The sequence below is a fragment of the Pieris rapae genome, chromosome 14 (genome assembly GCF_905147795.1).
Source record: "Pieris rapae chromosome 14, ilPieRapa1.1, whole genome shotgun sequence".
NCBI classification, from domain to species: Eukaryota; Metazoa; Arthropoda; class Insecta; order Lepidoptera; family Pieridae; genus Pieris; species Pieris rapae.
In genome coordinates this window covers 2,998,519-3,109,866 of record NC_059522.1, presented here as the reverse complement: position 1 = coordinate 3,109,866, position 111,348 = coordinate 2,998,519, and the positions used below count along the sequence as shown (strand labels likewise).

Here is a 111,348-nt window from a genome sequence, read left to right as displayed (position 1 = left end):
CGTAAAATAGTAACAACTGATTTTTCTCTCTCAATCTCTATATCAAAAGTTACGAAACTGGTTTAGCACTTTAATCCTAACAAACCCTAATTCACGTGATATAAGTAATGAAGTTTGTATCTAATTGGATTGAAATAATCCAGTGTAACGAATTAACTATCATTAACCACAGAATAGACACCAAAGAATTCTTGGCATAAGTTACAGAATTCACAGTGGGTGTTTGCGGAACATTAAAATAACTAGACATCCACACCTAAATGTTGTAATAATCTACCATAGTTGCAATGTATTTAATATAGTAGTTACCAAAATAGTAATAGTAACTAGATTGTTTGACGTACGTAAAATCTACCGTCTTAAAGATAGCCTAATCTGCGGTTTATTTTTTTATAAACACAACACAACTTAACACAAAAATACGTAACAAATTGTAATGATGACACAGACTTTTCGCATTAAAATGGCCCTGTTTCTAAAATCACACTCTTGTTATTTTTTTATCTCGTATTTTTACAGCTATTGAATTTAGCTTATAAATATAAAAATATAGAAAAAGGTAAAATAATATTATTTTTTTATAAACAATTTATACAAAAAGTTCAGACAGTTATGAAACTTATAAAAATATATGTATCAAATTAGATGAAATATATTTTAATATAATTTGTTAAAAAAATAGTTTTATTCATAAGCTGAATAATATTTTTAATGATTCGCTGCCACTACCGGCTACTTATTATGGTTACGGCAGATTAAGAATGTGATGCTATGTACCAACAAAATGGTCGATTTTTCTTCTTGTGATTTTATTTGTACTATAATATACGTCTTGAATTCATGTATAAAAAATGACAACGGAGTGTAACCAACAGTTTTGTTGAGTTTTGAATCAATTCTTAATGAAATATATTAAGAGAATAAAAACATAAGAACTAAAATCGACAGTATAAATAGATAGTCGTAAGTAAAAAACAACCTTGCGTTGCCGATTATACAGGCTTTGTTACACTTTATTATATGGAGCACGTCAATCAAAAACTTTTAATAGATTTATCTAGAATATAATTGTTATAATTATAAAGTTACGTATTGATTTTGCAGCTGAGAGTTTTTTTGGTATTAACGAAAAAAAGGTTCTGAGATCTGACTCGCACCTATCTCTTATGGCTAATACAGGTGCAATCACAAATTTGATAATCGTTCCTGTTACAAAACGTGCATTTTTTAATTGTTTTATCCGATTTATTATGTCGGCGAATATTCTTTACTATTAGTTATAATAAACCTTGTATGGGTTTTAGGTAGGGTCATCAAGGACCTTGTTGTTTCGATCAGCCAAAAAGCTGGAAATCCACTCGCACAATTTAACGGGTAGTGCATAAGTTTTGTACCTTGCGCCATACACGATCCAAAGGTGACCCTGTATCTAAGCTGACCGCCGCATCTCCTCTTGGACTCTATCGCCTAAACCCACCTGTGTGTAATATTTAAAAGGTCATCTGCCGGACGACCATGGCGAAAACCGTTCACACTGATCAGCTAAATACCGAAGGAGCTGTCTGTTAATAATTCTATTATTGACAGAACTACGATAACAAAAAAAGAAAAAGACTCTCTTATAAACGGACATGTAAGTTAGTTATAAAGATAAATATTTCATACAAACATCGTTTTCTCATATCAGTATTATATCATTTATGAAAGTAGAATAAAAATGGAATCACGAAATCATTTGCACACTATTTGCATTTAAAGTGTACTTACAAAATATATTAAATTTCACATGTAATTTATTACACGAAACTAAGTTAAATCGAGATTAATAGCCACTTTTCATAATAAGTATATTACTAAACGCCAGTAGAGATAAGAAACCATAGCTTCTGGCTTGTCTTTGTTAACGCGTATCTTTGGTTAAGATCGCGCCTTTGTACAGCAGTATTATTATGTACATAGGTGTTACTTAACATCTAATTACAATTTGTTCTGTTCAAGCGTTGTTCATATATCATTATATAAGCGTACATAAAAATGATAAACTTTTCGTATGAAGGGACATTTTGTTTTCTTACTGGCCATTATGGATTGTCTGCTATATGAGAAGGTCTACCATAAATTTAATACGGACATGCTAACGTGATTTGAATAAACAAAGGGATAGACTTGCTTCATAAAACTGCTCACTCATTAATGGGAAAATTTCAGATCGTCTAACCAAACATCCGCTACATATAATCCTTACAACAAGGAAATCCTAATAAAAGAAGGATATTACACAGCTGAAGAATACATAGAGGATAACAATATATGAGTATTAATGCCGTTATAAGCGTACAAATAGTACTTAGATGAAAAAAAATCAAATACCATGAGTTTGACAAACTGACTGTGTGGCAATTGTTTCTTTGTTTTTAGGTGCGTAATCAACATATTTAATTATGCCACAGAGCGTATATATATACGTAAAAATCGTGTCTTTACAAATGTTGTGACAGGTTGTGATTGTAAATAGATTTTCACTTGAATAATAGCATAATCACAATAGACATATGAATTGACACTTTAAATGCTCTAGTACGATTAGCAAATGAAGCAGATTTTTAACACCATCGCTATCTTTTATTACTTTATATTTCCTTTGTATGAGCTAAAAGTATTGATGTTTAATTATCATTTAATATTTTGGGAAACATAAATTCTATAAAGTAAACCATTTATTATATCTAAAAATACTAATAAATACAACAATCGCTTAAATTATATAATCATAAAATAAACCTTATATAAAATATTACGGAGATATATACATATATATGACAAAAACTTTATTTCTCATTAAAAAAAAATTATTTACTCGAAAACTTAATTTTAACATGTATTTACGAGCGAGATACACGTTTTCATTAGCCGTCTTAATTTTAGTCAACTATGTTCACTCTAACATGCATCTTACATGCCTTTTTGAATTTGTCAAACGCTGTTGTATATACAAATATAACTATATAGACCTTAAAACTTTTAAAGTTCAGCCGTCTTTGTTGACACTACTAAAAAGGCTGACATGCTACTGATTCAACGCGTAGTTATAAATGTAGCATACAATTACTTAACTAACATACGCAATACGAATTTAAGTTTTAACCTTTTAGTTCAGTTAGCCTTAATATGAGATGTATTTTGGTATATCTCCGAGTTAAATTGAGAATATAAAATGTAAAAGTCGTCCTATTAAAGAAGGACAAATATCATACAAACATGAAAATAATCATAAAGATAAATTTTGCTTTGGATATTTCCATTTATAAAATTATTAAAATGTTAAGTTCAAAATATCGAGAGAAGCTCTAATTCGTATATATGGTTTAAATGTTAAATAAAACTAAGTATATGCAAAACTTTAGTTCTAAAACAATATACACAAAAATTTACACACACATCCGATTTAAACAGAAATTGCTTTTAAAAAAATAGAAGCGGAAATTTTTACTTTTAATGATAACAGACCATTAATCAATTATTATCAGAAACAAAATGCCGACAGCGCGTCCAAAAATGTTAAAGAACGGGTTTTAAAAACCTCATTGCAAAGTCTGATAAAACTGCACCAATTGACCATAAATCTTATTTCGCCAAGGTTTGTCCAAGATCGCCAATTAAACTTAATAGTAACAGCATGCAAGTGCTTAATTTTATCGGTACTTGCTCGAACCGTTATTAATAGAATACTTAAATACGAAATTTAAATGCAAGTATATTAATATTTAATTCCACGGTACAGCCAATCTTTAGACTTTACAAAATATACTTGGATTATGAATGTGGTGAAACAGACTACTTTTAAGTGTATATTTTTTTATATTTAATTACTGTTGAGGTTTTTATCATATTAAGATTCCTTTAGCTTGTCATTGCATTTCTTGAAATTGAAGAATTAATACTGTTAATCTACAGTCATATCATAGCTTTCCCAAACAAAATTACTTTAAGAAAAGCTGAATATTCCAATACATACTTTCGGCAAGATAAATTTTTAAATGTTCGTGTCCTTCATATATTACGGGTGAGATCTAGTTGTTTCTACTAGCTTTTAGGCATTGAACTATTATTGGAATTTGATTAGCACGACCGATATTTACGATAACAAGATATTTTATGACTAATAAAGCTTAGACTATAGTTGTGTTAAATTGTCGCAAATAATTCAGAAACTGTAACAGCTTCATTTAAGGTTGGAGTTGAACTAATTAATGTCACCGACTGGCACGCAACTATACAGGAAAATTATTTCATTTTAATGTAGGTATACTTTTTATGTAGAATACAGATAGAGAAATTATTCTAACGTTTCCTGTTCATGTCCACAGAGTCCTGACTACAGTTCAAGTCTTAGCTGCGTTGTGGTAAACAGACATTGCCTACTGGATGGCTTACGACCTTAGTTGAAAAGCTGTGTATCTATGTAGGTTTTAGTCTAATTCTTAGTCTAGTCAACATTTTATATAAACCATGAGTGATATGAATCACTTATATGAAAGGTAAATGCACAAATACTGATTAAGACTGGGCCCAAGAGACCTTTATATACCTGTTCGTTTTATTAGTTCAATGCAGGAAATTAGACCATAACTAATTAGACAATATAAACTTGTTTGATACATTTTTTATTAAATTTTATAAACTGCATCTTCTTTACAGTTAATTCATTTTACACGTCGCAGAGGAGGATAATCACTGGATGTGATTATTTATTAATTAATATGAAATTCCTCATTCAATGTCTGGAATTCGTCCAACGCAATAATTGAGATATGCGTCATTTATACGCACGCAACAATTCGGATATAACCTTGCCGCCCTTTCACCTGCTCCTCTAGAAACTTCGTTCCACAGATATGCGTTGGCAGCTGTCAAAAGTACTAATTCAATTAGTCACAGATAAAAATCATAATGTGTCGTATGTCAGTTAATGCTTTTTGAAGTACAACTTCTTAATTGTTTTGAGTTGGTCACGACTATACAGGATAAACTGTCATATATTTTCAATGTTAAGTTTTATACTCGTCAATGTTTATTTATAAAAAAATCATACATATTTCATATATAATAAAATAGCACAAAGTAACGTAAGGTAGCCAGTTATAAATGCAAAAGTTTGTTACGCTTTCACACCTAAATCGTTGAACGGCATTTTGTGATAGTTACACCTCTATACTGAATTCTCAAACTTAACTAAAGTTGAAAGTATTGCCTTTTATATTTATAATGTATTTGTTACATTTCTAACATTTCTAGGTAACACAGCCTTTAAACTAAAATAGAGCTGTCACAAACACAGTTAAAATCTTAATTCAACGTTGAAACATCATGGTCATTTAATTGTCAAGACACCAAATAATTACTATATTTAAAAATGAAATGTTTAGAGAATTTAGCACAATTCACCCATACAATTATACGCCCAATGTGCTAAATGTTAGATTTGCATTTCAACTCGTCTACTTATAAATGATTTAGACCTGTATTCGCCTTGATAATTATGTATTTCATATTGCAAATGAGCAGTATTGGGGTGGTTGAATGGTTAACGTGCGACTCTCATTCCAGAGGTCGTAGGTTGGAACACCGAAATGCTTTATCTAGGGTAAAGGCTAATAGTCGACGGCGCAGACGCCAGAGCAAAGAAAGCTGCTTACCTAAAAAAAAACAAATATCTCTTTTCATATAGGTAAACAAGTACACTTATGAACGTGAAAAAAATTAAATTAATCGTGCAAATTAAACAAATAAGAATAACTACTATTCGTACACTTCTATGTGTGCACCTGTGTGTTTAAGGTTTATAATCAGAACTCTATCGAAATGACATAAAAAAAGGAAAAATAAGTAAATAGGTATATGTTCGCACGATACATAGTTATAACATTATTTTGCAATTAGATTGATGTACGAAGTACACATGTCAAAAGTAAAATTTCTTTGTAAATTAATTATTACTAAGGTATATGATTTATTTATTTATTTATTATTATCACTCCATGTATTTGTATTCATAGATTCACTCTGCGTATACAAGACGTTATGCGACACAATTGTCATTTAAAGTTCAAATATGTAACTACGTAAACGAATACATCAACCAATAGCGTGTATTTTTCTCGATCTCCGTTTCTCACTCTCTCTCCTCAATTATAGTCTCAATTCCTCTTTCCATTTTCTTCGACAAAAACGCTGCATATATTCATGACGTTTATTTTAACATTTTACCCTAAGTTTCACTTCCAAATTTGTTGCAAAAAAGATTCCGCTCATATGTCTTGCAAGACATTAAACCTTATAGTTAATTATTTCCTTTTGGCTGACGAAACAATTATCTATTTGCATTATATGAAATAATTGGTTCATATTATCTAACGTTTGCCTAAGGCAACACAATTAAATTTGATTAGAAGTAAATGAAGGCAATTACTGGAATGTCGACATGTTTTAACACTTACACTCACAAATATGTAAATTTAAATGATTTTTTTAATGTTATGCTTGCGCAAAATGGTATCTAGTTTTGTTGTCAATAAACATAATTACGGAACTTGTATAGATGTATAAAGGTCTATTCGGTTCCACATTTTAAACGGAAAACGGTAAAAAGGTACACAATATCTGTTTAACTAAACTATTTAGGACTAACCACAGATTATTTATTATATATATATCTATGAATCGGGACCCTTACTCTATAACTTCTAATAGAGTCAGCGATCTCAATCCGATGTATAAAAGTTCGATTTAGTTCTCTCCACATCCGTAGCGCTGATGTCGCAAACATGTGATCGGGGGGAACAACCATACCTACAGCCTTGTCTTGTATAATAGTTTCAATTTATAAATATATTATCACATCGCCTCTCAAGTATCAAAAATAACGTCAATCAATAATAAACAAAAGAAATCTTTATCTTAATAACCAATGGAGGGTTCTCAAAATATATACAACAATCTAAAGTTTAGTCTAAATATTTGTATTGTACATAAATGTTATGGCCGTTTAGATTTTCACACTGAGACTGAGGCTTAATCTAGGTTAGGTCTGACATTGACATCGCAGTATCAAATGTCATATGTCAGGTCAATTACGCTTTACCACCACTAGTTTGTAGACACAGGTTTATTTGTTATAGATGCGGCTAAGCGCGTATGCTTAACACATTCGATATTAGAAATCACGAAGGTTTCTAGAAAATGAGACCCTCTACGAATGCGGTCGCTTCATTCCTTTCTCGTTTTCCATTTATATAAAAATAGGACCATAATAGACCATTTTTATCACGATACCTTTTTCGTTAAAATGATACCCTATTTGTCCAATACTACAATTAGTTTAATTGCTAGTAATTGCTTTTTTATTGCATTTCATATTTGTCCTTAGCTAAGACATATTTATAAAATAAATAATATTTCAGGTACTAAAAAAATAGTTTCCATATTTTCTTAATGTTGGATTGTCCTATTTTATGTTCATATAAGCATTTTTACATTAAAAACAGGGAAACAACGGGCGAGTGGTACATTGCTTAGATTATCAGGTTTTCATGCAGTACCGTACTGTATTAAAGCATTGAGAGCATCTGTTATTCCAACGTTCTTGATTTGAAAAGTCATTAATAGCAATTTATAATAACTTCTTTATCATTAATAGCAATTTATAATATCTACTAACGTAAAATAATAAATACTATAAGATCTTAATAAATTCAAGTTATTTTTAATAGATCCTGTTCAACGCATAAATTTCAGTTAAAATTGATGCTCATATTTCTGCTCCATAATAATTAATACTTTATTAATCACAAGATCAAATAAATTTATTGTGGAATGAGAGGAATGTTTACATCGATCATATGTTTCTTGTACAGCGCCAAGTTATTTATAGTCCAGTAATTAACCTTTTTTGGTACGGTTTTTAGACAGGTATTTGTTTTAAAGGTTGGTCTTGCAGTACAAAGTAAGGAACAAATTTAACACAAATTTTTGACAGTGCCAGCACAGAATCAGCTATGAATTGAAGAAGATGCTCACAGAACTTGACTCGGAAAACAGGGTAGTCGGTCTTAAAATGAATGCCGAGAAAATCAAAGTAATGATAAATTTCAGTAATTAAATGATACAATTAAATAACAGTATTCGAATAGAATATGGTTTGCAGACAGTGGCACAGTGCAGGCGGAGGAGGCCTTTGCCAGAAAACGGCACACAGATTTCTAGGTATTAATCTACACTAATATTATAAAGAGGAAAACTTTGTTTGTTTGTAATGAATAGGCTCATAAACTACTGGACCGATTTTAAAAATTCTTTCACCATTCGAAAGCTACACTATCCACGAGTAATATAGGCTATATTAGGGATAAAATAGGGTTCTTCGGACAATAATATTAGGGTTTTTCGGACACAAGGTGTAAAAAAATCAACCTAAAAATAAAAAAAGGGGGTAGCATAGCAAAATGTTCCATGTTCTACATGTATGCATGGCATGTACTAAAAAGGTAGGCTAGGCAGTAAGGAGAAACGAAGTTCGCGGAAGCAGCTAGTATAATATAAAAAAAGGCTTTTATTATGTCCCCACACTTGTCGAATAGTATTTAAAAAAATGTACTTATTAAAGCAGCCAACTACTGGCAAACCTTGGATATTCTTACAAAGAGTTAGGACAGACTAAATACAATAGATGATAAAGGGTTAGAGAACACACAATGGGCTATTTGACAGATGAACAATAAAGTGTTATCGAGAGTAATCGAATAAAATATGGCTTTAGAAAAGTATAAAAAATTTAAGTTTATTTAACAAATTTTTAAATAAATAAATGTTAAATAAATGTTGCCTACAATATGTTAGTCATATGACACAAAACACACATGTTTGACTTCGTCGGAGTCTGTTTTTTATCGATATTTAGAATGTATAATATAAGAATCACAACACAGAAAGTTTGTTCACTACGTATTTTAAAGCATAGTACGTCTTAGCGACAGGTGCGTCGCCATCTTGTCTAGAGAAGCGTTTTGTTAGGTTCTTAAACTTCTTAATAACTTGATACTTTAAGGTCAATAGGTACTTAATCATTCAAAAAACAATTACGGTAAGCTTGGGACTCTCATCTCTCAGTTCGTAAGTTCGATCCTCGACTGTGCACCAACGGACTTTCTTTATATGTGCGCATTGAACATTCGCTCGAACGGAGAAGGAAAACATTATAAGGGAACTAGCTTGCTTTAGACCCAAAAAGGCGACGGCGTGTGTCAGACACAGAAAGAACATTGACAAAAGATCATGAAACTTATACCGAAATCTGAGGCAAGGATATAAAAAGTTTGAAGCGCCACTGATTTATCGTATTTATTCTATAGACTAAACTAATCTGAAAAACCTATTCTCGAATTACCTGAAATTTTAGGCTATACAGATAGGTAATGTTCATAGCGCATAGGTCAACATAATTTGTCGCGTGGGTTTCGCTTCATTGCCCGTGCTCAACATGCGGTTACACTTGCGCTAATTAGATTAACCATTAAATCTATTGCACGTACTTAATTGGCTCAAATCGATTTTTATACATCATTAGCCTATGGCTCACGAAAAAGGTAAGCGTGCGCCCCAGACTTACCAAAGACTAAGTAAAGTTGCTTTGATAACGCACTCAATTACAGCTCGTTTCTATATACATACTAGTAGTAATAGAGAATATAATAGAATAACATTTTTTACCATCACATAACTAATAAAAAAATACCTTTATTTTTTTTAGAGAAAAATATGATATAAAAAATGAAAAAAATTCACAGAAAATCCTTAAAAGTGTGTATGTCTTAAAAGGTAGGCTAAATAAAATCACATTAGAGAAGAAACGAAGTTCGCGGGGGCAGCTAGTATTAATATAAAACTATTTGCATCTAATTGACATTTCATAAAATGTCTGACAAACAATATAGAATTAGGCCGTATTGATCGTAATAGTAATAGTGTCATTAAAGTTCGAAACACTGGAATTGAGTACATTTATAATAAATAGTGTAAGTCGAAAACAATTTTGTAAAGTACTACCGCGCCCACTTGCTCGCCACATTCTCTTTGTACAATCGCATACAGATTATCCTTTTTTCCTGAAACTTGTTTCGTAGCGGCTTCCAAAGTCGATCACATATTTGGGTGTTATTTTATTTAGAATTTCACCAGTTTCTGTCAGTTTTAGTACTGAACTGAGACTATATATATATATATATATTGCACAATAATTTCTGACTTTGAAATTGATAATAACTTAAACCATCTTACATCATTCTCCTTTAGAATAAAAAAACAATAAATAAACTTTGGATGAAGATAGAATATAAAAATCTTATTTATCGCGATTGAAATAGTGCACTTTTCCACTCGCCATTCCTTTGCTATCGAAAACAAAGCGTTATTATTGGTACCAACACTGATAAGAAAAATTATGCAATGCCTTGTACTTGGGGAAACTTTCAAAGCTCAACCTGTTTTCGTATAATAAATTAATATTATCTAACCGAATCTATACCATGTCTGACCACTTTTAAAACAACTGAGTGAAAATCGACATGTTATTCGAATAGTAATTTATCTGTTTTAAACATTCCGAACCCTAGAAAGGTACACCATTTTTATTATTGGTAGAAAAACTTTTAAATTATTAAATTATAAACAAAAAGTTATTGTAAAAGAAGTCTTTCAGTTCCTAATCTTTAACGTACCGACATACTTATAATCATAAGTACGTCGAATGGAACAGATTTGATGCCCAACTACACATGGATTTCTAGGGTATGAGGCTAGGGCATTTTTCACGTCGCTTTTATCATGTATCATAACGCATATATATCATAAGTCAAGTATAGTTTTCTTTCTAATGTCATCGATCTATTTTGTTTCTGAAAATCATTTCTTCATTAGAGTATCTTATTAAAATTCATATAACAAACAATACAATTACCTACACTTAATTTTTGTGTGATACTTCAACAAACGAAATACATTAATAGATCAAAGGCCTGATTGGTAACTGGTAACAGATTTCCATGGACGGTAAGCACTAACTATTTGTAGGTAGGTTACCTACAAATAACAGTTTGCCACCTTCCATTAAAAAGTATATTTGATAAAAACGTTGTATGCTTTTTACTGCGCTACATTTTTTAATAATACAAAAAGTTCACCATGCCCACTTGTTGCAAACAATAAGTGCGTGTTACCCCACAATAAATTGCAAAATCGCCCCTTGTAACCTCGTTTCGGCCACAATATCGGAGATATTAGTGCAAGAACGCGGTGAATGGGTGTGGTTCGCCTTCTCAAACATTTGAGACGTTATAGGTAACCGTAATATTAATTCTACGGAACTGTAGCAGGATGTGCTTGTATTTTACTTATTATAAAAATACCCCTTTCGTATTTATGAATGATAATTTATTTATCAATTTTCTTAGGTATTCCAGAATTTCGATCCGGTAACGAGGACTATTAGTATGCGACCATACTGGGATAGGCGTAAAATCGTTATAAATGTACTTGTTATTTATAATAACAATAAATCGCTTATTTTCAAAGAAAGTGTTCCATTCAGTTTGAGTTGCACAATCAGCTATTTAAAGATATGCAAATGTCATGTTTATTATGATATATAATAACTATAACATGCTGTTTTTTACTCAGTAGCGTAGTAGCGTATCGTAGATACGCACTAAAAATATATATACTACTAACGGATCCGACAGACGTTGTCCTGCCTATACGTCTTTAATTTGAAAATTTCAAACTTTTTTTAATAAGCTAAAACATTCTGGACCATTTTGATGAAAATTATTATTCAAATGTTATGACAATATCTAACGATCCAGCCCATGGTCTACAATAACACAATGATAACAAAACTTTTTTTAATTTGATCGCAGCGCTAACTGTCGGGACAGACTAAAATTAAAATTCGAATATTATTTAAAATTTGACAGTGCGATGGTAGCGCCGTCTGTCGGATCCAATGTAAAACATTCCAAAATCAACAACTACTAATTAATTAAAAAAACATTGTCTAGCGGACAAAATTGTGAATCTAAACCATTCTCGAATCTCCACGAACACACACAAAAAATTTCATCAAAATTGGTCCCGTCGTTTAGGAGGAGTTCAGTCACATACACACGCACACAAGAAATATATATATTAAGATATTGTGTAGTATTTTCTATAAGATTTTGAAGACACAGTTTCCCTTGACATTTTCTATAAGAATATAAATTAATTACCGTTTTTTTGTGAAAAGTAAACTAATTAACAAAATAAAAATGGGTTGTTCTTTATAACAAGATAAGACATCCCATAACTCATGATATATTTAATCGTTTTTTTTCCTACGGGTTCGTTTGTTTTCAAAGTGTGTTAGATTACTTAACGTCAATAAAAAATATCAGCTAATGTGTTCCTCACAATATTTGTGTCAATAAAATTAACTTGATAATGCAATATAGAAACAATTTGTTCCGAGCGCGTTTATGAACAGTTTATATAAATTCACATAAATCATACATATTAAATTTATAATACAATAAATATTTCCGTGGTAATTTAATAAATTGTTTGCACAGACTACTTTCCTACCTGAATATTATGAACTTTGTACAGTAAGTTATAAAATAGTCCTATTTGTCTATTTTAACCCGATGCTAAGAGTAAGATGACGTATCTGCATATTTGGGTGTCTGTGATGTCGTTACTCCTAAACGGATCTTTATTTTAAAACATACGTTTGACCTAACATTTGGAAAACCCATTTATGTTGGTAACACTTGCCACTTTGATGGAGCTCAGAGGTTATGGAATTTTTTAATTTTATATTATATAATCTTAATTTAAGCCCCGAAAAGAAACTAGTCGAAGTGGATGAGAATGAAACTGGCATAAAGCTATAACTATTGCCATTATAATATATCAAAAAATGTTATTATCATTGTTTTATAGAATTGCTCCTCGAAGAATTATAGATACGATCTCTTCCGACCTTTTGTGATTGACCGATATTCTGACCTTTGCAACCGCACCTAGCAGGCCCAATCCTTGGTTCTCACAAGATCTCTAAGTAGGTATTTAGTAAGTCAGTTATATTACTCGTTCTGATTTAAAACTACAGTAACTGTGAAACTGGCGAAACTATAGTTGCAATATATTCATTTCCGGGTTAATTTGTCCAAAATTACAGTCGCAAGTGACTGTCTCACGTATAGAAAATTAGATTTATAATACATATTTAAAATATAGTAGATACCTGCTTTAAACATGTTACGATTACTAATATATATAACTGTTTTAGCCACATATTTTGCTCGGTTCTTATATAAATTTAAATATATATATATATATATATATATATATTGAAATAGTTGAAGTAAATGAATGAAAGTAAATGAAAATAGTTAAATTAGCATAACAATTTACAATCCTGCACATATCAGTTAAATTTATATGTAGGTATCAATTATAGTTCAATCGGTAACAAAGATGTTCAAGGTCACTGGGAATACTTATCGTATCTTCACAGATTACTAAATGCAGCCTGTCTTTACAACAATACCAGTCAGCTGAAAAGACGACAGTCAGTGATGCCAACTTGGAGGTTTTCTCCCTAACTTTAGGGGTAATCAAGACGTCTGGCGGTTTTTAGGGGTACATATTTTACTAAGGGGGTTTTTTCAGGTGTTCTTTATACAAGATTCTATGTTGCTTTTTTATCTAAGTTTAGTATAGTGACGTAAATAATATAATGTAATATATGATATTAATAACAACAATAATTATTAGTTTTGAAGTCTGCTTTGAAATAAGAATAACAATATATTAATTTCAATGTGATAAAATAAAAAGTCTTGTTCAAATTTAAGTTAATTTACAAGAAAAGTGAGAGTGATTATACATTTCGTTTTATAAATTCAACACGTATGAGCATGATTTTAATATTTATTTGAGGTTAACCTCACTTTTTGATTGTAACTATCAGTGAATGTATATAAATCTGTTAAAATTAGCAAGTATTAATAAATAATTGCAAATAGTAGAAAAATGATATGTCGTAAAGAAGTTTCACTTCTTACCTGTGTACTCTGGTACACACACATATTTTTTTTTACATATATTTTATTTCTGTCTATTATACACATAATATATTTTAGTTCTGTCACGTTTAACTGAAACAGAATAGATAAAAAGAAAATTACTAAAAGGTTTAATATGTATGAAAAGAAAATGACATAAACGCAAAAAAATGTCTGCCAAGAAACAGAAAAAAGTATTAATATTAAATGGTCATTGATAAATATATACATTACAATACAACAGCTACTTTTTAATGCCTCAACGTATTTTTAATTCATATTTGAAATTACCTCTCAAACCAAGAGTTCAACAAAAACTTTAGGGTTTTTTTGAGGTGGTCTGGGAGTTCAATTTTGTTGGAGTTGGCACCACTGACGGTAGTATGTGTCCTGACTCACTATTCATGAATGAAATCAATGTCATATTATGATGGAATAGTCATAACATAAACATGTAGGTATATAGCACAACTAATACTTAATGTTTACGTACTTTACTGAATATAAAAATATTATATATATAGTCGATCCGAATCCAATCTATGAAGATGCTGTACATGGATTAATTTTGAAATAAATGCAACAAAGGATCCGTCAAAAAGATGGGATTATTAAATCACGTATAGGTGTCATAATATGAAGTATTAACTGTTAACTGCTGAGTGCTGACACTGTATTGTCAGGCGTGGGTTAATTTATATACACTCTAAAGTGCTTATTACACTATGCGATATTCAGACTGTCTTAGTAAGACTGTCTTAAAATCTAATTAGCAAGCTCGCTATTACACTGGACTGAATACCGCATGCTAACTCATTTTACTCATTTGCAAAGCGTACGTAGTCGGTGACGCATGTCGCCATGTGACTTAAGTAACTACCATAAAGTAGGAGTTGCCGAGTTTGAATGACTATTAAAATGTTATATTAGTAATTTATATTATTATATGTAATTTAATAGTTACTCCATACATTCAATATGGCAATAAAAATGGCATGTCTCGGTACAAATCAAGAACAGAACCAGGCTGGCACACTTTAGTATGTTGTTATTAGAGAATCGCAGAAAATTTATTGATACATCGTTTGCAGCTAACATAAGATTATCTTATTATCTATAATAAGATTGATTGTCCGAACCTTCTTTCTAAATTTAAGATTCATGTACCCTCTTGATACCCCAGGCATCCCATTATTCCATTTGTCCCTCCTTTCCGTAGAACGCGTTTTGGTCAAAGCTCTCCGATATCCAGATTAAGCATTCTGATAAACAAGCTTGGTCTGGATATCCATAGTTGCTCCCCTCACACTTTAAAATCGATTTTTGTTTAGTTTTTTGTAATTGTTTCTTTTTTGTAATGTGTGTTTTGTTTAATAATTGTTTCGATTGATATTTGTATGTGCTCTAAATGAATGTCATGTTTGCCAAGTGCTTGTCATATTAAAAATAAAATTTTGTGTTTGTTTTTACCAATGTATCAGTGTGTCGAGCGTTGGCTAACTTTATCTATAAAAAATAAAAAACATTCCAAAGTACTTTTTTTTCTTGCGAACACGCCATGGTGCACGCGGCCACAGAAAACAAACATGTACGAACGTCTTTGCTCTGCGATTGCCGCGCGCTGACTGAATGGTTAAGCATGCTAAGTCTTATTACACTACACGATATTCAGCAAGTAAGCACCGCCGAACCCATTCGGTCGGTCTAATTAGACAGGCTAACTGGCTAACTCTTATTACATTAGGCTAAATCTTAGTAAGACTGTCTGAATATCGCGTGGTGTAATAAGCTCTTAAGTCTTATTACACTACACGATATTCAGCAAGTTAGCAAGTAAGCACCGCCGAACCCATTCGGTCGGTCTAATTAGACAGGCTAACTGGCTAACTCTTATTACATTAGGCTAAATCTTAGTAAGACTGTCTGAATATCGCGTGGTGTAATAAGCTCTTAAGGGTAGGGCAGACAAGACCACGTGGATAGTGGGGGGCTCTGATTCGGTTTTGGGTACTTTTTGGATATTAAATAAATAACAACAAATCGATGGTCCAAATTGGGGTGTTTAACATCGATACCTGAGTAGTATCGATACTTCAAATTTTTCGGAGCTCTTCACTAATTGAAACGTGAAATGGTTGACGTCTGACGACTTGACGATGACATCAATTATTTGTCAAATTAATTATGTTATGGTGTGTTATTTGCCCATTTGTATGGAAAGCATTTAAATAAATATATCTCATGAACCGTAAGTTTTTGCAAATTAATACTTTGCAAAACGCTTTCTTTTGGTGAGTACTATCTACAGTTGAGCATTTAAATCGACGGTCCATATTGGAAAGTTTATCCCGCTTATTGCCTAGTCGAATGTGTCACCAATCGTTATCTAATAGAGATATTGTTTGGTATACCTTTACCAGTGATACAGTTTTGAGTATACCATTATATTTACTAAATATTAAAATTTGAGGAAATATCAAGATAACACTAAGCGTGGTATGATTATTACACTAACATTTAAATAATAAAAAATGACATCCTTGCAGATTATGAAAATATGTAGTTATAAATTGCATGTTACCCAAAGTTTTATTTTAGAAACATTCTATCTAGAACAAATAATTGGGTAAACTAATATCTTCTTAATTTTATTCTAAAAAACTTTTGTGAATAAATTAGATTTTCTACACTTTTGCCAAATTAATTTCACTTTAATTAAATATAATGCATTTTATGATTTTATTGTATAATTATACTTTGTTTTAGATTTAAAGATGACAGAACTAAAAGGACATAATCTTGGAGCCAGACAGAAGTATTTAAACTTATTGTCAAAATCCATTGAACAAAAAGATGTCTCTTTCAAAGACATAGACATTTCTGTCGGTGACATTATAAATATAGTCAAAATTGATTTGGCCAGTAAAAATAGAAATATCAACTATATACTAATTGTATTACAATGTGAAGATATGTTCTATATTTCAAGAGCTCTCAAGCAATGTCCTTGGTTGATAAGTGACAACAATTATGAAAATATAATTAATCCTGAATATCTTCATAAAGTGTTATACCCCAAAATGACAACCAAGGCAGTCACAAAGTTAAAGAAATATATAAAACTTATCCTTAAAGATTGCCAAAGAGTGGAACAGTTTTATGCATATGAAGAAAATGAAAAAGAAGCACTAGAGTGGTTGCCACACTGCTCTCCAGATTTTATAGTAACAAATTTAAAGAAACATATGGGTCATGTGGATATCCATTTGCTGAAGCGTCTATGTGAAAAAACAATAGCAGCTCTAGAAATTTATTTGGACTGTAATATTAATATTTATAAAAAACGAGAAGCATTGCAAGCAACAACTTTTCTTCTAAAAATTGACTTAAATAAATATCTTGACCTTGTTGAAAAGCATTCAGAGTATAACTTAAAATTTAATAGCAATTGCACAAAATATATATTACAGCAAGATGCATTAAGAATTATGAATAACTTTGAATTTTATGATTCAATTATAGATATCAAAACTTTTTTGGATCATTTGAAAAAAGATAATGTCAAACATTTTCTGTATAGGCTTTTTGAGAGTAAAAAATCTAAAGAGAGAGGATTTATCAAGTTTGAACTCTTAGTAAACTTTCTCACTGCTATGTCGGAAGCTGACCGTTTGGAAATAGTAAAGCAAGTATTTTTGGATAAAATACATTTAATAGAAGATAAATGCCCTCTACCAAAGCCACATAGAATTTCTATGAACAATTTATATACCTTTGTGTGTGCATGTAAATGGCATTTTGATTATGACCATTACTGGTACCGTTTCACTTCTTTTGATTTTGCTTATCCACAAATTATGGAAATAATTTCTAAAGAAATGTCTGTTGAAGAAATAAACTCAATTATTGAAACATTAATCATTGTAGCTGCTAATTCTGAAGAATCCCTTACTGAATTGGTTGAATATTTATGTAAGAAGTATAAAAATGGTGATCCACGCATAAAAAAATCTTTAATTCTTAATATAATTAAACACCCTGTAAGTTTTAATAGAAACACATGGGAAAAATTCAAAAATACTTTTATGGGTGACATTCTTTATGAAACTGATGAGCCAAACTATGATGAAAATTTTGTTCAGTTGTCTATGGAGTTAATAATAATACACGAATTAATTTTTACTGGAAAAATATCAGATATTATTCAAAAGAGATTTAAATTTAATTCCTTAAAGACATATCAGAAGAAACTGTCTGAGGAAAGTAGAGAGAAATTATTTGAAGTTCTTTTAAATTTGATTACTAACAAGATCAATAGCCATGTAGAACTAAATAAACAAGAATATTTAAAGAAATTTGATTTACTTGATAGTGCTTTAGATTTGCTAAATGACTGGAATAAAAAACTTTGTGATTATCCTGTCATACTTAACATGATTACAGATTTTGTTAGGGTCAGTGAAGAGAACTCATGGGATATAGACTTCTCTAAAATATACAATAAAAACAAATCTTGGCGTAAAGATTTATTTGATGTTTCTTTAAAAATGCACCCAAGCCAATCAGTACTATTGAATATTTTGAAGCATGATCCATCTTTACTAGAAGGATACACACAGATTGAAAATAAACTATATAGAAAAGGTGCCTCCTTGGACCAATTCCACAAAAAACTGAAAATATTTTGGCCAGAATCAATATCAAAGCAATTGGTTCATACCTATGAACAGCAACTCAAAAGTGGTAGATGCAACAAAGCTGTTATTCGTGCTTTGTGTATATGCATGCCAAGAGACAGTCTGCTACAACTTCTCATTCAATACATCCCACAACAAGATAAAATAAATTGGGCTACTATTGATGAAGGGAACTTAAACATACAACAGAATTTGGCTATGAATATGCATGTAGCTCGTCCCCAACCTGGGCCAGATATAGTCTTGAATTATGCAAAAGGTGATCATGTTCCCCATACTTTACCTGCCCTTTATTCTATCTTTTATAATTTGAATCAGTCACAATCTCAAAAGTTTATTCCTATGCTTTTAAATAGAAAAGTGTCTCTACAAAAGCATGGAATCCGTTTAGCATTCATGAAGCTTTTACCAATGGAAGTAAAAAAATTACTATCTGAAGTTCTTAAAGAAAATAAAAATTTGACAATTAGACATGTAGCTTTTACATTGACATTCAAAGTCTTGTGTAAACAAAATGACTCTGCTAGAATCCATCATTTATGGCCTATTATGGATAATTTTTTGAGTGATTTAACACATGAAGAAAATAACGCAATTTATGACTTATTGTTTCAAGTCGAAAATTTGCCTCGCTCTGTACAATCGCAATTTTTTTGTAAAGCTTATATGTTTCTTAAGAGTCTCATGACATCTAAGAAAGACTATTATGCAGATAAGAAGTATTCCTTCAGGAATTTAATTAACTACGCGCGTGAAAATTGTAATCAACTACCTCCAGAATTTTTAAAAAGTATATTGTTAGAATATATAAATGAGCTTCCAAAAAAAGTTGATAATGTTGATAACAGTTCTAAAATAGCATTACTTTCTGCTTTTATACTCTGTTCAGATACAAAAGAATCAATACGTGAGAAATGCCAATCGGTTTTAATACCATTTCTACAGAAATGTTTTAAGCATTGGAATGACATTAACAAAGATGTAGAAAATAAGGAAATAATAGAAGAGTCAATGTATTTTGTAAGGCTTTGCTTCCATGAGTTTATGAATACATTTTCAAAGGATACTAGAAAATTTATATCTGAAAAAAATACAATTGTTCCTACGGAAGCATTTGAAATCATAAGAAATGAGTTTCAACAATTTATAGGTACTAATTGCGGTTATTACTTAACATTGACAATGTTGCAACTTAACTATACTTTTTTATTTATTTTTGAATCATGCAAAAAAGATGGAGATGATTGGGATAAAACTTGTTCTAGAATGTTGCCGGGAATGGCCCAAGCATTCAGTGATCATCTTAAAGACCACTGTAACAAATATTTCACACATGTGTATGTTTTATTTGAAAAAGTACTAAATACTATCCTTTCACAATACCTAACAAAAAGCATGATTTTAGAATTTCTAAAACATTTATTAAATTGTGATAAGTTTATTCCTCTGTATCTGGTGGTAATTAAGTTGCTTTGTTACCATTCAGATGGATCAGATGAAAATATAAAGACTGTTAAAGATTTACTTGCAACTATTTCTAGTCATACTTCACCTGAAGTACAAATACATTACTTCCATTGCCGCAACATTCAACTTAAAAGCATTACAGAGTCTATTATATGTGACAGAATAAAGCAGAAATATGACGAGAGTATGCAAGTTGATTCTTAAAACAAAAAAAAATGTTACACTAATCTTAATTTTTTTTTGAGATAATTTAAGTGTTTGGAATAAATAAAATAATGTCAATATTGTATTCATGTTTTCCATCCTTTATTTTAAAGTCTACCTTAAGTCTATGATCTACATTCTAAAACGTAAATCAACTTTTAATCTAGTAGCAAATACTGTCTGTCATGGCCCAATCATAAAATTTATCATTTCCTGTTATCGTTGGCTAGTAGAAGTAATCATATACTTTCCTCTCAGAGGTGTTGATATAACTATGGTTTAATGAGAATTCAAAACGGATTAGAAGGCGAAGTAGTATTTTTTTTATTTTCAACTCAAATAAAGTTATAGAATATTGGCAAAGTTAGAAGGCAGAGTTTTTTCTTTTATTTGAAATTATCAAATCAGTATCAATCAGTAATAGAATATTGGCATCAAACTCATTTCAAATTTTTCATTCAAGATATAGTCAAACATTTAAAGAACTTATCAATATGATTAGGTCACGACTTACACCATGTCTATGAAACTAGTTTGTTACAGTGTTCAACTACATTGCCAGTTATGAGACATTCTGAAAAGTGACAGTAATGCTTAAAACTATTTTGAAAACAATACAACATGCTTAGCCAATAATTAACGTTAAATTCATACCGCATGTCAGATATAGGGTAAAATATTTAAAACTACCACAATGTCACCTTCACTATACACCTGTCAAAATCTAACATGGATATTGAGTTGCAAAAAGCAACAGGCAGGTCTGTTTATTTTAATTCACTTAATAATTATTCATATCTAATCCAAAGAATGAATGTGTAAATGGGATAGGCAACTTTTATAGAGTAAGATCCCAGAGCGTTCTGACATAACTTATTTTCACATGGATGAAACCTTCACGAATTAGTAACATCTAGTATACTTTAAATACCTGCCGACTTGTGGAGCTTGCTCTGTGACACCTGGGCAGGTACCAGGTGAGAAAGGTAACAAAAAATATGAGTTATCTAACTTAAATTTGTATGGCTGAATTTTATATATATTTTGTAGAATATTATTCTAAACTAGAATTATAAAGTGCCAGACACTTTTCATGGACCAGAGCTTTTGGCAAACGCTTTAAAGCTCGACAAAAAATTAATGAACTTTACTTATTTTTTCATGTCTGCCTTTTAAATATATTATTCAAGTCACTACTACAAAGTTATATTTCATCAGCCAGACAAATTCGAGTGACCACACATGCCCTTAACACAAAATTATTCAGCCTGGAGTGCGAGTGCGAGAGCACTATGCGCATGCGTCTCAGAGTAAAAAATTGAAATGTATTGAAAATACTTATTAATTTCAATCCAAGATTTTTGCATCCTTATTTCAGTAAGATCTCAGATACTAGACGTTACTAATTCGTGAAGGTTTCATCCATGTGAAAATAAGTTATGTCAGAACGCTCTGGGATCTTGGACTATTAGAAACAAAAGATAGTGGTAAATAATTTTGTGATAACACATTATGCCTACCTTGTATTCTACACCAGTAAAATACCCTAAATGAATGCAGATCACCACATGATATCTTTTATATAAAAATATTTTTGTCACAGAGAACTTAAACCTAGGTTCAAAAGTTCAACTTAAAAATAAATTCTTTATTCAAATTTTAATTTTAATGACCTCTTTTATGCCGAAATCTGAAACAAAATATAGATGCTTGAAGGACTGCACATTTTTCAACTAAAACTATCCGAAGTCAAGTTATTTAAAAGTTTTCGGTTGTTGTGTACGATTTGTATGTAACTTTACTTTGTATATATACAATATAAAAACTCCTAACATATTATGAAATATTAATAATAAATAACTCAAAGTGATACAAAATATAAAAACTGTTTGTATACTTTACTGGAGATGTATTTAAAAAATTAGCCAACTTTTAATAAAATTATAAATTTTAGTCCAATTATATATTCCCAAATGCTATATTGTATATATGTCACCGTAAGATTGTAAACATTGTTATATTACAATCTATCCAGTAAGATTGTAAACTATCGATAGATTGTGAACCGTATCATTATGATTGCAATTTAACGCATTATTTTTCGCTTAATTGTAATCTATCGATGGGAAGCGGTCAAATTGTGAACCGGCGTAGGACGGAATGCAACTCGCGCTCTGATTGGTTGAACGGTATGTGCCCCCGCCAGAAGATGACGTGCATCTTTGTTTGTTATTTCTATTTTTATAATTTGTGCTTAAAGACATTTGAAATTTTTAATTAGAATTTGTGTTTGTATAATAAATATTTCGCTACAATTTGTTTCTAACATATGTCAGGATTTCTAATTTCCTATTAAATAAATAATTTATTTTATTTAAGTGACACGTCTATTTCATTTCTAAATGAAATGAGACCGACCAATCAGGAAGAACTTGCAGACAGTTGATAATTTGACGCGGGACAGATTGTAATTTAACGGTTTCACTTCAGTAGATTACAATATAGCGAAAAATGATGCGTTAAATTGCAATCATAATGATACGGTTCACAATCTATCGATAGCTTACAATCTTACTAGATAGATTGTAATATAACGATGTTTACAATCTTACGGTGACATATATATTACAAATCACAATACAGTATATAAAAAATGTTTCAAGAAAATACCTATTCATCATTATTGCCCTCATCTGGTGCTGGAGTGTGCCATGTTAGCCTTTCTTCATAGAACTGAATCACAACTTGTGGGCATCGAACATTAGCTTGCTTAGCTGGTACAAGATCTGCTTCATCAGTGCCTTGCCACTTCATAAGAAACATCAACTCCCCACTACTGTCAGTAGCTCCTAAAATTCAATACTTATCCATTTAATAGAAGAAAACTTTACACAAGCTAGTAGTGTGCACATAGATTTAATTTATTAAAATTTTACATCTTTTGGTGCATTAAGAAAAATGATGAGTGTACATTTTTATGAGCACACTAAAAAACTTGTTTTTTCTATTATTAGTGTCGTGTTTTCTCAAACATAGGATAAGGCGAAAGTTAAATTTTTATCTTGGTGTCCCAAAGAAGTATACTCCTTTTTTCTTTTTTTTTTTCAAGAGCGCATCGTGCAATCAGTCTTCTGACTATGAGCAGATAAGTTGTGGGAGGACTGATGGGTGGAGACATTCCTCAATAGGAATATCTACATTAATAATATTAGCTCAGACACACACTTTTACTGCAGCCGATGGATCAAAATGTTATCCAAAAAATAAAAACTTTGAATAAAATAAATTGCTGGTCCATATTATATTTCAGCATGGTGATATAATACATTACATACAGTTATTCCCACTATGAAATGCTTTACTTTATTAATTACCCATGACTTTTTCACTATTATCCAGTAATCGGAACATTCTAATAGACCAGCACCCTCCAGTTTTTAATAGTGCCGGATTAGTGAGATTACACTGTATAACCAAACTGAACCAAGCATTATTAAATAAATAAGTTAAGGATCTTATATTTAAATTTTTTTTTAAGGGATATAAGCAACCAATTAAATATGAATTAACTATGATTAGCGTTGTTAGCAAGCAACTCTATCAATCAATTCAATGTTTTATAGAAGAGTTTAAGTTGTTTTAAGTCAGTTTATTTCAAGGAGAAGTCTATTTATATTTTTAATTTGTCTCTAATTACATTTAAATAAGCAAAATGCATAAACATCTTACCAATTATCTTTTCTGGTTCTAGACCTCGATCAAAACCAGATGGTTTTTTGTCATCACTTTTACTCTTTTTAGCTCCTTTTAAGTCGGGTGTAGCAGCAGATTTCCTCTTCTTTGTATCTTTGTCGATTTTCATTGCACCTTTTCCTTCTGGAATCAAAAAAATAAAATTATGATATTACTGATGAAAATTAGTAATGCACAAAGGAATAGTTTCTAAATCAAAAGAATATAATATGAGTTTACCTGCTTCCTTTTTCTTTCTTGCTTCTTCAAAAGTCTGAATTAAATCCGGACAGTCCAAATTTTCTTCAGGCTCCCATGTGTTATCAGCATCACTGTAACCTTTCCATTTTAAATAGTATTCAACCTGAAAAAAGTTACAATCAAAACTCTTAAGATTAATGTCTAAAAGGATTTTTTTGTTAACTATAGTTACAATACTTCTTTATAATTTTAACTGGAAGGCACACATATACCATCAAAATGTAATATAGAAATCAAAGTTATTTGGTTATATGGGTCAATCAACTTTTAAGTGTACATCAATGATAAATTTTATTTTTTTAATTTTAATTGAATTTTTTTTATATTTTAACATTTTTTCTTTAGCTAATTATTTATATTTTAAGAATTCACATAGAGCAGAACGATTTATTTAAATAAAATAGTAAATTTGACTCCGAAATCCACATGACTTTAGTTAAGATAGTCCCTTGGACAACTAACTAAATAGACTTCTGAACCATTTGAAATTCAGTCAAATTGTGAATCGTCACTTTATTCTCACTTAATATAGGATGGATTTCAATTTGTCTTCCATAAATAAAAGACGTGACTTTTAATTGATAAGTTATTTCCAATTATATTGTCTCCTGGACAACGACAAACTTTAAATGTAACAAACTCTTCATTTAACTTGTAAAATAATAATTAATATGTGATATTTAAAACTCTTTGTTTCACTTTTAATTGTTACATTGATATTTCAAAATTTTGTAAACCCCACTGTTTTTTTTTAGTAAAATTGACGATAATGTGTCTTTAGGAGACAGGGACAAAATGGTTGTCCAGTGGACATATACGGTCGTCCATAGGACATACTCGGGAGTTCAAAGGAGATACATTTTTCGAAGACATGGCAGGACTGGGAAGTGGTGTCGTCGGTTGAAGTTGATCTTCGGGATTTATTTCTTGCATAATAGACGGAGAGCTTGGAGGCGTATTCTCAATTATTTTCCGAACAGCTTTTTGGCGATTTCTCTGTGACTGTTTTCGCAGCTTCCATATAATTCTGCAGTTTTCTGTATCTTCTGGCGGCATACTTGAAATTAGTTTTTTATTCTTATGGTAGCTTTCCCTTTTTTTTCTATTTCGCTCAGCTAATTTCTCCGGGTCTGCTTTAAGTCTTTCTCTATAGCGTCTTGATTTTTCTTTTTCCGTCAAACCCATTATCTAAAAATAATAACAATAATAATTTAGAATATACAACTATTAGATATAGCAAAAATGTGTTAAGTAAGTAAGCTAACTACCTCCGTGGTGTAGTGATTTGAGCGTTAGTCTTAGGGTCCGGAGTTCCCTGGTTCGATTCTCGGGAAAAGAACACGTAAAGTTAATATTTGTCAATTTATCACTTTCACTCACAAGATTGTGCCCAGTTTGGTTAGAACATAGCAAGCTAAACCACCTGATTGTTCATAACAAAGATGGTTCCATGCTTCGGAGGCCATGTTAAGCTGTTGGTCCCGGTTGCTATGATTAATTAAATGGCAGTCGTTACACAATCATGTCAATGGCCTACTGCTAGTAGTAGGACTAATTATTGAAAGGAAAAGTATTGCTCTATGCTGATTCTATCATTAATTGTCCTATGGGCAACCAAAATGTCCCACGGACAACTGTTTTGGTTGTCCGAGTGATATTTATCAGTCTTTGCGCTTTCTGATAATAAATAATGATATTTTGAATTAGGTCTTACGCACAGTGAAAAATATAGATAAAATAGAATATATGTTTCACTTTTATTTACTACGATATATCAAATACTTACGTTTTTGTGCTGGTTGTCCGGTAGACACACAAAAAAGCCACGCACTTTTTCAAAACGCGCGCGACCGACTGACACCGCGGCAATGATGAAATCAAAATGGCGGTTGGATGAGTGTTGTCACCAAATCGACTGACTTATTGTCAAGGCACTGATCACTCCATCTATGTTTCGGTTTCGGAACTTTTTTACCGTTGTCCGGTGGAAGTCGGAATAATTAAATATAATAGGGACCAAAACGAACATGCAAAAAATTCGGTAAAATTATGAAACAAACAAAATAGCCCAAGATCCCAGAGCGTTCTGACATAACTTATTTTCACATGGATGAAACCTTCACGAATTAGTATCGTCTAGTATACTTTAAATACCTGCCTACTTGTGGAGCTTGCTCTGTGACACCTGGGCAGGTACCAGGTGAGAAAGGTAACTAAAAATATGAGTAATCTTACTTCTAACTTAAATTTGTATGGCTGAATTTTATATATATTTTGTAGAATATTATTCTAAACTACAATTATAAAGTGACATACACAACAGACACTTTTCATGGACCAGAGCTTTTGTCAGACGCTTTAAAGCTCGACAAAAAATTAATAAACTTTACTTATTTTTTCATGTCTGACTTTTAAATATATTAACAAGTAACTACTACAAAGTTATATTTCATCAGTCAGACAAAGTCGAGTGACCAAACATCCCCTAAACACAAAGTTATTCAGCCGGGAGTGAGTCGAATTTGTCTGACTGATGAAATATAACTTTGTAGTAACTTGAATAATATATTTAAAAGTCAGACATGAAAAAATAAGTAAAGTTCATTAATTTTTTGTCGAGCTTTAAAGCGTCTGACAAAAGATCTGGTCCATGAAAAGTGTCTGTTGTGTATGTCACTTTATAATTCTAGTTTAGAATAATATTCTACAAAATATATATAAAATTCAGCCATACAAATTTAAGTTAGAAGTAAGATTACTCATATTTTTAGTTACCTTTCTCACCTGGTACCTGCCCAGGTGTCACAGGGCAAGCTCCACAAGTCGGCAGGTATTTAAAGTATACTAGACGATACTAATTCGTGAAGGTTTCATCCATGTGAAAATAAGTTATGTCAGAACGCTCTGGGATCTTACTCTAAAAATCTATATGCTAGCATCTTAGTGAACATTGTAATGAATAATAATGTACAAGCATAATTAATTACCATATAATATTTTTTTGTATAAAGTAATGTTTCATTGTAAATAGCTACTGGGGACAAATAAAAAAACGCTACATCCAGATATTTTGTCACCTGGACAACCATTAAAATTCCAGTTTAATAGTGATTTATTTAAAAAAAATTACTCGTATGTTTGCTTAATAATAAGATAAATGCGACATATGCCAAAAAACCACTTAATTTTCTTTAGAACTGCGATTATTGGTCAGGGACAAAACATAGTACTTACAGGACAAATAAAAGTTGATTGACCTATATATTAAACATTCAAATTCTTGCATATCAAATAAAATCAAAGGAACTATCATGAACTTTTCAGCTTTACCTTGCCATTCCTTATACGTCTGTCCAACACTTTTTCTACAGAAAACTCTTCTTCGGGCTCAACACCATCTTTCTTATCAGCCATCTGAAAGTAATATTATTGAGATAGACCGAAAGTTGATGGTTGTTTTACTTAGTCTAGTATTTTACTATGTGAAACACCACATCCCATCCGTCTTTATCTTCAAACCATCATATTTCATGAGGCTGTAAAAGGCATTTAACTATAACAAATTATTTTGTTAAATGTTTGTAAATACTTTGTCACCGAAAGCACCTCGTGTTAGCTTTCCCCGCCATTTTGATTGTAGTCACTAGTAAGGGAAGCAAATTTAATTTAACCACCAATTGTTTTTAAATAGATTCGAAATATTGTTAACAAGGTGTATACCAATGGAATAAGTAATAGATATAAATATACGAACACTTCACGGTTGCTTTTTAAATATCAAACTATACACACTTCTTCAAGCCGGCTTACAAGTTACATACATATATTTCGAACTTCGAAGTCCGATTTCTGTTTTCACTTTTCGGGCTTCAGTGTACACCACACTCCACAGATGACATATTACCACAGACTATATTCACTTCAATCAATATGAGTGTAGTAGACTCGACTGTCAACTGCCTGTGCCTGTCGATTCTGTAACTCATTTGAACTCATTTTACAAATTCTCACAGCGGATTCCGCAGTGAATAAAGTTTCCGAAGTTAAACAATAACCGCAACAAAAGCGCCGCTCAACCTGCTCAAGTGAGATTGTTTACATTTGGAACTATAATTTAAGACTCACATCACGCTCAAATAATCTTGGTATTTCGCATTCTGATGACACCATTTGACATCTCGTGTGAATTAAAATCGGCAGTGAACTCGATTTTTTATGTCAAATTAAAAGTTGCTTTTTCCTAATATAGCGAAGTTAAAGGCTGTTTTACGTGAAAATATTCAAATATAGGACAATCTATATATATATATATATATATATATGTGGTAAGTTTATAAATTAATATTTATAAATACAGCATTTTTTACGATAAATTTATATCTATAAGCATTAAGTTTAGTAAAATAGAACTTTTTTATTCTTACAGAAGGCCCGTCCACTTTAAACCTCTATTTCAATAAATACATTATGTAAATAATAAAAAAAACCTTAATACAATATCTATAGATGGCGAAGAAAAAGGCATGAAACGACCAATTGGTTTCTCGGCCTTGGTTACTATCGCTATATATTTTTTCCAATACCCAAGACATTATGTGGTATTTACGAAACCTAAAACATTTCCTATATGGGCTGCTGAGATGAACGAAGAGTCTAGTAAATAGATAATCTAAGGTAAACATTTTGGTTATTTTAGCAATAAAATATAATTTTTATCTCAGAACCAATTTTTCAATCCACTCTTCATCATGTCTTGTCTCCAGTAGATTCATCCTATTTTATAAGTAGGTATACTAAAATTATTAATGTAATAATTCCAGAGTTCCAATGTTCCAAAAATCCTGGTTGAATTTTTCTGCCTTTGAAGAAGAATATCACATTTGTATCAATGACAAGGACCCTGGATATAGAAAAACACAATAGTGCAGATATTTTCAAATAATTAAATTTCAACTATCTTTCAATTTATAATAAATGATATCACAGCCCGAACAACCAAAATTGGCGGTTCTTACATCTTTATAAATATTGATAGGTATAACATTAAGGTTTTGAATAAAAACATTATTCGCTTTACACAAGTATAAAATACCATCATTATGTACATGATAGTTTAAGTACTTACTAAGCTTTTTAATTTTTTTGTTCATAACAATTACTTTTTTTTACTGATATTTTATTTCTCCTTAGCCATGTATTTAAGGTTACTAAGTTTTTATTAGGCAGTCATTAAATAAATAGTAGATTTAATAAATCATTTTATTAATATAATCATATTATTTATTAATATAATCAGTCATACAATTTTTCATATAAATCAATTGTTGATCTCAGTTTAATATATCTTCTTTTCCATCATTGTTCATTATCTGCTTCGTTCGTGACGACTACCGCTGATGACTAATACAATTGTTCTGTTAAAATTGTAAATAGTGAGTTGTGGTATGTCACCATACCTACATACACAATAATATTGCATAGCAATAGCAATTTAATCATATTGTTTTATGCAAGTTATTAATTGTAATTAATACAAACAACACATAAAAACTAAAACTATTTTGATTAGGATAACCTGAAGCATAGTGTCTTGTGAAGTTTAAAAATAATGTATGGATTACTATTGTAATTCTAAGTAAAGTTTCTTAAAAACTAGTTTCATAAATAAGCCAAATATTATTAAGAGTTTTATGGTAACAAAGGCACTTATTACACTATTTTGCACATAATATTTGATTCAATAGTATGAATAAAAATCCTATATCTTAATAAAGGTTTGCCCTAGATTTTCTTTGATTTGGATTAAAACAATTAATTATTTATAAATGAAACAAATCAATGGTTCAGGCTCATAAAAGGCTAAACTGGAGTCAGCAGCAATAACTACTTTTTTAATATTGATTGCTTCTATATTTATAAAATAAGTTATAGCAATGTCATTTCCAACATACCAATAAAAATCAATATTGATCACACTGGTACACTGGTATGAATTTGAACAATTGAAAGCTTATAGATTTGATCCAAATTGATTATTATACATTTATTCTGAACAAAATATTATATAAAACCTTTAGTACTCACCTTTAATAACATTTTGAAATTTAAGCCATCTATCCATCCTGTTTAGTTTGAATCCTCAGACCATTTGCGGAGAGTATCACTTTAAGAGTAACATGATATTATTTTTGTTAAGATAATATTCTTAAATTGTGATAATATATCCAGATGCTGTGTATCGTTTGTTTCGTGCCGAAATATAATGAATGTTTTTAAGTTGTCTGTCCCTCACAAACACCACGGCTTTCAGTTGTCGCCTGTAGGGTTATAGTAAATACTAAATATAAACTCTTCATTGGAAGTTAAAAATAAAACACGTAATTTAAGATGTACTAATAAATAAATTTATAACTTACCTTTAAGCGGCCCCTTTGCCAGATGGGCTTTACGGTCAATATCAATATCATCTTAACAATATTCATAAGGTAATAGGTTATAATTGGCAAAACATTTTTATATTAATTACTCACTACATTAAACAAGCATATTTATCTAATTTGAATTTAATCTAGGTCCCCCAAAACATGATTGATGTACCTACGTATTCTATTTTTATCGAATAAATTAGTAAACAGGTACTTTGTTTATAATTATGAAAATTTTGACAATTAACTCTTTTTATAAATAAAATGGGTTAATTGTCACGATATTCATAGACAAAAACTCACTTAGTATTTTTTTTTTTTTGGAGTTTATGGCCTGGTATCTAGACCTTTAGGCCAAACTCACTTAGTAAGTGAAATTTCTTAACAGAATACCGTGAGATTCCAAAAATGAAGTGAGTGACGAAGGGAGCGCGGTTTATGAAATGAGTTGCGAGTTGAAATCACGGTTTAACAGAATCGACAGGCTGCTCGCGAGCGGTCGACACTCGCACGAGCACGATGGAATGTCATCATGTAGTTGACGGCTTGAAGCGGTCGCAACTGCTCGAGCAGTCGTGTGTACGGCAGCGAATGAATGGCTATAGTTCACCACGCGGTCGTGGCTTCAAGCAGTCGGTCATAACTGCTTGAAGCAGTCCGTGTACGGCTGGCCTTAGGGTAGACGATAGGCAGTAAGCGGATAAGGCTCTGCTGTTACCGCATCCCGCATAAGGCGATTGTTGGTGGCACGTTGGTGGTTGGTGGTTTTAGGGGGTGAAATGTTGAACGCTTGAAATGATGAATGAAGAATGTTTGATTGAATATTGGATATGGATGGCTTGGTACTTGTGATTTTAAATGGTGAAGTAAAAGCAGAACGACAAAAGGGTTTCCATGGTGAAGTCATCTGATCTACTGATTTTATTTCTGTTTGAACAGCTTTACTTCTGAACTTATTTGTTATATACACTTGAATGGATTTATTTACCATCTTTTGTAGTACTTTCCTGCATGGCTGATGTTCCGGGGGTTGGGTCTTCAAGTTCTAACTGTTCTGTTGCAACAGAACAAGTTGTAGTTGTTTTATTTTGTAATTCTTGCTCAGCTTCTGCAACAACTTCTCTTCTTCGCTTTTTCGCACTATATTTCCTTTCGTTTGAGTCGGAAGTTCGTTTTCTTCTGTCAGGTTGGCATTCAAATTTTGAGGGAACACACCCAGGTTTCATGCGAATCTGCGACACTGACCCCATCACATGATACTCCATGTAGTTAGCCATATCATTTGGTACCTGAAAATGAAATAAAATACCTTTTTAATAGCTCATTCATTGAGGATTTGATTACAATAAGTAACAGTGAGTAAGAGAATCATAGAGTTCCGTCGTTGCGGGTTTAAGTGTTAACACGTGTTTCGGATTTAATTATTTAGTTTTTTCTATTTTTATCGTAGTTTAAGCTGACTTATCTAATTGGTGGTGGTTAATTAATAACATCAACTAATAACGTAAGTTATTTTTATTTATTTTTTAATTTTTCCCTTTAATTTGTTATATTTTTAGTAGTCCTTAATGGAGAAACATCCTCCAGACCCTCCGGATCCTCCGGATAGGGTCTCTTCTCCGGTTGAGTTAATGGATTCATCTCCCTCAATGTTTTCCCATCCCGGTGTCAAACGCAGACTCGACACTGACAAAGAAGTTTTAATGGAACCCTCTAAAAAACCATTGATTGAAGGCCGGTCATCTGCTGATGATGTCAACCCTGGGTTTTATACCCATCCATCATTAACTGACTCACCCAAGACTTACCTTGTCAATGACAAGGGTCCTTTTATAGTACATGTTTCTTGCCCTGAAGCTGACCCATCCGCTGGTACATCAATCCGCCCAATTAAGTTTGGTCACTTCTTGGTCAAAAACAAAGTAGCCAACATTGTTCGAGATGGTGTTAAGAAAGTGGGTCGTAACAGAATATCTGTTGAGTTTAAGTCGGGTTTAGATGCCAATAATTTTATATCTAGTCCCATAGTACCTTCCAGCAATTATTCTGTTACTATTCCCAATTATAATGTTTCCCGTATGGGCCTTGTGAGAGGTGTCCCAGCTGATTGGTCGATGCAAGAATTTGTTGAGACTGTTGTAATTCCCGAAGGTTTTGGTATAGTCCTCAAGGCCAGACGCCTAAATCGCAAGACAATCTCCGATGGTCAAATTACATGGACTCCAACACAAACCGTTGTTTTGACGTTTCAAGGACAAAATCTTCCGGAGAGAATATTCTCCTGTCATAATTCCCTCCCAGTAGATACTTACCAACTTCCAACAATCCAGTGTCTTAACTGTTGCAGATTTGGCCATGTTAAGTCACAATGCCGGTCGAAACCTAGATGTTTTCGTTGTACTCTAGCCCATTCTGGCGATGAATGTAATATCCCGGAAACAAAATCATTATGTTTATTTTGTACTGCCCCACACTTTGCAACCAACAAAGCATGCCCCGAGCATAATAGACAAAGAAATATTAAACACTGTATGTCGCAGGAAAATATATCCTATCTGGAAGCATCAGCTCGCTTTAGACCTAGCAGTGGCAAATCTTTTGCAGATTCTGCAAAAGCTACCCCGTCCTCTTCATTCAGTTTATCCCAGCCCATTATTATACCTTCCCAAGTATCCCCCCAGACTACATCATACAGGAAAACTATATTTCTCCCTTCTCGCTCTAGGCCAACATCAGGTAAATCTTATGATAGAGCGGCCCATGAGGCCATTACTTACAATTTACCCTCATGTTTACCAAATGGTTGTGCCATAAGCCCCTCTTCCCTTATCAACAATGAAGTTTCCCCTAATGAAAATCTTCTTGACTGCTTATGGGCATTGATTTGTAACATGCTATCTAAGTATGATGATATCCCCGTACCGTCCCACGTTGCCCAAAAAATCAACTTGCTCCACTCATTTGTTACCAAAAATGGCGAATCTGGTGATTCAGTGGAATTGTAAGAGTATTCGTAATAAAAAATCCGAATTAGCCTTTCTGATCAACAAATTCTCTCCATCTATTCTAGCCATATCGGAGACTTGGTTATTGCCGGATTCCCGCTTTAGGGTTTCTGGGTATCGTTGTCTCCGAGATGACAGGGATGATGGCTATGCTGGCTGTGCCTTTTTGGTCAGTCGATCTCTCACCTTCCACTCATTATCCCTTCCTCATAGTGATGGTATTAATGCTGTTGCTATGAGGGCTTTTAATATCTCATTTATTTCTGTTTATATTCCCCATCCCCATTTTGACCTCATTTCTGATTTACGTTCTATTATCCTTTCGGTTCCTCCTCCTGTTGTCATGTTGGGTGATTTCAATGCCCACCATGTTGCTTGGGGTTGTCATTCCTCAGATTCTTTTGGGTCCCTTCTACTCGATTTACTTGATGATATAAACATAAGTGTCTTGAATAATGGGTGTCCTACGAGAAGGTGTCTTCCATCTCAGAATCCCGCTAGCGCAGTGGATTTATCACTTTGTTCTCCTGATCTCTTCCCTTTTCTATCCTGGCGGGTTTTTGAGAGCACATGTGGAAGTGACCATTTCCCTATTTTCATTGATCTTCCATCCAATTTAAGGAGTGTTATTCGCCATTCTCCTCTCTTAAAATTTAATCTGAACCAGGCCAATTGGTCAGACTTTTCATCCACTATGGACTCAAAAATAGCTGCGCTCCCCGCAGTTTCTGCTGAAAACTGTCTATCTTCATACAATGATTTTATCAATTCCCTTAACTCATCTGCCTGTTTACATATTCCTCTTAAACCTTCAACACATAGAAAAATTTCCCCTCCTTGGTGGGATTCCGAATGCACAGAGATGATTCAAAAAAGAAAAGCATCAGAAAGGTCATACAGTCTCTGCATGACCTTGGAAAACTTTTTAATTTATCAACAAGCCTCTGCAGCTGCTCGTAGACTTTTTAATAAAAAAAAACGTCTTGGGTGGCATAAGTTTTGTGAGAGCATGTCTCCTGGTACCCCTTCGTCTGTGGTTTGGAGGCAGATCAGAAGATTCCGATGTTCGCTCAATTCCTACGATGTCCCTTTCAATGATCCTTCCAGCTGGATTACCTCCTTTGCCGACAAATTGGCTCCTTCTTCAGTCCCTTTTTATGATTGTCTTCCTTTTAAGTATAATTCTTTTATCCCCTCTTCAAACAGTCTGGATTGTCAATTTTCCTTGGAAGAACTCAACAAATCATTAAATGGTCTTTCTGACTCTTCCCCTGGAGTAGATGGTATCCCCTACTCATTCCTCATAAATTCTTCATTAGGCACGAAAAGATTCTATCTTGATTTAGTCAACATATTTTTCGATCTTGGAATTATTCCTGACTCATGGAATCGACAAATCGTCATTCCACTGCTTAAACCTGGCAAGGACCCATCAGATTTCTCTTCATACAGACCCATTGCTTTGTCTTCCACCCTCTTAAAAATTATGGAATATATGATTAAAAATCGTTTAGAATGGTTTTGTGAAAATAACAATATCCTCGCAAAATCCCAGTTCGGTTTCAGGAAGGGCTTGAGTACGACGGATAGTCTAAGTGTCATAACCACCGATATTCGGATTGCTTTTAAAAAGAAACAGTTCCTGGTGGGTGTTTTCTTGGATATCGCATCTGCGTATGACCACGTGCTGGTTCCAGTGCTCAGGCAAAAAATGCTTCAGCTGAGTATCCCTGAGAAGTTAGTACGTTTTATTTGCAATTCTATTTCGTGTCGTTGTGTTATTATAAGATCCCAAAATACCGAGCTGTCTCCTAGATCTATATGGAGGGGCTTACCTCAAGGTTCTGTGTTGAGTCCACTCCTGTATAATATTTACACCTATGATCTGGAGCTTGTAGTGAATTCCTTCTGTCAGATCCTTCAATACGCGGACGATGTAGCCTTATACCTTTCATCAAATTCAATTGAAGAAGCATCATCACGCATAAATTCGGCTCTGGATTACTTGGGTGATTGGTTAGATGATCATGGTCTTTCCATTTCTGTGTCCAAATGTACGGCAGTCACGTTTACTAGAAAATACAGGGTTCCTCAATGTAACATTTCATTTAAAGGGTCCCCGGTGTCTTGCTCTAAGCATGTAAAATTTTTAGGCCTTATTTTAGACTCAAAATTAAACGGTGTTCCCCATTTCAACCATGTCATTAAAAAAAGTGAGAAGGGTGTTAACGTTCTTCGTTCGTTATCTGGTGTGAGATGGGGAGCACATCCCTACTCGCAAAAGCTTTTATACAATGCTGTAGTACGAAGTCATTTTGATTATGGCACCTTCCTTTTAGATCCTGGCAACAAGCAAGCCCTTGACAAAATTTCCAAAATTCAATCAAAATCTTTACGCATCATCCTTGGTGCTATGAAATCCTCACCCATCAATGCTCTCCAAATAGAATGTGCTGACCCCCCCCTGTATGTGCGTAGACAATTTTTAAGTGACCGATTCTTCATCAAAGTCCTTCAATATTCTTCACACTCCATCTTGTCCAAATTACGTCGCTTATCTTCTCTTACGATGCCATCTAGTACAGGTAATGTTCCATGCCTATTACTCAGTTTTAAGAAACTATCTCGTCTTCCTAATCCCGTTGAAAGTTTCCCTAGTAATCCCTTGTTTTTAAATAGTTACGAATCCCTCATTTTTGATCCTAAAATAATTTTAAACTTTGGAATTGATATAAAATCCCCCCAAGCTTCCATTTCTTTTCTAGAAAAAATTTCTAAAGACTGGCAGGGATGGTTGCCGATGTATACTGATGCCTCCAAGTTTCCCAGTAATGAGTGCATCGGTGCGGCTGTATGGGTCCCTTCATACAAAACAGTTTTGAGCTATAAACTTCCTCCTTTGACCTCCGTATTTTCAGGTGAAGCTTTTGCAATTCTGGAGGCTGTTTTGTACGCTGAGTCCCATAACCTGAATAAAGTTACAATTTTTTCCGATTCTTGCAGCTGCTTACAGGCAATTCTTTCTAATCCATTTAGATCTAAAAAAAAACATATTACAATTTTAAAAATAAGAGAAGCTTTGTTTAGGTGTAGTAAAAAAGATATTCAAATTGTACTTATATAGATACCTAGTCATTGTGGTATAGCGGGTAATGAAACTGCTGACTCTTGTGCAAAAGGTGCTATTTTCTGCGGGTCTTGTCAGCACCCTAACATCTCAGCCCACGACCTAACAGCTCTTGCATACTCCCACCTTCTAAAATCCTGGACTATTGATTGGCAATCTTCTAAAGAAAAAACCGGCAAGCACTATGCCAATATTCAATATTCAATCCCTTCTTCGCCGTGGTTTTTTAAACATAAGTTTTTAAGCAAAAAGGTCACATCTTTAATCTGCCGTCTTCGTATAGGGCACGCTTGTACTCCCGTTCACTTAGCCAAAATTAAAATTAAAGACAGTTCTCTCTGTGAGTGTGGTATGGACGAAGGCTCGACAGATCATATATTTTTTAACTGTTCTCTAATTAATGACTCGTTATATGACCACCTACCTCCAAACTTCCCTCGTCCATGTAACCTTAACTCCCTTCTTTCCCTCCCATCCAGTCCTATCGTCAAAATGTTAGAGAAATTTATTTCTGCTAATAAATTAAACTTATAGGATTCTCCCCTCCATAACTTGTAGTATTATGTTAACCTCTTGTATATATTAGTATATATTATCTATGATTGATGTAAGCTTTGTGTGTGTTGTCTTTTTTCTGTGAAGTCATTTTTGTTTTGGGTAACTCTGCTTAGATTTAATTCAATTCATCAAATCTATCCTCACCGTGATAATGCTTAGCACGTGACATTGGCGGAATTGTGATTGACACAGAAGTCGCCATTAAAAATAAAATGAATGAATGAATGAATGAAGAGAATCATAACCTCCAAAAAGTTTGTATATCAATGTTTACTTCTTCGAATAAAATTAGCTTATAATGAATTTAGCAACAAAATTCTACAAAATAAAAAAGGAAATACTTACGTCAAAGTGATCTTCACAAAAATAAAGCTGTGTAGTGGCTAATATTCCTTCCAAATCACGTCTTGCAAGTTCAAGCCACTTCTTTCTTAATTTCTTATGGAAAGGAACGAAAATAAATAACTTCTCAGGAGTTTTTATGGACGTATTAGTACACAGAGGGACGGAACACCACCTGTATGCTTTCGAAGTCATGTTTTTAATGTAAAAACTAGTAAAATGTCCAAATTAAATATGAATTAGATAATGTTTACATATACCGAATGTTCCTTGTACTCTAAAGTGACGTAAAAAAGCGATGCCATGACACTTTGACGCGTTTTGGTGCAAATTTTAAATTTATGAATCAAAAATTATTTTTTAAGTACTAAACCTAAATTTTCAGCAGAAATATTATGTTTATTATAATTCATATATATTTCCAAATATTATAGAACAGTTTCTCAAAATTTGTCATCATGCCTATTGTCCCGGCGAATTGATGATTTAAAAAAAAAAATATAGACTGAAGTCTGTACTTGGTCTGTGGGCAACACTGAAAGTGAGGCCGTATTAAAAAAAAACCAAAAAGCAATCAGCAAAAGTCACTGCAATAATTATTTTTTAATTTTCAGTGTGTCTTTACTGGAAGTTGTAAATAGATTAATAATAAAAATTCAAACAAAGCTAACTTTTAAATATTATAGTTAAAGACATGATGATGTACTGATTATCGATTGTGTAAAAAAAAGTGATGATTGAATATATAGTGCGTGCCTTGTGAAACAAAAAGCAATCGTCGCGTTATAGTAACCAACGCCATTTTGAGGCGAATTTTTGTATTGTGCCAGGTATTTCGCAATCTTTTAAATTTCGGCAGCAAAAAGGAGTGTTTTGTGAAATTTAAATTGATTTATGCACGAAGAAAATTGGTGGGCGGCGACCCAGCACAACTTCTTGGTGACTAGTCGTATCGAACCTACATGTCCTGAGGTAAGTTTAAATTATCGTCAAAGTTTTATTAATTGGATTAGTTTTAATTTAAACGGCTTATTAGGCAATTGTTCTGTGACATATGTAAATTATAAAGGCCCACAAGTTTTGAATGTCGATTAAGTTGAAGGAAAACATGGCGATGTGTTATCGGGATCATTTCCGACTTGCAGATAGCGGTTGCCGAGGATGGCCCTAGGCGGCAAAAGCGTTCTAATTAACTGACGGACACTGCAGGCTCACAGCTGCCGCATTCTGTAAGTTACAACTGAAATTCTTTTCTATCAATAATAATGAAAAAATTATCAAAATTATGTTATCAAATTTGAGATAAGAGATAATAGTGTTTTCTGTGATATTGATAACTGATTGAAACTGAATTTTAAATGAAACTGAACTGAAATTCTTACAAAAATATTTGACATTTATGATCATGTACTGGACATTCCATAATTTTGCTGGAATGGAAAAAAATATATGAAAAAAATTGAGTTCACTTTTAGTTAAAAACAAAAGAAAAAGCAGTGTTGGTCTAGTGGCTTGAGCATGCCACTCTCAGCTTGGAGGTTGTGGGTTCAACACCTAGCTATGCACTAATGGACTTTCTATGTGCACATCTTACACTTGCTCGTATTATATAGGTGAAGCATAACATTGTTAGGAAACTGGTTTGTCTCAAAATAAAAAATTAATGACATGTCACACAGGAGGCTGATCTACTAGTGGAACAAAAATGTTTCATGAAACAGATGTAATCTAATGCCAATACACATTAAGGGTTGTAGCTTCATTATTATTATTTCCTCATATTAACTTAAATAAGGACACTGATATGTTTCACTTCAGGGTGACACTACTTTACTTAACACTTAATCTTAAACATCTGTCTTGCAGATAAAAATGCCTCGACCAGGCAGTCTCAAAGACCCTGATATAGCAGAATTATTCAGTAGACATGATCCTGAGAAGATCTTTGAAGATCTACGAGAAATTGGCCATGGATCCTTTGGTGCAGTGTACTATGCTCGTTGCAATCTCACTAAAGAGATTGTTGCCATTAAAAAGATGTCTTATTTAGGAAAACAAAGTGAAGAAAAATGGCAAGATATTCTAAAAGAGATTAAGTAGGTTTTAATAGTAGTATTAACAATTTTTTTGTATAAACATATATTAAATTATTAAAACTGAGAATGAAATATGGCTTGTTCTAGGAACTTTCAAATGTGAATGTTTCATTATTATTTTTGTATCTGAATATTCCAGTTATTTGCCTTACATAATACGCTATGAATAATAATATCTTTTATATTTTTTAGATTTCTTAAGCAATTGGATCATCCTAATACAATTGAATACAAGGGCTGTTACAAGAGAGAGCATACAGCATGGCTAGTAATGGAGTACTGTGTTGGCTCAGCTTCTGACATTATTGAGGTAGGTTTTATTGATTTAATTTATTTAGGTGCTTATTCTAAGCTTTTTACACTTATCTGCTTTTCTATGCAATTGAGGCTTATAGAAATGTCAATATAACATTTCAAAAGTTATTAAGGCAAAATATACAGCAATGGATTAAAAGATTAATTACCACAATTATTTTTCTGTATTTGATAAATGAAGTAATTCTTGAGCTTGCTTTAAAGCAATCATCACAGGTATACTCTTTGAGATATACTAATCTTGTAGAGTGTATTTTGTTTCAATGTGTGATACTCGCGTAAATAAAGAAAATACTGTGTTAACTCTATAAAGTGATACTGTTGGGACTGTGAATTTACTGAACTTTATAGAGAGTTGCCTTTATATGGAAGGAAACATTTCATTGTGTGGTTAACAACGCAAAAAAGTCGAGTTTCTTTAACTGAGAGTTGTACAGATTTAATGTAATAATTGTTAAATTGAGTAAATGTTACATGTATAACACCACTGAAGGCAATTGTGTAAAACTACCATAAATGTGTCATTCACTTATGCAAAACAAGATATGCATAGAGAACTAGTATGAGAAAATGAAACGATTGTTAAGGTTTTTGCTGCTTTATTGATTTATATAAAAAGTTTACATGTCCGCGTGCTTTCGTTATTGTTTGCCGTTCCGAGACAATTTTCTTTTTGTAACGTCATCGGGAAATTCTTCGGTATTTCTATGACCTTTCCTGACCCATTATATTCACTGATACTGTCTTTTCTTCATTAATACGTAGAGCCTTAGATTTAAGTCATGGTACAAAAGTGGTAAACTGCCTTTTTTATAATATAAACAGAGATTTGGTAACTTTGCAAACACTATTTAATGTGAAAATCATTGTCGGTCTGGCTGTTGGTTTCTAAACCACTTTTAACTCGGAATTTGCAAGCAGCCGTTTTTTTTTTTTCAAGATAATATTGACATTATTCTATATATTATTCTTATTCTATAAAAACATATAACCAAGACAGATTACACAATTTATATGAAACGAACATTATTACTAACAAATACAATATATATTCCGATTCCCTACTGATGAACTTTATAAAACCTGTTCTGTACTTACAGTTCGTCAACTATTTATCTTATACGCTATTCTTAAACAACATTCGCTGTTATTCTTTGATACCGCTATATTGGACAAACGTCGCAAATATAACGTTTGTACAACCCCATCTTTTTCTTATTTTTCTCAACGATCGTTCTCTTTTCTTAGCTGTTACTTGTATAACAAACTCAACAAAACTCTGAATATATATGCTAAAACAAAAAAATGTGTAAAGCAAACAATTCATAAATTTTTAAGTACTTTGAGCTATGATGAAACTGAAATTCTACTAGAAGTAATAAAATAATAATTTTCACATAATATGTTCTTGTCATGTCAAACACCCTTTAACACTCACTAACACACGCATGCGTACCCTTCCCCACTATCACACACAAATACACACACACTCACATACACAATCCCTTACAAACTTCCTTTTTGTTATGTATATGACTTGCTATGGAATGGAAGCCTGGTTATCCATATTACAGGTTCTTATCTAGTTTGGAAACCAGTCTCCCAATACTGTCACTATATTATGAATTATTATTGTTAATGTTTAAGGGAGAAAAATAAATAAATTATTATTATTATTAATTTATTTGGTGTGGGTTTGTGGGAATGTGTAAGTGCGTATGTGAGCCTTTAGGTGGTCTTAATTTTAAAAATTATTTCCTTCGATTTGTTTATTTTATTAAAAAGGATACGCTTTTGGAAATAATTTGGAATAAGTCAAGGCTCGCGTACTTCTTATTATATAGACTTACAGTACGTGTAAGTATATTATTTTGAGTATTGTTCCTACAAATGTAATGGTCTAAGAGCCCGTGGGAGGTCGTCCTTCACCGATCTTATAATCAGATGAGTCGTATTTTTTATTAAATATTTTTTATAAACAAATATGCCTATAATTGCTTGCCTATCGAAAAGTGTTACTGGCTATTTTTAATTAAATTAGCTTTTATCGATTTTTTTTTCATCACCTTCATCCTTTTGATAACCAAATGAAATTTATTTGACTGATAGTTTTTGATACACAGAATATGCCTAGGTATGCTTCCCTACTCATTTCAGTGTATAAACGCTGAAATGAGTAGGCAAGCATACCTGGCAAACAGGTGTAAACAGGTAAGCCAAAATAGGTGACTCCATCGATCTGCTAACTTATCTAGGCATATTCTGTGTATCAAAAACTGATCGGTGAAGGACGACCTCCCACGGGCTCTCCTACTATAATATTAATATGTGATACAGCTGAGTGACGAGTTCTATAATAGCTAGGGAACTGGTGAGCTAAATATTTATGTATATGATTGGCTCATGTGGCAGACTTTTTTAATAGCGATAATTATAAGATAAGGAATATTAAAGACCACGCCTGCCACCATCGTAGCGGTGCGTTATCAATTGACAGCCCCTTCTTTAAAATGTTAAAAAAATAGGTATACTATATCATTTGCTACTGTCTGTCTTTAAGGGTGATGATTAGAACCTTGTCAAAATGAAAACATCAAAACAGCAGACATCTAGAGCTTTAACTCTTCAAGTAATAAAAATATATGTGTTTGTGTTAAATCTACTACGGAAGTCCATTTGAATTTTTTTTCGTCGAAGCTTGGGTCAAACTTTAAATTAATAATTAATAAGGTTACAAACTATTAATTAAAATTAATCGAATAGACACAACAAAGCTACAAGTACATTATTTAGAGTCCTGGATGTCTACCTTATAGATTTTCTTCGTTATTTAGATGTTATATCATTGGTTGACCATTTACCCCAGAGGCAGATACGGCAGACGCGAGCAATCGATTTAACTGTATAAAGGAGTTTCACACACTTAACTTTAAATGTAGTGTAGCTATCACAAAATTACATTGCTTTCATTGTGATTAACGAGTTTCAATACAATGATAAAATGGTTTTATGTAAACAGCATTCTTAAAAAAATATTTAAATTGTGTGCTGTTTTGAAGGCTTCAATTTAGAGGAAAATGTGTTCTCCAATACAGAATTGGCCACAAGTGTTTACGATCCACTTTAATTAGTTTTAATATTGTCTCAAGGCAACATTATTGAGATATTTGATTTATCACCTTTTTAATTCCCATTTCTCTGACTTAATCTTTTGATTGTTATGTAAGTTTTCAGTGATATAGACAGAAATACATCTTACCAACTTCCAACTTAATCCTAAGAAATCTCATATCAACTATCGTCTGCGGAATAATAGTAATAGTAACTAGCAGTTGAAAAAGTTTTATTTATAGAAAAAAGTAAACTTAAGCTAAATGTATTTATTTGCTATCGAAAGCCTTTTACAGACAATAGTAAGATATAACAATTTAATTTTTTACATACAGAATTTAAATAGAACAGAGGATGGACTTGTCTTCAAGCTTCTTTGTTCTCCTCTGTTTTTTGAGCACTTTGATTGTCTAGTACTTATAAAATTATGATTAATAAAGCTCGCAGAGAAAGAAACATTATCATAAGATAATTTTCTCGTTATGGTTTTTCGTGTTATAAAATTAAAAAAAATAATAGTTGTTCCGAGTTTTCGAAGGGTTCGTTTATAATATTCATTTTTTTATTTTAAACTAGCCACAAACTTATCTACATAGTTTTTTTTTTATCTAATAGCAGTCCTACTGGTGCTATTTAGATTAAAATTCATGATATTAAGTTACAATAATAATATAATATACAATTGTAATTGCAACCTTTCAATTATATAATCTTGCCACCAGATGCTTTACCAGAGTTTCTTGTTACAGGTGCACAAGAGACCACTACGCGAAGAGGAAATAGCTGCAATATGTGAGGGCGTAGTGTGTGGTTTATCTTACTTACACAGCCTCGGTCGAATACATCGTGACATCAAAGCGGGAAATATTCTTCTTACGGAGAATGGAACTGTTAAGCTCGCCGACTTTGGAAGCGCCAGTATTAAATGCCCGGCCAATAGTTTTGTAGGCACGCCCTACTGGATGGCCCCAGAAGTTATTTTAGCCATGGACGAGGGGCAGTATGATGGAAAAGTGAGTTTGAATTTTCTTTAACGTGTATCTTTAACCTCTTTTTCTATTTGACAGATGTTATTTATATAATACTGATATGTAGCAATATAACGCTTATACGTAAATATAATTGGTTTATCTTAGACAAAATGGGATCTTTAGCTTTAAGGAAAAATTATCAGAGCAATATAAATCTCAAACCAAGACCTGTACGTCTTGTAGCACCATACAATTAATGTTTAGTTATTGTATACTCTGTTTTATTCATGGATGAAATGCAGTTTTGATTAAAGATAAAATGTTTTGCATTTTTCAAGGTGGATGTATGGTCACTTGGCATAACATGTATCGAGTTGGCGGAGAGGAAACCGCCATATTTTAACATGAACGCGATGTCAGCACTTTATCACATTGCGCAGAATGACTCCCCTGCTCTATCGGTGAGTAGACAATATTTAATCTTTCTGAAATGACTTCATTTTTTTTATAATAAATATATAAGTTGAATTCGCTATTACAAAACTATGACGATGTTTTTCCTGATACCAGATCATTTTTTGTTTTCGTTTGGAAATAAATAATAAAGTTTTCCCTTTTCCAGGCACCTGAATGGACGGACACATTCCGCTACTTTGTCGAGGCGTGTCTTCAAAAGAATGCACAAGACAGGCCATCTTCCACCAGGCTGCTTTCGCATCCTTATATTACGAGGCCACGTTCACCAACTGTCCTGGTTGACTTGATACAAAGGACAAAGGCTGCTGTAAGGGATTTGGACAACCTGAACTACCGCAAGATGAAGAAGATTCTCATGGTTGATGGTGATAATGAGAGTGCAATTGGTGAGTTTGATGCAGTCCTGACACAAGACATTCTTGTAATGAAATAATGAAAGAAAAAAATAATCTGTAAAATTTTCATAACATATATGAATATTTTACATGAATTTTGTTCAAAACGTTCTATTATATGTATTTATCTCGCACACTTGTGAATTGAATTACACAGATTTTACCTTATGTGTGTTTGGGATGTTAAATTTAATTTTAAAACACATTTTTCTCTCTATAAACAATCAACAGAAAAGGTAATTCAGTTCGGATTAACCTTGGTTAAGAAAGTTATTGTATGTCTAGCAAAACTATGTATTTATTTATTTATTTACACTTCGTTGCTAAAGAAATACAAACGCAAAAAGAAATGCAACGGGCGGCCTTATCGCTAACAAGCGATCTCTTCCAGGCAACCCTAGTAAGAAAAGAAATTAATAAAAAAAATGATGGGTGCAAGAAGTGCAGAAGTTATATAAAAAACAAAATAAATTTATATTAAAATATAGAACCTTAATCTATTAATAACTATATATATTATAATAACTAACTAAAACTAAAAAGCTAATCTTACAAATTCAAGAATAGCAAATAGAGAATTACATTAACAAAACGAACAGGAGATACAAGAATTACACAGGTCACGATTGATCAGGATATGATAAGGTTAGGAAATATTTATATGGAAGAGTTTTAAAAGACGATAGGGAGGAAGCCAATCGTATAGGCTCAGGCAGCTTATTCCACAGCCTAATGGCGGAAATCCTAAATGAATTGCCTATGAAGGAAGAGCTGTGGGATGGAATTTCCAATATGTATATTTAACTTTACAAAGCTTTGTACTATTTTGTAATTGAATAATTAAAATTATCAGGAGATAGTGAAGAAACGCCCGAGGAGCCATCGGGTGGAGATAGTTCGAAGTCAAACTCCGCAACATCGGAACATAGTGCTGCAGGAGCCTCTAGCCAGAGCTCATCTTCTGGTAGTCTTAGGAGAAGACCTCATGCTGTAAGTATACCTTATGCATGCAAGCATATAATTTATTAGAAATGATATTTATATTGCAGTACTACCTAGTGGAACGAAGCCTAGAACAGACTGTGTAATATATATTAATACAAGCCAGTTTTATCTATATTAAAATTGATGACATACATAATGTCTAATGAAAATCTTGGCATTATTTTGAAATTATCTTTGTAAATTAATTTGATAATATTTTTTAGATGAACGCGAATCATCAGAATCAACAACAGCCTGTGTATCAGCAATATAATCACCAACCATCTCATCAATCGAGGTACCTTTTTATTCTTGAGCATGCCAACATACAGTATGTAAAAACCAGTTAAATATATTTTCTAATTAAATTAATAATCTCTTAAAAATATTATATGAAACAGTTTTTGAGCATTTTGTATTTTAAAATCTCAATGTCTGGAAAGTTATTTTTACATTCTGTATTACAGCTTTTTTGCTTTCTTTATTATTTCTCTAAATGGTAGTTTAGTTGAAGCTCTCTTTTTAAAAACTTTCTACTATTAGGCAGGTTGACATTTTTATTATTTTTATCTTAGGCGTAAATTGTTTAAAGACTAACATACCAAATGTACTAGACCGAATGCAAACACAAGAAACGTAACAGTTTTTCCTCATGTTTGTACGGTTTTGAACAAAAACAGATAAAGTAACTATTTTTTATAGTAGGAAATTAGAGTCATACGTTGGAAGCATTGTACGTAGTTTACATTATTTATAACATTTAATTGTCAACCAGTCTATAGACGCTTGCGAACGCACCTCTCGCACTGGTAACGTATTTCCTTACAGAGCACGTACAATCGCACGCAAACGCGCACGTAAATGGTATAATTCATGTTGGTGTGTACGCAGAGACGATTCGGCCGATGACTACGTGAATCGCGATGTGCTTCGGGACTACGCTAATCGCGATTCACTCGGCGATGAGGGGTATAGCGATGACTACGCGAATAGAGAGGCTATTAGGGAAGCCCAACGCGAGAGGGAGAGGGAGAGGCAGGCGAACGAGTATCGGGAGTACGTGAATGCGCCGTCCACGTGGCACGACACGGGAGATGATAACCGCAACACGCAGCGGCGGCAGACTCATAGGGGTAAGTTTTGCTTGGGGTGAATATAGCATTTTGCATAGGAAAGAGTCAATGATGAAATATCTCATGATGAATGTGGAAGTTCTCTTGTTTCGCATGCCAAGGTAAGGCCAACACAGCCTGTGTAGGTAGGATTTATGTAGATTTAAGTTAAATAGATCCTAACAGAGTTTTCGTTGTTCATACGTTATATATAAACACCTTTATTGTATCTGTTGCCACTTATCTCTCCATAAATCGACACGATAAGAGTACATACTTGTTAATATTTTTATAATTACTTATTTTATAAGGCCCTATGTGTAACCAATAATTATCGAATAAGCGAACAACTTTCACTTGACATTAAAGTTGAAAGGATGTTGTACGTAGTTGAAGGCCTAAAGTAGCTAAACTATTCCGACAGGATTTGAAATACGGGATGTGCCTATTATGTAAAAATTACATTCGAAAATAACACGCATAAAATCTACCTCATGCCAATAATTTCAATTTATTCAATGAAATACGTTGTTTCATATTAAAAAATTGCTTAAAACCAGGATATTGTGGCTTTACAAACCGCCTACTATACTGAATGTTTGCACCAAAACATTGACCGTTTATAAGAAAATTGTGTTTATTTGAACTACTTATTTTGCTTCTTTGAGAATAAAACAATTATTTTATATTTAGGTGTTAGTAATAACGTGTCTGCGGCAATATCGTTGATATCGGAACACGGCGCAAACAACTTCGCAACGATACGGACTACCAGTATTGTTACCAAACAACAGAAGGAACATAATCAGGTAATTATATTTTAGTACCTTTAGCTTCTATGGCATGAAAATTTATTATGTTCAAGGTGTATATTCTAGTATTTTTATATTTAGAATATGTACGTTTTTCGTTATAGTACAATTAATCAGCGTGAATAAATGAATATTATTTTAGTGTTTATTAATCAATTTTATATACGACAGTCATTGTATTTGCTAATAATAATTTATTCAATTAAATTTAATATTTATCGTTAACCACTATTGCATTTTAGTTATTTTTCTTCCATACGCCAAAGACTAAAGAATAACTTCTAACGCGTGTAGTACACTCTCTCTTTTTTGTTATTTTTAGAATACTGATATGTCATAGTAGTTTGACAGTAATTTTAATAATTAATTTGAAAAAATATATATAAAAGATCATGTTTTTGTAAATAAATGAAATGCCAGTAGCAAATAGTGCCGCGGTTTCTATTTCACATATTATAAATTACTGTTTTATTCATATCAATAGAAATCGAAGCCTTGTCATGATTATGATTTTTTGTCCAGTTGGTATTTTAGTATGCTCACAAATTAATTAAATATGTATTGTATGTTTCTTACAGGAGATGCATGAACAAATGTCAGGCTACAAGCGTATGCGTCGCGAGCATCAAGCGGCTCTCTTGAAGCTCGAAGAGCGATGCAAGGCAGATGTAGACGCTCATAAGGCGCAACTGGATCGAGAATATGATGCCTTGTTGCAACAGCTCTCTAGAGATCTAGAACGATTGCAGGTAGGAGAAGCAGTTAATGTATTTATGTACGAGTATTATTTACTTGACGGGTAAAGGAGGATAAAATATTTGTTTATAAGAGCTTTAGCTAGTCTAGATTCTCATTGATGAATCTAGACATTGTATTACAGTTCTTCCCTAATTGGGCGCAACACTAAAAATTCTCATACTACATTATTATTTCTCAAAAATAATTTATAACATTCTAAGGAAAATAATCAACACAAGTACCTTTTTTTCTATAAATGTTGGTTATTTCATAATTTGTACGATTTCAATAATCATTTCAAACAATCATGACCAATCTCATTTTTTTTTAGACTAAACACGTTCAAGAACTGGAGCGTAAGCAAAAACAGAATGCAGCTGCAGAGAAGAAATTGGTTAAAGACATCACGGCGCGGCAGGAGCAAGACAAGAAGGCCTTCGAAGCGCAACGCAAGAAGGAGTACAAGGCCAACAAGGAGAGGTGGAAAAAGGAACTCAGTATGGATGACGCCACGCCTAAGAGACAGCGGGATGCGACCTTACAGTGAGTATTTTGTTACACTAGAAATATTCTTAGTATGGAATATGAGTGGGGAATTATGTAACATACATAATTCATATATTCGAGCCCTCTAGCATCGAGAGTGTCCATGGGCGGCGGTATCACTTAACATCAGGTGAGCATCCTGCCCGTTTGCCCCGTTCTATTAAAAAAAAATACAAATATCATTTATTCATTTCTCCAAGAGAAGAATTGGCATTTCAGTATTTCATAATAAATGTGTAATGAAATATCTGTATTAGTAGGGTAAGCCTAGCCATTAATTGAAAATTAAATTCTATATACCAATTCTTTCAAGTAATATTTATCAGTATTAGCGAGGATTCAAATATTTTAAAGTAACTACCACTTCACACTTCTTTTAAAGTTCATATTGAAATGCTCCTTATATTTTCAAACAAGTGTAAAATTTCATAAAAACCCCTTTTTATTAATGTTTTTGACTTAAATGCCACGTATTTTGGGAGAGTAATCCTATTGCAATATATAAAGTTGATTTCATTATTTCATTTACTTTTATCGTTACAGATCGCAGAAGGATAACATGAAGCAAGCAGAAGCTGCCGATGAGGCCCGAATGGTGCGCTCTCAGCGGGAGTACCTCGAACTGGAACTGCGTCGGTACAAGCGAAGGCGTATGCTGGCTCTGCACCACAAGGAGCAGGAACTGCTCAGAGAAGTTAGTTTTACATTTATCATAAGCACTGCAATACACTATCAAATTTGATTTTTAAGGAAATATACAGTGTAAACTCTGTATAACGTTATTTTTTAAAACGACTCATACAACTCACTCATACTCAACTTGGCATAATTGACTTTAAAGCATATAAAGGTTGGCTCGGAAAATTTAAGCAATACTTTATTTAATAATAATTTATATGTATAAGCATTTATTATCTAGGACATACATACAATTAAAAATTCTTATTAATTTGTTTTTTTTTTGTTCACTCCATATAACGATAAGTCTTTATAACGTCAAAAAATGCTCAGTCCCTCGAGTTTCGTTATAAAGAGGTTACAGTGATGTGTGGAAATGGTTTGAAGACATATTTTCTGATAACATTTATTATTGTAGGAACTAAATAAGCGCCAACACCAGTTAGAGCAAGCGCACGCAATGCTACTACGTCACCACGAGAAGACGCAAGAGTTGGAATATAGACAACAAAAGGGTGTTCATGCTTTGAGGTGAGCATATCTGAACAAATTCAATTACAACACATACAATATGGGTCTTATTTTTTTAACAACATAACAGATTTTTGATTGCATCTAAATATTATTATATTGTTATTATTTGCAATTGACAAAACCTTAAATAAATTTAGAATATAGCAACACAAAACAATTTTGTACGCTCTCGGGAATTTTTAATAATTTAATTAATATCCACAAAAGTCGTTTTATAATTTACTTTTACAACGCCTAGGGTGGACTAGTGGCTATAGCAATTAAATAAAACGTTAGTAATACTTGTAACATTGTGTTTACTTGTATAAGAGAAAATATATAGTGACTCTATAAATGACAACGCACATCAAAAAGTAAAGAGAACACAATCCAAATTCAAACTTAGTGCATCATAGACAATTATATGTGGACAGTACCATCCAATACCTTAGAGCCCTATCTGGTGGCTTAAGAATATGGCTCTTAAACAAGGGTATCTATTACAGAGAGGAACAGTTATCAAACCAACACGCAACGGAACTGGCTAACCAGCGTGATTACATGCAGCGAGCGGAGCATGAACTACGCAAGAAGCATGCGCTGCAGCTCAAACAACAACCCAAGAGTCTTAAGGTTGGAATCATTTTCTTCTCGTCGTTTATAAAAAAATATATGCATTTTGTTGGAAGTACAAAATAATCAGTATAGTTAAATTATTTGAAACCCTTGAAGTAGTAGTATATTATAAAAATAACGTTAACACTTTACTTATTATATTTTCAGCAAAAAGAAATGCAGATCCGAAAGCAATTCCGAGAGACATGCAAAATACAGACGCGTCAGTACAAAGCTCTCAAGGCGCAGATATTACAGACGACGCCAAAGGTATGTTCATATACCTACTATATTTTAAATAACTCATCCACATTTAACATATTTTATTATGTAGTTCTTTAAAATTTTGCCAAATTTGTAATATGATTCCAAAATAATTTTTGAGGACCTTGTCTATTGTATTAATTTTTTTAACCGTGTAAATTTGTAGAAATAATATTTAATTATATTGCGAAATGGTCAGCCGAACACAAAGTAACAATTTTAGTTATTAAAAATTTTATAATTTCTGCACAGTAAAACACACTGCATAGTCTAAAGTAACTTTATCATTCCAGGAACAACAGAAAGAGGTGATTAAATCCTTAAAAGACGAAAAACGACGCAAGCTGGTATTATTGGGGGAGCAGTACGACCAGAGCATTAGTGAGATGCTGCAAAAGCAGACTGTGCGACTCGATGAGAGCCAAATGGTTAGGATTTTATTTATTTAAAATTACTTTTATGATTTACAAATGAAATATCTTTCTTTTCTTTATTTTTTTTAATGAAAAATATGAATGAAATTATTTGTTTTTTTTTTGTCCTTCATTCAATTTTTATTCTAACGAATCGGGCATGGTATGCCGTGTAGCAGCAATTCAAAAAAACTATTTGCTTGGAGAACCTTGTTGCTATGAGTGTGTGGAGGGAGAGTGTTCCTCTTACATTCAAAACCTTTATTTTTATATTGACAGATGGAGTGTCAGCAGCTCAAGATGCAGCTTGAGCATGAGTTAGACATGTTGAGTGCTTACCAGAGTAAGAGCAAGATGCAGGCGGAAGCACAGCGCAACAGGGAGAGACGGGAACTCGAGGAGAGAGTCGCCGTGAGACGCGCCTTGTTGGAGCAAAAGGTATATTTAACATGGATATCTTAGTATTTGTGTCTAAATTATTACTTTTTGCTATTTTATACAAAAGTGGAAATTAGGTTCAGCTATATTATTTTATTGTATTCTTAAACTGGTTGGAGTTAAGTTGTAATAGCTATTATTGAGTTCCAACTATCGGCTGAGTATTTTTAACTATAACAGAAAATATTGAATAAATAAATTAAAGTATAAATTTGAAAAGGTAATTCGGTATTTTAAATATTCTATATGATAATCTATTCCAGATGGAGTCTGAGTGTGCGCAGTTCCTAGCAGAGCGCGGTGAGCGCACGCGCATGTTGCACGAGCGACACGAGAGGGAACTTGAACAGTTTGACAGTGAGAGCGCACGTCTTGGCTTCAGGTAAATTCAATATTGATTCTTCAAGAAAAGGCCGGCAACGCACTCGCGAGCCCTCTAGCATCGAGAGTGTCCATGGGCGGCGGTATCACTTAAAATCAGGTGAGCCTTCTGCCCGTTTGCCCCCTGTTCTATAAAAAATAATACTAAAAATATTATTCTATTATTATTAATTGAAATAAGAAATATGTTTCGTTTTGGTAAATAGTGAATCTCTAACGTTAAGTATTAGAATGGTCGTGCAAATTTTCTTAACTCTGAAAGTTTTTTTGGCTCTTTTATCTTAGTCGCGATACAGTCAGCTATATTTTGTTTTATAAAAATCTATGCTATAACTATGACTTATGTTGTGATGTTTATTTTTTTTCTGTGAGAAAGTAAATAGCCTTTTTATATACTTAAAAATAAATACGACGTGATACCTGTATAAAAGGGGAACGTATCTAAAAATATCACGATTGTAAAAATACGTTTTGGGATTATACCCTTATTACAATTTTAAAGAATTCTCCTCTCCTTTCCTCAGTGCAATGGCAATAGCAGAAGGCAGCCGAGAGGGTTACGGTGAAGAAGAGCAGTCTCTTTCGGGTTCGATGCTCTCCCTCGCACACAGCAACTCTTCAGCCAGCTTCCCGGCCGGATCGCTGTAAACCGAGACTGTTACACCCTTTAGATAGATAATACTTGCCTCTAGCTTCACAATTCCCAAATCCTAACAGAGGGAACCCACTGGATAACCTATAAATGCGAAAGTAAACTTTAAGCTTAAACTACACTATATTCGGAATCTTGAAAGACAATCGTAGAAGTCGCAGCTCAAGTTTTTAAATATTCAAAGGGAGTCAATTGTCTCAAATTCCTTTCGCATTTCGTTCCGTTGCAACACAACCATACAGGGTTATAACGGTATTATTAACTATAAATATAAGTACAGTGGTACATTTCCGGTTCCAATTAACGACTTGTATCAGTTAAGTTCAGTTGGTTGGAATAGGAGCTTTCGGTGTAAGCCCTCCCGTTCCTCAAATATTGAAGGGTAGTAAAACATTATTTGTCGTTTAAATACTATTTTGAACGATTTTAAAAACTCGATAGTATGTCATAATATTTTTAAATTTTCATCTATGCTCTAATTTTAATAGAAAGGTTATCGATAATTGTTACTCACGTAAAGAGATAGCTATGAAAGTCAAAAGTTGTGACTAAAATCGTCACAGAATTATAACCGTTAAAATTTAGTTGCATGTTTAATTTTAAAAGCACAAGTTGCTTAATGCCATAGCGTGCCAAAGTTTCAGATTATGTACCTACCCTTCTTTTTTGAGATTTTAAAACTACCTTCATAATTTTGTAAATTTTATTTGTCTTCCAAAAATCGTCAGTATTTAAATTTCGGGGGCTTCTTAAGTTAACAGATAAATTTATGTGGATCGGTCGCTTTTGACAATGTTTTGTACTTTTTTTTTTCAAGTTTAAATAAGATTGTTTACTGTTACGTCTTTGTATATTAGTGTGATGGATGACGTGAAAATGACGCTTTTAGTAATTTTAAATCGGCTTCGTCGATCTAGGCTTAAAAATATCGTAGTCAATTGATGACATTTGGAATTATGGCGAACCATCGATATTGCATGCGGATCAAAATTGCACCGTCCAACTATAAATCACTAGAACAACGAATCTGGAATTGCTCGGTCGTTGAGCAACAAATTGTGTACCATTTGTACCGAATTTTCAATATGTGAAATATTGAATTTTTTATACAAATGTGTTTCAACAATTTCTGCTCGAGACATTGTTCTGTTTCTCTCAATCGTGTATTTAGCCGCATAGTTTTAGCCATATTTTCATGGGATGGTATTCGCAAAGGGCTATTAATAGGCATCATTTAACATTGGGTGTATGACAATGAACAAATAGTTAGAGAGTTGGAAGATCGTTAAAAACTTGCCACAAACAAAAACTGATAAAATGCATCCAGTGGTCATACGATCTTTTTGTACGCTTAAGTTTGACAAAAGGCATTATAATTTTAGGCGCCCGCGGCCTGCGTTATCTAGATAGTCAAAATTTTTAAATTCATATCATTAGTTTACTTTAGGTACAATTCTTGGACTGATTACTTTGGCCTATTAAGTTTTTAGACAATTTTTTTTATTAAGAACAGGTGCTGTTACTGCCATTTATCGTCCTTTAAAAGCATCCGAGCATATTTTAATCTTCGGACACTTTTTGTAAATAACGGGAAATTCGCCTTACGGGCCGCGGGCGGCGTCTGTACATAAAGAACAATAATATATAATAATTAACTTTAGATAGAGTAAGCGCGTATGTATGTGTACAATGAAAGTACGATGTGCTATTTCCTAGATGTGTAGAGACATCTAAGCTTACCAGTCATGTATAGACGACTATTTAATTTAACGCCGATTTTAGTCATAAATACCCAAATTTAGTTAATATGTTTATCACATTTGTAAGCATCACACGATGTGATAATGTCTTTTTTGAGTCTGTTAGTATTAATTTCTATATGAGAGGTATGTTGTGTACATGTTGTATTTAAGCGTTTATCGCAGCATATGTTATGTAGCCCCAAACCCCACTGACCAATAAATGACAATAATCAGCCTAACTTTGTGGTCATCTTGTCTCTTGTGGAAAGTCCTATGGAGTGCAGTGGTGGTCCCTTACGTCAATAGCATTTGAATGACTATTGGCGAATGCGAGTCCAGTGAATTTAGTTTGATCGAGAATTTCACGGCCATCATTGTACTCTCCCAGGTGTTAGAAGCACGATGGAATTGATTTGCGAGGTGTCGGCTTGCGCGATAGTTGGTCGGTATTTGTAGTTAGGCTTTCGCTATCGGCTTCGCGTGCTAGTACATTTAGTGCATGAAGTAACATTAAAACGCACTTAGGCAAATGCGTACCTCCATTCCCTTCCCCACCACTGCTGTCTTAGATTTAGATCTACATCACTGTCTGAGCGACAAATTAATTATAGAAGTACCAAACTTGTAGTTAGCGTTCACGTATTATGTACATTGTAACTAATTTTTTTTATATTTTACCATTGTATAGACCATGGACAGGTAGGTAGCAATATTAAGTACTAGGTGCGACGAGGTGCGGGCCATTGTGACGGACGTGTTCGCTCGACCTCTAGCACCGTTGTTTTTTTTGTTATATATTTAAATAACACAATCGACTTGTAGGTTTAATAATTATTATCAATAATTACTATATTGTAATATAATCTTATTAATGAAAAAATCAAACTGAAAATAAATAATAGAAATGAAAATTGTTTTCTTTTTTATTCCTTTCCTATGACTAGACAAGTATAAAACAATTAAGAAACGTACCATGACACATCTAGTATCTACATATTTTTCTTGTTCTCGTAGGTAAGATTTTCATAAATGGTTTAGTTTACGAAGCATTGAAATCCACATAGCAAACATTTGTTTTTACACAAAATCAGAAATATATTATAAAACATTATAAAACGCCATGTACTTGTAAACATACTTTAATGACAAGAGGATTTTCACAAAAATATTCTTTCTTACAAACATCTAATAACTGTATAAATAGATTAGAAATTTCTGCTTATTTCAAGTTGATAGGATTTGCGACAAATAAAAATTATATTCTCACTGAAGTACATATATATATAAATAAATATTTATTTATCACGTAATAATCCTAGTAATTTTCTCTAAAGTTTAACATTAATTAAAGGTCTTAATTTTGTAACATGGAAGCTCACACAAAATATACAGCTCACAGATAAGGGGCATAGCACACGGACGACTTTGACGTCTGTGATTTTTTACGCATACAAATAGTTTTAACTTACGTGACTTAATAAATATGATTAGTATAACTTAAAAAAAATGAATTAATGCCAAAGTTTAGTTTTGTTTATCTTCGAAATAGTCTTAATTCAATTATTAACCAAGTAGGTAGATAATGTCTTGGATTTCCGTGAGTAAAAGCTTTGAAATAAAAATGGTGTGAAGTGTACTATACTATATTTATATAATTTAGAACATTCAGTAAACAGTCGAACGCAGTCGGAATCATTAAATTATGAGACAATTTAAACGCTCACTTTTTACACAGAACATAGATTTTCATTTCAAGGTACATTTGTAATTCATAGATAACATTCGTAAGCATTTCTTCAATTACCTTGAATGTTAGAATGTGAGGATCTGCGTAATCACAATATAATTAAAACTAATAATATAGGTACACAGTAATATTTAATAATATGCATAACACACGACGGATTTTTAAAGCGTCTATTATAAAGCCAATAATAACGACTTAAATTAATGAAGATTCCTGTTTATCTGAAGAATTCTAGTTTTCTTTTGTTATATTACACGATCTTAGAATGAGATTTCAAGCAGATACGTAAGTACGAGTATTTTGTCCCTGAAATGCATCCGTTTAACGAAAATTTCTACACAGTTAATAAAATATGTTAATCCAAAAATTTTAGAGTTTTATGCATAATGCCAGGTTAAAAAAACAGTAGCGATTTAACAAAGTTACACTTATCCTAATTAGCATAATAAAAAATAATTATATTAAATATCCGGACCAAGTACCACACATGGACCACGCGCAACACAAATTACATCGAAAATAAAATTTAATGTTGCCACTGTTCACGGTTTTAAATGTAATTTACGAAAATTTCATTTTATTAAATAATTTGAGGTTACTGTTCTTAGATCAGGTGTTGGAGCCACAAATAGCGCACTCTAATATCTCCTTATAAACCTTAAAAAATCACTTCTAGAACCCAGAACCATGTCACATTGAACACGCCAAATGCGTATTAATTATTGTGAATGTGACGCGTCGTCCGTATATGGCGATACTTAAATAACATCGAAACAGTTCTAATGAGGCGTCGTCGTTCAGAAAGAGGTAGAACATCATTAAATTTAATAATTGCATTTAAATTCAGTATTTCTATAAGTATAGTGAATTGAGTAGTTGACTTTCTAAATTCTAGTGCGATTATATTTTATAGATATTTATTTTTCATAGTTATTATTTTAATAACACACTTTTTTTTTAATTCTGAAAGATCGCGCAATGCTGCAGTTCTGAATGTAAATAATTAACAAAAAAATCATTCAATAACATAAATTTAATACATTTTTATGCAGTTTATTTGTTTTTACATTTGAAATATTTTAGGTAATGTATCATTTGTCGTCGTTGACTGGGTTTATTTATTAATTTGAATACATTATATGCATTTGCGAATTGCGGCTAATTTATATTTCGTTAACGTAGAATAAGATTTGATATTTTGTTCTTAGAACGATAAGTTAATTTTTCTATGAATCCATTTATAAACATCTGTGGTATATTACCATATAGAAAACACCAATATACGCTCTAATACAAATTGATATTAAAATTCAATACATTTCTCTATAACTAAATTACATTAGGGTTGAGCACTAAAACTTTAAAAAACCCATTTGTATTGGCCGACATCGAATGGATTTTATATGTAAATTAATTTCTATTAAAACATCCATATTGTCTCCACACAATGTGTTTCTAAAAGTTTTACTGCTTGACTTATTTTTTAAGTCAAGTGGCTTAGACCAGAATATGATGACATCATTCAAGTTGATTCTTCTAATCTGATGATGACAGTTGCGAGCTGTATACAAATATACATATACATAATAACAAAAAATAATATTGTTTTTTATAGGCCTGAAGTATGTTTTTCCTGACCTGTATGCAATCAAGGAAAATAATTCTGTCATTTTTGTTTACACAGATCTTTCTTCAATATATTTTAACTGTAGATACTTTAGAATACATAAATATTTCTAACATCTGTCTAAAACATGGATGATTCTTGTAAATATGTTGTCTAATATACAACAAATCATTATTTATGTATTATTATCATAATAATACATAAATAATGATGCCAATATGTATCGCACAATTTTCAATGCGGGAAACATTTTTGTGCTGCAAATCGATAATCTTTAATGGCACTTTCTTTTCTAATTACACTGATTTATTTTGTGAAATAAATGCGATAGGTCATGTTAGGCCTTTCTAAAAGATCATTCAAGGACAGACAAAGTCAGACCGATTACAAATGATGAAGATAAGTTACAGAAAATAAAACGACTTAAATGACGATTCTCGCGGCACGTGACAAGAGCAATTTTAAAAATGGCCAAGAACCACTACTAAATGGCAGTCCCGACATGAGAAAAAAGAAGGAGACAGGTCAGGCGATGCAGGGAAGATCTGCAAATCACAGCAAGAGTTTACTAGACTTGCACCAGATAGAAATAATCGGAGAGATTTAGAACAGGTCTTCGTCTCCCAGGTGAAATGTAACACAGACCAAATATTTGGTTTGAAACATTTCAAACTGTTGAGAAGATAGTCACAGAAATAAAATTTAAATAATCGTTTTGTAGGCCTTAGCCACTTGACTCATACTCACCATTATAGCAGTTTAAAATACAAGTTATATATCTGATATAAAGACATTTTGACATCATTACTATTTTATTTATTCTCTATAAGCGTTTGAACTTGAAGGACTAAGTCCCTAGCTAACGATAAAACTGATGAGGCGTCGTGGCGTTCGGCCATTTCTGAAAATAAATTGATATTCTCAAGTATTGTTTTTTATTGCTACTTTTCTCTGGGTCCAAAAAGAAGGGAAGCCAAAAAAGAGTAATAATAATATTTAAGACCTTTTTTGGTCATAACGAAAACAAAAAAATAAATTAGATAAAAGTTAGAAAGTTAAAATGCCAATGTCAATTTTAGAAATGTCAGTAAAATGCTGATATATTCACGTAAATCTGACAATAACATGTTTTAGAAAGTAGTTTAAAAAATAACTTTATTTTTCACCACGAATACTAGATTTTTGACTTACCGTTGAAAAACTTGATAATATCTGTAAAATCCATAGAGTTAGCGAGTATTACATCTCGATAGGTTTCTAATAATGCCAGAGCTATGAAAAGAACCATGTGTTCTGACGCTACATGACGCGCTACCCATATTAACTCCCAAGCTGAGAATACCTGAAAATTAAAGGCTTTTAAGGTTAAAATTAAACCCCATATTAAATTAAATTAAGCAACTGTTCTAGCAGAACGAGGAATTTAGCAACGGAACTCAAAGTCGTTTATCAATAGATAGGAGACACTACCTGATCAACTTATTATTTTATATCTATCGAAATCCAATAGGTTTTTGTTATACGGGAGTTATACTAGTAAGTGTCGACTCTTGAACGAAAATCTTTTACTAAAAAACAAGTGGCATTATAACAGAAACAGATGCATTTTGAGATCAATACACAAACGCAATATAATTGTAGTGCTACCTCTTTATTATTTACCACTTAACGCTTAATGAACGATTAAAAATAAATAGAAACATAATAAAAAAATATGGTACTAAGATTAATCAAATTAAGTATTCAAATTTAACTTACATCCTGATACAGAAGTTCCCTCTTGAAATCAAGTAAAAACCAGCGGTAGCAGAAGTAGAAGTGTGTGTAGTCTCCATGTGCGTGCATCAACTCATACAACTCACAATCCAGTATTTGGATCAGAGACCTGTAAGATGTAGCTTGAATTATTTTAGGGTAACTTTAAAGAACATGGTTTTATGGAGCAAAAAACTTGTAAATAATCATTAATTTATTAGAAAATGTCGTCGGTTAAGTGTGCCCTGACGCCTAAATATTCGTGTAATATTTTTTGAACTTATTTATTTATTTATCTTCTTCTATCATGCGTCGCACAGCACTGGTGTTATCTTCAGTAGTTGCTGTTAATTGTTAAAGGACGTCCCTCACCCGGAGATTGAGATTGCTACGTCCATGGTAAAACTCGTTAAACCAATAGTAGCAAGCGAAGGGCTTCATTAAGAAATGTTAATCGCAGCCTATCATAGCTTTGTTGTTGGGTAAGCCCACAACGAAAGTCATAATCATTGACCGAAAATTTTCTCGCGTTACGTTGATTTCCACGTTTAACCAGAGTTTTAGATTTTATTTTTTAAAAACAAGTGACAAATGACTTTTTGAAATTAAATAAAAAAATAATATCATTAGCAATGTTTCTAACTGGCCAGTTCTAAACATTTTCAGTGTTACCCACGTATGCTTTAAACCTCCAAAATTTTTGGGGAAAAAAGATATCATCTCACCTCATATCAGCGAAATAGGCATCCATGGCCTGTCCAGAAGGGAAGTTGTCTTTGGCTCTGCACATCAGTCGGGCGAAGAGCGCGTGTGCAACTGCCTCGTCACGCATTATCACTAACAACGGGGCTGCTAAGTCACACATCCCCTGCATATAGCCCATGTCGAGGTGTTCCCAGACGTATCTTAAATATTTAAAATAGGAATAATAGGATTGTGGTTTTTTATAAATACATAAATTTTAAAAATACATGGAAAAAATATCCTTGGGACGAGAATGTTTGATTGAGATTAGTCAAACGGAAATACGTACAAAAAGAAGTGTACTCGATGGGTAAATTTAAAATAAAATATTTTTTCTAAATACATTACGAAAAATTTTAAGTAGTTACCGTCCTATAGGTATACTACTGTTTTAGTTATATGCACCAATCGCCTATAACTGTTTTAGTTATAGGCGATTGGTGGTTGGTTATAGACAGACACTGGAATTATTTGAACAACTTACGTGCACATTATATTCCTCAATTTATCCAAGTTCTCATCCGTAAAGAAGGGATAGTTCCGGTCGCACCTCTGCACGTCCTTTTCTATCCGATGGAGGTTTAATGCAAAACTCTCTACCAGTTCATTCTAGAACAATAGAGTCCAAATTAAGAGACAGACATTTTAAATAGGCACTAAATAGAGAACTTTACAGAAATTGTATCATTCTTCAGATTTTGTGACGATATGTCGCAAGGCGCTAAATCGGCTCGATTTTTTCTCTATTTTACAAAATGAGTGTTCGTTACACTATCGCACGAGCCGAAATAATTTCAAGATTCATCCGCAACACCGCGGTCACTGGACAGTCTTTGACAGTCCTTCGTAGATGCCCTAATATCACTAGGGATTACCTTTTACGAACTAGCGAGATGTGGAATCGACTAAGTGGAGGTATCGTGAATATCCATGGGCTACGGTAGTTAGTTTAAATAGCTCCGCAGGCTCAGTTGCATATCGATTAAAAAATAATAGAAAAAATGTGGCATACCGAATAAACGCCTCCATTAGAACTGGCAGGTGATACACAGTTGGAGCGATTGTCAGGTCGAGATTCCGGATCTAGAGTGTCAAAGGAGGCACCAGCCGAAAGAGACTCCTCACGAAGAACGCCCAAAGGACTACGGGCTGGGCTTGCTGGCGCTAAAGTTACTAAAGTATTAGATATACAAAAGGAGAAAAAAGAAATATAGCCAACGACAGAACCGTTCAATTACATTATTTTTATATTATGTGATAAGACGAGATCAAATTGTTTGAAATGCATATAAAAGCCATTAATTGATTCTTCCTAAAATATATATATGGAACGTTACAATGAATTTACCAAAGTTCTAGTTTTAGGGTTTTAGAATATTTTTTAGATTACTACTAGTTAACCTTAGTAACTACTTATTAGTAAATATTTAAAAATTTGTAATGGCATTATAAAATACGATGATTATGTGGTATCCATAACAATATTAGTTATCAGTTCTTAGAAACCATAAACGAAAATTCTTACCCGTAGTTCCTCCGGAAGCAGGAGATCCACCTGTGACAGCCAAGTCTACTGATGGATTTGTAACAATAACACTATGCGCATGATTAGGTGCCGGTTCTTCGATGGACTTATTCTCATTTCCATTAAGATTAGCATTTCCACTGTCAACACTACACAATAAACCTCTTCCTTCTCCCTTTTGCACGATTCCTTCTGCCAATCTTTTAATTTCTGCAATACTCTCTCTTCTCATATCCGGATTTTCCACAACACTTTTAATACAAACTTCATCATCGTCATCATCATCCAAAGTTATATCTTCACAAGTATCAGTCTCTCCGTTAATCTTCATTCCGTTCTCATTCTTTTCTTCATCTAGCTCTATATTATCTATTTCGTCTATGCTTGGAGCTCGGGATAGCACAGGTTTGACCTCTAGTCTTTTCTGTTCGTTTTCGCTTGGCTCCGGTGATACAACTGGTGGATTATCTGATATTACACTGCAGTCGTCTTCAAAGACCTGTTTTAATGAGGAAAACAAAATTCAGTATAACGAAGAACGGTTATTTGAGCGCACAAATACATTTACAGTAACATATGACCTTCATCGTTTTTTTATATTACTTATAAATTTAATGCATCGCCTACTCAAAACCAAAACGAATTATAAATAAGTTAAATCGTTTCAGATGTTAAGGTTTTCATCGCGATGCGTTATTTGTTCGGGCAATATAAACGATAAATCCCCATCAAATATCAATATTAAAGGTATCAAAAACATTATCAGGTGATTAGTACTAACTTCGCAAGGCTCAATTTCAGGTTTACGTTTTCCAGAAGATTCAGACAGCCGTGCAATAGATGCCGCTGTCGCCTCCCGATCCCTTTGCTTTACAATAGCTTCAACACAAAGCCATTCAGACATCGTAGTCTCATACTGACGACGGTAGGTACAGTCCTGCTCTTGTCTCTCTTGAAATGTTGTGTTAAATCTAGAAGGATTTAAGACAATATTATATTGCTTGTGCTCTCTACTAAAGTCTCTGGTATTTATAAACATGACAGAGTATTAGTAGTTTGGTTTGACATACTACGTTGTTGTCGTGGTGGAAATAAAGAGATTCGTTTAAGAAACATAAGTACAACTCGTACATAGAATAGTCAATGTAATATTTCTGTTAAACATTGATATTAAAGTGAGAAATCTGTTTCTGAAAAGATAATGCCTTGATCATCTACACGAGTATACGTTTTGAAATTTATCGAAAACCTAAATAACTAAAATTTCTAGAACATCTGTTTATTATAATATTTTTTAATCACTTACTCATAATATCCAAGTAAAAACGGCCAGACTTCTTTCCTTATGTCGTGCTGTACTCCTCCGTAGTACACCAATCTATACACCTCGTCCTTATCAACGATGGCTCCTTGTTCATCCATCATTGATCGCCATATTGCATCTGTTAGACCTTCATTGGTATTTTCTGTAAAAAAAACATTATATATACTATATTAATGTTGTGATTCAATCCTGGTAGACCGTGATGAAACATCTATGTATATCATTGATAAGTTTTCTTCATAGTTGTGTATTTTATTCGATCTGGGTTCGCTGTAGTATTTCCCTTCCCTCTAATTATCCGTAAATAGGTTCTATATACAATTAAGCCATAAACAATTAATGAAAAATGGTTTTAATAAAATGGAATTTGAATGCAGACTTAAAGGCTTTTATGAGTAACTATCCAAAAACCACAATTCAGAACATAAGGGTGAGCTGTGAAGGACTTTTTCTAATATAAATTAAACACAAGGATATTAAACTTTTCATGATTCTTAACATAACAACAATAATAAGTATTCTAGAGACTTAAATATTTACCTCCGGGAACAATATTTGGATGCACAAGGCCACTAAGATGGGTCCGTACAGTGGAAAGATGCCGGCAATACGCCAGCCATCCATAAAACGCTCGGGAGATTATTTGTCGACGCATTGTGCTGCATACAAGCTCTATTGAGGCAGCCTAGGAATCGCAGAAGAAGGGGCTTTTTATGCTATTTTCAATAATTATTTGTATGAATGCTATCTTAGACATATTAAATAAACACCATTTGTAGTGGCTATCTCCGCAATAGCTACAACGCTGTCTATGCCAAAAATTCCTTACATTAGGATGATGAAAGCTCGACAGATCAGTGCTTTTTCTTTGTGAATAAGGTTTCATGTATGTGTTTCTTTATATTATAAATAAAGTTATAATGAGAGTAACCTGCGTAAAATAGGGATTTATAAAGCTTTATGGACTTGTAAATAATTAAAATTATTGATTTTATACATCAGTCAGGTGAAGAAACGGTCACAGATAAGATGGAATTTAAAAATATATTTATTACTTGTCTAATTCTAATACCGTAGATAAACTGTTGTCAGATTCTGATTTTAACTAGTTTCAATATAGTTATATTATTTAACACGTTAAAACATCACATTTACGACGCCATCTTGCCTAATAAAGCGTTTTGGTGATATCGTTTAAATAGGAATTGTAATTTTAAAACTCAGTACAATTTGCATTAGATCGATAGTCACTAATAAATAGCTGAAATTGTTTTTAAAATCTTGTCAAATAGCCTACTGGACTATTTTAATCTTTCACAATATTGAGCATAGAACATTTGACCTTTGAAGTAATTAAATACTATATATTACTATAATATATAATATATATTATTGGAAAGTTTATAGATGTCTTTAAATAATTTACCTGTTCAAGAGACACTTGTGTTGTTGTCTGAGTTAAATTCCCAATAATAGGCGGGCAGTCAACTGACATGGTGCTGGAATCTGATGATGTAGTGGATGTAGAGGCCAGGGTCCGACGAGGGGTACGTGGAGGTGATTGAATTACACGTTCTAGTAGGGAGTGGCGCATTGCTAAAAAATGGTTTAATTGTTAATTGACCTAAAAATAAATACACAGCAAGGTTTCTGAAAAATTGCGTTCGCACTATTTAATCGTGTATAGAATGAGGCTCTTGACTATCTCAGATTTGGTTTTATATTAGTGTTTAATTAGTTCTCCTATATTTTGAGTGACAAAAATATTATTATTCTATTAAAACCTTAGTTTTTATACCTTCCCGATCTGCAATAGCGTTGTTGACGATACGAAAGACATAATCGCCAGCAACCTCATCAACCTCCGGATCCTCATTTTCTCCACTTTCACATAGACTTGGCATCGGACGTCTTCTTCCTTTGTTTCTACCAAACACCTTAAAATAATATGAAAAACTTTTAAATACTCGCGATTTAGTACTGAAAATGTACTTTTATATCTCTAACGCAACAAGCCAAAGTATTGTCTCATGGTCTCCCTTGTCAACGTTAAGCCGCAGTCAGGTCGAATCCAGAAAATTGTGTACACAAAAAAAAGTCTTATCCACTTTCAATAGTAGGTAAAATGTATCAAAACACGATTAGACCTCGTAGAGGATCGATGAAGTTTGTAGCAGTAGTTGGGTTAGTCACAACAGAGAACTTATTATGAAAAATCTGAATTTTACCTTGCCCGTCCCGCGTTGAGACCAAAGTGGTGGATCCAATTGGCCATGTGGAAGTAAACCCGTCTCCAAATTACTTAAAAAGGAAAGCAGGTGACCACCTGAAATAATATCACTAAAATTATTATTATTTAAGAAGAGAATTCAGAATTTTTTACACTTTCAGGACCAAAATGTTTAGAGACCAACTGATATTTAATAATAATAAAAGATGTCGCATGACTTAGTGATGCCGGAAGCATATGGCTATGTTGCGTTCGAATTGAACACCTAAAATGAAACATCGAGAATCGACTTCCCCGTTCGTTCCGACTGCCTTCGTTTTAATACTAATACTACCTTAAATCATGAAACCTACACAACGTATACGTGCAAGTGCACGGCTCTATAATATAATTTCTTTTAGTCTATATTAAAATTTCTTGTAGTTATAAGATGTAGTGGTCTGACTTAGAAATACTGATATGAATATATCAGTAATATGAATATTTCCAAGTATTTCAAGTAAAATTAAAACACTAGTTAATTACTATGACTCACCTTTTGGGAAATGTATTGGGGGACGTTGGACACCATCTTGCCCAACTAGAATTAGAGCATCACTTGCTTGTGAACGATGTACGTGGACGTATACGACTTCCCACACACACACTTGTAATGACATTGCCCAGTAAATACTGAAATATAAAGGAAGGTTTAGGCTTTTTTCCTATGTATTAGTGAGATTGGAAGATTTATATGAAATGTTTCTTTTTTTGTATTGTTTTACATTATGGTTGATTTTTATAGTATTTTATTGGCTTATTGCACTTTACCCATCATATTTATTTTGTATTTTTTTTTTCCTTAATAAGGTTGCTTAGAAGAGATCGCTTGTCGCTTTTCTATGAATATATCGTATGTAACTAGACGTAAATATATAAATTGTGATCTAAAAATATGAATATACATGTATAGTATAGCTTACAAATATTAAATAATTAATAATAATAAAAACTATCAATTTAAAAAAGAGCTTTGTTAAAAACATATCTAATCCGCATAACGCGGATAATTACATATTTTTCTTCTCTATTTTGGAAGTTTAATATTACATGTTATATCAATATAGACGAGCGAGTGTTAGCATGCATGCTTGCTCACAAAGACAGTGATCAAGCATGCATGAGTTCATCAGAGATAGTGCACAATAAATTATAATACATAACACTAATATATATTCTAATGTACTAAAAAATGTTCTAAGTCTTTAGTTAAGGAGAGATAGTAAGCAAGAATAAAAAAATAAAATCATACCAATCAAAGCAAAGCGGTCCAGCACATAGACGCCTGTAAACAGTACAGGGGGCAGCACTGCACAGAATACACTTGTTTTGACACGCCGACACATGCACTAGGTGATAACGAATGCTACACACACAACTACAAGCTACACAAAATTGGTCCTTCGAGCCAGTTATATCAAACGAATACAAACTGTGTACTAAATAGAATTTTATTTAGTAAATTAAATATGAACATATTTTTATATATCGATATCGCTTGATATACATCGCATCGATTAAGGTGTGAAAGAAAACAGATTCAAACAAAAAAACATAATTACATATTCTATAAGATCTTATAAAAACTAACTACTACACTTTAAGCTATAATTAAAATATTATTTACTAAATCGAATACCTTTTATCAATCCCTTCACTTTCGGCATAGCCATTCATGAGTTGATTAGGCGTCCATTTAATCACTAAACCAGCAGCTGATTGATGCAGGCTTAAATATCCTGGCATAGCCTCCTCTACGTCTTTCTAAAACACCGATATCAAGTAGTACATTTGAAATTGGAATACTGCCAAATACTTGCATTGCTTTATGTTTCAAAACTTTTAACATTAATGGTTTTTCTTAAAAGCTTTTCATTGTGTAGACATTCCCAAAACTTTTAACAATTTAATTTTATACAAAGATTATTTATATGGCTATGTCTACTATGCTTGAATCTATTCAGCACGTCTGTGGGTGCCATGTGTGATGATGTGTGTGAAAAAATGAACCTTCCCAGAAGTTACAGATCACTGCCATGTAATGTTTTCAAGGGAAATGTAATTAGATTTTAAATGTGCCTTTATAAATAAGAGTTTATAGATATATAAAGTTTGACGACAATTATACACCAGTATATCTTAACTATATATCTATATTTTAATATGGCTGATTGTACGGTTTGGTGTCGTTAATCAATCTAAATGTACCCCTGGAAATTATTGGTTGTTTTATGATTTTATGTAATTTTTTTCGTTTCAAACTTCATTTTTTTTAAGTTACATATTGTAAATCGTTATTGTAATTTATTACAAAAACTGCACATCATTCTACTAACGCATATTATAATATTTTTAAAATAAGAAACATTACTCACCGGTTGCACCCGAACATTATTTTTTCCATACAATAATGTTGCACGCGAATTCTGATGTAAACTTTCTACATAATCTTTGGCACTAGATGCTGTAGCATTTCCTGATCCTAAAAAAATACAAATTAAAATATCTAAGAACCTATATTTAATTATGTTAAATAATAGCATAGGAATAGCTTCCTATGATGATAACGGTGTTTGAAACAACGTAAAATATTAAGAAAATAGATATAGACAAAAATGTACCTATGTTTCCATAGACAAATAAATAAACATTTTTTTATATAACTTCTGGTTATGCACTTCTTGCATTCATCTTTCTATTTATTTTTTTTATTTTCTTACCAGGGTTGCCTGGAAGAGATCGCTTGTTAGCGATAAGGCCTCCCGTTGCATCCCTTGTAATTTTTATGTATTGTGTCATTTGTTTCTTTGCAACGAAGTATGAATAAATAAATTTAAAAATAAACATCAAACTACTGACCATTTACTGACGCATTGTCATCGGACGAAGCGTTGAGACTCCTCCTAAAGTTAAGTATAGGCCTTCTCACCGAAGGGGGCGTCGTTGTCCCAGCTGACATTCGGTGTCTTTGAACCTGGCGAGATTTGAGATAAGCAAACACTTGAATCGTTTAACTTTTTTATTTATTTATTCAGGGGCCGTTCATAAACTACGTTCGCATACAAGGGGGGGGGGGTCTGGCCGAGTGTGACAAGATGTGACAAGGGGGGAGGGCGGGTATAGGGCAGCGTGACGTTCGCCGTTTATTATTTTTTGACATGAGCGCTAGCTCTGTGGCGCGACTCTAGCGGCGTTGCGATCCGTCACAACGGGTTTCTTTGTTTTTCCAATACTTGATAGAGTAACGTTTCCACGTACCCTGCGCTCTCGATTCAGTAACAAATGAAATTACTATTTCTCTAGAATTTATCATACTCAGTAGGTGGGGGGGGGGGTCTTAGTTTTTGTGACGAAATATTTCTAGAGGGGGTCACAAAAAGTGTGACACAGCGTGACAATGGGGGGGAGGGGGTCAAAAAAGCTGATTTCAGTGTGACGTATTTTATGAACGGCCCCTCAGAAGATTCACAGCACAATACAAAAATAGATGAATATATATTATATAAAATTTTGGGCCAATTATAAATCTTCACAAATAGTTCATTTTTTTAAATATATATATATATATATAACAAGAAGGTAAACAGTTCAAACATTTTTAGTGATTAACAAAAAATAATAATTTTAATTTTGTACCAAAGCTCTCCTTGCTGTTACCACACTCCATGCGAACATATCAATGTCAACTTATAATGATTAAGATTAATAAAACAAACCAAACTGGAAAAGTGACTATAAATAGTTCTCTCTAGCACCGCTTTCCCACAGAAGTCTATATAACTCGGTAATTAAAACCCAAAAATACACCACGATGATTTAGGATAGTCAAATATGACAACGTGTAAACAATTTATAATTCGTTAAACAGTTTTCATTCCCAAGACAGTTAAATCATTATTGATCTTTCAAACAATATTCTAAGCTTCAGGGATTTGAAGTTTTATAGCCCGATTTATGAACAAATTACTTTCAATAAATACACTTGGATACTTTCTTGAGAACAATTACTTAACGAAAAGTGTGTTCTTTTATCTCTTTCTATGGATATGAAAATTTTTAAAGGTGCATACATAATCGTATTATAAAAATAACGGTGGGTGGATTGGTTTTCCAATCATTAAAATGTGATGTCATCGTGTGTCGAGTAATCAATCGCCCACACTGCTTAATTGACAGCCTCACAATAATGCCTATCATACAAGGTCTGGAGAATTCCTTCGAGATTTTCCGTGGCGAGAAACAAAATATTAATAACCTACTAATCGATGAGGTATATTTAACAATGAAACACAAGACTCGCATGGAAGACAACAAATATAATTAAATTTATTACGGTAGCTAGTATCAAAATAATACTAGCAATCCTTGCCGGCAGAAGGTATTCAATGACTGATTTATGCAGAATCCACACATCACCATAATTTTCATGCAAGTGTTCTCCGGTTTTGTATTTACGAAAATACAGCGCAAAAGCCTTAGAAATCTTCGCATTTATAATGTTAAAATCTCCGGGGATTAACCCAAAACAAGTTTCTCATTTCCGGCTTATTATATATTCCTATCTCAACTGATCTTCGCTGATAATGTAAACGTTGCGTTAAATATATATGTTAAAGGTTTTTGAGATAGAAATATCAATTTCTACGTGGGTACACTGAAAATGTTGTGTTGTAAACTGGCTAGTTAGAAACATTTCTAATAAAAACTTTTTTTTAATTTAAATTTTAGAACTCTTTGGTAACCTAATGTAGTATATTGTTTTTAAATACTAAGATGCAACTCCGGTAGCATAAATAACTCCAAATCAAACGGAGGCGTTCCAATCAAGGTCCCCCGAGACTGCTACACACTTAACATCATCAAATTCGAGCTACTGATTTATAAATCCAACTCCTTTACAGTTATTCCCAAGAACTAATGATAAAATTCGAGATATTCGCTTTACGAGCCCTAAAGATGCGGTGAAAGCGAAAATGCCGTAGAAGGAAAAATGGGCCCACTGATTTTCTCAGTGGTTCTATCGAATGCGACGATATCGAGAAGCAATTAAAATATAAGCAACTTTAGATAACTTCAGTGTCACCTAGGTATTAACTAGGTAACGTGTTTATCTATTACACAAAACTATCCATGTATATATTCTATTACTCTATTACACACCTAATCATGTATATATTCTGACTTAATTTAAAATATTCAATTCCGCAAAGCTGAATAAACTATTTTTAAAACACACACAGTGGGTATATTTGCTAGCTTTCTGTTTTATTAAAAACATAATGAAATGCTTGTTAGGCTGTATACATACCAATTCATCAGCGGGTGGGTCTGTCCAAAAACATGCTGGCGCTTTAGCCTTAGAATATTCTAAAGCGCATGGTCCAACGAGGAGTGAGCTTAAAATACTCCCATAGTCAGGATCAGCAACTAAAGCGTCCCTTTCGTAATATCTTGTAGCATTATTCACAAGATGCTCTATAATCTTTGCCAATTGACGCTCAAATAAGGCGATACGAATCCAAAGATATCTGTGGACAAAAAAATCTTAGAAACAATTTGAACCTTTATAGCAAAAGGTTTAAAAATGACACATAAATGTTCAGAAAGGGATAAGACATTTCTACAAGTAAATGACTTAACGCATATATGTATTAGATTAAAATATATAATAAATAATTGTACATACACTATGTATAAAGTATTGTCTTTAGATGTTTTATCCAAACAAATGCGGTACATTAGTTAAAGCTACGTAAATGAATACTTTTTAGTAAACAAAATGATGTTAGATGCTCTACAAAACTGTATAATAAATAAAATATTTTTTATAAGTACATTTCTATTGTCTGATTGTCAAGTGAATGTTGTTAAGGCACAATAAGGATCAATAAAACCCTGAAAGCCTTCGGAATCAGTGACATTCTCTCACTCGAATAAAAATCCAATAAAATGTAATTCCTTTTCTTCATTTACGACTTACGGCTTTAACAGTGGCTATAAAAAACTGTGATTTCAATGATTCTTAAATATTTTTAAATATGTATTACGCAATTATTTTTATATCTTTCCAAAATGTTGCCAGTTGATGTTTTTAACATGAATAATATTAGTAGTTCTAATTCACAGCATTTACTGATGTAATCAATTTCGCTCTTGTAACTGAAATAAGAATCGATGAAGCAGTAAATGTATTACAGTAATTCTTATATAAAAAAATAAAACCCTTACTGTGACTAGGCAAGTATATAAGTATGTATTTGTTTAACTGTCTTTAAAATAGGCTTTACTCATACAAATTTTCCAGGGACAAAATTGAAAACTCAAATGGTATTTGTAGCGAGCTCTATCTTGTTCTTTATAAAACCATCAACACGCTTTCTTTGGGTGTAAAGTATCATCACTATAATAAAAAAAAACGGTAATGTAAATGATAAGGGAAAGTGTCTGATACTTAAAACACCATTTATCTTAATAACATCCTGACACCTTCAATAAATTAGGATTAGAAGTAAAAGGAAAAAATGTTAATTTAAACTCAGAACACTTCTAAGTAATTCAATAGCTTTCTGTGGGACGTGGTAATTAATCGAATTGTCATCAGAGGAAAAAGGTGGTGTTTTTTTCGCATGCAGCTCATTTTACACGTGTGGTCACGTCAGTCACTGCAATAGTATTAGCTTAAAATAATACTAGCTTCATGAAAACAGAACTAGCATGTTCCAAGAAAGGTCAGCAAGCCGACAGTACTAGCTTGCTATGCTAGCCTTGTATAACTCGAGCATAATGTTAAGTGATATATTGTTTCTCTTCCGGTTGCTCAACACACAATATATCATGAAGATTAATTATAATTTAAGCCCTGAAACTCATTTTCAGCGTAGTGTAGTGACGGTTAGCTAACTTGTATTGGTTTTATCGATTTTACATCAAATACAAGCTGCAACTTTTACACAACATTGAAAAGCTTTCAGTCCCGTAACGAGTTTTACGACAACTTAAAAGTTTCTTCACACTTTCTATGACACGTGTTCATGTGGTTTCAGCCTAAGCTTCAAAGACTTAATTTTCGCTATGATATGTCAAGATTCAATACATTTTTCATACACGGAAATCACATTTAGTACGACTAAGATATGCTTAGTATGTCTTTCGAGTTTGGTTTTCGCATATTTAAATAAAACATCTATTAAGTAGATATCTCAGTCCCTCACCAAAGGACCCATGCCGTAAACACCCGAATCAAAATAACCAAGTTTTTATCTGTTTTACAGGTTCGTAAAAAAAACATTATAGCACCTTAAACGCACGTAAACATTATTTTAAAAATATATTTAGTCCCGTTAATAACAGCAATGCTTTCTTTTACATAACCTTTGTTGAGAAACGTCTGTGCTGTATTGACCGCGTAGGCCATTATCAAAGATTGAATAGATAAAAATTAAACAAAGGCACACTATTACTGAACACGTTTATTCAAGATTTTCTTTAGTACTCTATAGCTTTTGTTATTGATAAAAATGTTAAAGCTAGGGGCATGTTGAATTATCCGCATAAACATTAAATAATTCCTTAACAAACTACTGAGCTTCCAGACTTATGAAATTATTTCTGAATGTCGCAAAACATAACCAAGATGATTCGGAAAGTAGCCAAATAAGTATAGCAAAACAGGATATCAAAATAATTAATAATATGCTTTTGTACATACACAAATTGATTACAAATAAAATATAAATATAAATAAATTTTGTTAGATTGTAGGACGGGTGGCTTGGCACTTGACTCTTGCCATTTGGCTAATGTGTGTTTTTTTAAATAAATAAATAATCTAGATTTAAATCGTCTTTTTTCATTATATTATGTTGTTTTTTCTGCTTTCTTTTCGTATTTCTTCATTTATATAAAATAATAATGATGTCTTAAGCATTATGTTTGTTCCCGCCGTCCACACCTATTATGCACAGATTTCTTTTAGTCGGTACTAGTCTATGTAACATGTGTCTTTTTAATAAATAATAATCTTGAATGTAGATCGCTAACAATTATCCTACACGTTATTCAGCAAAGTGAAACTGTGATCTAGACTTATCTATCTATCTCTTTTCAAAACTATACAAGAGTTGAGTAGCTGAGGAGTTGAGTACTGAAGCTTATATTAGTTAAACAATTGTCTGCCTCCACTTGTTTAAAAGTTACATAAGCTTTTTAAAGGAGCTTTACATGAAAATATAGTAGAAGAATTACGTCATAACTGAGATTTACTGGAGAGCAATATTAAATTTATTTTCATTAATCGAATAATTTGTCATACTCGGCGTGGAGGCAATGGAATTTTCTTCGCAGGCTCATTGCTAATTTAATTTAACCAATCAATTTTACGGAAGGATGAATTTTCTCTATTACGCAGCATTTATTGGGTTTTATGTTCCATGCCAACTGTAATACTGCCTGCCATTGTGAATAATACACTTGTACTTCAATTGTTTAAGAATTATATTTGAGTTTTCATTCGTTTTGTAATCTTTTAATTTCTAGAAATTGCTCTTACCTATATGTGGGTGGTGGCTGTGAGCCAAGTAAAGAGCCCGATCCTCGTTTGTGTAATGGTGGGCGCGGGGCTGATGGTCTTCGTTCTACGCCGGACGCAGAACGGGTCGCTGGGGCACCCTCTGCAGAGAGCACCCTCGCTGATACTAGAGCCGCTTCTGGGCAGTGCTGAAGAAAGAAATTCATCACTTGGGTTGCTCGAAAAAATAAGAAAACTGAAAATGAAATAAATATTGGGAACTTTTTGCTAGAAAAATAAGTTTTTTTTCTTTTATTATTTATTTATTTAAAGTAATCTAACAGCTTACTTAATATATATTATAATACAAAACACTAATACAATACAGAAAGCCAAAACAGATTTTACAGAAGTTGATATTAAGAAATCATTTGTAATTGATATAAAAGTGATAAGAAAGTATTATATCTTTTATTGGCCGATTTGGGTGTAATTGTTTTAACTGATTTTTTATTGGTTTTAATTTAAATATTTTATGATTTAATGTATATGGATATCTCTATTATGTCATTGGGTAATACCTCTACTACTACTACTTATAATGTATATGTATGTATAATAGTAGCACGACCCAAATTACCAGAGAGTTATTTCTCAAAGTTGTCTAATAAAAAAGTTTTCGTAAATTGTCATCCCTTAGCGATCACAATTAGGGTGATATCTAGAGAATGCTATGACATCCGTGAGTACAAAATGTTTTTGACAAATGGAAGTCGTACCGCTGAGTCTCAACTCAGAATTGGAGGAGCTATTCCCCACTCCATATTCATACAACTTTGTTAGATGTAATCAGTGAAATTAAATGAGGGACGTATTAAAGTGGCGTAATAAAACGGGCACTCAAGCGCCTACAATGTTTTACTTCCAGCTTTTATAACAAGAACAGTGTTATCTCATCTTTACGATATACACATACGTTTGAAAGTTTAATACCAACGGTACAAATTCAAATAGAAATATTCAAATTAATTACTATATTGTTAAACGTAGTTCCAATTAGTTCTGTAGTAGCCTAATAAATCAGTAAGCCTCGAATTTTATCACGTGGAATAAGTGATACCTTGATGATCTTATGTTCCAAAATAAACGTATTTTATTTTTTTGGTTGAGGTTTTTAACAAGTTTGTCTTTATGTAAGTTTAAAGTAACCATTACTTTTTCTGTACGACTCTGAGTACTGCTGAAAGTGGGGCTAAGAGTAAGTGGAATGGAGTAAAGTGCTAACCGCCGCACACGGCGTATCCAGGGGTCTTCAATGTTTTTTCTCGTATATGAGGCAAACGATCAAGAAGCTCACCTGATGTTAACTGATACCGCTACGATTAGACCACAGTCTTAATTGGTATTCTCTTATCTTGAAGGACCAGAATTCGAATTGGTTCGGAAATACTTCCGCATAGTGATGATGCGCGGCAAAAGATGCCCTTAAAAAGCGCTCAGTTGTGAAACGATGGACGTCGAGATGATACGGGTGGATTTCGTATTCCTCCTCGACGTCGACGGACGGTCATAAAACTCGGTTGTAGGTAATTGAAACATGTACGTCTCAGTATCCTTTGGGCATAGGAATGTGGCGTAAGAAATTAGGTGTGCTAATTATATTAGGTACCCAGGTAACACTGAAAATGAAAATCTCCGTTCCTCACACACACACAAACCGAGCTTCGTGCGACAAGTGCCTCGTGAGGCTGCTCGCTGTGTGGACGAGCATATTAGCAATGTTACAATCTGGCCAGTTCTAAACATTTTCGGTGTTACCCACGTATACCTCTTTAAACTGCCACAGGGACCAAACTTTTCAAATTTGTTTTAATTTTCTGTTTAATTATTTTGTTATTACTTTGTAGGTTAAGAAAATTATAAATACAACGTATGTAATAAAATTATTAAATCCCTGTATCAAAAAATTGTTTTACTAAAGGCTTAGGCAATACACGCTGAGCAAATGGTCCATTATCGACCACATATAAAATAGTAGTTAGATTGTTAACCTATTTTGCATTTTACATGCGATATAATGTACTGAATTTCAAATGAACTCTCAACCGAGAAACTCACGAGTCACAGTTCACGAGTTTTAAAACACAAAGGAATTCCTTTGGCCTGGAGTAATGTGGCATTTGCCATTCACTGTGGTCCATTTATACGCAAGTGATATTTGAACTTTAACATTCTTCTAAGCTTCCAAATGAATTATTCATCATATGAACGCCCTATTAAATAGCACATATTTAAAGAAATCATTTCTCGTATGTAAAGCGTAAAATAATTGTTGTATTTATTTGTCGACTGTGGTGAGAAATGGCTATAATAATTATTATGTATGATAGATAAGTAGGTATGCCAAGAAAAATTACGATTTTAAATAACTTAAAGACAGAATACAATTGGTAAGTTTATTTCCATAGTAGTTGGTAACGTCTAACGCATATATCTCCCGAGGTTGGAACCCGTGATACCATCATAACAAAATCGAAGCTACTACGAAAAATATGATGTACATAACCTTGTTATTAACACACACATACGTAATTACACACCTACAAAGATTCCCCATGTTCCTTATATTTTTATTAGATGTACCTGAATAACAATACTTCAAGTTCAAAGAAATAAATTCGTTCCACTGTATAATATTATCAAACAGCTTATCACGTAAATCGTAAATTAAATAATAAAGCTCGGGCTTATTTTAAAACTATATAATTTTATATTCTTCTATATAATTATTTTATATTATTTTAGCTGCTAGCTTTGCTTGGTCGTAAATTTCTTAATCTGATTAGAAAAATAAAATATAGTCATTTTATTTTAAAAAGTCTTAGTTTATTTAGTTTTCGCATTTTGCAAGTTATAATCCTAGCTATTAATAAATCATAGTCAGTTTTATTTATGACAATAATTCCGTATAAGGCTCTATGTCTTTCCAGTTTTGTGTGTAAACATTAAACATAGTAATACAAAATAAAAATTGTGAAGGCAAGGCATGGTATGACTCTCGTTTGTATCAGGCTGGTTTATTATTACTTGAATTATCATCCTTATTTGTGTAACTTAAGGTATGTTTTTCATTAAACGACTATATTATTAATAAGATTGCCCTGTGTAAAGGTGAAATAAAATCATGCCTACGTCATGCATGTCTACGTTGCTGAATAGCGTTTTCACCTAGATATACCTACCTGTGCTACGCGACTCCAGCTGACATAAGCCTGATTAATGGTACTTCATATTTCTTCTACTTAAGAATAAGATTAATTATATATAATGGAAAAATATTACTTCACCATTTCAAAGTCAAGGTCAAAGTCAAAAATCATTTACTCATGTAGGTTACACAATGTACATATGAACGAATAGAAATATACATTAAATGCTTCTAATTTTACATTTACTGCCAGTTCTCAAATCAGAGAAGGGCGTAGAACGGCAGAGAAGAACTGACAATAAGCTCTCCGCCACTCTTTTTATTTAAGTGATTTGAAATCGCAATCTACTACCACCTTGGGTATATGATCTGTGTGTCTTAAGGATTAATATATCGTTCGTAAAAAAGCTGCAAATACTTATAAGTATCAAAATGTAATTTGTTTCTTTAAAGTTAATTAGATGGGTATAAACTTATTATCACATTTAAAAATTTATCTCTGTTAAAAATTCGGTGATATTCATCAATATCATCTATCGGTATCGGTCGGGTACATTTTATTAGGACAACAAAATATACTTCCATTGGGTTTCAGCAGTCCGCAATTGTAACTGTTTTATTTATTGGAAATCCATGAATTCCCAAGTGCTTTATCGTTGGGCCAAGGACAAGCAGTGAAATACTTTACAGCGATTTCCTTACTTTTTAATGTCAAAACCCAAATCACACAAATCGGTATTATTATGTTTCCACCTTCCTTGTAGCTGTTCTGTCCAGCTAATGGTTAAAAAAATTTTAACGGACATACATGTAAATCAGCACAACCATTATTTAGAACCACTGAACTATATATTTCTTTTGAACTCGACTAGTAAACAGTAAACTGTTAGAGTACTTCAAGATGCGTACCGATTCTTAAAAGGCTGACGATGTATTTGCGAACACTGTGGGGTGTCTTAAACTTAAGTCTTAACATCAGTTTAGAAACAGTACGACAGTACGAACGAGATGTTAGGTAAACATAGATTGTAAACGAATCTTCTATGATGTAACATATAATGTGCAAACAGCTTGATGTGTCATACATAGTAAATGCAGTCACAATTTTATCGATCAAGGAAGTTTTAATTAAATGTGTAATACGTGCATAAAACAAAGATAATAGATAGCTTTAGGGTTGTATGCAAGAATAGAAGAGGTGGTTACTTGTTTAGATATAAGAATTCATTAATTTATTAGTTTTGGCTTTGGTAAATTAAGACGAAAGATTTATTTATGTATAATTTATTATATACGGGCATGCTTTTATATGGATCATTAAGCTCAGCTTCATAAGTTTTTATACCTTCAATTATACCTGATAGTTGCCAATTTATCAATTATTTTAAGATGTAGTAAGACAATTAAGTATATATTTAAATTGTAGATCCAGCCCCACAGGCCGCATTAGTGCATTTCCACCTCATAAAAAAAGTCTATATTTAAATAATGGCAAATGGAAAGATCCGATACTAAAGCTTTAATCTTAATCAGAGACAAAATAATGACTAATAAGTAAATGATAGATCACACATTACTTGACTAGATTTCGAAAAATACCTGAATCGCTATCGTAAACGTCACTAAAGTAAAATAATATTTCAAACACGACAGTCATTGGCCGTATTTATAGTAAGTAAAAAATACAGTAACATATAAAACTGCATAAGAATACACAAATATTTCAGTTAAATTTTATATTTTTGTTATAACACCAAAACACCAACAATATTTATGAACAAATTTTTTATTCAATCCATTTTTCGAATGTATATATTACTTTAATTTTTTGTGGCCCACGTATAGGAATGCTAACAAAAGACAAGTTTCTTTCCCATATTGACTTGACCTATTTCTAATGGATCACTAAGAAAACATTGGAACAATAGAATGTGACCATTCTTATTAAAACAATTCCACCTAAATAGTACCAACAACAATAAAGAAATGAAAGAAAATACATGGGGTCTAGGCTCCTAATATTATTTTGTCCCATTCGGTGCCGAGATTTTGGTCCGTGGGGTCCTAGCGATATAAGACTTTTTAGGGAAATATCAAAAAGGTTAGTCGATATCACTGGAGACCGAAAAGCTGGCAGATACCTCGGACAAAGAATTAGTCTAGCTATACAAATATTGGTTATATTTATATAAGCATAACAACGTCATAATTAGAATTTTCCATATAATTAAAAACAAAGTGATTTTATTTTCTACCTCGCTACATCAAACAATCAATCAATCAAAATAACTTTATTCATATAGGTAAACAAGTACACTTATGAACGTCAAAAAATGATAATTGTAAATTTACATTTACTACCCGTTCACAAGTCAAGGGCGTAGAGCGGGCAAGAAGATCATTTGTGTCTTCAGTAAAATTTAAAACACGGGGTCACCGGTTCGGATATTGGTTATATATATAATAAATATCTTTTTTTACCAGATAATACCTCTGAATTCGACATTACTAGTGACCTATTGATTATGCTGTTATAAAGGGACCGCGCTCCATCACTATATTGAACCAGCTACCCACTGAAGTATTTCCAAACCAATTCAACTTAGGGTTGTTCAAAAAAAGAGCATAATTCTTAAAACTTCTACTACCCGTCAACCCTAAGTCTAAATAAAAAGAAAAAAGGCTTAGACTGGAAACATTCTCATCTTCACAGAATTTCCAAAATATTGATAAAATAATCTACTTTTATAAATAATATAAGGAATATAAACCTACAACAATATTTTCTCGTTAGTATCGATCAGTGAAAACAACAAGGGCTTAGTTATAAGGCTCAACTCAGTTCAATAATCCGTTAACAAACAAGGTGAAGCAGCAATTTCAAGGTATTAAATTAAACATTTTCTCAAATGGTATGTTTGCTGTTTTTTTATTTTATAGAAGATTAATAATTAATATAATATAGGCCGTAATTTTTTATTGTACGAGATTTAATAGTCGTAAGCATTTATTTAAAGAGAAACTTATAATATTGTTACAGCAGGTGAGCCTCCTGCCCGTTTGCCTCCTGTTCTATATAAAAAAAGCAACTGCTTGATTCCGTCACCCATAGGGCAAACTCCAATGAAGTTTTCCATACAAAAAATTTATTAGACTAATGGAGAGATTCAAAGTGTTTTTAGTGCTTTAGAGCATGTGACATTGTGTGTTGCCTTTGTTTTAATAGAGACGGTTTTACCGTAACGGGATGTAATTAGATTTGAAAAGTCTGGGAACCTTTGGCAAAACAGACCGAATGTTTATTACAGCCATCAACGATTTATGACCAACAGAACGTTTTTGGAAATACGAAGGCCCCTCAACCACATTAACTTTCATTTAACGATGCGCAAACGTTGGGTTAGATGAAAGAGAACTTAGTTATCTATAACCTTTTTTTTAATAAAGTATTGATTGGTTTCTTTATCTGAAGCCAATCGTTCTATATATAAGTTACTATATATAAGATATAAGTTAAAATCTGCTATAGTCTATAGTATAGCTATATATAGTCGTTTTCAGTTAATATAATTTATACTGTTAATTTTACACACAAAACGACGGTTTTTGTTTTTTAAAATTTATTATTTTTATGTAGTCTTATAGGAATAAAAATTAGATAACGTACATGTATCCGATTTAAAATAACTTTCAGAAATCAATAAATATAATACCTGTTACGACATCAATAAAAATCGTATTTGAATCCAATCCGTACTAATATAATATACGCGCTCCTTTAACTACGGTAAGTGTATAAAATGTAAAAATAGCAATAAAAACAGGTTTACTACCAATGATTATACTGTAATAACCATGATTTGGTATAAGTGACACACATTTAGGCTACATTATTTTAATCTTAAAATGTTTTGCTTGGTTCATACTTGAATGGCCGCGAAAGGCAATGATGTAGGTACAAGATTTTGTGAGCAGTGCCTGTATTGATTTTCTGTAACTACGCCGTGACATCAGACTAAAAGCCTCAGTATGCAGCCAGCTAAATCATAATTTGTAATCTCATTATGTAGATAGAAGACGATATATTCTAATTTCATATTTTTTTGAGCAATGTTTTCATAGTTCAGGCATTAGTTGGATGTGTTGTGTGATGTATGTATGTGGAGTACGTTCATGATGCAGAAGGGAAATGCTTTTGCGCATCTCCTGCCCCCGAAAGTACCAGGAGTATGTGGGAACCACAGCCAAATGACTGCTATTCAGAGACTGAGAGACCCACTAAAACCCCCTTAAGCATTTCGTACAACACCGCAGAGGCTCCAGGCTCGATCTACTTCATAACGGCATAACTGTTATGCTCAAAACCTCCATTGCAGTATACACAACATAGGAGATAAGAGATGGGAATGCCTTCTCCCAATTACTCGTCTTCCAACCCAAGGATTAGTGATTATACTAGAGCGCTTCCTCTATTGTTCTGCTGTCTCCATCTGTCGCGTTACTTGCTCACAGAAGGTCGAAGTACCTACACCCTGGCAAGATCTAAGTTCAAGTATTCATCTAAAAAAAATGTTTTTAGTCGTAGTATAAATTTAATATAATAGGGATTGTATGAAAAATATTTAAAAGTTCTACGATATGAAACTATCATATTGTGAAGGCAACAAAGCAGATACTGTATGAGCTACTGGAGTAATAAATTATGATTCACTCAGCTAAAGGCGTTCAAAAGGAAGGCTTTTAACTAAATATAAAGCAAATATTGATTAGTATTGTGGGCGGTCCATTAGTAGCCCACAGTTAGACATCAGCGACTCTAATTATTGAGACACTTGCATAGAGGAAGAAATAGTGACTACACATACAATTATGACTGTGACTGTACTTAAGCCAATTAATAATATTTTATGCCTATGTGATTGCTTTCGTCTACTTATTGATTTCTGTAATATCCCTAAAATTAAGCTATGTAAGCTGGCAGTGAATGAGTTCAGTTTCAAACTTGAACCAGAAATGAATGTATTTGATATTATGAATGCTTGTTTACTGGTAGAAATATAAAATATAAATAACGCTTAAACTGAACAGAATATTTTTATTATAAACAATCACAATAATTAACGCCTGAACCCAATAAAAAATTCACAATCTCAGATTGAAAACAATCAGTCCGATACCGACCGACAGACAGAATTGAAAACATTTGGCGACCAATGCAATCTCTTCGCTCTTTACACACATATTTGATAGTAAATAAAAAACAAATAAAGTAAATAAAACCGTTCAAATAATATTAAAATATACATGTCTATGTTAAAAATATATCAAATAGCTTTTTAATTATTTTAAAAACAGGTGTAATTTAAAATCTAAAGATAAGGATATTGGCACAGATTTTATCAATATTTGGATTACGATGTCTAAAAATAGGTTATTGTGTTTGGGCGTAAAAGAAGTTACTGAAATTGAGATATTTTAAACCAGTCGTCAAACATCTAGAATCAAAAGTATGACGTACGAGACGTATCCTTTGATGGTTTGATGTTATCTCTACGAACTCGGGTTACCCTAATAAGCTACCTCAAACGAAACTCCAAAATTTCCATTGTGCGGTAAATGTGACATCAAAGGCGAAATTTTACTGCCAATGATACAATGGTTACGTGTGCGTACATAGTAATCTTAGTCACAGTGACTAAAATATAAATCTTATATTAAAATCCGGACTGAATCAACAGTTAAATCTATGAAATAGTGAAGGCAAAGTACCAAGTAAGGTTTGGATTACATTTGTTGCGGTATACTATACAACACACACACAAAAAAATGGATGTTTTGTTAAATGTTTGTTGTTATTTTGCGTATTTTGTTAAGACTACTGTTAAAATAATCGTATTGGTGGCATATTAGAGCGTACCAATTCTTAAAAGGCCGGCAACGAACTCGCGAGCCCTCTGGCATCGAGAGTGTCCATGGGCGGCGGTATCATTTAACTCCTGCCCGTTTGCCCCCTGTTCTATACAAAAAAAATACTAGTCCTGGCGAAATTGGTTTTGTAACCTTTTTAGTAATTTCAGACCAATATCTGGTTTATAGATGTACAATTTTTACAATTATTTTCTCCATAAACACCTTAGCCAGAGTTCAATGAATATCAAAATTACTGCAGTGGTCAAAAGAAGTCCAGTCGTCTTCGAGTTTTGAGCTTACATATTTTGCGATTCATTTCTATTCATTATAATAATCCGTTTATATCCAACTTCTCATCTTGGTTTAAAATTAATGTTGTATTCCTCTTATATAACATGATATTCACTTTGTCTATTGCATTCATACAAGTTGTGTTTATTTGAAACTTCTCTCCATTGCGAGAAACTCTCGTCGCAGCTAATTATCTAACTTCACACAACTCGCACTAGACATGTAGCGTACAATTTAATTACACAGTGTCACAAAGTAACTTCATGTAGACATATTACATTTGTTTCGTATTAAACTTTGTTCAAACAAAGAGATTCTATATAAATGTGTTTCTGTGTTTGTTTCAACATTTTTATGTTATTTTATATGTTTTGTTTGAATTTCGAACGTACCCATTTCCTTTCGGCACCTGCGTTTTTAAGTTATGTTTCATAAAGTTGGACACAATACACATTTTATTTGCTAAGAATGATGTTATAATTGGAGACTTTATTTGTAGTTCCAACTAATTTATTTTTTTATAAAATTTTGCGAGACTGTGGAAGTATTTTATATTGTATATAAACCATATTTATGTTAACCATAAAATCGTATTTATATAAGTGGTTATCGCGAGCGCCGCAAAAGAACATTAAAGAAGATGTCCAATAATACTTCTCAACTGAAGTGTTCTTTTCATTGAACAAATAATTTAATTAACAAAGCACTTCGTTTTAATTTTTACAGACAATAGACAATAGACAAAAAGGCCAGTCAGACTCCTAAGAGCAGTTTATAACTATATACCTAACACCCACCATCTTCTTTCTAAATAAGTCTGAACAAAGTCCGAGGCTGCTAAAATTTAAATTTGCTTATACGCTGAACTATTTGTATCAATAAAATTAATTAATACTGCTTGATGAGTCTTTTAGGAAACAGCTACGGCTACGGGGCTTTTAGACCATATTTAGACAGATTCATACTGAAGATAAACCCCGCGTGAACCAACTAAACGGCGCGGCGGTTCATTTAGATATTGGCTGTTGACAACTGAAGCTTCAGACTAGACCCGGTATGAGTTTGACGTTTTGATTGAGTACGCATATGGGAGAATACTGCCGTAGAATTATAAAATATAATAATAATAATAATAAATTATTTCAAGAATATGGTACAAAAAAGTGTAAGGTGGGTACAATCGTTAGTTCTCATATTCTGCCACACAATGCCGCGCAAATTTGTCCCTAAAGGAATTTTATATTTTACATTATTTATATGAATTTGTCAATTCTTATATTGTTTGTATCATACATTATTAAATTTATATCAACTACAGAGTCTCACGCAAATTATAATTTATTGAATATTATTTTTTTTCCAACAGCCGATTTAAAGACTCTTGTCGGTAAGATAGTAAGTAAGACGAATAGCACAAGAGGTTACGCGGTTCCACCGGCCAGCGAGTTGCGACAAGCCCATAAATATCATGAGGAAATTTACGGAGTAGTTCTCACTCGGGCCCGGCGGGAGACGCAACCCCACCAGACCTAAGCTTGAGCAAACAAAGTCTCTTTTTAGGAAAGGGAGAATAGACACTTCCCTGCTGCTTAGCTTCTCGGCCACAAATCTGCCTGATCGCGTGCCTAATAGATGTTATTTAAGAGTCCTTTGTATTATAAAATAAATTGTCTTTTAAAATTTAGAGGTGTCATTTATTACGTTATCAAGGTCAATAATTTGAGATATTCTCGTCTTACCTTCGCAATCTTATGTAGAAGAGCAGTTGTAGAGCTGGTCTTGAAAAGCCCAAGAGCGCGTCTGCGCAATCCTTGGCCAAGGCAGGCTTCCACAGCACCGCACAGTGCTGTCACTCCACCACTTTCTTCATGAACAAATTTCCGTGTAACCGCCTAAAGTAGAAGAGAGATTGATTAGTATGACAAAACACCCAAGTCCTGTATTTGCTTGCTATGGGTTGTAAATGATTCTACAGCATTATAGAGCCGTTTTGTATTAATTTCTAGTCTCGTCAAACTCACATAGGTTTTGAGTATAATTATTTTTTTGTTGTAACCTATTGAAAAAACGTTTGTAAAGGCCCGGAGCCTCATGTAGCGAATTGTATGGTTTTAATAGAACAATTTATTATTTTTAATATCAGAATATTTTGAAAACTATTACCCTTACCTCTTCCATCAACTGCTTGACTTCTTTCTTAACAGCTGCGATGAGGCGGTCTTTCTGTTCTGCTGCTGGGTCTGTCGTCGACGGCATATCGCCTGAACTATTTTCCACTACAAAAACATTTTAAAATATACATCAAAGTGTCAAAAGTCAAAGAGCTTTACGTGAAGAATATATTTAAGAAATTATTTTCAGTATCAATTCTTAAACACATTCTTGCAATAACTATTAATACTTTAAAAAAATAAACAATGTTTTTCCTTATTTTTTTTAGCACAAAACAATAAAAGAGGCGAATGAAAATTTGTTTTAAATATTGTATTTCATATATATTATCATATATCATATCTACATTAGATAAATTCTCATACAAAAACCATTAAAATTTTCTACTTTTCGTGAAATGTTTCCATTAATATCCTAACAACGTATAAGTATCGTAATACAGCGAGGAAATTACTTTGTTCGGATTAATACCTGCACTTGAGTTTTATCGTCAGACGTCGAGGCAGAATACGAAATTCCACCCGTATTACCTCGACGTCAACATCTTTCCACAACTAGCGTTTTAAGGGCAGTTTTTGCCGCGTACCGCATGTATGTGGAACCAGCTACCCACTGAAGTATTTAAGAAAAGACCAATTCTTAAAAGCCGGCAATGCACTCGCGAGCCCTGTGTCAGTTGACATCTGATTATCTTCCTGCTCGTTTGTTACATTAAAAAATATTCTATGTTCCCGTTTTTAAAATATTACAACTACCCTATTATAAAACGTATAATAAGTCCACAGACGCAAAAGTCATGCGCATGAATAATAAATTTACCTGTCAAGTTATTCTTCTCCTACAGTTTTATAGTCACTTGAAATGACTGAAACATAAATACTAACGTGATGTAATACGTGATGGAAGAAGCCCTTGGGAAGAAGCTAATTTAAATATAAATTGCATAGAAAGTCCCAAAACTCAATTGCCAATGTGACATATCCAATAAATAATTTCAAAATTGCAAGATTACAATACCTACGAATAGTCAGTTTTGTATTGAAAATATAGTTATTGATAAGCAATGTTATTGTTTCTATTTAATTAATCGTTTAAAAATATTTATCTTTGCGATTATTTTTATTGATAACACAAACCATTCCTTATTTCAGGTCAGTCTGAATGCACCGTTTTAACAAAAGAAATGATCTGTGTCCGTCATCACAGTATAAATAAGATTCGTCAGAAAGTAACAGAAAAGTGGTATTAGATTTATTAACTTTTAATGAATAAGCACATTAGGCTTCAATTGTACTAACACCTAAATCGTACGTAACAAATGCATGTATTATAATATATAATACATACCATATAATACATGCATTTGTTACGTTACCATTTTCAGTGTTACCCACGTACTATGTTACAAAGAAGAATTATTCATTTTTGTCCATTCTCTTGATTGGCATTAAAACAATTAGGGTCGTTTTTTTCACATTTGAATCCCTTCTATTCCCAGGGGTGACTAGTAATGTTTAGGAAATCATTGAATGCAGTAATACATACTTTTAAAAATAAAGTCTTTTCTTCAGCAAGATAACCTCTACGATTTTTAAGATGGTTTCCCTTGATGTCCCATAGTCTTGAGACGAGATTCATGTGTTTCAATTATTTTATATTATGCATATCCAGATGTTATATATTTATTATTGGACCAAGAACGTTAGATCTATCAACGAATAAACACACCCGCATACAACTATAACTAAACTTCAACAAAATCCAGTAATCAAGCGGTTTCCGTTTGATAAACGAATCAACTTGATAGCTATTAAAGGTCGGTCTGAATCAGTTTATTTCCACTTCCAAGCTGCGTCTAACCAGGATTTTGCCGTCTAATTTATATACTCTGGCTGTAACCCGAATAGGTTTGTCTCTATATAAACCATCTTATAATCATTCTGAATAATATGATAGCTAACAACAGGAGTTAAATATGTATAGTTTACACACAACTTAGGACCCATAAATATTATTTTCTAAAATGCTAGTTGGTGTCTCTTAATTCAGTTACTGTTGTATTATATTAAAACAACCTAATCTTTAGTTCATTAATGGGAGAAACCAACTAGAAATGTTTTGATCAATTGGTATTTGCTATAGCTCTTACGACAGAAGGCACCAGAGATGTCTAGTGTTAATTGTCTAACTTATTACAGAAAGGAAACTGAAATTGCATAAAGACAAGGCCGCGTAAAAAGTTAATGAAAAACATTAAAAATAAAACGTTTCAGGAAATAAAATCGTAATCTCACAATTTACTCACGTAGAAAGAAGTCATTAAAATGTAAATGGTGCTCAAATATTGATGAGTATTTTATTTCGTTTGATAGAGTGAATAACAGAATTGAGCTTTATTCGTTCCTTTACACATGGATAAATTGCTGTAACGTTCAACAATACAACGACAATTTGTAGGGACTCGTTAATCTGATATAGACACAACTTGAAGGGGTTCGAAATTCGAATGTATAAGTTAATTTAATTTAATAATAATTAACAATACACCTTATTTTGGATTACAAAATTAAAAATGATTATTATTATAATAATTTTCAAACTAGTTAGTATTTCGATGCTATGATGAATTGATAGCACGACCGTGTAACAATAGATTATATAAGGCGGGAATCTGCTATAAAAAAAACCTAAAAAAGAGTTCCAAATTCGAATGGATAAGTAAATTTAATTTAAACACACATATTTAACAGTAACAACTACACCTTAAAATCATTCTTATTAAAATAATTTTCAATCTTTTATTTTAGGCCGTGTAACTATAGATTATGTAAGGGACGTTAGAATCTGATATAATCAAAACCTAAAACGAGTTCCAAATTCGAATGTGTAAGTAAATTTCATTGCAATATACATATTTAATTCTTATTAAAAAGATTTTCATACTAATTGAAATTCGACGCTTTTATAATTTATCTTGAAAATAATAGGTAATAGTTTCTCATTAAAATTTTAATCACGGTTAAAGACAATATTAATGAATTAACAGCAAGGCATCATAAAACGGGTAATTGCCTCCAATATATACATTATACAGTTCTACGACAGCGAAGTACTGTGAATAAATAGCGAAAAGATAATTTGCTTGGTAAATGAGTTGCACCAGTTTTCCCTTCAAATGTTTAATTTGCGATAGTTGATTGTTTAATATCCGAACGCTTCGTAACAAATTAAAAATGGAATAATATCCATCCACAACTTTCATGAATCACCCAGACCAATCAATGCTACATGTTTTTTATAGGACAGCAGGAAAATTGGAGAAGGCGTACCTGTAGTTAATTGATTGATACTTTTCCTTTTAAGATTTAGTACGCTCTTTTGTTTAAGGATAATTTACAAGCAGAGGTGTCAGGCGACAATATTATACTATGTGTAACTCAAACCTCTACGCAACGCCAAGGGATCAAGCCTTTATAGAACTGTTTCAATTTAGAGGACTCATCGCAGGACTTTGTCACAAGTTCATTTGTCATATATATCTATTATCTAGTGTATGTCTATTGTATTCGATTTCTGGATTCAGGCTGTTTCGATTGTCATGCGAATGTTATTCTTCAATAATTCAATAAAACATATTGACATTCTTCGCTCGGCTCCGACGAGCGACAATATTGAATAGCATTTGATAGGCCATAAGGAGACAGATGAGAGTTTTATCTTGATAATATCCTTATCGATTAGACTTAAACTGAGTAAGATATGTTTAAATACAGATGCAAATTAAATACATATTTTTAAGGCACGTTTAGGCAGATTTATTTTTTTTAGTTATACGAAAGCTTTTTTTTGTTAAAAATTACACGTAGTTTAAAATACATATCCAGAGTCAAGGCTCAGCTAAATATGACTGGTATGTCTAATACATGTTTATTGTAATTTGTATGTGACTCTAAACTACTACTCCAAATGTCTATTCTCCCATCATTGTTAACCTTACCCCTTATTTTCACAAACAAACAATTCCAATTGAATTATTTTATTTAAAGTATTATTTTATCTCTTTCTGTCAAATTGTGTTCAAAATCTCGTATCAAAAGAGTCAAAAGAGTTTTACTAAACAGTGCGTTTGGACTGATTTATTTTATTCCCGCTATTTTTTTTAAATCTTTATTAATTTATTTGAATGTTGCCAGCTTTTAGATATACATCGAGAAAATATTTGTGCGTTCTAATTTTGAATATAAAGTTAGAGAAAACAATTAATTATAAACGCAAACATTTCCATTCAAATAATTCTCTCATAAAAGAACACTATGAAGTGCTGTTCTTTTAACGAGAGAGAAAAGTTTTCCACTTCATAGGACTTTACACTTCCACTTTATACTTTTTAATTTGTTTTTTTCATCATAACTATAAGACGCCAGTTACTTTGGCATCGTGAAATTAAAAAGTTCATTGACAATTACAAGAAAATCCTTTTTGAAAAAAGAACATGTTTTCGTTTCATAACATGTAATCATGATGATGAAATAAAAATTGTCTATCTATTTGTTTTATATCATTACGAGCTTTTAAAATAATTATATTAGTATTATAAAAGAGTAACGTATTAATTATATATGTCCATACACAAATATTTTTTTTTATCCACCAAGAAGAACGAAGAAGCTACACACACACACACACACACATATATATATATTTATTTCTATAAAATTATTCTACCATTTTCTTATTCTTTCGCTATAAGATTATCTAAAATGAGCAACTCTCTCATACTCTTTATAAAAATAGCGGAAAAAGAAACATTTTAATATTTTAACACCTTCACTAGACTATCTCTTTAGATATGAAAATTCTTGACTAAAATTTATCGATACTAATGTTATAGAGGAATATTTTAATTTCTGTATATTATATATTTTTATATATTAGTTAAGTATATTTAAAGCTACTGGACAGATTTCATAACTTCTTCTTAGAGCGTAAGAAGGAATCGTTTTGAGTACGCTATACAATATTTATTTCCAAAATATTTACTATGGCATAGTCACGCCATTAACTAGTAATTTGTATGTAACCCGTTGTGCGAAAAAATAAGATTAATAGCCGACACGTCATCTGCCTGAAAAACTCGGGAAGAAGGTCGATAAAACTTGTAATATACTTTTACTTTTCGGATCGCTTTTCAATAATTAAATAAACTTATGTTATACTTATAAAGATTTGAGTTTTAAGTCCCTTATATATATTTAAATAATAATTAATTTATTATATGCTTTGCTACAAAACAACCTTTTTCTTACAATAGTACATAAATTAGCAATACAAGACATTATCAGAAAAGCAAAAATATACGTTATTACAAATACTACATTATGCGTACATTTCATTGCACCAAACCAAGATCCAAACTTATTTAAGCTAAAAAACGTATACAAACATTACATGGCCTAATTCGCCTACGCAATTTTCGTTATCACCTCATGTCAAAGTTAAGTGCACTCCAACAAGTAGAATGTCCCATAAAACAGCGAGACCTCTTTGCAAGTCTATTATCATAAAATCTATTCCAAATTTAAAATTGATACCTACCTTTATTTTGTGCGGCCATCGTATTCTGTTCGGGGATGTTGGCGCATCATTTGCGAAACAATTTCACATGTTGTGTTGTGCCAGATAGCGTGAGTAACGCGGAGAACGTGTTTACAATGTCACTGACGGTTGAAAATGGCTTGTTTGGTGGAAAAATCGATCCTGCGCCGCGCGCATTCTACAGGCAGCCTTCAGGCAACGACCCGCTAGTGATAAGCCCTGAAAATCGTATACATAAGAGTATAGATAACATACATAATACATTTTTGGCACGTACCGGCTACGTAAAATGGCTGATTGACTGATTGTTTTGTTTATTACATCACCGCCTACGTTTCCCCTTGTTATGTTTCCCCTTGATTCTAGAAATCTTTACTATTACCATACACACATTATTATATTATATGTGTATTCTTATAAATCTATTTGTTACAGTCTATTTCTTGTCCGTTGTTATTTATTAATATAAATGTAAATAAACACAATTAGGAACGAAGCGATGTTCTTCGTTTCTTCTTGAGGACAATCAAGTACAATTCATCTTGACAAACTTAAATATTTGCCAATATTAGGTCCAAAAAGCTGTTTTGGTGTTAACAATAATATTAAGGAAATAAAGTAAATATTATAATTAATAGCAATCAACAATTTTAATAATAACAGTTGTTCATGAAATAACGCATCAGGATTTAATTATATAAATTTGAGTATTGATAGTTAAAACATATTTTTAGGAATTAAAAGCGATGCTAAAAGTTTCTTCATATAGTTAAAACGATAAAAAATTAAATTTCCCGCTTCTAATACCCCGCCGTTTTTAAACGTGTAATGTTTTAAGTCAATAATCAAGACTGGAACCTCATTCAATTTGACAGTGATAGTGAGTGGTTCTGATAATTGTTAATTAAGACGTCTGACTTTTGAGAATTTCTCTATTAGTCAAATCATCAATAACATTAAATGTAATAAGCAGAATTGTTAGCTACAAAAGTCAAAAATATTAAATATATATTCAGATTAAAATCCAATTATATGTTGGATAAAACCAAGAGTTGGTACGCTACGTGATCGTTTTAGTTATAATTTAATCATGAAAAGCGTCTCCTAAAAGTTAAACAAGGAATTATGAAAGAATCAACGATGTGTACACATTTATCTGGTGGACGATTAAATGTAGCGATTATTCAGGAAACTATGAGAAAAGAGTTATTAAATCTCTTACAGCTATGCGAAGGACCCAAAGTAAGTACGCCCCTTTAAAGCAAAAGCTTAAAAGGTTTAATTTACCGCACTTTATCTTACTCTTTTAATTTTGCTAAAATATATATTATTTCCTTGACTTCAAAAGCAGATTGCCATGAATCAGAAATATAAATATATATAAAATAAAAATTAGAATCATTGTTCTATACTAGCCAAACAATGTTATTATTATTTTTACATACAACATAAAAATATGTGTTAGGTAACAATATGGGATGAATGGTTAGCTGGCCCAATAGGCTTGGTAGCCCAATACTCTTTGCTGAAAGAACATGAAGTAGCTGACATGTTTCCCCTTCGACCTGGCAGTTTACCTACAATTTCAGTGAAACATATAATATTTATTGCAAGACCAAAAATATTTCTAATGGATCTTGTTGCTGATTATATTCTATCACTAAGGTATGTTTGATATCTGTATAGTATGGCATTTTTGGCTGATAATTATAGGATATACAGATTTGGCAAAAAATAAGTTTATACAAAAAATCTTGTTTTTTAATGCATATGTGTAATTTTTTTTTTCAGAACTAAACAAAATGCACCTGTTGAATTCCACCTATTCTTTGTACCTCGTAGAAGTGAACTATGTGAAAAGCATTTAAAAAATAGAGGAGTGTATGCTAATCTTACCATACAAGAATTTATTTGTGATATCTTTCCATTTGATAGTGATTTAATGTCACTGGAACTGCAAAATGATTTCAGGTAAAGATAAAAAGTTCTGTTGCTATTCTCTAGTCATCTAGTGTGTTACACATTATGAACACCATAGACATACAGTTTTATTTTATAGAATTTTAAATGCATTTTAGAGAAAATTATTTAGAGGGTGATCCAACTTGTCTGTACAATGCAGCTCAAGCACTAAGAACTATTCAACAAATATATGGTATAGTGCCTCATGTGTACGGAAAAGGACAAGCTGCCAAACAGGTTATATATTTGAGTATTATGAGAAAATAGCTTTTATAAATTACACTTACATTAACTGCTGAGTGCTATGTTAGTATTCAATATTTTCTATTGAGTACTGTCTAAAATATTTCATTTCATTTGAATTTATTTTTGTAATAGGTTTGGGATCTCTTTTGTCGACTTAATAAAGAGGAACAAGGATTAGGCCCAAAGGGTGCAACCACATCGTGTATAGATCAGTTACTGCTGCTCGACAGAGGTATAGACTTCACAAGTGTCATGGCTACACAATTGACATATGAAGGGCTTATAGGTATAAACAATATAATATCTATTATAAAATATGTTTTGTACTCCTGCTCTTCTTTCAATTTGTTATAGTTTTCTAGGCTGGCCTTGAAGAGATCATTTAGTAGCAATATGGCGCCCCATTACACTTTGTAATGGTTTTCAATTTGTTTTATGTGCAAATTAATGAATTATTAGACCAACCATATTTGGTAATTTTAAAAATTAAGTATTAATATAGATCAAGCACTTAAGTTTTTTTCAAGTTCAAAACCTTGGTTTTGATGAAATAAATAAAAAATGTATTTAATCATGATAAGTATATTTTTTATTTATTTGTGTAAAATGTGGAAACCCTTTTAAGTAAAAAAATACCTGCGTCAGGGTCCCCAGGTCTTCCATAACAAACTTATTTAAAAAATTTGCATATATATGTATGTATTTTTATTTATTTACTTTATCTTTTTTTTTAAATTTGGTAATTAATAATAATTTTATTACAAAATTAGCAAAATGTTTTTTTACTAATACTCTGTATGTGTATTACTATTTTGCCTAAATTGCTGTGTATACTAACAAGTAAACACTGAAACATACATTTCTTGCAGATGAACTCTATGGTATAAAAAGCACGACAGCTACATTTCCCGGACACAAATTTGTGAGTGCTGACGATACAAATCCAGAAGTGACAGCCCGAGAGCGGAAACGTATAATTCTTAACAGTGGAGAGGAATTATTTACCGAGTTGAGGGACTGCAGTTTTACAACGGTACAATTATTATTTAATTAATAAATTTCGCACTTGTATGCTAGAATAGATGGAAAATGAGAAAAAAATGTGCTACATGAAATAGTTCTAAGCAGTAAGACTACCTATGTACATAAAGTAGCTACTTATTTGGCTATCAATGGGTATTGTATATGATATACATTAGCTATTTATTTACTTTTTACATTTTCAATTTTTATTCAGAGCTATTGCGGTGTACTCTGAACGTTCCTATAAGCTAAATTGAGATTACAGGTAGGAACAGTTTTATCAAGAAAAGCCAGAATTATAAAAACTCAGCTGGACGAGCGACATAATGACAAATCGGTACAGGAGATCAAGCAATTTGTGTCACGACTTCCGCAAATGTTGGCAAATAAACAGTCGCTGGCAACACATACGGCCATTGCTGAATATATCAAAGAGGTGAGTAAATTTAGCCTCAATTGCCGCACGTGTAATAAATTAATTAAGAAATTACTGAGACCAGGTAACTCTTGTACAGTAATGGGGTGTGAAGTGGGGTGGCCCCGTTTAGGTACAAAAGAAACATATTGAAGATAAGCTATATGCAAAGAAATGTAATATTAGGTATGAAATGATGATAAATAATAGGGCGGATGCGTTAAGTATATGAGAACTTTTCAACCGCTGACAGATGGATACTATTTTGTATACAATTCAAAATAATATTTAATTTTAACATGCACAAAAATCACTTTTGTTGAATAGATTTTAATTTTTACTTTTAGAAAATTATTAGAATTTTTCATCTTTATTTAATACATATAATATAGACAAAGACCAGGATTTTCTTGCATTATTCCTAAGAAAATCAGTTGATAATTGTATTACATGTGTGTAGTAGTTTTTATTATGACGCAAAATTACTTTCAGACAACAGATTCATTTGATTTCCATGACAAGATCCAGTGTGAAGAGGACTTCTTGACGTGCGTGGATAATGAACGCATTTGTCCGTTTATTGAAGATCTCATCGCTCAGAAGGTGCCTTTGACTAAGGTAAAATTTAACTAAGATAGTTACAAAGATCACACGACGCGAAAATTTAATTAAATTATTAGAAGAATTAGCAGTGACGTTAATAAAAACAGCAAGATATAAAATAGTATGATAAAATTTAACATAAAGTAATAAGAGCCGAAATTTCACTTTCACATTTGCGTTTAAATAAAAAAAAATAGATTTCGCCAGAATTGTTGAATTGATTAAGTGAATAAGTGAGTAAAAACCTCTGACATATTTAAATTTAACCTTCGAATACACATTTTAATATTTTTACCACATTTTTCTATTGTCTATGGCTGGAATGTATCAATTGTCAAACCTTCCCGCGTTAAGATTTGTCATTTATTACTACATAAGCATCTTTTTACAGGTTTTACGTCTAATCTGTCTTCAATGTGTTACCGGCTCGGGTTTGAAACCCAAAGTACTTGAGTATTACAAAAGAGAATTGGTCCAAGTTTATGGACTAAAAACATGGCTGACACTGTGTAACCTCGACAAATGTGGGTTATTAAAACCTCAGACTGGATCCAGGCAGTATTCGGTTTTGAGAAAGGTATATTTCTTGTTGTTAAAAACCTAATTTATTTTAACAGAAATTTAATATAACCGTTAGAAAATGATTAAAATATGGTAATATTATTGTTTTTTGTGTTGCCCCGTAACCCCCTAAGGGTCATTTTTATGACTATTTGGCTGATATGTTTTCTTTAAATATGTAGATTGTTAGACTGCCCAGACCACAGCCCGAGTTACGTCAACTTTTGATTGTAGTATGACGGTTTTTATATGTATGTATGTATATATATGCACAAGTGCCATTCCGCTCATGAAAATACGTTCCGACGACCTTAAGTTATATAAATTAAAAAAAAAGTTAATTTAGCTTAAGTTTAAACTACTGTTTGACCTACTGCTAATTAATCTGCTGTCACCAGTTAGACGTTCTTTTGTCTGTCATGATTTATACACTGCCTATATTTTTCGTATCCACCACAAACCATACTGATTTAAAAAATGTTTAAAGGCCCTACACCTGACAATTGAAGAATCGGAATTGGACCCAAAAGACAAAAGTTTCTTATCAAGCAAATACGTTCCATTAACTGTAAGACTGAGTGAACATATTGCCAAAAATAAAGGATGGGCCGGTAAGAAACTATAATATAAATAAATATAAAACATTATCTTCGTTTTTCGGCGTCCATTATAATATTGTCTTAATAACTACCTATTTCGGTATTGTAAATTGCTTCTGTATTTTTTTAGGCTTAATAAAACAATTTATTTACACTATAATATAAAAATATAATAAAATCTGAACCCTGCTGATCACCTGTACATGAGAAAGCGGTCTCACATAACTGGTTTTGTACACTGCGAAGTGCGAACTCACAATACAATATTTATTTCTCTATAATTATTATTTGACTAAACCCCCTAATCTTGTCATTAGCCACAGATGATACTTGAATAATGCTAGTTTCAAAACCGACCGCTCCAACCCTCCAAAGACAAAATGTTAAATATATATTTTATGAGCAGTGTTGGCCTAGTGGCTCCAGCGTGCGACTCTCATACCCGAGGTCGTAGGTTCGATCCCCTTTGGACCAATGGCTTGTTACCAATGGACTTTCTTCCTATGTGCGGATTTAACATTTGCTCGAACGGTGAAGGAAAACATCGTGAGATAACCGACACAACCGTGTTTTAGACCCAAAAAGTCGACGACGTGTGTCAGGCACTGGAGGCTGATCACCTACTTGCCTATTGAATTTAAAAATGATCATTAAACACATTAAAAAATCTGAGGCCAAGACCTAAAAAGGTTGTAGTGCCACTGATTTATTTATTTATTTAAATGTTAAATACAATGTCGGGACAAATTAAAAAAAGGACGTAAGTACATTTAAAAAGCTTACGTAATAATTCACGCGACTCGATTTTTCATCTTTAATTTTAAGAAATCGCGCGGCTTTAATATATATACATTTTTGCATGTATAAAAACATAGTAAGTCAAAACGACAACAAAGAAATACATTTGGATTAGTAAAAAATTTTCAACACCACTAAAATAAATTAAACAAGTACAAAAGGCCAATCAATGTACCTAAATATAATATGAATCATGTTTACTTGTTTAATAAAGATAACCGTTCAAATTATGGCATACTATAGATAATTTTATATTGTTTTTCGAGCTATTCAATTACCGATTTCTAATTGTATGTGATAAATGCCGCTAATTTTTTATTGTAATCATTAATAAAATTAGTCATATTTAGTTAACCTCTTTTGCCAAAGAAATATTAAATTACAATTCAGTTGTATTTCATTTTAAAAATTATCTGTTATTCTTAATATTAGCTGTTTTATAATATTTATAAATAATAATATAGAAATCTATAGATAATTAATTCTTAATACTATACCATACCATATATGGTTTTAAATATATTTTATAGGTATTGTCGACGTGATAGGAGCCCTCCCTGGACCGACCTTAGACCAACTACAAACTCTACAGCCTCGTATGGTACGACGAAACTCCATTTCCAGCGAAAATTCGTCAGTTGACAACCCTAAAGTCGTCCTCGTATTTTTTATCGGAGGTTGCACCTTCCACGAGATCTCGGCTCTGAGGTCAATAAGTCAACAAGAAGATTCCAATGTCGAATTTGTTATTTTAACTACGAAACTAATTAATGGAAATACTTTTATTGAATCCTTAATGGAATCTGAATAAGACCAAATATTTATATAAATGTTATATGTACTATTTAAATGTATCCTCGTGTAATTAAAACATTTTAAATATCAAAATGCATTTATTTAAACATAAAATTATCTTTGGGGTCAATTAAAGGAAACCATATAAACCATGGAGGTTTATTAAAATTTGACATTATTCAACTTTCATAGAATATAAATTTTTATTTGATCAGTTTTAAATAACCTTACAAAATTCTGCATGCTTAAAAACTATATATTACATTATTAAAGCTTCAGCATATATTTTTACATAGATAACAATATGTTCATTCTAATCTCATAAATATTCATTACTTGTGTACTTTGTGATGTTAGATTTTTTTGGTGGTGCAACATTCACACCATATTCCTTAGCCAAACCAAGCAACGTTTCATTGTCATACCCAACTTCTTCCTTATACAGTCTAAGCATTAGCGGTATTAATACTTCTAATAAAAAGGTATAATTTTTCTGTGAGTAACTCGAGTCACTTCCCTTCGACAACTCCAGTCGTGCATTAAAAATAGCAAATATACATATATCAACAACATCCATCATCTCCTCTGTTACAATCTTAATACCAATATTCTGAACAGTCATCACTGACTGTGTGAACCATATTGTGCTACTGGACAGATCAATCCAAGTCTCATTGATCACATATTTAGTCAAATTTATTCCCATGTCTGTCATTTGAATTAAAAATCTGTTGGTACCTGCTTTAGTATGCATATTAACAGGTGTCCACTTGTCTTCTGTCACCTTAGTTTTCATTGAATCCACAATTTTGTCCTTATACTCTTGTAAAGCTCTTTTAATTGGAGTTCGTAAATAGCTATTTAATTGAAATCTAAAATCAAGGCCAAATTCACAAAATAAGGAACACTGATCTCTTAAACTTTGAACACAGTTTAATAAAGTCTCCAATGCACATTGTGGTGTAAAAATTTGTTTGACTATTTGACTCATCAAAATCCGAAGCTGCAAACTAGCCCAAACCACAAAACTGCTAATTTTATTTTTAGGAAATAACATTGTAAACTCTGTTAAGGCATCACTAAGAGAGCAAAAGAAAACATCACCCACTTGCTTTACATAACTAAGTATAGAGCCTTCCAGTTGGACTCCTTTTACATGAGCTTTAACTGTCTGACTACAGATATCTAAGAATAATTCACAGGCTTGACTGGTCATATTAAACTTATTAAGTATCTGTATAGGATATCGAGAAGACCTTAGCCCACCTCTTGGACTCCAATTTTGAGTAACATCTAATTCCTTTAAGAGAATCTCTGTCAGAGCTTTTTGTTTTTGATCAATTTTCTTTAAAATGTCAGTTCTTTGTGGATGCTTTATAAACTCTTCAGTGGTTAATGTCTTCTGTGCTAATGTCATAAGATCATAGGTTTTTTGAAAATGTCTTTCGACAATAAGTACATCTAACTCCTCTATTACATCAGCCAACCAATCAGGTAATGTGGCTATTTGTGGTGATGGCAATTCCTCAACTGACAGACTAGGGGACTCCAACATCTCTGCTTTTACCTTCTCCTGGCTTTCTTTCTTCTTTTGATTTGATGTTTCTTTCTCCATGTGCATCTTTTTTGCTGATTCAAACTTATCCAGCCAGTCCTTTTTAATTGCTAAACTATTACACTGAAATACTCTGGTATCAGGAAAGGCTAGGACTTTAAAAGCTTGTTTTACAGTGCCTAAGTCCCGAACATTGACTACTGCTATGGTACTAATGGGATAACTTGTGAGGAATTTGTACCTCATAGGTCCACGACGGTTGGAAATCCAACATGTCAACATTAAGCAATCACTAAATAAGTAGACATGCATTCTCTGCAAGGCAGTGTTTTCCTCTGCATCAATTTCCAACAAATCACCTTCATGAAGTAAGATTCTATCAGATACATCTAATAAATTCATACAGCCTTCAACTTTCTCTGTAATTAGATTAAGCTTATTTTTGCGGTCCTCCTCCGCTCTCTCGGCTTCTAGATCATGATTATCGATAGATTCTGGAGACAAAGTGTTATCGTTTCCTAAAATTGACGCTTGTGAGAGATTCGTGAGAACAGTTCTTTGGTCACTTAATAAATGTGACAGTTTATACATTTCGGCTTCTAGGTGGGATATCTCGGTGGCAGTTTCAATAAACTGCATGTAATTTTCGTATACATTTCTCTTAAGAGCATTGGCTGTTTCCTCAGCTAAACCTTCAATTTTCACCTTTTGCTGTTGCAGCTCCTCCCCTCCTACACATGATCTGGCTAATTCCTTCACATAGCGCTCTGGCATGAAATCGGGCACTGCAAAATTCTCCATATTAATGTCTGCCATGGTTTCACATAAATATAAGATATTTCGTTGAGTTTTATCTAAAGAGGACTATTTCTCTCATCATTCGTTGATATCGAACGACAGGACGTAGATATGAAATAATATGAAAAATAAATCCACAGACTACCTAGACAAAATTACATATCAAAAGCACAGATCATAAGTTGGATGGGCACAGGCTAATAAATTCATATTAGAGATAAGTAATTGTGACTTTCAAATATAGAAAAATTATTAGTAATCCGACAAACAAATATAAATACACGCTTGTCGCTTACATACCGAATCAGATTATTATCTTTCTGAAGAAATCCGTTGAAATTGTTCATCAAGAAATAAAATTGCCAACCAACAGGTACTATATATTAATGAAATTGAACCTCTTTTATTTTTATTGAAATAAGTGTTGTGTGATGATTTGCTATTTTAAAAGCTTACCGAGAGTTTTTTACCTTGGCTTTTTCTCTCGGCATACCCCCTTCTGTTTTTTTGCCGATGAGTAGGGATGCATTCAAATTTATACGCCCAAACCCCATACTTAACCTATCCCCTTATGCTCTATATCCATTTTTGACCATCTGAGATAGACATCTCCCCTAAATGAGTTGGAAGATATATTTCGACTATCTATTTCCGTCATACATGTATCTTACCCTTCCTAAATATTTTTGTTTATTAAGAAAATGAAAAATCATCAAACCAGAATTTCCCTATGATACTGTAATTAGAAATATCAGTATTAACATATGTCTAAATATTTAAACTGTATAAATCGTTCGATTCATAACATAACATTTTGACACGCTTAATATAACGTGTAGCGAGGCGAGTACCTAGCTTTTCTCTTTCTCTGCTAGTAGGCGCAGTAGGCAATGTATAACGCTAACGTAAAATAGTTATAAGTACACTATTTTACAGCCATATAGATGCAAGGAATCTTCATGAGTATTATTCTTTTTTTACTTAATTAAATAAAGACTTTAACATTATTTTAACACCGCCTACTCTTGCGTGTTCATTTGATGTTTTCAAATTTATAATATATTATATAATATATTATTATACAATTCTTATTAACAATTTTGTAACGACAAGTTTTTTGAATTAGTCATATGTTGTACCTACTTTCGTTTTTTGTTACCCAGTGCGTAGCCTGACGTAATAATATCAATATGCAAGTCATTTGCGAGGAAGAGCTTAAGTCAAGGTTGAGACGTGTATTGTTACATCTATAGAATCTAACATTCACTCAACTCAACTAACAAAGACAAAACAAATAAAAATATCCACATTCATAATGAAATAATAAGAACAAGTTCTAATAAAATTCATTTATTTGATCCTGCATTAAAGAGAAGTCGATTATTCAATAAAAGGGCAGTTATTGGCAAGATTAGTTTTGTTTATCGGCTTTCAGATTTTCTGTGGATGTTTCGAGTTTCGCTTCAGTTAAGTCAGCAGCTAGGGTTGGCACTTGAGGCAACTCTTCGGTGAAGTTTCCATTACGTTTGTATCTGTAGTAACGGGTTGACACGGCTTCGGAGTGACTTTGGTAACAGTTCACTAGGGCATCACCGTGATGATCTATTGATGATGATAGTATATTTATTTATTAATTTTTAAAGAAATAAATTTTGGCGTGACAACATCGTATAAGTTCTTTGGAGCCGACTGCACGCACAAAAAAACATGACGCATGCGCCGTTACCTCTCTCTGAGGCGTTCCATTTAAGGCTTGAAGTGCAAAAGAGAGCGCGGAACGATGGACAAAGAAGCAATCCATGTTTGTGTTCCATTTCAAGAAATTACCAATTCTACGATCGGCAATTATTCAAATTTTAAAACATTGGATTAGTAATTGACATATATAGCATATATAGCAACCTGAAATAAATTGTTTATTTTTTATCATAGGTTTGTCAATTATAACCAACAGCTCACCTCCAGGACAGGTACAGACAGCAATGTGACGTCTGGCCATACAAACGGCGCCAGAGCCGCACTGCGTATTGCCAAGGCACGGGTCGACGCACTCGTAGCCCACACACGCCAAATGGTCGGCACATTGAGAGTCTAACTCGCATTCACCCTGAAAAAAAAATTACATCGATCTGCCACTGCATATAATGACGTAGTAGACTTGAATAAGAATCACAGTTGATGCTCAGAATTTCAATTGGTAACTGACCCATACATTTAACTATGATCTAAAAAACTGTAAACGTGTCCACATTTTATAACTCTCGTGTCAAGTCAAACTCAAACTCAAACAATATCTTGTTAAGCTGTCCTATACTGATACAGAAAACATTCTTATTGTACAAAAATAGTATATAGGTATAAATTTGAGTAAAATTAATTAATTTAATAACGCAATTTAACAACACAGGGAATCCTAGTGTGGGGGCCAGTGCACTCTACTTTATAGAAACATTAATGTATTTTGTGTCTAATAAAGTTCTTTCTTTCTTTCTTTCTTTCAAGTAGACACGGGAAGTGTGTGTTTTAATATATATTTACCTTTTCACAAGAGACAAGCGCGTTACCGCGGTATCCAGTAGGGCAAGTACAGACGGGCCGCTCAGCGCCAGTACGATCGTGACCTGGTGTACATTTGGCATTTGCACCGCAAGGGTTGGGCTCGCAAAGATCGCCTAGAATTAACGTAGATTTTACTATTTGAATGACTAATACTAATATAACTAATAATCTTACTAGACTTATTATTAAATCTCTTAAATAATGTATTTTTGCATTACCAAAAAAATACAGAAAAATGAAGTTATATTATTACTTACGTGCTTCGAAGGGCCTGCAGAATGTGAAGGGATCTCCGGTCATAGTCTTAGGGCACGAACACACGGGCGTAACACCGCGTAAGTTACAATCTGCGTTCACACCGCACGCGTTCGTGCACGGGTTGATGCATGCGTTGTAAACACAGGCTGGTTTGTAACTGGGACATTCGCTGTCTGATGTACATTCCGCTGAGCAGATTCTGTACGGGTCACCGTGGTAGCCCTGGACGAATTATTTTATGTTTAATTAATTAATTTAATTAATGATTAGGGTGGCAATGGGTGGCCTTTCAGTGACAAGCGATCTCTTCCAGGCTTCGTATGAAAAAAGAATTACTAATGGGAAAGTGCAAGAACTGCATAATTAAATTAATAGAAATAAAATAACATGTTATTACCAAATTAGAAAATTATGATTAAGAATTGTTTTTTAAAACAAGTACTATTTGTTATATAATAAAAGCGAAAGGTATGTTTATAACGAATTCATTTCAATTGATTCATAAGAATGCTAAGTTATTCCTAAGTAATTGATAATAAATGTATTTATTTATAAATGTGCCGCAATTCAAACAGGGATAGGTCTTATATACAACACTGGTAAATAAAAAAAGTATATCTTAAAAAGATAAAAAAATCGATATCCTATATATCGAATATGTTAAAATATGTTTTTAATCTATAATCAAATTTAATTATTGGTTTGCAGAAACTTCATCTTTCTTCGTTTTTACCGGCAGTTGTTTAACTTGTCTCTCATACATTAAACAGTACGTATAAACTCACTCTTGGACACTTGCAGATAGCGCGATGGGCGGACACAGTCTCACAGTCGGCGTTGACTCCACAATCGCTGCATGGGCTGACACATTTGAAGTCGCGACACGATTGTTGCGCGTTACAGTCGCTGTCTGAGTCGCACTCGTGTCGGCAGCCTGCTAAGGGGCTACCCTGTATGTATTTTTTTTTTATTAGTACAAGGTCGCAATAATGATTTCCTCGGCTTTTAAAAAATCGGTTAATAAATATTTAGGTACATTATTCCATAAAAATAATAAGTTTTATGTTGGCGCCTGGTTCCGGGTTCTTTCCACGCGTTACGAATAAATATCGCAATACAGCGAGAAAATGCTGCCAGCATTTTATACACGGGCAGTGTATAAAATGCTGGCAGCAGAAACCAAACTTATTAATTCGTTTATTTTTTATTTATTAATTTAAAATTATTATTATTACTATTTAGGAATATTGTAAATACTGTATAAATACATATTTGTATTGGCAATAAATACATAATTATTTTAAGTTTAAGTTATTACAATAACATAATAACGAATCGTCAACTAGAGATGAATGGGCGACTCTGAGTAGGGCTGTTAAATTTAATTTCAGATCAAACGTTTTAAACATCTTTGTTAGTAGCTATTAAGTATCATTTAAAATGTAATGTATGTAGTTACGTACAAGGTATCCAGGAAGGCAGGTACATATGGCCTGGTTATTGGCGACGCGACAATTGGTGTTGGAACCGCACGGAGATGGGTGGCAGGCCTCCTCTGAAAATTTTAATAACGATAAAATCAGGAGCTACCTTTGGCCTTGATATACATGGTAAGGGCGGATTCATGGAGCCATAACTGTCATACTATTACTATTATTAAATAAATCCATAATGTTTTTATTTGCTAATGAAAAATGAGCAGGATGCTCACCTGATGTAAATGATACCGCATGGACACTCACATAGCCAGAAGGCTTGCAAGTGCGTTGCTGGCCTTTGTCTGATCTTGATTGAATGTTCTCCACTTTAAGTGCTAGGCACAATTACTTAGGTTTTATCAAGACATTATTCACGATGTTTTCTTCCTCTGTATAAAACATTCGTACTAGCAATCAAGGTTATGAACTACGCGCTAAAGTATAAGATTATAACGAAAATAATATATACCGGGATCAGCGATTCTGCAGGACGTAAAGGGGTTTCCAGTGTAACCAGCGGGACAGGAGCATACTGGCACGTGTTGACGAACCTAAAAAAAACATACCTATTCCGAAACTATCTGGATTGAGTATTTTTCATTTACGTTAGCGACTAAAGTACAAAATCTAATGGCTTGCAAGTTCAATATAAGACGCATTTAGGATGCTGTTGTGACTGCCGTGATGATCCGTGGGAGAAGAACGGCATCGGTTTTATCAGATCAGATAGCGAGATAGTAGGAACAGTATACTCACTCAACTCAGTACAGTAACAATTTACGTCTGAGTACAGTAATCTATTATTACTTTACCGAGTCGCAAATTGTTATAAACTCTAACAATTTGCGACTCGGTGCGTGCTTGTTGGCTCTAGGAGCGTATGCGTAGGCTTTATTTATTATTTCGTTGCATTACAGTATAACAATTAAACATATGCGGCCTTATCGATTTCTTAAAAAAAACTTGTCATAAGGTCGGCAAGAAGTGCAAAAATACATATTAGATATAAAACAACTAAATAGGAACAAATAATAAACTAAACTGATACACGATACATGAAAATAAAAAGTAAAAAGTGCAAATAAATTATGATAATTTATTTATGTGCACTTTTTACTTTTGGTACTAAAATTAGTTTGTAAGTTGTGCTAACTAAAACGGATCTGTGTCATCTAAAAGCATAAAAATCATAGTCGGATTTATATAATATATACTCGCTATATTACTCACTCGTCTCTTTCTGTCAAACTGAGCGGACCATGGGCTGTATAGAGACAACTACTTTGACAGCTTTAAACCGAAGTAATTGTACAGATTAAGTTTTAGTCAATATTATACAAAGTATTCATTTTATCTTATTTAGAAGAACAAGAAAACTTATTTGCTGTATATTAAATACATGATGTATTTAAGGGGCATGTATAAACCTTACCTCACAGTTAGCATGAGCACCACACGCCCCATCGCAAGGATTAATACAGTGTTGGTTGACACACGATTGGTGACCGCGACATTCACTATTATCTGTAAATCAAAGCAAGATTCGGCTATCTATGAATCTATTTCCACCACAGAGTATAAATGTAACACCTCGACGTCAGTAACTTGCTTTCGGGACAGTCAGATTCTCCGTTACATTGTTTCACAAATCGAGTTATGTAAAATGTAATTAATTCCTGTATTTGTACAATCAGTGCAGATCAGCACAGATCGCTGTTAACAATGTTGCTGAATGCTGTCTCCGACTCTATCGAAACCTTTGTAGGCTCGAAGAGTGAGCTAACAGTAAAAGACAATAAGTAAAAATGTATGAATTTTTGCAAATTAATAAACTTACCAACGCACTCAATCTTGACACACTGTGACAATGGGTCCCCTGAGTAGCCTGGGAGGCAAGCGCACACAGGCCGCACGCTTCCGTGTGTGCAATGTGCACCCACACCGCATGTGCTTGGTCCGCAACGTACTAAGTCGTCTGATATGGACCTGCCATGTTCATATAGATTGCGGCCAGTGTAGCCCCGAGGGTAGTAGTTGGAGTACCGTTGTGCTATACAATTAGAAATATAGTTCAGTTGACGCCGCTTAGGGTGGTTTTATTTTTGTGTATCAGAATAATATCGCTAGGTTAATACAGTACGGGAAAGCTGCATATTTTTTTGGCTCAGTAGTGACACTACTATAACCCTTCCCCTAGCCGTTAAAATTATATAACGCGGAACTTAACGGATTATTTAAAGCTTTCAGAAAATTACGTGTTTTACCGCTATGGACATTTGTCTCCTAATTAAGGTTTTTATATTTATTAATAGGAAAGATCCCAGTCCCTCTAAAAATAACGTACTTTCTGTACGTTCGTACGTACAAAAGTACTTTCTTTGGTTGCAGTGATGTTTTTAAAATGAAAGCCTAGAGGTAAATAATTTTACTAGAAAAAAAGAGTAATCAAGAATCCTTTTCCTCTTTTTCTAATTTAATCAACACCTTGAAAAGAATGAATCATATAAAAAATCCTATAGTTCGTATTTACTTAATCAGAATACATCATCGGTTAACAAAACAGGCTTTGACCTTGCAGACCATATATGACTCGCCCACATACGGACTTCTGTCCTTCTGAAGTTAAAAGCTCAAGTTTAATTAATGGATTAATAACATGATTTTAATTAGCTGTTTTGTTTATTGTATGTCAATATCTTTGAGTTCGTATATCTTAATAGAATAGAATAACGTTTCTACAAAATCATTCTTCGTAGTTTTAGTGTGTAATCACAATGAATAAATCTAGACAAAAATAACACACGTAATAAACAATGTTTAGTGATTAATTTTTTCTTATTTTGGTATAACAGGTATAATTGTACACGCTGAAGAGTATAAATTTCCATTTAAATAAATTAGGTGAGACTTAGATTAATTATTAAGCAGTCTAGCTATATCGGAATGTTCCATGATGTCTCACTGAAGAGACACTATAAAATAAAAAATATTAGGAACTAAAAATCAAAATTGGAAAATTCCAATCATTCATCTCTACCTACTATACTTTTTCTGTAACTAACATACACTTATTAGATTTATTTCGTCATCTACATTGGTATTAAATTCTATGAAAAACATGTTTAATGTTTGTTATATTGACTTATCGCATAGCCACGCGGAATCGGCCTACGTGATGTTTAAATTATGCAAATTCTAGGCGTTTATATTATTGTAAGAATACCATTAGAAAAAGCAAAGATTGCTAATGTACTTTAATAGCTTATTATCTTAAATTTAGAAATCATATTATATAATAATTTACTGTTTATAGATGCTGTCACGAGAATCTTACCTTAGGTAAGAATCAGTAACAAAACTTACCCGAAACTCTGTATCTCAATAGCCTGACTTTTAAGCGCTCAGTCTTGTTTTTTTATCCTATCGTAAGATTAACAACGGAACTAGAAATAGGTCTATGTCAAAAAGTATTGAATCGGCACATTATACTACGGTATACACAAAAATAAAATTACTTACCTTCAACTCCCCAAGCGAAGGCTAAAAGCACCAACGGTGCTATAAATAAACCTTTTCTTATCATCTGCAAAATCACAGAAGGAAATATATTATAAAATAATTTGCATGAAACTTCCCTAAATCCACATTAAATTTAAAATACATATAAAATTACGTGGGTCATCTGTTATAATTTTATTATTCCAATTTTAATATATATATATATAATGATGTATATATAGTTAATTGCAAATCATGTAATTAATTCCAAAACTAATAGATTTATGATACTTATAATGTTACTCTAGTGTGTATTTTAATATAGGCTTCGTAATTTCATCTTTAGGTCAAGGGCTAAGTTGATCGGTCAAGTGATTACATCGAGTTATGAAATTATATGTACTTTATAAAATTGGCAAACCAATATTTCTACTATATTGTACTACAATAAGAATATCTGGTATTTAATTAAATTAAAGAAATATTATACAGCAATTTTAGAGTATTATTTTATAGAATATTAAAGGATAAATATATATATATATACTAATACCGTAATAACTACTGTCAAAATTTAATTACGTTCAAACTTTTTTTGATGTTTGCACAAAACAATTGTAAAAAGTCACTTTACTTATCTGACACCAAATTTTAAATAATTTTGTATCGTATAAAATCTCACTGATCACTTACTCTGTTTGTCCGTGTTGCAATGAAGGAAAACACAACGCGATTCAACATATGTCTCCTATCCTTATACTCAAAAGCGCCCACGCAAAAAAATCGCATCACCACTTCCCGCCAAAATTTGACATAATATTTAATTTATTGCAATCATTTGAATTTTGATCTATATCCATGTATAATTTTCGACACGGAGCTTACGATCGTTTATTTTAAATTTATTTTCTTGGTAATTTTGCCTATAAACTCTAAATATTTTGTGATAAAAGTAGCAAATGAGCGTCAAACTAAATTAATGATGTAATTTAATTGTAAAACTGCTCTTTGGACGGTTTTACCGTTATTACTCATCAGAGAATTGTATTTTTTTTTATTATTCGTATGAAAAAAAAAATTGTGTATTTCTTCCATGGGTGTATACTTTTGTTTCAAAAGTTGGTCTAATCTAACCTTACTATGTACTTACTACTTGCTTTAAAAAATGATTGTTTATTCGTCGGTACAATAAAGTAATTTAAACATATTATATTTAATTAGTGAATAAATGATATGGCTATAGGTATAATATTTTTTTAATAATAATAAAAATAATACAACATACTATTAGCATCAACAATAGCATGAGATTTAAATATAGCAATATATTGTGCTGATATCCACGCAAAAAACAATATTAGAAAATTCCAATCATTCATCTCTACCAAAATGGGAAAGCTATTTAAATGGAAGACGTTCTAAATAATGATCTAAATATCAAAATTTACATACTATTAAGGAGCTTAGGATATAGTTCTCAGGTAGTAACTGATTCATACATCCCACGATCTGATTACGTAAGCTATTTTATCATTAATCAGCCTTGTTGTCCACCTGTTTTTATGCTCTTTTGGTATCGTCTAGGCCTTTTTTTACACTACTCGGCTAGGCCTACAAGCTTAAGCTTCCACTAAAGAAACGACCTTTGTCGCTAATCTTATTTTAAAGGACGCTCTCCCAAAAACTCAAGTCAGCACAAAACTGGGCGTTGACATATCAATATTAAGCTTAATTAGCCTTCAAGAAACTTGGTGTGCTCAGCAAGGCGAGACGGGCCACCGGTTGTACCTCTAAAAAGCGCAAATTCGGCACCATATTAGGTACTGTTCTCACACTGGGCGGATGCTCCTTAGCGATTCGAGCGACGATAAATCTGTAGTCTCTGAGCATCTTCTTGTGCACAATAATACCTGTAGCTGCGTTTCATCATCGGTCGTCAAATCAGAATATGTCGTTTACAATTAATGAGCGAGGCACTTTTCGCAATATGTGGAACCAGTTGCTCAAAGGTGAAGATGAACGTACTAATTGCTAATGACATACTAATATTTATGTATACTATAAACTTGTACTAATCGCTGTATTGTAAGTTTTCACAGTTCAGGTAAGCCCACTACTATAAAAAATGGAGTCCTAGCGCGTTGAGGCTTTTTAGGGAATTATCAAAAAGGTTAGTCGACATCACAGGAGAACGAAGAGCTGGCAGCTACCTCGCACTAAGAATTAGTCTAGCTATTCAAAGGGGGAACGCTGCCAGTATCTTCGGAACCTTGCCTAAAGGGACTCCTTTTAATAAT

General features: G+C 32.6%; 7 protein-coding genes, 2 long non-coding RNA genes and 1 pseudogene across 16 annotated transcripts; 4 read left to right on the top strand and 6 right to left on the bottom strand.

The window, feature by feature from the left end:
• Positions 1-16,316: 16,316 nt before the first annotated feature.
• LOC111004400 lies at positions 16,317-20,605 on the top strand. Of its 2 annotated transcripts, none has more exons than XM_022275417.2 (2): positions 16,317-16,450; positions 16,926-20,605. In XM_022275417.2, exon 2 carries the CDS (start codon positions 16,934-16,936, stop codon positions 20,525-20,527), a length of 3,594 nt encoding a protein of 1,197 aa, XP_022131109.2. In that variant the 5' UTR covers positions 16,317-16,450; positions 16,926-16,933; the 3' UTR covers positions 20,528-20,605. The 2 variants fall into 2 exon arrangements, with proteins under 2 accessions (XP_022131109.2, XP_022131110.2); XM_022275418.2 differs by lacking the exon at positions 16,317-16,450 and adding an exon at positions 16,512-16,655.
• Positions 20,606-28,430, bottom strand: LOC111004401 (chromobox protein homolog 1). 4 transcript variants are annotated; one of them, XM_022275421.2, is made up of 6 exons: positions 28,275-28,430; positions 27,851-27,934; positions 24,500-24,623; positions 24,257-24,403; positions 23,198-23,376; positions 20,606-22,217 (listed from the first exon to the last, which is right to left on the bottom strand). In XM_022275421.2, exons 2-5 carry the CDS (start codon positions 27,932-27,934, stop codon positions 23,198-23,200), a joined length of 534 nt encoding a protein of 177 aa, XP_022131113.1. In that variant the 5' UTR covers positions 28,275-28,430; the 3' UTR covers positions 20,606-22,217. The 4 variants fall into 4 exon arrangements, with proteins under 4 accessions (XP_022131113.1, XP_022131115.1, XP_022131114.1 ...); XM_022275423.2 differs by having other exon boundaries at positions 28,342-28,411; XM_022275422.2 differs by lacking the exon at positions 28,275-28,430 and adding an exon at positions 28,127-28,145.
• An 85-nt stretch (positions 28,431-28,515) lies between these two features.
• Positions 28,516-29,638, top strand: LOC123689739. The gene is made up of 3 exons (XR_006750641.1): positions 28,516-28,845; positions 28,947-29,194; positions 29,341-29,638. It is a non-coding gene; the product is annotated as an uncharacterized LOC123689739 (long non-coding RNA).
• A 164-nt stretch (positions 29,639-29,802) lies between these two features.
• Positions 29,803-31,228, bottom strand: LOC111004372. The gene is made up of 3 exons (XR_002600609.2): positions 30,937-31,228; positions 30,605-30,837; positions 29,803-29,934 (listed from the first exon to the last, which is right to left on the bottom strand). It is a non-coding gene; the product is annotated as an uncharacterized LOC111004372 (long non-coding RNA).
• On the bottom strand, positions 31,229-38,274 carry LOC123689738 (annotated as a pseudogene).
• Positions 38,275-38,545: 271 nt separating this feature from the next.
• Positions 38,546-55,633, top strand: LOC111004363 (serine/threonine-protein kinase Tao). 2 transcript variants are annotated; one of them, XM_022275365.2, is made up of 21 exons: positions 38,546-38,949; positions 39,123-39,206; positions 39,844-40,073; positions 40,266-40,383; positions 44,249-44,512; positions 44,809-44,931; positions 45,093-45,333; positions 46,196-46,332; positions 46,551-46,624; positions 47,155-47,459; positions 48,132-48,247; positions 48,829-48,999; positions 49,320-49,531; positions 50,078-50,228; positions 50,631-50,743; positions 51,232-51,358; positions 51,509-51,610; positions 51,898-52,032; positions 52,297-52,455; positions 52,719-52,837; positions 53,361-55,633. In XM_022275365.2, exons 3-21 carry the CDS (start codon positions 39,850-39,852, stop codon positions 53,482-53,484), a joined length of 3,015 nt encoding a protein of 1,004 aa, XP_022131057.1. In that variant the 5' UTR covers positions 38,546-38,949; positions 39,123-39,206; positions 39,844-39,849; the 3' UTR covers positions 53,485-55,633. The 2 variants fall into 2 exon arrangements, with proteins under 2 accessions (XP_022131057.1, XP_022131058.1); XM_022275366.2 differs by having other exon boundaries at positions 38,547-38,949; positions 47,218-47,459.
• A 728-nt stretch (positions 55,634-56,361) lies between these two features.
• On the bottom strand, positions 56,362-92,276 carry LOC111004397 (small G protein signaling modulator 2). 3 transcript variants are annotated; one of them, XM_022275411.2, is made up of 23 exons: positions 91,904-92,276; positions 86,306-86,412; positions 85,876-86,028; positions 74,770-74,936; positions 71,530-71,749; positions 69,081-69,195; positions 68,597-68,703; positions 67,861-67,985; positions 67,474-67,587; positions 66,718-66,854; positions 66,181-66,278; positions 65,751-65,889; positions 65,379-65,548; positions 64,493-64,637; positions 63,935-64,094; positions 63,410-63,599; positions 62,629-63,127; positions 62,116-62,267; positions 61,588-61,712; positions 61,085-61,264; positions 60,363-60,489; positions 59,796-59,946; positions 56,362-59,505 (listed from the first exon to the last, which is right to left on the bottom strand). In XM_022275411.2, the coding sequence occupies exons 1-23, from the start codon at positions 91,920-91,922 to the stop codon at positions 59,417-59,419; spliced, it is 3,489 nt and encodes a 1,162-aa protein (XP_022131103.2). In that variant the 5' UTR covers positions 91,923-92,276; the 3' UTR covers positions 56,362-59,416. The 3 variants fall into 3 exon arrangements, with proteins under 3 accessions (XP_022131103.2, XP_045487105.1, XP_022131107.2); XM_045631149.1 differs by having other exon boundaries at positions 67,474-67,530; XM_022275415.2 differs by lacking the exon at positions 67,474-67,587.
• A 596-nt stretch (positions 92,277-92,872) lies between these two features.
• Positions 92,873-98,998, top strand: LOC111004360 (vacuolar protein sorting-associated protein 33A). Its single transcript, XM_022275362.2, has 11 exons — positions 92,873-93,145; positions 93,369-93,568; positions 93,695-93,874; positions 93,982-94,102; positions 94,244-94,397; positions 94,981-95,144; positions 95,400-95,570; positions 96,042-96,167; positions 96,544-96,729; positions 97,201-97,324; positions 98,641-98,998. Exons 1-11 carry the CDS (start codon positions 93,029-93,031, stop codon positions 98,919-98,921), a joined length of 1,824 nt encoding a protein of 607 aa, XP_022131054.1. The 5' UTR covers positions 92,873-93,028; the 3' UTR covers positions 98,922-98,998.
• LOC111004366 (exocyst complex component 8) lies at positions 98,991-101,379 on the bottom strand. Its single transcript, XM_022275368.2, has one exon. It carries the CDS (start codon positions 101,274-101,276, stop codon positions 99,225-99,227), a length of 2,052 nt encoding a protein of 683 aa, XP_022131060.2. The 5' UTR covers positions 101,277-101,379; the 3' UTR covers positions 98,991-99,224.
• A 1,213-nt stretch (positions 101,380-102,592) lies between these two features.
• On the bottom strand, positions 102,593-109,829 carry LOC111004396 (neurogenic locus notch homolog protein 3). The gene is made up of 11 exons (XM_022275408.2): positions 109,745-109,829; positions 109,073-109,136; positions 107,391-107,603; positions 106,986-107,077; positions 106,023-106,104; positions 105,539-105,630; positions 104,861-105,025; positions 104,075-104,297; positions 103,797-103,930; positions 103,218-103,365; positions 102,593-102,860 (listed from the first exon to the last, which is right to left on the bottom strand). Exons 1-11 carry the CDS (start codon positions 109,790-109,792, stop codon positions 102,670-102,672), a joined length of 1,452 nt encoding a protein of 483 aa, XP_022131100.2. The 5' UTR covers positions 109,793-109,829; the 3' UTR covers positions 102,593-102,669.
• Between the last annotated feature and the right edge of the window lie 1,519 nt (positions 109,830-111,348).

Excerpts from the sequence above, each read along its gene's own strand:
- LOC111004366 (XM_022275368.2), bottom strand. The coding sequence starts at position 101,276 with ATGGCAGACATTAATATGGAGAATTTTGCAGTGCCCGATTTCATGCCA.
- LOC111004397 (XM_022275411.2), bottom strand. Across the intron at positions 65,890-66,180 it reads CTCAACGCGGGACGGGCAAG|GTGTTTGGTAGAAACAAAGG; the intron begins GTAAAATTCAGA and ends TATTATTTTAAG. Across the intron at positions 62,268-62,628 it reads TGCTTCCGGAGGAACTACGG|CGCCAGCAAGCCCAGCCCGT; the intron begins GTAAGAATTTTC and ends TAGTAACTTTAG.
- LOC111004360 (XM_022275362.2), top strand. The coding sequence starts at position 93,029 with ATGAAAGAATCAACGATGTGTACACATTTATCTGGTGGACGATTAAAT. Across the intron at positions 95,145-95,399 it reads GGGACTGCAGTTTTACAACG|GTAGGAACAGTTTTATCAAG; the intron begins GTACAATTATTA and ends TTGAGATTACAG. Across the intron at positions 96,730-97,200 it reads AGTATTCGGTTTTGAGAAAG|GCCCTACACCTGACAATTGA; the intron begins GTATATTTCTTG and ends AAATGTTTAAAG.
- LOC111004401 (XM_022275421.2), bottom strand. The coding sequence starts at position 27,934 with ATGGCTGATAAGAAAGATGGTGTTGAGCCCGAAGAAGAGTTTTCTGTA. Across the intron at positions 24,404-24,499 it reads AAGAAAGAAAAAGGAAGCAG|AAGGAAAAGGTGCAATGAAA; the intron begins GTAAACTCATAT and ends TTTTGATTCCAG. Across the intron at positions 23,377-24,256 it reads AGAACCAGAAAAGATAATTG|GAGCTACTGACAGTAGTGGG; the intron begins GTAAGATGTTTA and ends ATTGAATTTTAG.
- LOC111004400 (XM_022275417.2), top strand. The coding sequence starts at position 16,934 with ATGACAGAACTAAAAGGACATAATCTTGGAGCCAGACAGAAGTATTTA.
- LOC111004396 (XM_022275408.2), bottom strand. The coding sequence starts at position 109,792 with ATGTTGAATCGCGTTGTGTTTTCCTTCATTGCAACACGGACAAACAGA. Across the intron at positions 106,105-106,985 it reads GTGCTCATGCTAACTGTGAG|GTTCGTCAACACGTGCCAGT; the intron begins GTAAGGTTTATA and ends TGTTTTTTTTAG. Across the intron at positions 104,298-104,860 it reads CTATCTGCAAGTGTCCAAGA|GGCTACCACGGTGACCCGTA; the intron begins GTGAGTTTATAC and ends TAATTCGTCCAG.
- LOC111004363 (XM_022275365.2), top strand. The coding sequence starts at position 39,850 with ATGCCTCGACCAGGCAGTCTCAAAGACCCTGATATAGCAGAATTATTC. Across the intron at positions 50,229-50,630 it reads AGCAGGAACTGCTCAGAGAA|GAACTAAATAAGCGCCAACA; the intron begins GTTAGTTTTACA and ends TTATTATTGTAG. Across the intron at positions 51,611-51,897 it reads TATTACAGACGACGCCAAAG|GAACAACAGAAAGAGGTGAT; the intron begins GTATGTTCATAT and ends TTATCATTCCAG.